The sequence below is a fragment of the Monodelphis domestica genome, chromosome 2 (assembly GCF_027887165.1).
Source record: "Monodelphis domestica isolate mMonDom1 chromosome 2, mMonDom1.pri, whole genome shotgun sequence".
In the NCBI taxonomy this organism is placed as follows: domain Eukaryota; kingdom Metazoa; phylum Chordata; class Mammalia; order Didelphimorphia; family Didelphidae; genus Monodelphis; species Monodelphis domestica.
This window is the reverse complement of record NC_077228.1, coordinates 33,742,529-33,854,958: the sequence shown is the minus strand read 5'-3', so window position 1 is coordinate 33,854,958 and position 112,430 is coordinate 33,742,529. Positions and strand designations below refer to the sequence as shown.

The window sequence follows — 112,430 nt, the reverse complement described above, 5'->3', positions numbered from 1 at the left end:
ACCCACTGTTTGACAAAAACTGCTGGGAAAACTGAAAAATAGTATGGGAGAGATTAAGTCCAGATCAACATCCCACACCCTATACTAAGATAAATTCTGAAAGGATAAATGACAAATATAAAGAAGAAAACTATAAGTAAATTAGGTAAACATAGAATGGTATATTGGTTATCTGTGGGAAAGAAAAGAATTTAAGACCAAGCTAGAAATAGAGAATATCACAAAATGGAAAGTGAATAATTTTGGTGACATTAAATTGTACAAACAAAACCAATGCATCTAAAATTAGAAGGGAAGCAACAAATTGGGGAGAAATCTTTATAACAAAAACCTCTGACATCTAATATCTAAAATATATAAGAACTAAGTTGTACAAAAAAATCAAGCCATTCCCTAATTGACAAATGGGCAAGGGATATGAATAGGCAGTTTTCAGATAAAATCAAAACTATCAATAAGCACATGAAAAGTGTTCTAAATCTCTAAAGAGAGATGCAAATCAGAACAAATAAGGTACCACCTCAAGTCTAGCAGACTGGCTACTATGACAGCAAAGGAAAGTAATAAATGTTGGAGAGGATGTGGCAAAATTGGGACATAATACATTGCTGATGGAGTTGTGAATTGATCCAACCATTCTGGAAGGCAATTTGGAACTATGCCCAAAGGGCGTTAAAAGACTACCTGCCCTTTGATCCAGCCATATGCTGAGTCTACTCCAAAGAGATCATAAGGAAAAATACTTGTATGAAATTATTTATAGCCGCACTCTGGTGGCAAAAAAAAAATGGAAAATGAGGGGATGCTCTTCAAATGGGGAATGGCTGAACAAATTGTGATTATATGTTGGTGATGGAATACTGTTGTGCCTAATGAAATGGAGGATTCCATGTGAACTGGAATGACCTCCAGGAATTGCTGCAGATCGAGAGGAGCAGAACCAGGAGAACATTATACAGAGACTGATACACTGTGGTACAATCGAACTTAATGGGCTTCTCTACTAGCAGCAATAACCAGGGACAATTCTGAGGGACTTATGAGAAAGAAGCTATCCACATCCAGAGGAAGAACTGTGGGGACAGAAACACAGAAGAAAAACATTTCCTTGATCACATGGTTCAATGGGGATGTGATTGGGGATCTAGACTGTAAATGATCACCTTAGTGCAAATATTAATAATATGGAAATTGATCTTGATCAATGATACATGTAAAACCCAGTGGAATTGCTTGTTGGTTATGGGAGGGGGGAGGGAGGAGGGGAAGGAAAGAATATGAATCATGGAACCATGGGAAAAAAATTCTAAATTAATTAAATACATTTAAATTAAAACAAAAACAAAAACAACCCTTACCTCCCATCTTAGAATCAATAACATGTATTGGCTCCAAGGCAGAAGAGTGGTAAGGGCTACCCAATGGGGGTCAAGTGACTTGCCCAGAGTCACATAGCTGGGAAGTATCTGAGGCCAGATTTGAGCCTAGGACCTCCCATCTCTAGGCCTGGCTCTCAATCCACTGAACTACCCAGTTGCCCCCGCCCCATTTAATTTTTTCTTTTTTTAAGTATGCTTAATTCTGCATTCAGTTTCCTTGTTCTTTCTCTGGAGGAGTTTCCAATGTGTTATAAATCTTGAATTCTTCCCTTCCCCCTCTATTGTTAAGCAATCCAATATAGATTTTACACATGCAATCATGTAAAATATTTTCCATATTAATCTTTTTGTGAAAGGAAACTAGAAAAAAATTATGAAAGTGAGAAAAGTTTGCACTGGTCTGGATTCAGACTCCTGGGGTCTTTCTCCGGAAGCAGCTGGCCTTTCTTATCCTGAGGCCTTGGGCATCCTTTCAGATCCTCCTAGAGCTGAGAAGCGCTTTCATTCACATCTGTTCACTGTAAAGATTTCCTGCCACTGGATCATGTTCTGGTTCTGCTTATTTCACTCGCCTTCGGTTCCTGTAAGTCTTTTTAGGTTTTTCTGAGCGCCTCCTGTTGCCATTTCTTCCAGCACAATAGTATTCCATTACAGTCATACTCCGTAATTTAGCCGGTCCTCAGTTTCCAATTCTTTGCCCCTACAATAAGCAGCTTTACGCGCAGGGGACAAAGGGCCGGTTCTTCCACTTCTCATCTTTGCTCCCCCTGCAGGGGATCTTGGGATAGGCAGGTCTCCTTGCACCTCAATAGCAGGCACGGAGCGGGTGCACTGAAGCCGCCCATTCCTTCCAGGGAACCGCTCTGTTGCAGTGGCAGATGCTCACAGAGACGAGATCGGCTTCAATGGAGTTGGGCGGAAGGAAGTTCCGGGTGAACGCTCGCGATATTTACAAAGAAAAGCAGCCGTGCAAAGCCCTGAGCCACATTCCCGGGTATAATACTGTACCTGTTCGACCGTATTCTTGGAAATGCTCATTTGCTGTGTTTGGTTCAGAACAAAAGAGAAAAAACGCTGTTGGCTGCGTTTGTAAATGCCATTGAGGCTGCTCCGTGCCTTAGCAGAGGAGTGGAAATGCCAGTGTTTGGGGAGGGGCTTAGCCCCCAGGGAAAGGAGTTAGCCTGGGCTGGCCTCTTTGCCCCCACACTACCCCTGGGCAGCCACGGCACCCTCCAGAGTGGCAGTCCGTCCGTGGTCCATTGCGGCTGGATGTGCTGCAGGCATCTCCCACACCTCCACCTGTCCCAAGCAAGTCATTCTCTCCCCATCCCCCAACTTCCCTGTTTCTGTCCAGTGTTCCCTCCTTCCAGTCTCAAAATGCCTGGATCATCCCCATCCCCCACTTCCCCTCTCCCCTCCTGGGTCCAAAGCCCCCTCATCCAAGATTCTTTCCTGTCACACAGCTGCCAGCCCCCACTTCTAACCCCTCACCTGGACCACAGCCTCACTGGGGACCCCAAAGCCAGTCCTTCCCCCTCTCCAGTTCTTCCTTCTGACTCAACTGCCTGAGTGATATTCCTAAAGTTGGGGTGGATAGTCTCACGGGTGCTCAGTAAACCTCAGTGGCTCCCTGGTGCTTGTCCTTTCTTGCTAAATATAGTCCTCAAGCACTTCAAGTCTGCCTCAGTCTCACTTGCAGTGTCTTTCCAGGCTCAACTCTGTGGCAAAAGTTCTACATCTCAGCCAACTGTCCCCCTTGCTATTCCCCAAATACAAGTTGCCATCTCCCTTGGCATGGACTGGCCCCTATGCCTGGGATGCCCTTCCTCCTCTCCTCTCACTTGGGGATAGTAGGCAGTTCTCTTTGTGTGTGCGTGTGTGTATACATAGATGCAAATCCTTCTCCCCAATTACATGTAAAAACAATTTTAATTCTTTTTTTAAATGTTAAACCCTTAGCTTCTTAGAATCAATACTAAGTACTGAATGGGATAGAAGTATAGGATCAATACTACATATCAGTTCCAAGGCAGAAGAGCGGTAAGAGCTGGGCCATTGTGGTTAATGGACTTGTCCAGGGTCACACGGCTAGGAATGTTCAGCTAGCTGCTCTCTAAAAATATTTATGAGCTCCAAATTCTTTCCCTCCATCCTCTACCCCCTCCCTGAGATGTAAGCATTCCGATATAGATTTTACATGTGCCGTCATGTAAAAGCACTTCTCCGTATTAGTCATTTTGTTGGAAAGAATTCAAACCAAAAAATGAAATCCAGCCCGTTTCGGTCTGCATTCAGACTCCATCAGATCTTCCTCTGGAGGCAGACGGCATTTGGGACTGTCTTGGATCACTGGACTCCTGAGAATAATTGAGTCTGGCACAAGATCACCCGACAAGACTGCTGTCACTGGCTCTGCTCACTTCCCTCTGCATCGGGGCACGCCGGGCTTTGCAGGTGTTTTGGTGCTATTCTTTCTGGCACGACTTGTTCCACCATTCCCCAAACGACGGGCTTCCCTTCGGTTTCCATTCCTTTGCTACACTATAGTGCTCTGGGTGGTAACAAGCTTTTCTCAAGAGCAGGCCTCAGTCCACAGGGCAAGCCCAACCCTTCTCCATATGTCTGACCTTCAAAAGCACCACGAAAGCGATTTTGTTCTAAGATTTGGCAGCCCAAACCATATTCGCTTTTATGGACACTTACCTTGTCCCATGGCTGATTCATTGATCTTGTGGTCCACTAAACCCCCCAGATCTTTTGTAGAACACCTTCAATCTGTCCATGCAGCTCCGATCTTAGATTTTGGGTCCCCAAGTGCAAGACTTGCCATTTGCCCTTCGTAGAATCAGCCTGTCACAATCCTTTTGGGGCCCAGATTACGGTCCAGTGTGAGCCCCATCTCTCCCAGCTTGGGGGTCACCTGCAAAGCTGATGACAGCATCTACCCTCTCTGCCTTTCTCTAAATCCCTAAGAACATCAGAGAGCCCAGAGCTCAGCGCAGATCTCTGAGGAATGTCCCCGGGACCTTCCAAGGGGGTGGTGACTTATTAACTATATATGGCAGCCCTTTTATCCAGGCCACCTCACTGGATTCTTGTCTGGGGACATCTTTTCCCAGAAGAACGGTGTGAGATGTGTTGTCTGCCATTGCACAAACCCAGGCAAGCCCCATGGGAGGCCCAAAGCCCAGAGGGATGGAGGGGCTGCCTAGAAAGCTGGGGGGGAGGGGGGGGGCTGGGCTCTTGTGCCCTGGAATGATGACTTCCACAGAGAAATGAGGAAGCTTCTTGTGGAGGGAAGGGACTGCTCTGGGAGGCCCTGCCCTGGAGGCTGGCTTCCTCTCCCACTAGCTGAGACTGGAGAAAGGGAAGTAGGGGCAACAGCATCAAGGTCACAGCTGGGGATATTCAGCCACTGGGGGTGGGGGCAAGAAGAAGGTCCGGCCAGATGGGGCTGGAAGGGCCAGAGACAGGAGAGCAGCTTGGGAAGAAGCTCTTCATACACTCCAGCCCCAGCCCTGGCCCTTTCATTCCAGCTGTATGGAGTGTGGGGGGAGAAGGGGGACCCCTGGCACTTGGGGGCTCTGCATTTCTGCCTCACTTAAACCCAGTTCTCAAACAAGACATCCCCAACACTGTGGTGTTCTTGGTTCCCTGAAAACAAAGGACAAAAGAGGTTCCTCGCAGGTGCTATTACTCCAAGGATGTCACATTATACTGTCTATACCTACACCGGCTCCCTCTCTCTCTCTCTCTCTCTCTCTCTCTCTCTCTCTCTCTCTCTCTCTCTCTCTCTCTCTCTCTCTCTCTCTCTCCCTCTCTCAATACAAGAAAAGCCTGTTTAGCATGATTTTAGGCTCACTGAGGGTTAACCCAGAAAATGGAGTTTCCCCTGGAGGAACTGGGTGGGAAGCTGAGCAGCAGAGGAAGGCTTCCTGCAGATGGAGTAACTTCCAGGCTTGTGGGCAAGCCTGTGGCTTTCTTTTGTTTACTGAACTCAGAGAAGCTCAGGCTGCTTCTTTGCTCCCTTTTCCAGAGGCTCACTAACCATCCCTTTCTTCATACAGCCCTGGGCTAGCTCTCCTCTAGGATATCTCGCTCTGACAGCTCAGCACTCCCACCAGCCAGTTTTCTGAGTCCTGCCAGACGTGCTCCATCTGGGTCTGATGGCCTGAACTCCTTTAAGGGCAGCTAAGTAGGTGATCTTTTTTGTTGTTTCTCTTTAAACCTGACATTCTAGCTGTGTGACCCTGGGCAAGTCACTTCATCCCAACTGCCTAGGCCTTGCCATTCCTCTGACTTAGAATTGAAACTAAGGTATGGGTTTCAAAGAAATAAAAAACAAAAACCCTAAATCCTTATCTTCTTAGTATCAATTCCAAGACAGAAGAGTGACAAGGGCTAGGCAATCAAGGTTAAGTGACTTGCCCAGGGTCACATAGCTGGAAAGTGTCCAAGGCCAAATTTGAACCCGGGTTCTCCCAACTCCAGGCCTAGCACTCTATTCACTGTGCTACCCATCTGCCCCTTAGCTAGTTATTCTTTCACAACCTCTCCACATATCTGGAATTGACTTCCATTTCTGTCCTGTCCTTTCTAGTCCAAGGGTCCTTCTTCATTCTTTTGGGCTAATAGGAGGGAAACCTACTTGGAGCAGCTCCATGGGCCACACACTCCTAAGAGACAGATTATACTCCTTCTTGGTCTGCTTTGCAGAACTATTATCCACATCATGCCCCCTGGCCATGGGTGTCCTCTAGAATTCTCTTACTTGGTAAGCCCCAGGGAGGTCAGAAAGCAGGCTCCATGGTAAGGGAGGTGGAAGCCCTGGGGAATGGCTATGCAGACCAGTTTGATGCCATCTATTGTGGTGCTGCTGAGCTTGAACTGGGAAAGGTCCAGGTCCTTAGCATTTTGCCCCATGATATCTGAGAGACACCTAAAAAGATGGCACTCTGGACCTCAAAGATCCAAGGGGCCCTAACCTTAGGACTTGGTGGTCAACGGGAGAGTCTTGGGGGGAGACCAAGTAGGGTCAATCACTCCACCTTAAAGCACAACAGAGTGGATCCTGGTCTTGTCACAAAGCTTACGATTAGGAAGTGAAGCTGAAGAGATAAGTAAATCAAAGAAAACACTGATTGATATAAAATAATTTATTGTGGATCCAGAGTTTACCCTCCTCTCCCCAAAAAAGGAGCAAGTAATCTTATAAGAACTGCAGGAAACTCAAAGGGAAAAAAAAAGTATTTCTCACAAGGATCACCTACATACATAAATAGAAGGAATGAAGGAAGCAACTTAAAAAGAGGTATTAATTACTTTGATTTATGCATAGATTACATTTTGAGTAATTATATTCTGACAAAGTAACACTAACAGAGAGAAATAATTTACTTTGATTAAGTTCCTATTGGTGTTTACTTTAAGTGAACCTCTCATTCCCTGAAGAATCTGTGTGATTAGAACAAAATTCCACCTACACAACAAAGTGCTCCTATTATACCAGGCAGTTTATCAGTGCCCATCCAGGGAAGCATTCCAAAGAAGTATTCTGCAGGGACAAGTGGAGCAAACACTTTTTCAAGAAGGAAAATGGAGAGAGAATAAATAGCTTAGACAAAAAGTAGCAAAGCTTCACTAAGGAACAGACTCTCTGAAATCTAGGAGAGACCAAATAGAAACCAGAAGACAGCAAGAAATATTAGAACAAAAGTAAGAGATTGAAAAATAGAAGAGAATGCAACTCCTACTATTCAAATATGAGAAGACACTGTGATCTGAACCCTACGATCATCAAGGGTCAGAGAAAGAGTCTTATTAGACCAAAGGCCTGGTTGTGGCTCTGCATTAATGACCTTAAAGAAAGGGAAGGGAGGAGAAGAGAAATAAAACACTTGGAGAAGAAAGGGAATGAAATGAGGGGAGGAACAAGGAATTCCAGTTAGGGAAAATTATGTCACATAATCATAGTGTGCCAGTAGAGGTCTGTAAGAACAAGAAGGAAAGGATAAACATACATACACTGGTACAGAAATACATTTCCCTCAACAGGCAACTGGGAAGGAAAGGAGAGAAGGGAACTAGAAGGAGGATAGATTCAAAGGGATTAGGCGGAAGAAACAAAAACCAATGAAAGATGGACAACAATCTACCTAGCTCTTGTTGAGGAGGGAAAGAACTGGAAATTGAGGGTATGCCCATTAATTGAGGAATGATTAAATAAGTTATAGTTTTAAATGTGATGTAATACTATTGTGCTATAAGACAGGATAAAAGGGATTTTTAAAAAAACTTACCTTCTGTCCTAGAGTCAATACTAGTATGAGTTCTAAGGCAGAAGAGTGGTAAGGGCAAGGCAGTGGGGGTTAAGTGACTTGCTCAGGGTCACACAGCTAGTTCTTCTCAACCTGGCCTTTCTTCCACTTGACCCTCCTCCATCCAGCTCCGATTTCCAGCCAGACTGGCTAACTTGCTGTTCCACACCCAAGATCCTCTGTTTCTCATTTTTGTACTTTAGCCCCAGGTATCCCCCTTGCCTGGTGTGCTCCCCCACCTCTCAGAACCCCTCTTCTCCTTCTTGATTCAGCTCAAGTATTCCCCTACTTCTTTGGCTTGAAATTTTTCTGGTCCCCCCATATCCTTAGAGTCCTCTTTCCCCCAAATATTTTGTATTCATTTGGTAGATATTCTATATGTCTTTGCAACTGAGGGCCAAATCCATAGGGAAGTATCAGAGACGAGATTTCCATCCTCTGCATTTAAAAAATATATTTTTAAACTCTTATCTTTTGTCTTAGAGTAAATACTGTGTATAGTCTCCAAGGCAGAAGAGCAGTTAAGGGCGAGGCAATGGGAGTTAAGTGACTTGTCCAGGGTCACCCAGCTAGTCACCAGTGTCTGAGGTAAAAATTTGAAAGCTGGATTTTCGTCTCCAGACCTAGCTCTCCATGAACTGAGTCACCTAGGTGCCCCCCCACCCTTCTGTCTGACCTACCCTTGTCCAGACAGGCCTCGAAGTGTTGCACTGTGGGGTGCGAAGGGTGGTGGCTCGGGTCTCGGTTTCCACCAGACATACCTCTTCTCGATCCCGGGCAGGTGGCAGCCGCTCTTCGGACTGCCTACAACTCCCAGAAGCCATCGCGGAACCGGACGCGCCACAGGTCAGGTGGACGCAGGGCGGAGCCTACGGTCACATGGCAGAGGCAGTGACGTCAGGTGACCGGGCGCAGGGACTGGCGGGCGGAGGCGGTAGAGCTCAGTGCGCTCTGTCCCGGCCGCCAACCGCGACCCCAGACCCCCGGCTGCGGCTCTTGCCTCGGACCCCGGCGCCGTCGCCGCCATGAAGGGACTCGCGTTGCTTTACTCCTGCCTGTTCTTGGCCTTCTGGAGTGTCATGGTCATTATAGGTGAGAGCAGGGCCTGGGCCATGGGCGGGGGGCGCCAGTCCCATGAGACCGCTCCCCGGACCGTGTCGTGAATCCTGCGCGTGACTACGGCTCCCGTGACCATTCCGTACGCATGTCCGTGCCCGCGACCCTCCCCTGAGCGTGTCCGTGCCTGCGGGACCCCTCCCGATTGAGATCGTGCCCGCAGGAGGCCCTTCCCCTTCGTGATCGTGTCTGTGCCCGCGACCCACCCCCTCCCCGCGTAGGTGCTCACGGCCCTCTCTGGATCGTGTCCGTGCCAGCTACCATATGCTCCTTGCCCCAGCGTGTCCACGCCGACTGGCCTCCTAACCGATTGAGATCAAGCCCCTGATAGACCCTTTCCCTGCGTGATCGTGTACGTGGCCTCGCCCCCCACCACACACACACACCCGCTTGTCAGCGCTCTGGGTCCCTCTCCAGATCATGTCTCTGCACCCTTGCAAGAAGTCATGACCTCGATCCCCTGCCTTTTCCCCCTCTCCCATCCACCTTTCTCCCATCCTCCGTGACCAGGCACCCACTCCCACCCTGCTTGTTTCTCAGGCGCTTCCTAGGCCTGCTCTGGGGTAGAAGGCAAAGGGCTGCTGGGCCTCCCCGAGGTCCCGGAAGCCCGACCCTCGACACTACTTCCCCTTTATTGTTCTAGTCCCCAGGCCTGGGCTGGTCAGATCTGCCCTGAGCCACCTAAGGGCTCATTCTGCCCTTCCATTGTGTTGGGTAAACAGAGACCTAGAGCAGGTCAGGCTAGAACTGCCAGGACCAGGACCAGCCCCAGCCACTCTTCTCACCTCTCCAAAGCCAGGTTGTGGTCCCTCCAAGGTCAACCCACACCAGCTGCCAGCTTTTATCTCACTCCTCTCCAATCTAAAGTCATAGGTGGTAAAGAGAGGAGTGAATGGAGGGGCATGTAGGTTCCAGGGGAGAGCTGCCTGCCCCCCAATGGCTTCAGAGCCGCCTCTGCAAGGGCCACTGACACTTCGAGCAGTAGAATCACCTGGGGAGGACAGCCCAAGTGGTCTAGAACTCTCTCTTTAAAAGAACCAGCAACTCCTAGCAATGTGACCCTGGGCCAGTCACTTAACCTGCCAAGCCCTTGCTCTTTTATATTAAAGTTGTTACTGGCACAGAAAGTAAGGATTTCAAAAAATGAATTTAAACATTAAAAAACCTACCTGTTTGTACCCCACCCCCATTGATTCCCAAGCAGGCCCAGCAGAGCCCCTGACATGGTGGTTCCATCTGCCATGGACCCAGGCTACCTCTGGGCAACCCGTGATCTCATCTTTATTGAGAGAGGATGAAGCCCTCCGTGGTGTGGGGCTCCCTGAGATCCTGGGATGTGGTTCCTGGGTATAAAGTGGAGAGAAGGCTTAGAAAAAGCCTTCGTGGAGACCTTGGGATATCTAGGAGGCTGTGGTCTGTCTCATTTCATTCTGCCAAATGCCTTCTCTTCCTTCCTTTCTTTCCCTTTGGACCCTGCTCCCCCCTCAGTGTGAGGGCCTGTGCCTAGACCCAGCAACTTTGAAGCTGGCAGATGTGGGCAGGGGTAGGGGCAACTCCCCGACCCTGCTCTCTTCCTTCTTCCTAGGAGTCTGCTATGTAATATTCGGCTTGGCCTTCCGCTTCGATGTGGGAAGGTGAGTCATGGCCCACCCTTCCCAGCACCCTCTTTCAAAGGCCCTACTCCCAACCCAAGGTCAGAGCTAGGGGGATGGCTGGGTGGCCAGGTGGTGAGAGGCTTTAGTTAGTGGGCCCGACCCAGAGCAGGAGCTGTTTTCTTGAGGCTTCCTTTCTCTCCCTTCCAGCTTCCTCACAGAGACATCACCCTATATGTGGTGCAACTTAGGGATAGGACTGTCCATCTCCCTCTCTGTGGTTGGAGCAGCCTGGTGAGTGAGCACATGTGTATGCTGGGGGAATGGGAGAAAGTTCACTTGAGGGACAGATACTGGGGGATGGGACTGGGGCTCACTCAGGCCCAACTAGGGGAAGGGAGGAGGATGGGGTAACTGGATGATGCTTGAACTCCATGGGGATGGGCCTTGGCTCACCCTTTCCCACACCTGTCCGCAGGGGCATCTTCATCACAGGCTCGTCCATCCTTGGTGGAGGGGTCAAGGCCCCCAGGATCAAGACCAAGAACTTGGTAAGGTGAGTTGGGGTGGCCTAGGAAAGCATTTGCATCATGGATTAGCTTCTGGCCAGGCTCCTGCTGCTTTGTGCCTGTTCCCTATGTCCTGGGAAGACTAGTTGGCAAGGAGGAGGGGATTGGGGGGGGGGCTGAGTGTGTCAGGTTCGACTTCCAGGAGGTGGTGGGCCTTTGAAAGGTGGACCAAACTCTGGGCTGTCTTGAGCCCCCATCCTGTGTTTCTGAATCCCACAGCATCATCTTCTGTGAGGCTGTGGCAATCTATGGCATCATCATGGCCATTGTCATCAGCAACATGGCGGAGGTAATGGGACTGATGTTCTGGAATGGAAGAGGGGTGTTGGGGCAGGGTGGAGCCCAGAGATGGGGGTGGGGGGAATTTGTATTGACTAGTACACCCGGTGTGTCTTCCAGCCCTTCTCTGGCATCACCCCCAAAACCATTGGAAGCCGTAACTACCATGCAGGTAGGCAGAACTCTGTTGCTCCAGGGTTGGAGGGGAGGTCAGGGTGGCCTGGATGAGGGCCCCTCCTTAGCACTTCCCTCCACCATTCATAGGCTATTCCATGTTTGGTGCTGGCCTCACGGTGGGCCTGTCCAATCTCTTCTGTGGTGTGTGTGTGGGCATTGTGGGGAGTGGAGCTGCCCTGGCTGATGCCCAGAATGCCAGCCTCTTCGTCAAGATCCTCATTGTGGAGATCTTTGGCAGTGCCATTGGCCTCTTTGGGGTCATCGTGGCCATCCTTCAGGTATGGACCCAGGGGCTGGGGGGGGGGGGGGGGCAAGGGGCCTGGTGCTTCCCTGCTCACTCCCATTTCTTTTCTTGTTTCCTTGTCTGTCCTGTGCCTCCTGTGTTTTTTGTTTTGTTTTTGTTTTTTTGCAGACTTCTAGGGTAAAAATGGGAGACTAGACCTGGAGCAGCGGGAGGGCCCTGTCCTGCTGTGCCCTACTCTTAATTTATTGGTTTTCCTGGGGGGCCTGGATGCCCCAGCCAGGGGAGCCGCCCCCCATGGTGTCTGTACTGTGTCCCTCTGGCCCTCACTGCAATCTGCCCCTTCTGGAGTCCCTCAGAGGGGGCAGGCCCGGCCTGTGGGCTGGGAAGGCATGTCTTCTCCCTACCTTCCCTGCCCTCTATGTACCCCCCCCCCCCTTACCTCACCAGTGTTTGAAATAAAGGTTTTTGTCCTGGGTCACCCCAGCCATGACTTCCCTGTTGATCTTTTCACATTGGGGAGAGGGCAGGCTCTATTGTGTTGCACCTCCAGAGGGGTTCACAAGCACCCCCAGAGAAGGGGCTGAGGCTCACAGTTCCTCTTTCTGGGATGGCATTGGGAGGGATCCTGGGTGCCCACACACCTGCATGTGACCAGACCAAACGCTGGCCACCCAGTATTGGTGGGAGGTGTTCTAACTGTCCCTGAGGCCTGGCATGCCTTCACCTCAAGCACCCTCTGGCAGTCTGCTGCCCTAGTTCTGTCTCTGCTCCCCCACCCCTCCCCTTAGACCTCCTGGGCATGCTTTTTGGGAACTCCCCTGCCCCCCCCCCCCCCCCCCCCCAGCCTGGAGATTTCACCTCTCCTTTTACTCCAACCCCTTCCGGCTCTTGCTCATGGTCAGCCTCTTTAGAGTCCAGCCACTTTCAGAGGCCCAAGCTATCCTGTCCAAGTCTAGGAGGCTCCGCCCCTTTAGTGGGGCCCCGCCTCTTCAGGCTGCTCCTGGTGGGGCTTTGCTCTCCCGAGGCCGCCTGCTGTGTATTTTATATGGGTCCGTCCCTTTCCCTGGGCCCCGCCCCCAGGGTTTACTGTGATGAATTTTAGGTGATGTGCCCGCCCCTCTTCCACGCCCCGCCCCCTCTAATTGCTTACTGGGGTTTTAATTGGTCAGGGACAGGGACCTGGGTTTCGTAAGCCCCTCCCCCGAGGTTGTGCTGGGGGTAATTTCAGTCTGAATCTCTTTTTTTGGCCTAGGCCCCGCCCTACCCACCTCCAGGTTCCTCCCTTCGCCGCTTCTGCGCCTGCGGCCTGGAGCTCCGGGGCGCGCGGACGGGCGGGGCGGGGCAGGGCGGAACGCGCGCGGGGGCGCGGACGCGGGGGCGCGCGACACCTCTCCCTGCTTCCCCTGCGAGGCTCGGTCTCGGCGGCTCCGGCTCCGGCGGCCCCGGGCGGGCCGCACCATGTCCCGCGGCGGAGGAGGCGGAGGAGGAGGAGGCGGGAGCGAGAGCAGACTCAGCATCGGGCCTCCGGGGAGGCGCTAAGCGGGCTCCGGGGCCATGGGGGACGGAGCGGCCGCGGCCCGGCCCGGCCCCGGCCCCGAGCCCGAGCCCAGCCCCGCGGGGCCCTGAGCGCCGAGCGCAGCCGGTGAGGATGCGGGGAGGGGCCCCATGCGCCGAGCCCATTTTCCTCTGATCCCTCCAAGCTCACCCCTTTTGTCCCCCACTTGTACAGCCCAGAGGGGCCTCTGAGCGCCGAGCCCACCCTCCCTCTGACCCAGCCCAGCGCGGGGCCCTGAGCGTCGAGCGCACCCACCTTGCTCTCCACCTGTCCAGCCCCAGAGGGTCCTGAGCGCCGAGCCCACACCTCTCCTCCCTGGCCTGAGCCCAAACCCCGTTAAGGTCTCTGAGACTCACCAGTGTAGCCCAACCAGATCCTGAAGGCTGAAGCCCACCCCCACCCCTCTGGTCCTTTCCTCCTGACCCATCCAGCCCACTTGTTAGGAACCCATAAAGGGGCAGGATTGGGGAAGCCTTCTCTCCCATCCTGCCCCACAGCTGGGGCCCCGCAGCCCCCCATCCCAGGCCCTCCCTCCTCTCCCAGCATCAGCTACCTGCTTTGGCTTTTTCTTTGTCCCTGATTTTCCCAGGTTCCCCTCAGGCCTTCGTTATCCTGTCATTTGGTCCCCTTCTTGTTCCTCTCCTTCCCTGCAGGCTTCCCTGTTCCCTTTCCTCCCTCCATCCCTCTTCCGCCTTCCTCCGTGGTCCAGAGCCTCTCCCACCCTGGTCCCTGCCGCTGACTCCTCTAGCTTGGCTCCAAATGTGTTCCCCAGCAGCCCTTGCTTTGAGCGTGTTGTGATCTGAACTCAGCTGCCATGTGCTTGAATTGGGGCCTTGTTTGGCTGAGAGCATGGAAGCGGTTGGGTTGGCTGGGCAGGAGAGGACCTGAGGCTCTGGCCCCGGAGATGGCTGGTGGTGTTGCTTCTGGGGGCCCCACCAAAGGTAACGGGCACCCTCATCTGCAGCTCTGCCCAGGCATAAGGGCTTCACTGCTTGCTGCTGGGCCACCTGTGACCCCCAAGGCCTCCTCTACTGAAAAAGGGCCCAGCTGCCACTGCTCCCTCCCCTCCTCCTCCTCCTCCTTTCCCGAAGCCCTGGGCGTGCCCACTGCCTGTAGTCCCCAAGGCCCTTCCTGGCATCTTGCTCAGAACCAGGGGTGCCTGGCAGCTTCTGTCTTTCTCAGCTTCCCAGGGTGGGGTCCCAGTGGGCCAAGAACTCCAGACAGGGCATGACGGAGAGGATGTGATCCCTCTCTGGGCTTGCTGTGCCCACTCTGGGTCTTCTCCTTTGGGCGTTTGGGAAGGGCTTCCTCTGGCCAAGCTCTAGGCCCATTCTGGGGGCTCGGGGTTGGGCACTGGGAGATGGTCTTCTGTGAGAGCTGGGAATCCTTTGCTCCTCCCTGCTCCCCCAGACCACCGGTAGTTGAGGGTCCCAGCTGGGGCCGGCTGCTGCCAGGGTGGAGCCAGCTGGCGGTTTGTTGGCAGGTCGACAGGACCAATGCCCAGGCCGAGCCGGGCAGCCAGAAGATGAGCAGGCTGCTGGGGGGGACCCTGGAGCGGATCTGCAAGGCTGTGCTGCTCCTCTGTCTGCTGCACTTCCTCATCGCCGTCATCCTCTACTTCGACGTCTACGCCCAGCACCTCGACTTCTTCAGTCGCTTCAGTGCCCACAGCCGCCGAACCGCCGCTCACTCGCCGCACTCTGCCACTGCCACCGGAATTGGCGCCAACTGCTCCCGGCCCAACAGCACGGCCCCCAGCTCGGAGGCGCCTAGCCCCCGGCCGGACAACAACCACTCCGTCACCACGATGCCCCTGCCCCCGTGCCCCGACATGCCGCCCGGGTTAGGTGAGGCCCCTTGTGGGGCGTGGGGGACCCGCTCTTGTGGGCAGGGGGAGGCCCTTGGGACCTGAGTCCCCTGGCGGCCCCCCTTACCAGAGCCCCCTCCCTCCCCCCAGTGGGCCGGCTGCTGATTGAGTTTAGCTCACCCATGCCAATGGAGCGGGTCCAGCGGGAGAACCCTGGCGTGCAAGGGGGGGGCCGCTATGCCCCTTCCGACTGCGCCCCGCAGCAAACTGTGGCCATCATCATTCCCTTCCGGCATCGGGAGCACCACCTGCGCTACTGGCTGCACTATCTGCATCCCATCCTGCGGCGGCAGCGGCTGCGGTACGGCATCTACGTCATCAGCCAGGTGTGCGCGGCCAGCTGGTGGCTGGGGGGTGCGGAATGTGGAGAGGGCGGAAGGGGGTTGGGGAGCAGCTCGGGTTTCCCCCTGGGGCCGGCCTGGGCTTCCTCAAGACCAGCAGGGCACCCCTGCCTGCACCCCAGGGCCTTACCCCTGCTGCTTGCTCCCCTGGACAGCCGGCCTCCCTTTCCTGCCTGTCTTTAAGCTTGGGGGCTGGTCAGGTATTGCCAGTTCTTCCTGGCAGCCTACAAAATGCCCCCGGTGGTCAGGGAGCTCTCTCCGATTTGTGGCCAATGAGCAGTGGGGTGTGACAGGACCGGCCCCTCACCCCAGCCCGATGCCCTCTTCTGCTCCTCCTGATCCCAGCACGCTGGGCTCGCTGGCAGTGGTGGCCTTCTGGGCTCCGCTCTGGGGCCTTCCCGATGTGGTGTGACCCCCATAGACAGCAAGCCTCCTGGGAGCAGGGACAGCCCCTGTCCCCCCGCCCCCAACCAGAGGAGGTGCTCAGGGAGTGCCCGCTGCCTCCACGAGGCTTTCTCTGCTTTCTCAGGGATGCAGAGGGCTGTCCAGGGCGGGGCTTGCTTTGGGCTGGGCACATGGGGGGGCACCCTGTGACCCCCTCTCCTGCCCCCCCCCCAGCACGGCGAGGACACGTTTAACCGGGCCAAGCTGCTCAACGTGGGCTTCTTGGAGGCGCTGAAGGAAGACCCTGCCTACGACTGCTTCATCTTCAGCGACGTGGACCTGGTGCCCATGGATGACCGCAACCTGTACCGCTGCGGGGAGCAGCCGCGCCACTTTGCCATCGCCATGGACAAGTTCGGCTTCCGGTGAGCAAGGCTCCTGCTCCCCCTGGGTGGGAGCTGGGAGGCAGACTCGGTCTTGGCCCACAGAGCCAGCAGGGGTGCGCGGTCCCCCCGGGAGGGACCCGGAGCCTCTGGACTGAGCCTGTTTGCTCTCGGCTCTCTGCAGACTGCCCTACGCCGGTTACTTTGGGGGCGTATCAGGTCTGAGCAAGGCCCAGTTCCTGAAGATCAATGGCTTCCCCAATGAGTACTGGGGCTGGGGGGGTGAGGATGACGACATCTTCAACCGGTGAGGCGGGGGGCTCGAGTTGTGCCCCAAGGGTGCAGGGGGGGAGGATGGGGGATGGGCGATGGGCGATGGGGGGTGAGAGGGCTGGAGGGGCGTAGGCAGGGGCAGGGGCAGGGGGCTGGGCAATGAAGGGCTCATCGCCCTGGCTCAGAGCTCTTTACTTACTTAGCCTAAGCCCACCCCTCCGTCTCCCCCAGGATTTCCCTCTCGGGGATGAAGGTCTCCCGCCCAGACATCCGCATCGGCCGATACCGAATGATCAAGCATGATCGGGACAAGCATAACGAGCCCAACCCCCAGAGGTGACCCCTGACTCCCCCCAGGTGGCCCCTGACCCTCACCCCCTCCTCACATGGCGCCTCCCTCCCCTTCATGCCTGCAGGCGGCCCGAGGCAGCATTAAGAATAAAGACCTCAGCAGTTCTCAAGAAAACCATTTTTAAGTTTATGTTTAGATTCGGTGTTTCTTGAACACCTGTGTTGTGCCCATCCCTCCCTGGGCACTGTGAGGAGTACAGGGACACCCCACCCCCGCCCAGGCACACCAGAAAAAGGTTGGCTTTCTGTCTCCATCTGCCTTTGAGATAAGACTTCTAGTCTAGTCACTCCTGGAGAGGAGGAGGTCCAGGACTTAAAATAGTCCGGGCAGGCTTCCTGGAGGAGGCGGAACCTTGCAGAAGGCTAGTCTTAAAACAGATTAGGGAGTGCTGTGAGGAGGCAAGGAGAGGGGTGAGGTGGAAGGGGAGGCTAGCAGGACAGGTTGGGAGTATAGCTCATCACACCTGGGCTCCAGGGCCACGGAAGCATGGACTGGGGCCAGTGGCTGGGTGTGAGGTCAGCTGATGGGTGGGAGGCTGAGGCAGTGAGTCACCTGAACTCTGGACTCCTGGAGGGGATCGCCTCAGTGAAAGCGCAGGGCACAAAACCATGGGAGCCTGACCCTGGGGTGGTCACCAGCCCCAGCTAGGCCGAGAGATGGGCCCTGAGAGCGAGGACAAGGTGGACTGTGAGCCGGGCTCGGAGCTTTAGAGCAGAGCAGCTGAAGTGGTGATGAGGGAGCTGGGGGCCAGGGCGGCTGGCGGGGATCTCACTCCCGGAGAGGACAGCTGAGGAAACTGAGGCCCAGGGAAGTGATTTGCCTGAAGGCCCTTCAGTAATCCACACGGGTGGCAGGTGAACGCGGGGCCTCGGACTTCACAGCCCGTACGTACTCTTTCCACTGGGCCTCACTGACGCTCCATCGCGGCCCGCTCTTCTGACTGGCGTCCCTAAGAGTCATCTCAGAATCTCAGTCTCGTGCCACATTCCTAGAGAAAGTTCCCTCTGCGCCTCCCCGACCTTCACTGAAGACCTTCTTCCAGGCCATTTGTAAGGAAGGCAGGACCGGGCAGGGTCCCTGGGGTGCTCCTGTGAATACTGACCTCGGCATTCCAGTTAGGGGAAACTTAGTAGCGCCTTCCTCTGAGTGGGCACTCCCACACCCGGCCAGTGGTCAGCCAGGCTCTGCTCAGACTCCAAGTGATGGGAGCTTGCTGTGCTCCACTTTGAGGGGGCTCAGATTGTTGGGAGCTCTTTCCTGATGCCACACCTCAATCTGCTTCTGCCTGATGATACTCCTCGTTGGGCCCTCTGGGATCCCGCGGGGCAAGGCCAGTCTCTTCTCTATGGAACTCTGACCCTCGGCCAGACTTGCCCTCCCCGATCTACATGCCCTTCAGTGTGGCAGGCTGCAGCCCACCTGGTGACTGCTGCCCGCATCTCCCTACCCCACCCATCCATTGGGGCTTCTTTGGCCTCTCGGTGCCAGGCTGGCATCCTGTCTCGTCTTGCAACTGGCCCGTGACTCAAAGGCCTCGCCTGGGACACTGGGGCTTTCATCCTTGCTTGGAGTGGTCCTTCACTCAGCTCTTGAGACTGCAGCATCTTGTGACTTTCTGCCTCATCCCACGGCCAGCCGAGGGTGGTTGCTGCAAAGATGGTCATTCAGAGACATCCATCTTCCTGGGGTAGCAGCACAGTCTGCCGGCCACTTCCTATCCCAGCTCTTTGGGCTGTCCATCCTGTGGCCCGTTAGCAGCTGGACCCGAGGCCTTCTTCCTCCACTCCCAACATCCTTAGTTTTCCCCCGACTTCCAAGCGATGGCGGCTGTCCATCTGGAGGGGCTGCAGTGTTCTGGGACTTGTCACCCACAAGCATCCCTCTTCCCTTTGGACCATTTTCCTCCTGGACCAGGCCCAGGCAAGCCTGTGTCGCCCTGTGTCATGTCCTGCTTGAGAGCCAGGTTTGGAGTTGAGGGACGAGTTCGCCATTACTGTGGGAGACTCCTGGTGGGAACAAGCTCCCCAAGGAGGAAGCACGATAGACCTTCAGGCAATTGGGTGACTGAGATGGGCTTAACTTGGGCGGGAGAACCTTCCCAATCCCTTCTCCTGCCTTCATTCCAGGCTGCCTCTAGAGATAGATGTGGGAACACCCATGCCCACCTCTACCTATCTTACGGCCTATTTCCCATACTGATAAGGCCCCAGTTTCCAGGGCACTGGCATCCTCTCCCCTTTCAGATACAGGGAAACCTGATTCCTCGAGGCCTTGATGATCTGGTGGCCCTTGGCCCAGGCTGCCTCTGAAACAGGCAGTCTCTTTCCTCCATGCCACTTCCCATTTACAGTTGCAGAATTTGAGAGCTAGATGGGACCTCGGTAGCCAAGTTTGTCTGATCTATAGCTGAAAAAATAATCTCTTCTAGGACATCTCTGACAGTCAGTCATTCAGCCTTCTTTGCATTCCTGTCAGGATGGGGAGCTCACCACCTCTCAGGGTAGCCTGTTCTACTTTGAAGGTAGAATTGATGAAAAGGAAGTTTTTCCCTATATCAGGCTTAAATTGGCATCTCTACAGCTTCCTTGTTGCTCCTGATTCTGCCCTCTTGAGGAAAAGCAGAACAAGTCCCAGAAGATGGGAATGAGAAGAATCTCTAGTTCCTTCGGCAGCTACTCCAGTCACCCCCTCCCATCCCAGCCCCCTCCTTTGAATGCTGTCCAGCTGCTCAGGGAGCAGAGCCCTTCTTCCCAGAAGCTCTGCTTTTCCATGCAGCCTTTGGGGCTTCCCTATCGCCCTTCTGAGTCATCGAACTTGCAGGCCACAGAAACCTTCAGGCCTTCATTGGACAAGATGCCTGCTAGCCCTCTTTTCCCCATGAGTACCTTTGATCTCCACGTCTCAAACCCCAACTTTGCATTTATCCCTTTTCAGTTTCATTTGGTTTGCTTCCACCCAGTGCTCTGGTCTACCCAGCTCCTTTTGGATCCTGGTTCTGTTCTACAGCATAGCCTGGTGCCAGCCACAAATTGGATAAGCGTGTCATCTGGGGCTTTGTCCCAGTCATCAATAAAAAGGCCCAAAGCATAGTCCCAACAGAGACCTCTGGGAGGGCTCCCCAAGAAACTTCCTGCCAAAGGGACCAGAAACCGGGGCTACTCCCCTTCCGGCCATTCCTCCAGCTGAGAATGCATCGAATTGCATTCCTGGGTAGCCCATTGGCTTTCCCACAAGATGAGCTTGAAATACTGCATCAGATGCTTGGCCTGGATCCAAGGACATCTCGCTCCATCGATCAACATCTATCAAGTGTTTACTATATGCCAGACATCGTGCTAAGCATTGGGGGGTACAAAAGAAGTCCCTGTCCTCAAGGCACTTACGGTTGGACAGGGCGTAGTATCAATAGTATAGAACAGGGATCACATTCTTCTTGGTTCCCAGCCAGTTAGCCCTGCTGGACGCGGGTATGAGGGGAGCCTGGCACAACGTGACTGTGAGTGCCACATGCACTCCTGGTCATTTCTGCTCCCCAACTATCTCTCTACTTAGAGACCCTAATGGGGCAGCTAGGTGGCTCAGTAGATAGAGTCAGGCCTGGAGACAGCAGGTGTCCTGGGTTCAAATCTAATCTTAGATACTTTCTACCTATGTGACCCTGGACAAGTCACTTGCCCTCCCCCCAGTTGCCTAACCTTCCCTGCCTTTTCTGCAAGACAGAAGGTAAGGGTAAAAAAAAAAGATAAAAGCATCTACCTTACAGGGTTGTGAGGATCCAACGAGATGGTGTGTATCAAGTGCTTTGTAAGCCTTCGCGTTCCTTTTCATACTGTTATTACTTGCTTGCACAGCATTTCTCTGAAGTTTCTGGTCCTTCCTCAGCTGACTTTCTCTGGGGGTAATTTCAGCCCCTGGAGCCCTGCCTATCCTTCTGAGTCCCTTGAAATCTGCTCTGCTAAATCTAGGCAGCCTGACGGGCTATATGTGTACTTGGCTTTTCTAGTCTTCTACAGATTTTCATGGGGCGGTTTTCCCCCCAAAGGACCTTGTTTCCTTCTGTTTCTGCCTCAATTGATCTTCCATCCCACACTTCCCTCTCTGGTCCTTGCCTTTTTCCACATGAGTACACCTTAATACACAGTGTGCTCCCTGCTGCCCATTTTTGCCAAACCTTTTCCTTTTGAAAAAGGAATCCTGACCCCAAACCAGCTAGGTGGATCTGTAGTTAGGAACACCTGAGTTTGCACCTTGTCTCAGCCACTACCTGTAGAATCCTGGGGAAGCTATTTAACTTCTCTCTGTCTTAGTTGCTTCATCTATAAAATGGGGATAATCAATGGCACCCTCCTCCCAAGGCTGTTGTGAGCATCACATGAGACAAATGTCAATTACTTAGAAAATGCTAAAGTGCTATTGAAATGGGGGTGTGATTATTCTGAGTTTCATCCCAGCAAATCTCATGATACCTATGAAGGCAAATGTACTCACCAGCCTTAGAGACTCGGGGTCTGTGATCTTGTTGTCTTCTGCCTGCTGTCATCTGTCTTCTCTCCCCTTTTATCCTTCAGTGCTCTTGGGATGTCTTTGACCAGTTGGGTCTCTTGCCAAACTAAGCATTTTTCTCTCCACTGCTTCTTGGTGTTTATTAGTTAAGCGCCTTTAGGAAATGGTTTTAATCTGTGTCAATATCCATTCCTCTTCTCATTTGTCAGCAGTTTATTTCTATCAGGTTGGAGTCGTTTTCATTGCTTATCTTTTTTTTTATTTCATTGCTTATCTCATTTTTATTCTTCATGTTTTGGATTAGCTTTGGTCTTTGCTCCAAGCTTTACTGTAGCTGACTCAGGAATGAACCCAATATTAGTAATGAGTTTGGTTTTTCCCCTATTAACGTAGAATCAAGTTCCTTTTTTTTTTTTAAACTCTTACCTTGGCTTAGAATCGATACAAATATCAGTTCCAAGGCAGAAGAGTGGTAAGGACAAGGCCATTGGGGTTAAGTGACTTGCTCAGGGTCACACCACTAGGACCCTTAAAAAATAACTTTATTTGATGTTCACCATGTTAATACCTCCCAGTTCTTGTAGAAAGAATTCCTACCCTATTAATAATGAGGCTGACTTGAAGAGAGCTCTCATGGCCACCCTAGCTATCTTTTTTTCCTAGCAAAGTGTGTGACTTTTGTGTTTATCCTGATGCTTTCTGGATATTTTCGGGTCCTGTTTCTGTCATCATGCCTATTCTTCTCAACTCTGAGAATCAGTTAATTATGCCATAGGTGCCTCAGTCATGCCATTGGTAAATAGACTGAACCAGCCCAGAGCCAAGGACAACGTTCTGGGACCTTCCACAAGGTATTCTCTTTCAGGGGGACGTTGACCCACGAGTCCGTTTTGGAATTGCCCCCCAGCTACGGCGCTTGTTCTGTCCACTTGAGATGCCTCGGTCTGAAGAGGTCAGAACAGGAAGCAGTTAGTGGGGGAAGGGTGAACTGTTCCAGGATGCCCTCCCCAGTGGCCGAGGCCGTCCGTCTGACTGCTTTGGGACAGCGCTGCTGGCTAGGGAGGCCATTCTGCTTTTCACAGCTTCTAGCCATGTGGGATCCTGGAGTCAGTGATGTCTTTTCCAAGGGTCCTTCCGCCCCGCTTACACGCTGGCCATCTGTATCGCCGACCCAGGAAGCATGGCCTGGTGGACAGCAGCGCTCCCTCCCTCTGGCTGCCGGGTGATCTCTCGCCCGTAGTTTGTCCCGTGGGCAGAACCAGGCTCTCTTGGAGAGGCTTTCGAGCCTGCTGAGGAGACCGTCCAGTATTCTCAAGCGTAGTGCTCCAGCACCCGTGGGGTAAGAGGCTGCCTCTTCTCTTGATGCTCCCGGTCAGTGTTGTCTTTGTTATCTTTCCAGGCCTCCTGCAGGATTTTTTAACCCTTACCTTCCTGTGTATCAGTTCTAAGGCAGAACTGTAAGGGCTAAGAAATGGGGTTTAAGTGACTTGTCCAGGGTCACACAGCTCAGGAAATGACTGAGGCCAAATTTGAATCTAGGACCTCCTTTCTCTAGGCCTGGCTCTATCCACTGAGCCACCTACTGCTCTCCATCCCATAGAATTTTGATGTATGAGGCATTCCTTGTTGGAAGATAGCTTTCTGAGCATTACTTTTAGGCCAAACCCACCTCTTTGAATAAGAGTTTTTTTCATAGTAGAGTCACAGAATCTATGCCTAATAATTGAACTCATTGAGGGTAGCAGGGGACTCCCTTGCCATCTCTTGCCCGAATTTTCCTTAGATTTCTTTTCTTCTTTCTGAATCATTTCTATCCTCTATCCTCTTCTCTCTCCTTTGATCTTCACCCCATTGCTGTCCCTCGGCTTTTCCCGCCTCCGTTCTTGAATTCCCTCCCATAAACATTTCTCTCTTTTTCCTGATATTTCTGGTTTCGCATCCCATTCCAGGAAGCGTCTTCCCTCCCGTAAAGAAGCCGGGTGGAGCCTCGCAAGGTCCCGTGGGGTCAGCGAGGGTCTCAGAGGCTTGTCGTTGACTGGGTGGGAAGAAATAACAAGGGCGTCTTTCCTCCTCTTCATGCTGTCCCTCCCGGGCTCCCTTCATTCCATAATTCCTTCCTTGGGCAGGCGTCTGGAGCCCCAGAGGGTTGAGTCTTGGGGAGCCTTCTGGCCCTGCCGTTGTTCGGGCCCCTGAACACCTACCAGACCTTATTTCCTGCCCTGGGTGTGTTTGTGGGCTGACATCTGAAGCCTGATGTTTTCATGTTGCCCCCTCTTGGGGCGGTCTCAGGTGATCGTGGGCCTCCCTCTCCACTGATGGCATTCTTCCTCACTTGGCGTCTCAAAGGATCCTAGGGTTCAGACTGCCCACATTACAGTTGAGGAATCTGGCACCCTCGGAGGGGAAGCACTTGGCCCAAGGTCACCCAGGCAGTGAGTAGCAGAGGTGGACTTCAGCCCCAGCTTCGGCCTCCAAGCCCAGCATTCCCTCCATTGGGTATTTAGGGGCTACAGCACCTGTGCACAGGGGTGATGTGCCAATGACCTCTGAGGTAGAGTGATGGGCATCTGCCCCTGCCCTTCCCTTTTGTCTTGCTTGGGGCTCTGAGCTCTGCCCTTCTCCATGCTTCTATGCCCCTGTGCCCCAAGCCCTTCTCCCTGCCCCTGTGCCCTGAGCCTTCTCCAGCCCTCCTCCTGCCCCTGTGCCCTGTCCTCCCTGCCCCTGTGCTCTCCTCAAGTCCTCCTCCCTGCCCCTGTGCCCTCTCCTCCCTGCCCCTGTGTCCTCCTCTCCTCCCTGCCCCTGTGCCCTCCTCAAGTCCTCCTCCCTGCCCCTGTGCCCTGAGCCTTCTCCAGCCCTCCTCCTGCCCCTGTGCCCTGTCCTCCCTGCCCCTGTGCCCTCCTCAAGTCCGCCTCCCTGCCCCTGTGCCCTGCCCTCCTCCCTGCCCCTGTGCCCTGTCCTCCCTGCCCCTGTGTCCTCCTCTCCTCCCTGCCCCTGTGCCCTGTCCTCCCTGCCCCTGTGCCCTCCTCAAGTCCTCCCTGCCCCTGTGCCCTGCCCTCCTCCCTGCCCCTGTGCCCTGTCCTCCCTGCCCCTGTGCCCTGTCCTCCTCCCTGCCCCTGTGCCCTGTCCTCCCTGCCCCTGTGCCCTGTCCTCCTCCCTGCCCCTGTGCCCTGCCCTCCTCCCTGCCCCTGTGCCCTGCCCTCCTCCCTACCCCTGTGCCCTGCCCTCCTCCTGCCCCTGTGCCCTGTCCTCCCTGCCCCTGTGCCCTGTCCTCCCTGCCCCTGTGCCCTGTCCTCCTCCCTGCCCCTGTGCCCTGTCCTCCTCCCTGCCCCTGTGCCCTCCTCAAGTCCTCCTCCCTGCCCCTGTGCCCTGTCCTCCCTGCCCCTGTGCCCTGTCCTCCTCCCTGCCCCTGTGCCCTGTCCTCCTCCCTGCCCCTGTGCCCTGTCCTCCTCCCTGCCCCTGTGCCCTGTCCTCCTCCCTGCCCCTGTGCCCTGCCCTCCTCCCTGCCCCTGTGCCCTGTCCTCCCTGCCCCTGTGCCCTGCCTTCCTCCCTACCCCTGTGCCCTGTCCTCCCTGCCCCTGTGCCCTGTCCTCCTCCCTGCCCCTGTGCCCTGCCTTCCTCCCTGCCCCTGTGCCCTGCCCTCCTCCCTGCCCCTGTGCCCTGCCCTCCTCCCTGCCCCTGTGCCCTGAGCCTTCCCCTGCCCTTGCCTGCTTAGACCCTGAGGCTGACCCTGAGCCCTCCTCCAGGTTCACCAAGATCCAGAACACGAAGCTGACCATGAAGCGGGACGGCATTGGCTCGGTGCATTACCGCGTGCTCGAGGTGTCCAGGCAGCCGCTCTTCACCAACATCACCGTGGACATTGGCCGGGCCCCGCCACGGCCTGCCCGAGGATGACTCGCACCCGGCCCCCAAGCGCTCAGGGTGTCCGTGGAGAGCCGGGGCAGAGGTCCCACTGGCCCGCGACTGACTGCCGAGAAGCTGCCCCACTCGCCGGCTGTGGGCATGAGGCTGCCCTTCCCGTGGGGGGCTGGGCCAGGCCGGGCTGGCAGGGTGCCCTCATGCCTCTCCTGGTGCAGGACTCGAGACTGCTCGCCTGGATGGCTCAGCATTCGTTGGTTGGTCTGTCTGTCCGTCTGTCTGAGTCAGAAGACTTCTTCCTGTTTTCTGATCTGCTGGCTCAGGGACCTATGGGGTCTGGCTGGTGCCCTGGGGAAGGAGGAGGGGCCAGGCTTCCTGCCCTCCCCCCAGCACTTCAGGTTCTGTCGAGGTGGGTTCTGGGGTGGAGGGGGTGTTTTCTAGGGATACCGAGTCCAGGGAAGGCAGAGGTGACACTCAGTACCACCTTGGGGGGTTTCTCATCTGCATTCTGCCCCCCCCAGTCTCGCTGCCCTCTGCCTCACTGTTGGGGGGCTCTTTGGGCCCCCCCAACCCCACCACTGCCTGGCTGGCCTTAGGCAAGTCCCTTAGCCTCATGGGCCTCAGTTTCCTCATCTGTAAAATGAGGGAGTTGGACTCGATGACGTTCGAGGTCCCTCCCGGCTCTGAGATCTTGTGTCCCTACTTCACCTCTCTGTGCCTCAGTTTCCCCATTTAAATCCCCAATTCCTTGAGAAGGGGAGGAGCCAGCGTCACTACCCCAGGCCCTCTTCAGATGGAGAGGGAGCAGAAGGAGGTGGAGCTAGCCAGGGATGAGCCCGGCTCTTGTGTCCATCGGAGGGGTAGACTTGCATGGGCCAGGGGCTGGAGAGGGCAGCTGGTGACAAGAGCGAGGCCCCTGATGGAGTGGGGCCCTCCCTCCCCTGCTTGGGGATCTTTGTATATCACATGGGAATTGGTTTGAGTGCTTTAGTAAAAAACCTGAAGAGAAGAGAGGCTGAGCCTCAGCTGCTTTCATGCCCCCAGAAAGGGGGCAGGAGAACGTGGGTGCGGGGGAGGGCCGGATAGGATGCCCCGCCCTGCAGGGAGAGGCCTCACGGGTGCCCCCCCCAAGCCGCTTCACCTGGGGTCAGGAGCCGCCCTGGGTGCCGCCATCCCAGAAGATGGGGAGGGAGCGCTCGAGGCTGTCGAGGGGACCCCTGCTCAGGAACACGCCAGGCTCGCGCTCTGCGAGCACGGGGGCTCGGCCAGGGGGACTTGGAGGAGAGCGCGGAACGGCTGAAGACCCATCCGGGAAACTGGCCCGTCAGGGTGGCCCCCGGGGGTGAGTCTTTGGCCATGGCACGGCCAGACCCGTGGGAGGGGCCAAGAGGAGAGCCGCCCCGCAGGGGCCTGGCCCGGGCCACAGAGCTCCGGGCCCAGAGGCCGGTCGACGGTCCTTTGGCAGAACTTCTCATCCTCTGGGGGCTCGCTGTAGAGTTTTGGGCCCTGGTGCCCGCCACGCGAGGGCCGGCTCTCCTCCCACTAAAAGGGGGCCACTGCTGCCGGGGAGGCCCGAAGTCTGGGTGGCTGAAGCGCCCGGCTGGCAGGCCCCTGGGCCGCGCTATCCTCTCGCTAAAAGTCCAGCGAGTGTCTTCATGACACCCCGTGTCAAGGCCGGGAGCCTCGTCTTGACTTGTAGTGACGCTTCGCCCCCCCTCGGACGCCCCCAGACAAACGCCCTTCTCCGGAGCTCATGCCCAAGACCTTCCCCAGAGGAGCCAACGGCTTCCATTCGGCGTTCGGGGTCACAAGAGGTACTTCAAGTACGGGAGATTCCCGATGCTTGTGAGGCCTCCACCACCTACTACCCGCTCCCGAGAGGTCGAGACAACTTCACGGGACTTCCGGACAGACGGTTTCCTTCCCCTCCGTCTGTACTGACCGAACAACTCGTGGTGTCCAGATGCCAGCCACGTGTCGCTTTTTAGCCTTTTTTGGTTCAGGATAAGCCACGGCCAGCTTCAGTGTAGCGGGGGCAGCTGGGTGGCTCGGTGGGTAGAGCGCCACGTCTGGAGATGGGAGGTCCTGGGTTCAAATGGTGCCTCGGACATTTCCTACCTGTGTGACTCTGGGCAAGTCACTTCACCCCCACTGCCTAGCCCTTATTACTCTTCTGACTTAGAATCGAGACAAGGTAAGTTTAAGGGGGGAAACCAAAGTCGCTGCAACTTGGGGACGCCGAGACTTAAGGCAGCTGGAAATCCTTCTCAGGATTATGGTGTTCGTCTGGGCTCAGAGATACAGGCAGGAGGCGGCCGCCAGGATCCAGCAAATCTGGCCGGGTGTGGCGTGGCGGGGCCTTTTATGAGGAGAAGCAGACCCGGCTGCCCCCACCTCTAATGCAATCCCAGATCACCAGAACTAGCCAGGAGCCCCACACAGCTGAGGAGCAGAGCCACGGGGCTCCCTGCCGGCTGCCCTTCGCTTTTCTATCCACATCTGTGGCCGGGGGTTTGTTGCCGGGTCCTAGGACTGTCTGGGCATCGACGGCTATTTTCACTCTTGATCAGGAAGGCCAGGTATGAATCCCACCCAACCCCGCCTGCCCGGGCCACCCTAGGCGGCTTCAAGCGATTGGATGTGACATTTGTAGCTTCTCCCTCACCACCGGGGAGGGAGGTGGAAGATGAGGCGACACCTCTAACGCTAAAGCAAGCAGCCAGCCTTGGATCTGACGTTTATGTTGGATCGTTGACTAGGTTTTTGGGGGTTTTTTTGCCGTTGTTCAGTTGTTTCAGTCACATCTGACTTCATGACTCCATTTGGAGTTTTCTTGGCAAAGATATTGCAGCGGTTTGCCAGTTTCTTCTCCTGCTCATTTTACAGATGAGGAAACTGAGGCAAACAGGATCAAGCGACTTGCCCAGGGTCACACAGCTAGTGTTTTGAGGTCAGATTTGAACTCAAAAAGACGACTCACCCTGACTTTGACCTGGTGTGCTCTTTGCCGCATCCCCAACTTCCCCAGTTCTGGTTTTGGTCTCATTGTTGAGGAAAACAAGTGTGGTATTGTCTCCTTCCTCATTCTTTCACATGTAAAGCTGTTCTGAGTAGACTGCCAGGCTGCCAACGGATGACTTTTTTAGGAGCTCTCTCTGGGGGCTCTCCATCCTGGCTCTGGGTTTCTGGACCTGCCCTCGGAACCATCTTGACAGTTGTTCGCCACCTCAGGGTTCCTTTTGGCTCTACAGAATACAGTGATCAGCAATGATGCAAGCCCTCCCTCTGCCATCTTGGGTTTCTTGTTCAATTCTTGGTTGGCTTTAATAACATTTTCTCCTTGTTTGGGCAGTGCCATCACTAGGAGGTATTTGTCCTCGGTTCTGACGGGCTCGGGCAGGATACATGTTCCTGGCAGACAACAGAACTCCATTCCTAGCAAGTCAGTAAATCTCTGCTTTGTTCCCCTGGTCTTTTCCTGATGATGCTTATGGTTCCACCTCCTGGTTCCTGGGAGGACTGGAAGCCCCTAAGGCCATGCATCTTTTATAACATTAAGCCCAGGAGACACCTAATAGTCCATTGGAGCTGGATCACAGAGGAGAATGATGAGCAATTGCCCTGGGAATGCTGGTGGAAGTCCGAATGAAGCAGGTGCTTTCTGCTCACTGCCACGCTCTCTGGGGAAATGACTCATTTGTGCTACTGTCACACTCCCCTCTTCTGGCTCCTAGATCTTCACTGACATCCCGTAGGTGTTGTCTGGGCCCCCCTCTTCCTATATCCTATTGATTTAGTGATCTCTAGCAACTCTAGAAGTCTTCAGTTCAAATCTGGCTTTAGACATTTACTAGATGTGGATCTCTAGGCAAGTCATGTCCATCTCCCTGTTTCTTCAATTGTAAAACTGGGATAGTAATAGCACCTACCTCACCCTGCCTGGAACAGTAGGGGTCAAGAATCCTTCCTTTCAGCTGGGTGGCTCAGTGGATTGAGAGCCAGGCCTAGAGACAGGAGGGTCCTGGGTTCAAAACTGGCCTCAGATACTTCCTAGCGGTGTGACCCTGGACAAGTCACTTGACCCCATTGCCTAGCCCTTACCACCCTTCTGCCTTGGAACCAATACATAGTATTGATTCAAAGGTTGAAGGTAAGGGTTTAAAAAAGAAAAGAATCCTTCCCTCCTTCCTTCCTTTCCTTCCTTCCCTCCCTCCTTCCTTCCTTCCCTCCCTCCCTCCTGCCTCCCTTCTCTCCCTCCTTCCTTCCTTCCTTCCTTCTCTCCCTCAGAGAGAGGGAGATTCCCTCCCTCCCTCCTCCCCTCCTTCCTTCCTTCTTTCCTTCCTTCCTTCCTTCCTTCCTTCCTTCCTTCCTTCTCCTTCCTTCCTTCCTTCCTTCCTTCCTTCCTTCCTTCCTTCCTTCCTCCCTCCCTCCCTCCCTCCCTCCCTCCCTTCCTTCCTTCCTTCCTTCCTTCCTTCCTTCCTTCCTTCCTTCCTTCCTTCCTTCCTTCCCTCCCTTCCTCCTTCTGTCCTTCCTTCTCTTCCTCCTTCCCTCCTTCCTCTCCCTCTCTCCTTCCCTCCCTCCCTCCCTCCTTCCTTCCCTCCCTCCCTTCCCTCCTTCCTTCTCTCCCTCCCTCCCTCCCTCCCTCTCTCCCTCCCTCCCTCCCTTCCTTCCTTCCTTCCTTCCTTCCTTCCTTCCTTCCTTCCTTCCTTCCTTCCTTCCTTCCTTCCTTCCTTCCTTCCTCCCTTCCTCCCTCCCTCCCTCCCTCCCTCCCTCCCTCCCTCCCTTCCTTCCTTCCTTCCTTCCTTCCTTCCTTCCTTCCTTCCTTCCTTCCTTCCTTCCTTCCTTCCTTCCTTCCTTCCTTCCTTCCTTCCTTCCTTCCTTCCTTCCTTCCTTCCTTCCTTCCTTCCTTCCTTCCTTCCTTCCTTCCTCTCTCCCTTTCTCTCCCCTCCAAGCTTAGTCATTTGACTCGAGGGTACTCTCACCCTCACCTCACCTATCAATTCAGCTGCCAACTCTTGCCTTTCCCCCTCCCTCCCATCCTCTCTCTCAGTCCATCGCATCACCCTCTTCTGCTCTGACTGCCCCCTTCCCCTCTTTCAGGTTCTGATCACTTCATCCATGGCCCGTAGCAACAAGCTTCCTAATTATGTCCCTCTTTCAAGTCCTTCCCTGCTCCAAGTCGTTCTCTATTTCGCTGCCAAGTGCTCCTCGTACAGTACGTTTAGTATGCCCCTGGCGCCCCCTACTCAGTGCACTCCAGTCACTTCCAGGAGCAGTTATCCTTTGGTTTTCATAACCTGATTCCCTTTTTAACTCCCTTCCTGCACTCTGCACTCCAGTGATTGGCCTTCATGTTGCCTCTCATCCATCTCCCACCTCGGTGCTTTTGCCCTGGCTGGAAGGGGGTGCCCGTCCTCATCACAGACTCTAGGTTTTGCCTGTCTTCCTTCGAGGGGACTCTTCATCGTGATGGGGCAACTCCAACAACACTGCCTTGTTTGGGATTTTCTTCCCCCTTCAGTCTATTATCTGCTTCTGTGGGGATGGGCGATCTCCCTCGTGGTGGCCTTCTAGAGGGCTGAGCAGGCAGCAGCATGGAGGGGCTGACAGCTGAACCCCCAGCCCTCGTGCTTCTTTCTAGATAGTGGTGTCGCCCCTTTAAGAAGACGGGACCGCCCTCCTTTGGAGGCGCGCGGTCCATGTGCGCGAGGCCGTCGTGGCCATGGTTACAGCGTGCCTGGGACGCAGGGGGCGGGCTCATATCTGCATGCGGCGCCCGCTCCCCTGACGCCCGGCCCCTGTCCGGTGAGTCAGACTTGGGACCCACGACACGATAGCTACGAGGGGAAAGCTGTGGGGGTCGAGGAGCGTGAGGGAGTCTCCACAAGGGGGACTCAGTCGGCCCTGCCCCAGGACTTGTGACGCGCCAGGAGGGGCGGGGCCTCGAGATGGGGGCAGGACTTAGCAAGCAGACGGGGGCTGATTGGGCACAGGGTTGGGCGCCTCCAAGGGCGGGCCAGAGTGGGGGCGGGGCCTCTGGCCAGCGGGTGAATCACACCCCCTTCTCTTAGGTCCGCAGTGAATGTTGGGGGTGGGGCCTCATGCGGGGGCGGGGCCCTGGACTGGCAAGGTGAGGTCGCCCCTCCCCCTCACGGGAGCCCCCCGCCCGGCAGGGCGGGGCAGGGGGCGGGGCCCCACCATGAGCCAGGTCCCTCAGTCCCTGTGGGGGCTGGTGGAGGAGCACGTTCAACCCCCTGAGCGGGCCGAGGTGAAGAGGATCCTGGGCGAGGATGCGGTAGACCTGAGCCTGGAGCTGCGGGCGGAGGTGAGGGGGGCGGGGTCGCAGCAAGGGGTGGGGTCACCTGAAATCCCAGCCTCGCCCCACCCCCAGCACCTCCCCTCCCCTCCCCTCCCTTCCGCACCTGTCAGGTGGAGATCCTGGAAGCCCTTCTGGAGGAGGAGCGCAAGGCCGGCTGCTGCCCTAGCTCCACCTCCAGTCCCGCCCCTTGTCCGCTGCTGGCCCCGCCCCCGCCCATGCGGGACCTGGTGAGAGGGGAGCTGCGACTGCTGCTGCTCGGTATTCGCCACAAGGCGGAGCTGGAGGGCAGGTAGGAGGCCCCTTCTGCCGGCCCTGGGAGTCCCCCTGCTAGGCGCTCCACTGCTAGGTGCCCCACTGCTGCCCTGCTCAGGCCCCGTAAGGGAACCTCAGAGACCCCAGGAGTCAGCCCCAGCACACATCCAGAGGGTTGCCCCAGAGACACCCACCCAGCACCCTCTGGGCCCCAGAGACAGCCGGAGCCCCTCCGTCTGGGCTGAGACCCCCAGCCACGCGGATGCCCCCTTCCAGAGATTCGGCCAAGGCATGGGCCTGCTACAGCCCTAGAGTGCTGCACTTTGCCCTTGGAGACCCTAGGGACAGTGTCGGGGGCGAGCTGGAGGCCCAGCTCCCAGGATCCCCGGGCGGTAGGTAAGGCCGGCTCTGATTCCTTGGGACGGACTGGGCGTGTTGTCTGGGATGAAGGGGAGAAAGAACGGAGAGGTGGATGGACCCATAGAAGAATGGGCTGATGGATGGATGGACCAATGGTTGGGTGGATGGATGGGTGGGTGGATGGCTGGATGGACTGATGGCTGAATGGACTGAGGGACTAATGGTTGGATGGGTGGACAGATGGATGGCTGGATAGACCAATAGATGAATAGGTTGATGGATGGCTGGACCAATGGTTGGGTGGATGGATGGATGGATGGACCAATGGTTGGGTGGATGGATGGATGGACAGCGACAGACAGCGGGCCTCCCTGAGTCCAGGAGTCTCTCTCGACTGAGGAATGGCAGTCCAGACTTCAGTGCAATCAAGGATTGCCTCAACGTGGCCAACATTGACCAGGTCATCCATCATCTCCGGTGAGGGCATAAGAGCCCAGCAGGGGAGGCCCTGGGGGGAGGATATCTATCCCAGGGAAGACCGAGAAAGGGTAAGCTCAGGCAGCTTAGGCTAGAGCAGCCCAAGTGAAGGCTCTGGATTTCTAGGGAGACGGTAGGGGCGAAACTTGGGGACTAGATGGGCATCTGAGAGAGGGGCAGGACCAGAGGAAACCCTGAGCCAGGCCTGGGGAAGGCTTTGAATGCCAGGCTAAGGAAGTTCTCTTTGACCCTGGAAAGCACGTCCCTCTTAGTGTGCACGGGATCGAGGGGGTCAGATTGGATTTTGGCAGCTGGGCAGGGCATTTTTGGAGATCAGTAAGGAAGTTGCTACAGTAGTTCAAGGGGGAGGCAGGCGGTGAGGACCTGAAGTGGGTGAAGGGAAGGGATGGGCACGGAGGCAGGAAGGACGAGAATGAGGGGAGACCCAGGCCCAGATAGGAGGAGCAGGCAGCAGGGGTCGAGGAGAAGAAAGTGAGCTTCACAGTGGTTGGGCATCGATTGGCAAGCCCAGCGGAGAGAGGCCCTGGCAGCGGCTGAAGCTGGGGCTCTGGGATGCTGGCTGGAGAGCAGGGCTTGGGGGCAGATGAAAGGAGGAGGAGGGAGGGCTGACAGAGGCTTGGGGCAGGGGGACGGTCCTTTGGTCAGAGTCCTGCTGTGGCCTGTGACCCCCTGACCCCTCTGGCCCCCAGGACCCTCCTGAAGGAGGAGTGCCATGCTCTGGAGAGAGAAATCAAAGCTCTGCAGGTAAGCGTAGGGGCTCTGTCCCTGCCCCAGGATTCAGCTGCAGAGGGCATCACCACCTGCGCCCCTTGTACTTGGCATGCTCTGCCCCTCTTCCCCAGGGAGCTGGGAGCTTTCCCATGGAGTCGCCCATTCATAAGCTGGATGGGATGGCCTGGCCTGGTCACCCCAAAGGCTAGGGTGGGCACCCCAGGGAGGGCCCTACCTTTGTGGCTTCTATGGGAGGTTTTGGCTGGACTCCCCTGCCCAGGACCCTCACTGGCCCTGGGGTTACCACCTCCCCCACCTCCCAAAGATGCCTCTTGGCCAGCTCCCCCTGAATTCTGGGGCCCTTCTCCGATGGGCTAAGGTGGGCCAGCAGTGGGGAGGTGGTCCAGGCCCAGACCCCTCCAAGCCTCTGAGCTCTGCCTTTGGGGGCCACTGTAGCACCGTCTGGAGGATGCACACAGCTCGGCAGCAGAACCCCCTCCGATGATGCTGGAGCCCACCCTGGCAGGTGGGGATCTGGGGGCCCCCTTGCCCTTCTGTGGTCTCTGTGAGCCCAGACCAAGGCTGCCATGCCACCCCAGAGCCAGCCGAGGTGTCATCTTCTCCCCAGAACTGAAAGAGCAGAAGAGAGCCATGAAACAGGAGCTGCTGGAGCCCCTGATCCCCCAATGCCCTCATCAGAGTTCATGGCGGGACAAGCCCTGTGCTGCTAGCTGGCAAGGGCTGGGCAGGTATGGGCCTGGGCTGGACTTCTGGGGAGGGCCACTGGGCACGGCTGGGGGCATGGCTGACCTCTCGTCTCGCAGGGAGAGAATGTACTCCAGCAAGGGCCAGGAGCTGCTCTTCGGACAACAGCCCCAGGAGCCCAGGAACTGCAGCCTGCTGCCCCCCCTCACCCCTTCCCACACCCCGATACCCCCTCAGCCCCGGGCCTCAGGCACCTCCTACCACCAGAACCGCTGGGGCCGCCGCCTCCAGCATCATCCCTGTGAAGGGCCTCACACCGGGACCGCCTCTTGACGGCTTAGGCTGGGAATAAAGGTCCCCCGACTCGAGCCAGAGCTGTGTGTGTGTGTGGACGCGTCTCCGCTGGCCTGGCCCGCCTGCCCCCCTCAGATCCGCGAGGCAGGAAGAACCACAGCAGCCCACAGTCAGGAATAAAAATTTCATTAAACCCTAGCAGTGCACCGGCCGGCTGGGCCAGGGGCTGAGCCCCCCCCCCCCCTTATGGCCATAGGGGATTAGGAGACACACACGGCAAGGGACCGAGGACGGGGCCATTGTGCAGGCCAAGGAAGACGGGGGCTGGGCAGGGCCGTGGGGTGTGCCCGCCGGCCCCACACATGCCCGTTTGGCACCATCACTTGACACTTTCCTGGGTGTCCCCGGGCCGAGCCTTCCGCAGCTCACCCCAGGGGGCTCTGGACGGGGTGAGGAGGGGGCAGGGACGGAACGTTCCCCAGAGAGGCCCAAGGGAGGGGGGACGAGCCTGGAAGACACCCTAGGCCTGGCCTGAGGGGGGGGGAGCAACCACAAGGACACACGGTTGGACACAAAGAGGATCCTACGGGGTGCCCCCTGCGTGCCACACGAGAGCGCTCATGCTAAAGGGGCAGCGGCTGGGTGCACGAGGAGCGCCGCCGGGCTCCCACTGCCTGGAGCCGGGCCGGGAGGCGGCGTCCCCCCGCCTCCTCCCTTCCCTCAATTCACCTTCGGGGGTTTGGCATCCTTGGGAAGGGCACGTGCCAGGCGAGGAGACCCGGGGGGGCAGCCAGCTGCATGCCCCCTCCTGGCCCGCAGAGCCCAGGCTGGGCACCTCCCCTTCCTAGCGGGGGTCCAGAAGGTGGCACGAAGGGGCTGCTCCCATGAGGCCAGACAGGCCCCTGGTTTGGGCTTTTGCCTTGTTCTGGCCTCCGGGCGACACTCGGCAGCCTCCGAGGCCAAGAGCCTGCCCACATCCCAGCCTCCTGGGGAGCACCCGCGTGCCTTAGCGGGAGGCCAGACGGAGGGGGGAGGGAGAGCCGCCCCGGCCTCTGCCCCCTTCGGTCCAGGCACATATGGGGGGCTCGCACGTAAACACGGGGGACGGGAGGAGACACACAGGGGTTAGCGGTGTGGCGGCAGCGGGCTCCTTGCCTCCGGCCCGGGCGGTCTCTGGAGGGTGGGGAGGGGAGGGTCTGGATGGGCTCCGTCCCTGCCACGGGGCTTATATCCGGGAGTCCTGGGGGTGGGCAGAGCCATTGCTGCCCCGGAGCAGGTTGTGGGCCTTGTCTGGGTGCAGGGGCTGAACTTCCAGCCCGTCCTCCGGGGAGACGCCTGCGGCAGGGGCATAGCGGCCCGTCCGGTGCTCGGGGAGGGCTGGACCCCAGTCCCTGCTCGGCGTGGTGGCATTTTTCAAACGCTGGATGAGAGAGGAGGGCATCAGGAGGGCGCCAGGAGGGTGCCCGCCCCCCCCGCCCCCCCCACCCATGGGCCCCTCCGTCCCGGGCTCACCTGCAGAAAAGTGTCCCCGTCCACCCGGCAGAGCTGGAACAGGGCATAGAGGGGAATGCAGATGACCGAGGAGAGGGCCATGAGGAAGCCGATGGCCACCGCCCAGCCCGGGTACTGGTACTGGTTGTAGGTAATGGGCCGGTACTGGATCACCGTGAAGATGAGGATGAACTGTGGAAGGGGCAAGGAGGAAGAATGAGAATCCAGAGGGCTCCCAGCCTTCGCCCATCCTAGGCCCGCGGCGCAGAGACGGCCTGCCGCTAGCCCAGATCCCGTCTGAAGCCGGACGGCCCCCCTGCCCGACCCAGCCTGGGCTGCAGACCTCCGGGAGGGGCAGCTCCCTCCTCCTCCGCGGGGCAGTTTTCTCCCTCCAAAGTAACCCAAATCTGCCCTCAGGTGGGGAGGAGAGGGAGAAGCAGCAGTGCGGAGAGGCCAAGGCTGGGGGGCCAAGGAGAGGCGGGCAGAGCGGGGAGCAGCGGGCTGGAGAGGGGCCTTCCAGAGGCAGGTCTGGGCTCACGCCGAGGTGCCGGAACGGCTGGACTCGCCTGGCGGGGGCTCAGGAAGGTCCCCGCCGCGCTGGGCTCCTGTTTGCCCTTTGGTGGGAGATGGAGGTACGCCCAGCCCAGGCACAGCCGACGCGGGCTGAGTTGGGTTCTGAGAGGATGGGGCCTAATGGTGAAGTCTAACGCCTCCCGGAGGCAAATGCGCCAGCACCAAACCAGGGAGCTGTGGCTAGACAATGGCTTGTCTGAGAACGCTCTGGAGGTTCTGGAGGACCACAAGCTCCGTCTGGATCAGCATCCCAGAAAGGAAGGCAAACTTAGGGCAATGATCACAGTTAATATGGAAAAAAAATCAAAGCCAGCCCTGGAGATCCAAGCTGGAGAGGGCCGAATCCCCCGGGGGCGCCTCCTGGGTGACATCTGTGACTCCCCTAAGAGGAGCCCTAACGCTTGGCAAGCAGAAGCAGGCCGCGGCCTGCAGCACGGCACGGTGCCCGGCGCGCACCACTCACTTCCACTCGTCACCTCGACTCGTCCAGAATGGACCCCGTTGTGGTCTGGGCGGCCCATCCGCACCCAGACCAGGCCCAGCCTCGAACGGGAGACAGAGAAGGGGCTGGGCTGTATCTGGGCCGGGGGACGGGGAGACGCAGCCTGACCCAAAGCATCCTTATTTTCACAGCAACGCTCCCCTGGGGGTAGCCCGTGGCTGGGGATCCCCGAGACCTCTCAAGAGCCAAAGTGGGGGTGCCTTGGAGGGAAATCTCCAGGCACAACCCGCCCACAAGGGGTGTCCGTGATGTCACCCAGAAAATGCACAAATTGGCCTCAAACTGCATTCTTTTCGGGGACGCAGGGGGGAAATGCGGATTCCTACTGGTCGAGTTTGCGGGCCACCCGAACCCCAGAATGTTTCCAGGCAAGCCACTTAGTTACAGCCCCTTCCAGTGGTCCTGGGATATTCGCATCTGGGCATGGGCTGGGCAGGACGTGGTGGGGAGGAGATGAGCGCCGAGGCTGGCCGGCGCTGGAACTGAGGGGCTGGGGGGGGGCGAGGAGAGCTCCTGGGCCCGGGCTGACCCGCTCCAGAAGTCACACACAGGCACAGGCAAGAAGCGGCGTGAGGAGCGCATGGCCTAGGACAGACATCACCCAGCAAGGGCGGTCGCTGAGGAAGTTCCGCAGACCTGCGTCCCCACTCTGCCACTGTCTACAGGGCATCATAAAATGCCTTTTCTGGTTCCACTTTCAGAAGAGAGGAGGCATTCTCAAGAGGATGCGGAAGGTTGGGGAAGGTGGCTCAGCGGATGGAGAACTTAGCCTAGAAATGGAGGAGGTCCTGGGTTCAAATCTGGTCTCAGACACTTTCCAGCTGTGTGACCCTGGGCAAGTCACTTAACCCCCATTGCCTAGCCCTGACCACTCTTCTGCCTTGGAACCAAAACAATATTGACTCCAAGATGGAAGGTAAGGGGTTAAAAAAGATTGGGCTTGTTCAGCCAGGACACTCCTGAAGGACTTGAGGGAAAGAACTGTGGGAGCAGAAATGCAAAAGAAAACCGTATGACAACACTTATCACATGTCTGCATGGGTATGTGATTTGGGGTTTAGGCTTTAAAAGATCACTCTATAGCCAAAATGAATAATATGGAAATGGGCATCAAGGGATAACATTTGTACAACCCAGTGGAATTGCTTGTTGGCTCTGGGAGGGGGGAGGGAAGAGGGGAGGGGAAAAAATGAATCATGGACACATGGAAAACTATTTAAAAATAAAAGAATCGAACTTGTTCCCAGAAGAGGAGAAGGAACTCCTCTTCATCCTCCAGGTCATTAGGGGAGGAGACAACTCCCAGCTCTCGTTTTGTTGGCAGGAAAGAGGAGAGAACAATGAAATATTCATAAAGAAGATACTCATGTGAAAAATCCAGGACCCAGAAGAGGAGGATGGGAACATGATGAGAATGTAGGTAAGGGTCTATCACAGCTGAAGTAGAAGCAATGTTGACGCTTAACTCCTACAGACCACCTGGGCAGAAAGAGGATGTGGATGAAAAGTTCAGGAAACAGATCTCAAGCCTGGCACCAACGCCTCGGCAGAACATAGTAGGGATGGGGGACCTCGGTCACCTAGATATCTGCTGGAGCTCTTGGGCTCTGGCTCTTCTCTCTCTCTCTCTCTCTCTCTCTCTCTCCCCCTCTCTCCCTGTCTGTCTCTCTCTCTCCCCCTCTCTCCCTCTCTCTCCCTCTCTGTCTCTCTGTCTCTGTCTCTCTCTGTCTCTATCTCCCTCTCTCCCTCCCTCTCTCTGTCTCTCTCTGTCTCTCTCTCTGTCTCTGTCTCTCTCTCTCTGTCTCTCTCTCTCTGTCTCTCTCTCCATCTCTCTCTCTCTCTCCCCCTCTCTCCCTCTCTCTCTCTCTCTCTCCCCCTCTCTCCCTGTCTCTCTGTCTGTCTCTCTCTCTCCCCCTCTCTGTCTCTGTCTCTCTCTGTCTCTATCTCCCTCTCTCTCTCCCTCTCTCCCTCCCTCTCTCTCTCTGTCTCTCTCTCTGTCTCTGTCTCTCTCTGTCTCTGTCTCTCTCTGTCTCTCTCTCCATCTCTCTGTCTCTCTCCCCCTCTCTCCCTCTCTCTCTGTCTCTCTCTCCCTCTCTGTCTCTGTCTCTCTCTCTCTCCTCTCTCTCCCTCTCTCTCTCTCTCTGTCTCTCTCTCCCTCTCTGTCTCTGTCTCTGTCTCTCTCTCTCCTCTCTCTCCCTCTCTCTCTCTCTGTCTCTCTGTCTCTCTCTCTCTCTCCCTCTCTCTCTGTCTCTCCCTCTCTCTCTCTCCCTCTCTCTCCCCCTCTCTCTCTTTTTCTCTACCTCCCCCTTTCTTCCCCCCCTCTTTTTCTCTCTAAAGAAGAACAATTCCCTTGAGGAGGTAAATGAGGGCTCTCCGAAGAGACCAATGAGGATCCCAATCAATTGGGATTGAAAATAGAAATATACAGAAAACAAAAACAAAGACAGGTCATTGAGGAAGCCACAAGAGGCTGGCAAAATCCCAGAAGACTAATGTCAGAAGGATTCAAGCTCAAAATAAGGGGAAGCTTAAGGACAGCCAAGAAAGCTTGTCAGGGTAGGAAGGGGATCCCCAGAGAGTGAGGATCCCAGCTGATGTTGGATGGGATGAGAGCTGATGTCAGCAGAGGAAAAGGAAGCACTTGAACGAGCACTGTAAGTTTTGGAGAAACATTTCCACCAACAAAACAAGAGCTGAGGGTTGTCAATAGGAGATCTACAGGATGGACTTTATTCTCCTTCTCATTGAGAAGAATCAGCCTGACTGATTCTATCTTGAAGGAGGGCCCTGCTGGCTTGAAGATGATTAGCCTCAGAGAAGTTTATTTCCCTACAGGAAGACCCCCACTGATCTCAATCAGCTCCCGCGATTCCAGTTCCCGGCTCCCACCCTCTTTCTGCTGAGGGCCGCCCTCATCGGCTCTGTAGTCTAACCAAGCCTAGAAATCTATGATAGCCCAGCTGGTACCCTAAGAAGCTGAAGCTGCTCCCAGCCCCAGCAATCGACTGTAGCGGGCTAATAAAGCATCTTTTTAGGTTGGTGACTTCACAGTGTCTGAGAGTCTTCTTGGGCTCTCGTGGAACCCAAGCTGGCAGGGAGGGGGCCAGGCCTGGACCTTCAGTGCTGACCCTCCTTCTGTCTCTTGGCCGAAAGTGATGATCATCGGACCAGAAAGGAGGGAACAAAAATGGCTGACGTGTTGTGGATGCTCAAGGAACAGTAGGAGATTCCCAGGCTGAATTCAAGTTCCCCAGCCCAGGTGAGTGACCTCCTTCCTCCAGGCCTGAAAGGCCGGGCGGGCAGAGGGGACGGCTGGGGCATGGTCAGTGGGGTTCCGAAAAGCTTTAAAAGCAAGAGGGGTGCCACAAGCCTGGAGGACGACTAACGTGGTCCCAATTTTCAAAGAAGGGAAGAAGACCAAGTCTGCCAACCGGAAGTCAGGAAGTGTGACTTGGATTCTTGGGAAACCTCAATAATGTATTTTGTAGAAGACCATCCTGGAAAGCCTTAGCTTTCGGTTCATAAACCTGCTTCTGGAGGACACGATGTGGGGAGGGTCAGGGCTATGACTGTCCGAAAAAGATCGGGACGTTTGGGAGGCAACAGTGTGAGGCAGCAGCCAAGAAAGCGACAGAGGAGGGTCTGGGTTCCGATTTGTCCTCAGACGCTTCCTAGCGGGATCACTTAAGGCCCATGGCCAAGCCCTTATTACTTTTATGCCTTGGAACCAATGCTTAGCACTGATCCTAAAACAGAAGGCTGGTGTTTAAACAACAACAACAAAAGGAAGCAGAGGGGCCACACGGGAGGGGGAGTCGTTAAATTGGTAAATCAGAGGGTGACCCGCTGTAGGTTACCCAATAGAGCACTCAAAAAAAAATCTACATCCTGGGAAACTCATCATGGCGCGGCCTCTGGTAGCCACACCTTCCCCTGCTTAGTGGCTGGCTGCTGGGCCCTCCAGGGGCTCGTTTCTGGATGATTAAACCCCAAATTGAGGGACGGATCCCTTGGGTGGACAAGAGTCAGGGCAGGGATGGGGGACCGGGGTGGGGGAGAAGGGGAGGACCACAAGGGCACTTACGAAGATGATGGCCGGGGAGACAAAACGCCAGCACATCTGGAAGAAGAAAGGGGGTGGGAAGCCCAGCATCATCTGGATGTCCTGGAAGTAGTTCCGGTGTCCTGGGGAGAGAAGTGGTCAGAGGCCAGGCCCACCCTGGACCGTCTCTGGCAGGGTTCCAGGTGGGGGGTGGCCTCAGGGCACACGGGGCACCTACCATAGATGTACATGATGGTCACACACATGATGCAGGAAATGACGACCAAGGAGAAGCTGGCAGCATAGTTGTCCATCAGCAGGAGCCAGTAGATGCCCGCCTGCCAAGCAGAAGTCATGGGAGCCACTGGAGGATGCCACCTACCTGCCCATTCCCCTCTCCTCCTCTTGCCCCCTGCCCATCAGGGAACCAAGAGCCTATGGAGGTCTGCACCTCCTGTCCCCAATGCCCAAGTGCTGCCACCAGGGCAAGAGTCCTATGGACCACCAGAGGGTATTGCCCACTGGGGCTGCCCCTGATGCCCAAGTCCTGCCTGCCGGGGGGGGGGAGCCCTACGGACCACCAGAGGGCACTGCCACAGGGTCTGCCCCCATGCCCAAGTCCTGCCTGCAGGGGGGAGCCCTACGGACCACCAGAGGGCACTGCCACCAAGTCTGCCCCCGATGCCCAAGTCCTGCCTGCAGGGGGGAGCCCTACGGACCACCAGAGGGCACTGCCACAGGGTCTGCCCCCATGCCCAAGTCCTGCCTGCAGGGGGGAGCCCTACGGACCACCAGAGGGCACTGCCACCGGGTCTGCTCCCATGCCCAAGCCCTGCCTGCCGGGGGGGAGCCCTACGGACCACCAGAGGGCACTACCACAGGGTCTGCCTCACCTGCACCCAATGCCCGAGTCCTGCCTGCAGGGGGGAGCCCTACGGACCACCAGAGGGCACTGCCACAGGGTCTGCCCCCATGCCCAAGTCCTGCCTGCAGGGGGGAGCCCTACGGACCACCAGAGGGCACTGCCACCAGGTCTGCCCCTGATGCCCAAGTCCTGCCTGCAGGGGGGAGCCCTACGGACCACCAGAGGGCACTGCCACAGGGTCTGCCCCCATGCCCAAGTCCTGCCTGCAGGGGGGAGCCCTACGGACCACCAGAGGGCACTGCCACCAGGTCTGCCCCTGATGCCCAAGTCCTGCCTGCAGGGGGGAGCCCTACGGACCACCAGAGGGCACTGCCACAGGGTCTGCCCCCATGCCCAAGTCCTGCCTGCAGGGGGGAGCCCTACGGACCACCAGAGGGCACTGCCACCAGGTCTGCCCCCATGCCCAAGTCCTGCCTGCAGGGGGGAGCCCTACGGACCACCAGAGGGCACTGCTCCCGTCCCCAGCCGCCTGTATGCCTACCTGGCTGGTCAGGGGGACCCCGAGCAGGAACCCAGCGATGGCCACAGCCAAAGTGACGTAGGTTTTCTTCTTCAGGATCCATTCGTTCCCCACTTCATCCACAACGGCAGTCACCAGAGTCTCCAGAAGGCAGAACTGAAGGGACAGAACACGGCCAGTCAGTCACCAGCAAGCGGTGCGTGCCGGGCACTCTGCGGGCAGTTTTCTAAAGCGTAACAGGACAATGTGGCGGCGAGCGCTCGGGGTCACGAGCTCGGGCCGGGGCCCGAGTTCAGAAGTCTGCGGGCAGCCGGGGGCTGCCCGGTGCTCCGGCTCTCCTACCTGAGTGCCCAGGCCCAGCAGGATAAGCATGAAGAAGAAGAGCAGAGACCAGAGCGGGGAGATGGGCAGCAGGGTGAGAGCTTCCGGGTACGCCACAAAGGCCAGGCCCGGGCCGTGGTCAGCCACTCGGGACACGTCCACCCCCAAGTGGTTTGCCATGAAGCCGAGGATGGAGAAGATGACGAAGCCCGCGTAGACGCTGGTGGCGCAGTTCGTGATGCTGATGATGATGCTGTCCCTAGGAGGGCCAAGGAAAGCCAGGGTCCGCCTTGGAGGCTGAGGGCCCAGAAGCCATCCCACAGGGGGCTTCACCCCCAGGGCTACCCTGAACCCTGAGAAAAGGAGCCTTGAAAAGGCTCCCACCGTCCTCCCTCTCTACACCCCACCTCAGCTTTCCCAGGCTGCCCCTTGTCCCCCTCTCCTTTGTGGGTTCCGCCTCTGGTCTCCTGGGATCTGGGGGGGCTCTGGCTGCTCTTGGTGGGCAGCGAGACGAAGGGGCAGAGAGGGGGCTGGGAGAGGCCAAGGCTCGCCACCCAGGGGCCTCGAGGGCTGAACGTTGAGGTGGAGGGACAATCGCGGGGCAATAGAACAAGGTCTGGGTTTTACCTGTAGCAGTTGTTGTGGAACTTGTTGTAGGAAGCCATGGTAATGAGCCCCCCCCAAGCACAGCCCAGGGAGTAGAAGATCTGGGAGGCAGCATCTCCCCATACCTGTGAGGGTGGGGGAGGGGGGTCAGTGGTCAGCACGGGCTGGGCCAGCCCCTCCCTGACCCCCAAGCAGGCACCCACCTTGGCCTCGAGGATCTTGTCCCACTGCGGCGTCAAGTAGTACATAATACCTGTGAAGGCGCCTTCCAAGGTGACCCCCCGGACAAACAGGATGGTCAGCACCACATAGGGGAATGTGGCTGTGAAGTACACCACCTGGAGGGGAGCAGCCGGGGAGGCTTGGCTCAGACCCCATCTCCGACCAGAGAGGGAACTTCTCAAATGTCCCTCGCTTCCCCCAGCCCCATTCCATCACCCCCACCTTTCTGACTCCTCCTCCCCCGGCCCCCCCAACCTTGGCCTTCCCTGGTTAGGGGAGACCCCTAAACCCCAAGGGCAGAGGGGAAGGGGCGAGTGTACTTGCTTTCCCTGAGGACTTGACACCTCGGATGAGGCAGAGGAAGACAACCACCCAGGAGACTCCAAGGCACCCAAGCAAGGGGAGCCGAACCTCTCCAAAGTTGCCGATGTCATCAGACAGCTTCAGCACGTAGCGCCTAGGATGAGGAAGAAAAGGGGTTCCGGAGGGTGTCCCCCAAGCCTTTCCTGCTCAGGAAGGAGTCCCCAGGGTGCTCCTCAGGTTTCAGCATGCTCTGGGAGCAGAGGGCGAGCCTGCCAGGAACCTGGTCCCCCACCTCCGGGGAGGGGGGATACAATGACAAGGGGGAGCTCATCCCCTCCCCAGAAAAGTCAGTGCAATGAGCATTCAACAGGAACTCTTGTTCAGCCTGTCACTGCTCAGGGTGGACAGATTGAAAATATTCTCTGAATAGATGAGAGAAGGCAGAACTACTCAATTCTTCTTGCTTCTCTTTTCCTAACCAGGGAGAATGATCCTTGGATTGGGAAAGACAGGATAAAGAGTCAACAATGTATTGAGAACATAGAGATTGCCTTAATGGCTTTAGTTCACCAGATCCAGACAGATGACATTCCAAAGTACTAAAAGAACTATAAAGGTGATTGCTGGGGACAGCTAGGGGGCTCATTAGATTGAGAGCCAGGGCTGGAGTCGGGAGGTCCAGGGTTCAAATGTGGCTTCCAACTCTTCCTAGCTGTATGACTCTGGGCATGTCACTTACTCCCTTTGCCTAGCCTTTCCCACCCTTCTGATTTGGAACCAATACAAAGCATTGATTCTAAGATGGAAGGTAAAGATTTAAAAAGAAAAAGTGATTGCTGAGTCTTAGGATCTTTGAGAATGAGTAAAGGACTGATGGAAATGTTCTTTTTTCCCCTTTTAACCCTTGCCTTTTGTCTTAGAATTAATACCAAGTCTCAGTTCTAATATAGCTCAATGACTTGACTTCCAATTCCTACCCAAATCCTAGAATTCATTATTAAAGGGATGATATTAAGATAAAAGGGGGCATTGATGACCAAAAGCTAAGATCTGCTCATTAAGAATAAGCTCTTCCAGACTGTGCTTGGATGAGGATGGCAGCCACCAAGGGATGAGTTGTTGACTTTATTCTCATATGATTGGGGTCTTGCTTCCTTTCTTCCTTTGCCCCTGTGATCTGGGCTTCTGGGAGACAGACCATAACAAGGTGTGGATGGTATCAGAACCAGCAGCACTATCTTATAGTTTTGCTGCCACACAGCACCTCTGGGAGAATTTTAGACCCTGACACAGAGGTAGAGGCCGGGACCCAGGAGGAGAAAAACTCCAGAGATCCCCAGGCTGCCAGCTACCATGCCAGCCATTGCTGGTAACCTGGAAAGTTTCTCTCAGCCAGAGGGAGGCCAGCCTTGAGTGTGAGGGGGGCAGAAGGAAATCCCTGGCCACATTCCCTGCTCTCTCTTGTCCAAGCTCATGATAGCAAGACAGGGAACCCACACCTCTCCACAAATCCTTTGCCACCAGCCTCGGGACGTGTGGATCAGGATTCCTCCTCCTCACCAGCCACTCCAAAGATCTGGCAGGGAAACCGAGGGGTGGCTAGCAGAAGGCTGGCATCTTCCTAGAGAAGTGTTCCATCTAGTGATCTTTTTTACTTCATTCTATGCCCGTGGAGGAGGGGGGCAAGGCTCAGACTAATCATGGAAAGTAACAGCCAGATGCTGAGATGTTTAACTAACTGTGAAGCGGTGTCTGTGCCCAGCTTCCTTACTAAGTGCTAGGGGAAACGTTCTCTGATTGAACTGGAAGGGGGAATTGCCATTGGCTGATTGAAGACTGGTCATGCCCCTGGTCACCTTTCAAAAGTTAAGCCAGGGGGGCAGCTGGGTGGCTCAGTGGATTGAGAGTCAGGCCTACAGATGGGAGGTCCTAGGTTCAAATCTGGCCTCAGACACTTCCCAGCTGTGTGACCCTGGGCAAGTCACTTGACCCCCATGGCCTAGCCCTTACCACTCTTCTGCCTTGGAGCCAATACTGTGTATTGGCTCCAAGATGGAAGGTAAGGGTTTAAAAAAAAAAAAAGTTAAGCCGGCCAAGCCCTGGACACAGATGGTTTGGGGGTTCAAGGCAGTTTGAGGTAGGGGATGGCTTTTAGAGGGTAACTTTAAACAGAAAGCAGTAGAAGGAGAGGAGAGACTTTTTATCTTTTCATCAGCCAGCCTGAAAAAGCCCTATTAGAGCCCATCAAAGTGCTTAGAGAATCATCCCGTTTGCGTCGGGGAGCAGAGACAGACAGAGACTCTTCAGCCATAACAACACACAAAGGAAGCAATCCAGGCAGGAAGTAGCATCAAGAAGCAAGAATTTTGGCAGCAGAGAAGAGAGCCAGCTGTGGATCCAAGCGAGAATTAGCCCTGACAACAGAAAGTCGAGTTGCAGAGAGTCCTGCCAGGAGGAAGGCTCCCCAGGAAGGGATAGAACAGCATCAGAAGTGGCCATTCCCTACTTGTGGGTCTCACTAGCATCGTATCTAAGTTTGTGGCCCCTCTTCTTCCTGATCCTGTATTTGGGAGACTCTGTGCCCCTAGATTTGTGGAGACAATGTGCTGCCACTGGGATATCTTAGAGAAATGCTTTTGCTTTCACTCAATTGTGTCTGCTGGGTACTATAAAGGATAAACTCACTGATGAGGGCTCATGAATTGTAAGTTTTAGGAGTGGATAATAATAATAGTAACAACAACAACAGCCAGGACTTCTATAGTGCTTTAAAGTTTGCAGAGCACTTTCCAAATATTATCTCATTTGATCCTTGCAACAATCCACAGAAGTAGGTGTTAGAGGTAGGTTAGTAGCCCAGAGAGGTTGCACATAGAATAAACTATGTGTTCATAGCATGATAAGTTTTTTAAAGGGTCGGGGGGGGGATATTTGTAAGGATCAATATAACCAAATCAGCTTGAGAAAAAATAGTCTCTCGGCTCACATGTTGAGACTGGAGGGAAAGCCACCCCTCCCCAGATAAATCTGTGAAGATGGTCAGTATAAAGGCAGAGCGTTCCACGAATTGTCCCCTGGCTTATCTGCATCCACTGTTTTCAAAGATTTGAAAGTTATAAATGAGAAATCAGAAATTAACTGTTTAGGGACCAGGGGAAGATCATATCAGCATGGCTGGAGTCTTGGCTAACAGAATGGTGGATGTTTTGAGTTTCTCGTCATACGTTAAAAACTTCCAAGGAAAGGAAGAAATGTCCACTTCCAAGGAAGCCTTGTTGAGGCATCTGAATCCAAAAGAGCTAGGAGGGATGGGAGATCAACGCTCAGATGGCCAGAGAGTGAGCTGAGCACAGAGGAGTTGGCGCCTGAAGACACAGGAGCAGAATTGCTTCCAGGAGACAGAATTTTAGAAAACAGACAGAAGATGATCAAAAGGGGATATTCACAGTGCGCGATAGTTTTGCTGGGAGCCATGCTGTTTGGAAGAAAGGCATCTCTTTGCTGAGAGCTGATGGGCTGGAGCCATGCAGGATTGCGCTCTAGCGCCATCTATTGCCCGACCGAGGAAACTTCTCAAGGATTTACCTATGTTGCCCTTTATTGCCCCCTTGTGGTCTGAGAGAGAAGAAAGACGAGCTTTGCTGTGACAATGTCATCTTTGCTGAGGACTGATTGGGTACCTAAGAAGTTTTGTCGCTCTCCAGCCTTAAGGCTTATCGCTGAAAAAGCATAACTCACCCCGGCACCTAGACAAGAGTGGCTCTTGCATAAAAGGGTTTGTTATTGCTTCGGGGTCTGAGAGGAGCTGAGAGCAGGGGGCAGAGAGGTGGTTTTTGCTCATTTAATGGACTGGGAGAGACTCCTCCCTGAAAACATCAAGGCTTTCTGCTAGATTTCTGCAAGCATGTGCTCACTCTCCCCAGTGAACAGACAAGATGATATCACTGGTAACTCTACTAATGCCAGATGAGTGCCAAAGGGCCCACAGACAGGACATGAACAGCCTGGGAGACTTTGTGTGTGAGGCAGCAAGAACAGAGGGCTCCCATGAGAAAGCCCTAGGGGGAGAGGATCAGTGTCACAGCAGGTCACCAGCACAGTGTAGACAGTGTGGTGCCACCCAGCCAAGTGCTGTAGAGCTCATACTGGGATAGCCCAGTCCTGCAGGTTCTGGGATCCCCAACACTTTTTCTATGTGAACTTCAAATACCCAGAGATGCTGAACCCCAGGAGGTGGAGGAAGGCAGGGTACTCAGGGCAAGAAGAAACAAAGCACCCCCTTCTCAAAGCATAGCAGGGGGCAAAGAATGGCCACTGAAAAAAGTCTCAATTCAAAAACTAATGCTGGAGAGATAAGTAAATAAAAGAAAACACCAACTAGTGATAGAAATTGCAAATCTAATTAATTAACTGTAAGCAGAGACTTAAAGGGGGAGAAATTAATTTTCTCTAAGAACTACATGAATGCCTAGAATAAATGAAGCAAAAGATAAAAGCTCTGGAAGAATTGGAAGGTGAACAAATGGTTAAAAGAGAAAGTGGTAAGCCTGATCCAGTATCATATTGCTTCCTTTCTCAAAGGGTAGAAGAGGGGAAAGAGGGAGGTAGATAACTTGGAACTTTAAGATTAGAAAAAAGTTTTTTAAAGGTAAAAATAGAATACCTACAAAAAGGAAAAAATCTGACCCAAGGAATAGACTCTCTGTAAAGTAGAATAGGTCAATTAGAGATCTTTGGCTTTATGGGACAGCAAATCATATTAGAACAAAATCAGAAGATATCTGCTATCAAAACTAGCTATCCTGAAAACCAGATCAAGGAGTGATAATTTATGAATCAGTAGAATCAGGACTGCTAGGTAGCAGAGTAGATAGAGAGTTAAGCCTGGAGTCAGGAGGACCTGGGTTTAAATCGGGCCTCAGATACTTCCTAGCTATGGGACCCTAGGCATTTGCCTAGCCCTTCCCACTCTTCTGTTTTAGAATTGATACTAAGACAGATGGTAAGGTTTTTTTTTTAAAAGAATCATTAGAATCCCCCCAAAATCATGATTTTTTTAAAAAAAGCTTGAACTCTTATTATATTTCAAAAGCTCACTAATGAAAAGACTCCTTAGACCTATTAGAGAACAAAGATAGAAAGAATCCACTGATACCTACTGAAAGGAACCCCAAAAGAAAAAGTGCCAAGAATGTCACAGCCCAGATCTGGAAGCCCCACATCAAAGAAAAAAAAAACTACAAGAATCTGGAAAAAAGCAGTTCAAGTTCTAAGGAACAACTATCAGGATTACACAGGACCTGGAAACTTCTACCAAAAAGGAGAGGAGTTCTTGGAAAAATATTCTAAAAGTCAAAAGATAAAGGCTCACAATCAAGAATAATTTGCCCTGCTCATTTGAGTATTCTCCTACAGAGAAAAATGCATCTTAAATGGAATAAAGGATTTCCAAGTATTTCTGATGAAAATGCCAAAAACGAAGTAGGATGATTAATATGTGAACCCAGGAGTCCAGAGAAAACGAGAAAGGTGAATTTATCTGAAGAGGTGTAGGATAATGCGGGGCTGACATCAAGTTCCTTTCAAAACCTAGTGCCTTTGAAAGGCATTGGGGTGGTTAGATAAGGGACTGCTTCAAAGGAGTGTCCAAACAGAGAGGAAGAGGGAAGGGAGGGAGCATCAGAGGAACCTCACTCTTATCAGAAGCAGACAAAGAAGGTTGAACACATGCACACATACATACACACACACATAATCAAACTCAACAGGGAAATGACCAGGGATAGGGAGGAGCAGTTTAAAAGGAAGGGAAATACAGAGACTCCAAGTCCCACTTTGTACCTTTGCAGTGACTTTCCCTGACTCTTCAACCTCAACTCTTAGAATCCCTCATTTCCTTAAAAGTTTGAGTCCTAGACCACCCCTTCCAAAAAATCTTGTCTGATTTCCCTGGTTGCAGATCTTTAATAATAACTAGCATCTATAAAGTGCTTTAACGTTCACAAGGTACCTTATAAATATCTCATTTGGTCCTCACAATAACCCTGGGAAGCAAACTGCTAATATGATCTCCATTTTACAAATAAGGAAACTGAGGCAGGCAGAAGTTAAGCGACTTGTCCAGGGTCACATATATAAATGTCTGAATCAGAATTCAAACTCAGGTCTCTTGACTCTAAATCCAGTCCTCTATCCACTGTGCCACAGAGTGATGATCTATGTCTATGTACTTTCCTCCCAGTTCGCCTGGTTTCCTTGTGGATGGGGATTTTGTTGTATCCCTACATTGCTTTTGTATGCTTAGTCCTTGGCACAATTTCTTGGGTGAAAAATATATTCGAAGAGTGTGCAGCCAGGTGTGGCTTGTGCTGTTTCTCAAGCTCAAAAAGATGAGTTAATTCTTGAAGGAAATGATATTGAATTTGTCTCAAACTTAGCTGCTCTCATTCAACAGGTTACCACAGTCAAAGACAAGGATATCAGAAAATTTTTGGATGGCATCTGTGTTTCTGAGAAAGGCACAGTGCAACAAGCTGATGAATAAGTTGGAAAAGATACCAAAGGCAGTGTCTCAAGGAGTCCACACTGCACAACATGTAGACAATCTTTCTAAACATGTCTCACTTGCTCTTTTAACCCAAGAACACATAGATAAAGAATTAGAAGCTCGTCTAAATGTCCTAGAAGAGACCATTCTTTATATTGGAAATCAATTACAAAATATAAAAGTGAGATTTAAATCAAAGTGCCATGCTGAATATAAACGGATTTGTGTCTCTCCCCTCCCTTATAATCAATCGGTTGTTCCTTGGGAGACCATACAACAACACATTTTTGGAGTTTGGAACCACTCAGAATTTTCTGTTGACTTAAAAATACTGCATAAACAAATGATAGATATTAGCCATTCCAGTTCTTCCCTCTATTCAGCCTCATCCATTGCCAGTTCCTTTTATGACAGTGTTTCTTCCTTTGTGTCCCACAGCAATATTATTCATACCCTTATTGCCTGTGGATTTACTCTTGCTTTATTTTTTCTCATTCTTGTTTGCTTTCCAGTCATCATCCAATGCCAAGGGTCCATTACACATCAAGTTCAAATTAAGATGAAGTTGTTCAATTTAAAAAACAAAAAGGGAGGAAATGCGGGGAGCCAACAGATCCCTCACTGGCTGACAAGGTCACAGTTTGGGAGATGGGAACTGCAAAGCAGCCCCCCCCCAAGAACAAAGCCCCCACTGACCCCCCTTCTGTGACTTCTTTCTCTCCAACTTTCCTTACTAATGGACTTGTCATGATTATTATTCTCTTCCCAATACAGGAGAAATAATATGAGAGCAAATACTTATAGGATCAATACATATATATCCCACTTTAATCCCCTAGGTTATTACCCCAAAAGATTACATTTACAGAATTAAAGCCCAAAGATTACTGTCCATTACCCCTCCTTTCTCTCACTCAAGCACAGATACGCTTCAAGGCCCCACAATAAACACTGGCCAAATGCTTGAGCACTATAATAAATCTTTCCTTACAGTTATCACATTCCAATGAGTTTGTTGATGAACGGAAACCAGGCAACATTGCTAGGTGCTTTAAAGTAACACAAGAAAAATAGAACTTGTAAACTGAGGAAAACCCCAAATCTGGTCTGTCATTAAATTGCCCTCTAACCTTGTACCTAGCTACAAAATGTTTTGTTACCCATCTCCTAAGTAATTGTGATTGATTGTGAAAGCTGACCAAAAGTAACAAGGATTCTCCTAGGTCAGGGAGAACTAACCTCTAGATCACCCTGTTTATGCCATTCATCTATAGCAACAATGTTTTGGTGACTATCTCCTTAGGCTATGTGTCTGTTGTTAAGTTCTGTGGAAACATATATGTAGAAAATTGATTGTGTGCCAAAGAAGTGTGTACTTTAAACCTTATATAATAAATGAACCTCCATGCTATGGCAGAACGCTATGTGACACCTATGCATGTGGGTATGAACACATAGTGCTTTTTTGACCAGATCATCACATCTAGATGGAGTGTGCCCTCACCCTCAGAGAGACCGCTGGATGGTTCCCAAAGGTTGCCAGGCACAGAATGGGCGCTTGTTAAATGTTGATTAATGGACTGAACCTTGGAAATGGATGAGATGGCCAAGGGAGAGATTATAGAGGGGATCAAGGCCAGGATCTCATGGAGTACCCCAATGGGAAGGAGGAAGGAGGGAAGGTAGAGAAGCCACTGAAGAAGGAGGAACCATTCCATTCAAAAGTGGGGAGGGCCTTCAGAGGCCAGCCAGTCCAAATGAGGCATGACCATGAAGGCTCTCCACCATCTTTCAGCCTCCACCTGAAGCCCTCCCAGGGAAAGGGAGGGGGAAACAGACCACAGTGGGGTCCAAGTGGAGCAAGGAGACCGATGAAATGAGGGGAAAAGACTGGAGGCACACCATAGAGGGAGTGTAACAATGAGACAAGGCTGGGTATTTCAGAATTCAGGATATCAAATCATGGAACCAAAGATTTCTATTTGTTTGAGACTTTGGAAATCATCTATCGCAGTCTCCTTATTTTATTGTTCTGGAGTCTTTTCCATTAGGTCTGACTATTCATGACCCCTTTAGGGCTTCATTGGCAATGTTCTTGCCATTTCCTTCTCCAAGAAGAAACTGAGGCAAGCAGGGTTAATCAACTTGCCCGGGGTCACCCAGCTAGTAAGTATCTGAGGCCAGACAAGATTTCAGGTCTTCCTGCCTCTCTGCTGTGTGGATATAATTGGACAGAGGAGGAAACTTGGGCCCAGAGAATAGTGGGACCATCACCTCCCTTGATCTGGCTCTCTCCATGAAGCCCACCATCAATCATTTCCTTTGTTTGCTGTTGACTTACACTGAGCATGCCATCTACTGCAAACCCCAGAGCTTTGCTACTCATGCCACAACTCTCTAGTTGGTATTTGTGTGGTTCCTTTTTTGAATCAAAGGCTAGAACTCTGTTCGATTGAATTTTAACAAATTTAATCGATTCTTCTAGCCTATTGGGATGCTTTTGAATTTTGACTTAATCATCTATTGTGTTAATTATCCCTCCTGGGTTTACATTAGTTCCTAATTTGGTGGGTATAGATAGCATTTAAGTCTACTTTCGGGAGGGGGGGGAAGGAGGGGGCGAAGGACTATGGATGTTTATATATCTGGAAGGCTATCATGGGTAGGATGGACTAGGCTTGTTCTGCTGGGTCTTAGAGGGCAGGAAAGGGGGAGGAGAGAAGAGTGTGGCCCCCCAAAAGGCCAAATCCTGCCATTTTCTATCACCATCCTGAGTTATTCAGAGAGGGCATATCTGCCAGGAAGAGGGTCTCCTTGACCAACAGTCCCAATGTATGTTTGCCCAGCAGGGAGAGTCCAAATCACATGACACACCATGGATCTGTGGAGGACCTTGTTTGAAAAAGAAGCATTTTACAGGAACGTCCAGTTTCTTTAGAATGTTAGCTCCTTCAAAGGGCTAATTACTAAAATATATAAGGAGCTAAATCAATTGTACAAAAAATCAAGCCATTCTCCAATTGATAAATGGGCAAGGGACATGAACAGGCAGTTTTCAGTTAAGAAATCAAAACTATTAATAAGCACATGAAAAAGTGTTCTAAATCTCTTATAACCAGAGAGATGCAAAGCAAAACAACTCTGAGGTATCACCTCACACCTAGCAGATTGGCTAACATGACAGCAAAGGAAAGTAATGAATGCTGGAGGGGATGCGGCAAAGTAGGGACACTAATCCACTGCTGGTGGGGTTGTGAACTGATCCAGCCATTCTGGAGGGCAATTTGGAACTATGCCCAAAGGGTGCTAAAAGACTGTCTGCCCTTTGATCCAGCCATAGCACTGCTGGGTTTGTACCCCAGAGAGATAATAAGGAAAAAGATTTGTACAAGAATATTCATAGCCACACGTTTTGTGGTGGCCAAAAATTGGAGAATGAAGGGATGCCCTTCAATTGGGGAATGGCTGAACACATTGTGGTATCTGTTGGTCATGGAATACTATTGTGCTAAAAGGAATGATGAAACTGGAGGGATTCCATGTGAAGTGGAACAACCTCCAGGAACTGATGCAGAGTGAAAGGAGAACCAGGAGAACCTTGTACACAGAGATGGATACACTGTGGTACAATCGAACAGACTTCTCTACTAGCAGCAATGCAATGACCCAGGACAATTCTGAGGACTTATGAGAAAGATGCTCTCCACATCCAGAGGAAGAACTGTGGGAGCAGAAACACAGAAGAAAAACAGCTGCTTGATCACAGGGTTTAATGGGGATATGAATGGGGATGTAGACTCTAAACGATCAGCTTAGTGCAAATATCAATAATATGGAAATAGGCCTTGATCAATGACACATGTAAAACCCAGTGGAAATGCATGTCAGCTATGGAGGGGGAGGGAAAGAACATGAATCATGTAATCATGGGAAAATATCCTAAATTAATAAAAAAAAAAGAATGTAAGCTCCTTGAGAATATGGATTCTTTTACTCTGTATTTTTGTCTACACCCTCAGCACAGAAGATGCCTGATAAATCATTTATTGGGTGGTTAAATGTCAAATGGTTGTCCCAGTGGCATTTTGATGTTCATTTCCTTTTGAGGGGAGCTTCCATGCATGTGTTGCGTGTTTCTGAATCCATTCTGGGCTCCTTTTTTATTTTTGAGTCTATATTTTTTTGGAGGGTGGAATAAAGGCTGTCCTCTACTCCTATGCTTTGATTAACATGAGTAATTGTTAGGGAAACGAGGCCCCCTTTTCCCCACAAATGTGAAAACCTAGAAATGAGTATATTTGGAGATTTACTAGAATAAACTCCAGGGGGAACATTCAGGGATCTGGTGATTAAATACCACTCTTCACATGATACATGAATCCTGTCCACAACAAATGAGCAGACAATCTCTTGTTTCAACACTTCCAAGGATGAGAAACTCACTACTTCACAAAGCAACCTATGGCCTTCTGGAATCACTATCATTGCTAGTAGTTCCTTTTTCATATGGATCCTGGCCCCAGAAATGATCTAAGAGGAGCAAACCTCTCTCTTCCTACAGGCAGGACACATAACTTGGCACTGGGGCTACAGAGAACCCTCCCCTGAAGGGGCTTAGAATCGAGGCTAAGGGGAGGCAAGATCAACATCCCAAAGCCCCAGAACAAGACCCACAGAAGGAGAGAGGCTCACCAGAAAGGAGAATGGGAGAAGTGCCGGGGCTACTAGAGATCTGAGTAAGGAGACACTGTGGGGTCTTCATGGAGGAGGAGCCCTGGAGGTACGGGGCTTGGAGGCATCATTAGATTTTGGAACATGTAACCAAAGAAAGTTCCTCACCCAGCTCTCCCTCCAGGTCTCATCCCAGGAGCTGAGAGCAAGGGCCCCAGCCTGTACAACCAAAGGTTCAAAACCTTAGGTTCAAAACTTGAGATGTGCAAAGCCCTTAACAAAAATTATCTCAGTGCATCCTCATGACAATTGTGGGAGCAAAAGGCTCTGAGTATCATCACTATTTATAGATGAGCAAACTGAGGCCCAGGGTCCAGAGGGGTTGAAACCAGGATTTGAACTCAGGTCTTCCATGTGCCACCTGCCACCTCCTTGGAAAAGGCTCGGAGCCATTGGGATGGTCAGCTGTGTTCAGAGCTGTTAAGTAGAGCTCTGGCACAAAGAATCTGGATTTTCTCTCTCTTCCCTGGGCCCAAACTGATGGCAGCACTCATCCTCCCTGACCGATTCTCTCAAGGATGTCGTTTGGCTCTGTGGGCAGCTGGGCAGAGGATGGAAGCAGAGAGTACACCGAAGAGGAGGCTGGTGCGGGAGTTATCGGGCCTCTTTGGTGTTGGGCCGTCTCTGTAACCTAAGGTCCCCCCAACTTCCAATCTGTGGTCCCTGGATCCACCCGAGACAAGTAAGTACCAAAGTGCCTGCCAGGGCCCGGAGCCTCACTTGCTGGCCACTGCACCCCCTTGGGTGGGGGGCTTGTGATGGGGTGAAAGGATTGTCCTGTACCCTGAAACTTGGCTATCAGAGACTCTGACAGCACTTCTCCACACAGGGAATCTCTGGGGTGTTGGTGCCTCTCTCTGTAGTGATGAGGGATGGACAGTCCGGCTTTGTCAGGGCAAGGGAACCCCACCTTATCTTTGGGCTTCACCTCTGCTTTCAATGGAGAAAATATAATTTAGTCCAAATGCCAAGGGAGGAAGTCCTTCAGGCCCTCAAAGAGGAAGGCATCTAAGAGCCTGGCATCCACTGGGTGGGAGCAGCAGGTCCCAAGACTTGTGGACTGTTCTTGGCATAGCTGGGCCCCGGAGAGAAAGCCTGGGATGGATTGCCTAACAGGGTGGCTGTGGGTGTGCTCGAGCATTCCCTCACCCCACACCCATACCAGACCCAGAGCAGCTGCTCTGGCCACACACCCTGGGGCTGGACAGCAGAACCGGTTCTGGGTCTGGGTAGGGGAGAGGGACAGAGCGTTTCTGACAAAGAACTAAAGAACCCTTTACCCCAAGTGCGGGACCGACCTATTCAAACCCGTCTCACGAGACTCAGTCCATCAGGCAGTCCAGCCAGGCACCACTGTTTGGAGAATGGAGCTCTTCCCATTTCCCCTTAGACCTGCTCACCCCTCCCGACTTCCCCCGGTCTCTGCCATGCCCGAGGAGGCTCTGGGGGTCCCTGACTACCTCATCCTAGTGGTCTGATTCTTATTGACCCTACCTCCCGAACAGCTCTCTACCTGGTCCCTCCCCACCACCTCTGCTACCCTATTAAGTGGAAGACTCACTTGGGGGCTTTTAGCTGGTCCACTTCAGGAATATTCTCACTCAAGGTTCTTGCTGCTTCTGACTTCTCTTCCATCCCTAAGCCAACCTCCCTCTCTTCTTCCCTCCTTTCATTATTTCCCTTTTCTTCCTTCCTCTCTCCTTCCTTTCTTCTTTCCTTCCTCTTTCTTTCTCCCTCTCTTCTTCCTGCCTTCCTTACCTTCCTACCACTCTCCTTCCCTCCTTTCATCCCCTTCCTTTTCTTCCTTCTTCTCTTCCTTCCTCCCTTCTTTTCCCTTTCTTTCTCCTTCCCTTCTTTCCTACCTCTCTCCCCTCCTTTCATTCCCTTACTTTTCTTCCTCCCTCCTTTCCTCCCTCCCTCCCTCCCTCCCTCCCTCCCTCCCTTCCTTCCTTCCTTCCTTCCTTCCTTCCTTCCTTCCTTCCTTCCTTCCTTCCTTCCTTCCTTCCTTCCTTCCTTCCTTCCTTCCTTCCTTCCTTCCTTCCTTCCTTCTTTCCTTTCCTTTCCCTTCTCTCCTTCCTGCCATTTGCTTTCCTTGCCCAGCAGAGGGCATCAGGAGGCCACTGTCAAGGGCAGCTGGACCTGCCCAGACTGGACCCTAGGCCCTGGTCAGTAGCCCAAGGAGTCATGTGCCCCAAAGGTTCAGCTGGCTGGATTTTTCTCCAGGTCATCCTTTCCTTTCCACGTCCCACCCTACAAGTTAAAATGTTAAAAATGCTTTAGGCCGGTCCCCATCGGTCCGGTTTGGCCTCAGTCTCTCTGGAGCCTTGAGGGGGAGGGCAGTAGAGCCAAGCTCAGCGCCCAGCTCGCCCCTATTAGAGTGCGCCCTTGGGTCGGGGCTCCCTTCTTTAAAGCCAGACTTCCCAGGGTCCTTCAGGCACTACAGCGTGAATTCCTGATAGTCTCCTTTCCCCCAATAAAGCTGAATGGGCGTGTTCTGAGTCACATAGTAACTGTCTCCAACCCCTTCGAGGGTGGAATTTCTGCCCTGGACACAGGAACCCAGCCTGGGCTCCTGGCCGCTCCCACTCTGAAAGCCAGGCCTGGGGAATTCTGCTTGGGCCTGCCTTCCTCTCCTCCTGTCCCTCCTCATCACTGAGGCACCAAAGGGCCTGGAGACAGCAAAAGGGGGCTCTGGGACCCCCTCTACCAAAGCAACCCTCAAGGCCTTGGGCAAAGCCTGCTCCATCCCTGGTGACCTCGTCTTGGAAATGGGAGTGTGGACTCCATGAATGAAGGGTCTGCTCCAGCCCTGAGATCCTGACTGTTCCCATAAGCCTGTGGGTCTGGGCACAGAATCCTTCCCTGGACTGTCGCTAGTGGCACGACCCTGGCCAAGTCATTTTTCTTCGTAACTGAGAAAAAGGCAAGATAATGTGCTTGTCGAGCCCTTCGCAAACGGACCGCTCTCGGGATGCCAGTCCTGTGACCCTCCTTCCCCGGTACAGGCTGCCCATCCGTCTGTGACGCCCTGAGCCTTTCTCTGTGCATTCAAGATTTCACCGGCCTGATAATGAATGAGGGGGGCGGCGAGGAGAGAGGGGAGCGAGGACACTCTGTGACTTACTCCTGCCCCACTCCCACCCAGGAAAGCTCTGCCCACTCCATCCTGCTGCATGGGCTGGGCAACCTACCGGAAAGAACTGGCCGGCAGCCATTGCTGGGGAGTAAGAGGGAGCCTCAGTTGGGCTACTCCTCAGAGGAAGCCGACAAAGGTCTTTCTGCTTAGCCCACGAGCCACCCTGGCTGGGCCAGATCTGATGGGGAAAGCTTGGCCTCTGCTCAATTCCCAGATTAGAGAACAAGGCACCAACTCTTGGAAGGTAGCTGGGCTCAAGGAGGCCTCTGCCATCCCCTGGCTTCAATTCTGGCCTCAGCACGGATGCCTCCCAACCAGCCTTCTCTCTAGGCCTGGGCCACCCAAAGCCTGCTCGGCACCTCCCAAGGGGTCTCCTGCTGGAACCCCAAAGTTAGCCGGTTCCCCACTGCTCTCCTGGTGACGCCTCGGGGCACCCACTGTGTGCGTGTGAGTGATCACCCAGGGGAGGCGAGGCGTGCAAACTGTTCCGCTCTGCTCAACTCCATTCTCTCCTGCCTCTCTCCGGCTGTCCTGGCGCTCCAATTTGATCCATCCCTGTCCTTCGACCCTGCAGTCCCAAGTCCATCAATTCTTCCCTGGAAATGTCTTTCCCCGTCCCTTGTCTCACGCCTGCACCACGGAGCCAGTCGGGGCCCTCGGGTCTCTTTTCTGGGCCTTGCAGCTTCTGGGACGAACTGCCTCCTGCCCAGCTACCTCCCACAGTGTCTCCTAACGCTGAATCTCCCTGCTTGCCCCTGGGCATCTCAGTCTCTTTTTCCCAGCTCATCCCACCTCCTCCTGGAGGGTAAGATCTGAGGCTTATTCTGTGACCTTTTCCCCCAGTTCAGACACAGGAGCCTGGGCGAGAACAAGTGGTGGAAAGCCTCTGTGTAGCCTAGGATCAGCTAAATGGCCTGCAGTCAGGAAGACCTGAGTTCAAATCTGGCCTTGGATACTCACTAGTGTGACCCTAGGCAAGACACTGAACCTCTTTATACCTCTGTTTCCTCAACTGTAAAATAAGAATAATAATAGCATGTTTGATTAAACGAGATAATTATATAAAGCACTTAGCAGAGTGCTGGTACATCGTAAGAGCTGTATGGATGTTAGTTATTATTATTATGCAGAGAAGCTAAAAGGCCCTCTTTAAGATCTGAAAATCCAGCTGTCTGTCTGTCCATTTTTCCATCCTTCCATCCATCCATCCATCCATCCATCCATCCATCCATCCATCCATCCATCCACCCATCTATCTGTTCACCTATCTATATATTCATCTATTTGTTTGTTCATCCATTTATCCATCTAGCTACCTTTTCATCCATCTGCCCAACCATCCATCCATCCATCCATCCATTTGTCCATCCATCATCTGCCAATCTCTGTCTGTCTCTGACTCTCTCTCTGTGTCTCTCTCCTTCTCTGTCTCTCTCTCTGTCTCTGTCTCTCTCTGTCTGTCTCTGTCTGTCTGTCTCTGTCTGTCTGTCTGTCTCTCTCTCTCTCTCTCTCTCTCTCCCTCTCTGTCTGTCTCTCTCTCTGTTTCTGTCTCTCTGTGTCTCTCTCACTCTCTGTCTGTCTGTCTGTCTCCCTCTCTGTGTGTCTCTCTGTCTGTCTCTCTCCCTCTTTGTCTGTCTCTGTCTCTCTGGGTCTCTGTCTGTCTGTCTATCTCTTTCTCTCTGTCTCTCCTCTCTCTGTCTCTCTCTCCCTCTCTTTCTCTGTCTCTCTCCCTCTTTGTCTCTCTGGCTCACTCTCTCTGTCTGTCTCTCCTCTCTCTGTCTGTCTCTCCTCTGTCTGTCTCTCTGTCTGTCTCTCTCTGTCTCTCTCTCTCTCCCCCTCTCTGTCTGTCTCTCTCTGTCTCTCCTCTCTCTGTCTCTCTCCCTCTCTGTCTGTCTGTCTCTCTCCCTCTCTTTCTCTGTCTCTCTCCCTCTTTGTCTCTCTGGCTCACTCTCTCTGTCTGTTTCTCCTCTCTCTGTCTCTCTGTCTGTCTCTGTCTGTCTCTGTCTCTCTGTCTCTGTCTCTCTCTCCCCCTCTCTGTCTGTCTGTCTCTCTCTCTGTCTGTCTGTCTCTCTCTCTCTGTCTCTGTCTGTCTGTCTGTCTGTCTCTCTGTCTGTCTGTCTCTCTCTCTCTGTCTCTGTCTGTCTGTCTGTCTGTCTGTCTCTCTCCCTCTCTCTGTCTCTCTCTGTCTCTCCTCTCTCTGTCTCTCCCTCTCTCTGTCTCTGTCTCTCTCCTCTCTCTGTCTCTCTCTGTCTCTCCCCCCCCCCAACATTTCACTGGGCACCTTTGTGCTGAGCCCTATGCTAGGTATTGAGGGAAACGGGGCATCAAAGAAAGCTGAATCCCTGCCCACCTGGAGCTTAGAAGAGGGGATAAGGGATGAGTCACAAACACAAGGAATCATAACACCGGATTCATTCATGAGAAGAGGATCCGGTCAATGGCGCCCTCCATGGGATGGGAGAGTGTCGGGGAAGCAAAGCAGTCTGAGCTCACCCTCGCAGATTTTTCAGCAGAGGAGTAACAGGGGCAGGTTTGTGAGCAAAATTCACGAACCTGTTAGGGGATGTGGGAGGGCCTGGAGCAAGGCCAGCACCAGCTGACCACCCCCAGCCTCCCTTTTAACCATCTCCCACCCATGGGGAGAGTGTGAAAGGGGCGACTTTGAGACGATCCCCCACCGCGCCACCCCGCCTCGCTGGGGCTGGCCCCTTCCACGCCAGCCCGCCTGGTCTTCCTCCTGCAGTCAGGCCTCTCCTCCTACCTGCCCCCCGTCCTGCCGGCAATCAAAGCTGCTGCCCTTCATCGCCACGGGGACCCCGAGCTCTACGAGCTGGGTGGGCTCCGCCGGGAGAGGAGCATCACCCCCATGTTGAGGGGGAGGAGGCCCAGGCTCGGGGCTCCCAGCCAACCTCTCCGGCTCCTCCCCCCAAAGGCTCGCTGGGCCCCCGCGCTCCTCCGGCGGCTCGGGCACACTCACCGCCAGTACTCCTCACTGGGGCTGGTCCTCTTGAGCGTGTAGTTGAGCAGCCGGGAGAGGTTGAGGGGCCCGGGCGCCGCGCCCGAGCTGTTGGTGAGGTTGGCGGCGTCGAGGACGCCGGCGCAGTCGGGCGTGTTCCAGGGGTTGGTGCAGAAGGCCCAGGGGAGCACGGGCGTCATGGAGGAGAAGAAGTAGTAGAAGGCGATGCAGATGACCACGTTGTAGTAGATGCCGATGTAGGTGGACACCACCATCATGCCGTAGCCCACACCTGCAGGGCAGGCCAGCACAGGGTTTAGGGCCGCTGGGGCTGCTCCCCAGAGCCTGGCCCAGGGGCTGCGGGGGTCCCTGGGGCGGGAGCCTCGGGGCACGGACGATGCTCACCTTTGAACATGGGGCTTATCCTCCAGACCCCCAGGCAGCCCTGGCTGGCGAACTGGCCGAAGGAGAGCTCCATGAAGAAGAGCGGGATGCCGCAAAACACCAGCATGATGAAGTAGGGGAACATGAAAGCACCTAGGCGGGGCGAGGGGAGAGGCCGGACTCAGCGAGCGAGCGAGGCCCCTGCCCCTCGCTGCCCTCAGCCCGGAGTCCCAAGAAGAGGGAGCGCTGTGGGGCCAAAGCCCGTCACCTCCCTACTTCCGCCCAGGCTTCAGGAGCAGGCCGCAGAGCCCTCCTTCCAGGCCGGGGTGCATGGGGGGCTGGAGCAACCCCGAGAGCCTGCCCGGTCTGTGCCCAGGAGACGGATGCTCTCCTCTCCGTTTCCCTCCCCCCAGAGTGTCTGTGCCAGGAGCTGGGGGGAGAGCCTGCACTCCGAGTGGGTGGTCTCTGCCCCAGGGAGGAGAGGCCCAGGGCCCAGGGAGGCAGTGCCCGCTGGGTACCTCCCCCGTTGCGGTAGCACAGATAAGGGAATCTCCAGACGTTGCCCAACCCCACAGCATAGCCCACACTGGTCAGCACAAACTCAATCTGGTTGCCCCAGTTGCCCCGTTTGAGGTTCTTGTCTCGTTTGGCCACCTCACTGGGGACGGCACCATTCTGTGGAAAGAGGAGAGGAGGGGCAGTCAGTGTGAAGCCAGCATCAACCCTCTGTGCCAGGGCCTATCCTGGTCCCCGTGCCTGCCTGCCTGCCAGCTCCCAGGAGGAGAGAGAGGAAACCAGAGACGGAGGAGGCGATGCCATTCGGAGACGGGGGCAGTCTCTCACCCTAGCGTGCCTTGTCCCTCTCCGGCCGGGCCCCCTCGATCCATCCATCCTCCCCGGCTCTCAGGGCACGCAGGAACGAGCCGCTCAGGGTTATAGCGAGCGGCCCGTCGGGACTGGCAACAAAGGGTCCTGTGTCCGGCCCCCACCCCCGGGCTATCGGCCCGCCTGCAGGCCTGTCTGCCCAGCACATCGCCAGGCTGAGCACGTGGGCCAGCTGGGCATGCAAGAGAAGAAGGGGAACGGGCCCCTTCCTCTGGCTTTGGGCTTCAGAGGCAGGACAAATTGGTCAAAGGCAAGACAGGCTGGCTGGCACAGCTGGGCATAAGGGAAGGGCCCTGAGCTGACAGGGAAGCTCAGTGGCTATGGCTGAAAGCAGGCGAGCCAGCTGGCACCGTGGAGCCTGGCCCATAGGCTGAGGACGGGCCCGGGTCCCTGAGGACCAGGTTCCAGCCCAGGGCCAGCCCCAGCCTGGCAGGGATGGCAGGGTGGCGCAGACGGGGATGAGGAAGGGGCTCCGGGGCTGGGGCTCCTTAGGGCAGATGCTGAGGAGGTCAGGGGGAGGTCAGCGCTGAGGAGGGCCGTGGGACAAGAGACAAAAACAAACAGGCGACGTGGGCCGTTGTTCTGGGACGAGACTGTGGGGGAGTGATTACAGGCTCTGAGTGGTGGGGCGCCCTTCTTCGGGGGGGCCCCCATCCTCCATGGGGAGGTTTCTGAGGGGGAAGAGGATGTTTGACGGGAGAGACAATCTCAAGAGGGGAAAAGGACTCCCGAAGGCTGGAGACAACGCTGGGGAGGGGGACCATTTCTCATGCGGAGTCAGGCTGGTCCTGTGCTCCTCTGGAAGGGAGAAGGGATGGGGAATGGCCCAGCGGCTTCCCCATCTAATCAAAGTGCGGGGGCGGGGGGGACCCGAGAAGAGGGAGGAAGGATGGAGAGGGAGCAGACCCAGAGCCTCGCCCAGCAACATTTCTCTGGGACTCATCTCAGGTTCTCCTCAAGCTCACCCCCAATCTTTCTTCTCTCCCCTCAAGAAGACCCCCTGGGGCAGCTAGGTGGTGGCAAAGGGGACAGAGCGCCAGCCCTAGAGTTGAGCAGACCTGGGTTCAAATACTTCCTAGCTGTGTGACCCTGGGCAAGTCACTGAATTTCAACTGCCCTGACTCTTCTGCCTCGGAATAGACACTTGTATTGAGTCTAAGACAGAAAGTCGGTTTAAAAAAAAGAACAATCCTTGTCTTCCCTCTATTCTCTCTTCAATTCCAACTGGGGAGAATTGATCCATTTCCTGGCTTGGGTCAAACTCCCATGGGTGATTGCCCCCAACCCCCACCCCATTTTCCAGCCTTCATCCCCCCACCCCATTTACAGATACTTCTCCCACAAAGAATCCCTTGTCTTCTCATTTTATAAAAATAAAATCACTTAGATCAGATTATTCCCACAAGGCTGTCTCTGGAGTCAAAAGTTCTAGGTTCAAATTCCGCCTCAGATTCTTATTTCCTGGGTGGCATTGGGCTGGTCCTTTACCCCCCCCCCCCAGCCTCAGTTTCTTTATCTGGATAATGAGGAGGGGAGGGGAACTAGATGGCCTTGGAGGTGCTTCTGGCTCCAGAGCTAGGATCCTATGAACCCAGCACTTGGCAGAGTGCCTGGCACTTCGTAAGCATCTAATAAATGCATGATCGAGGAATCTTTCTCTTCCTTTTCTCATCCAAATTCCTAGGGGGGGGGGATCTGTTCTGTGTCCCTCATCTCCATTTCCTTGGCAACCCTCCGAAGTCTGGCTTCTGACCCCATCAATCAGCTGAATTTGCTCTCTCCAAAGCTACTATCAATCGCCAAATGTAATGACTTTTCCAGTTTCTCAAGGGAAAAATCCAAGCTTATCAATAGACATAAAAAAATCACTACTAAACGGGACATTCAAATGTCTTTTAAGCCCTTCCCTTCCATCTTAGAATCAATACTGTGTATTGGTTCCAAGGCAGAAGAGTGGTCAGGGCTAAGCAATGAGGGTTAAGTGACTTGTCCAGGGTCACACAGCTAGGAAGAATATGAGACTGCACTTGAACCCAGGACTTCCTGTCTCTAAAACTGGCTCTCTTACCCAATGAGCCACCCAGCTTGCCCCCATAGCGATACACTATTGATGAAGCTCTGAATTGGTCCAGCAATTCTGGAGAGCAACTTGGAACTGTGTGCAAGTTATGACCAAGTTGTTCACATTTCCTAACCCAGAGGGATGCCACTCCCAGGTCTACACCCCAAAGACATTTTTTTAATTTAAAGTTTTATTTAGAGCAGTTCTTTTTGTGGTGGCAAAGAATTGGACATTGAGAGGATATCTATTAGTTGGAAGATGGCTGAGCAAAGTATGGTCTCTAAATGTGATGGAATGCAATTGTGCATGGTTTCAGAGAAATCAGGGAAGAACTGCAGGAACGGATGCAGGGTAGACAGAACCAGGGGAACAATCTGTAGAAGACACGGTAAAAAGGAAAACGTCAGACTTAAGCACTTTGGTCACTGTCGTGATTGGCCACAATTTCACAAGCCTGGCGATAGAGCAGGCCTCCCACTTTTTGACAGGGAGATGATGGGCTAATATGCAGAATGAAACTCACAGGTTTGGACACGGCCGGCATGGGAAAGTATTTTGTTTAATTGGGTTTATTTGCTATAAAGGGTTTCCCCCCTTTCTTCCAGTGATGGAGAGGAGAGGATAAAGAGAAAATAAATGCCTGTTAAATGAAAAGGAAAAAACCCCATTGAACTTAACAGTCCTATCTCAGTTCTCATCCTTTTGGGGCTCTCAATGATTTTTTTAAACCTAATGATTTTGTAAAATCCTTACCTTCTGTCAATACTGTTTGTTGATTCCAAGGCAGACAAGCAGTAAGGATTGGGCAGTTGGGGTACAGTAACTTGCCCAGGAGGTGATTGAGGCCAGATTCGAACTCAGGATCTCTCATCTCTAGGTCTAGCTCTCAATCCATTGAACCACCTGGCTGCCCCCTCCTCCTGGACACTTACCTATTTTGTAATTCTGCTCTCTCTTAACACCCCCTCATGTGACCACAAACCGTGCTCTTCGGTGCCACCATTGCCTCCTGTGTGAACGCTATCCCAAGAACCCTGGGACCTCTTTTTACTAACTCTCTCATTTGGTGATCTCATCAGTCAGTCACTAAGCATATATCAAGCACCTCCTGTGGGTCAGGCACTGTGCTAAGAGTCAAGGATACAGAGAAAGTCAAAAGACAGTCCCTGCTCCCAAGGAGCTCCCAGGCTCATGGGAGAGACAGCTTGCCAATGACTACATCCAACCAGGATCTCTACAGGGCAAACCGGAGATCATCGATACAAGGAAGGAGGCCTGGGAAAGGCTTCTTGGAGAAGGTGCCCTTTTAGCTGGGTCTTGAAGAAAGTGAGGAGGCAGAGATGAGGGGGAAGAGTCTTCCAGGCATGAGAGACAGCCAGTAAAAATGCCTGCAGTCAGGAGATGGAGGGTGTCATTTGAGGAAGAGCAAACATTGTTGGATCACAGAGTAATGGGCTGGGGAGAGCATAAGAAGATTGGAAAGGCAGAAAAGTTCCAGTTTAGGGAGAGCTTTAAAACCCAAACAGATTCATGGGAATTGATGAGGTCACCGAGTGAAATAGTATAGGAGAAGAAAAAAGGGCTTGGGACTGAACCTTGTACACTCATGCTTTGTGGGAGTGATTTGGATGAAGTGGCTCTTCTCACCCCTGAGGAATAATCATCCAGGGGTGGGGAGAGAACTTGAAGGGAGAAGCATCACAAAAACGTAGAGAGAAGAGAAGAGCCAGAAGAAGGTGATCAATAGTGTCAAAGGCTTCAGAGAAGTCAAGGGGGAAGAATGAGAAGAAGCCATTAGATTTGATGATTAAAAGATCATCAATATCTTTGGAGAGAGCAGTTTCAATTGAAGTACATTGTAAAAAACTAGACTGTAGAGTTAAGAAGAGAGGGAAACAAAAGGAAACAGAGGCCTCTATTGTAGGAAAAGTACCATCTCTTCCTGGGAGATGGAGCTGAAGGAGGAAATAGTGGAGGAGACCATCTGAGTAGTATGAAATGAAAATAGAAGAGGCATTTTTACCAATGGCCCCAGTTCATTCTTTCTCCTTTCTTTCTTCTCTTCCCTTCCTTTCCCTTTTTTCATTTCTTTTTTCCTTCCTTCCTTTCTTTTTTCCTTCCTTCCTTTCTTTTTTCCTTCCTTCCTTTCTTTTTCCTTCCTTCCTTTCTTTTTTCCTTCCTTCCTTTCTTTTTCCTTCCTTCCTTCCTTCCTTCCTTCCTTCCTTCCTTCCTTCCTTCCTTCCTTCCTTCCTTCCTTCCTTCCTTCCTTCCTCCTTCCCCACTCCCTCTCTCTTTCTTTCCTTCCTCCCTCCCTCCCACCCTCTCTTTTTCTCTCTCCCTCCCTCTTCTTTCCTCTTACCTTCTGTCTTAGAATCAATATTATATGTGGGGTCCAAGACAGAACAGCGATAAGGGCTAGGCAACTGGAATTCAATGACTTACCAGAGTTACACAACCAGGAAGTGTTTAAGGTCACTTTTGAACCCAGGACCTCCTATCTCTGGCTTGGTTCTCAATCCACTGAGCCACCAAAACTGTCCCAGCCTGTTTTTTCAGTGAAATATGAAGCAAGGTTCTCAACTGAGAGAGGGGGGACAGGTGAAACCAAGAGAATTTTGAGACGTGGCTGCTACCATCCCTTGGGTGGGCCCTTATTGCTCTATGGCTGATACTAATAATAATTTGGCAATAACCTGCTGGTTGGGCTGCCTGCCTAAAATCTCTCCCCACTCCAATCAGCTGCAGAAATGATTTTGCTAAGGTGCAAGTCTTATCACTTTCCTATTCCATAAAACTCCAGTGGTTCCGTATTACCTTTGAGATAAAGACAGACTTCTAAGTTTGGTTTTTAACTCCTTCCTAACCTACCTCTCTCGTCTCTCATGTGATTACTATGTGATTACTCTCCTTCCTTCATACAAACTGACCTCCCTCCCAAGCACCATTTCCTGTCCCGCAAGCCTCGAATGCTCTTCCCATTCCTTTGGCTTTCACCTTTTAGAATTCCTCATTCAGGGGGCAGCTGGGTGGCTCAGTGAATTGAGAGCCAGGCCTAGAGATGGGAGGTCCTAGGTTCAAATCTGGCCTCAGACACTTCCCAGCTGTGTGACCCTGGGCAAGTCACTTGAGCCCCATTGCCTAGCCCTTACCACTCTTCTGCCTTGGAGCCAATACACAGTATTGACTCCCAGACGGAAGGTAAGGGTTAAAAAAAAAAAGAATTCCTCATTCATTTCCTTCAAGGCTCAGCTCAAGCCCCCCTCCCCCCTGCTCCCAGAAGTCTTTCTTGCCCCTTTCTAGTACTTCTCCCCACTGGGATCTACAGACCGAAGAGAAGTTCCTTGAGGGCAGGGGCTCTTTCTTAATCAATGCCTGTCAATGGGTTGCTTTCTGCTCCCCTATGCTGAGAGGAGCCACAAGGTGCCTTCCCCACTGCACCCACGAAGAACGGACGGGCTCCTTAGCTATAGGGTCCTCCTAGGAGCCTGGCCTGCAGAGAGGGCAGTGAAGGGGGGCGGCACTGGACCACGGGTCGTGTGCCAGCAATGGGTAATCACATCAGAGCTGCCTGACTGGGCACCGATGAGCCCGCTGCTCCGTTTAACAAGAAGCATACACACCGCCGAGCCGTGTGCTAACTTGCCCAGTCATGTGGACAAGGACACGAGGAGGGTCTTGGCATTTGGGGGTGCAGGCTTCTGGCAGGAGATGGCCTGCTATGTGGGGGGGCTACTGAAGCACCTCAAACATGAGAGGATCCTGGAATCCCAGAGTGGGGTCGGAGGCAGGGTGATCCAGCCACCCCTTCCCAGGGCCTGCGCTCTTCCTGCCTCCGACATCTCTGGCGAGTGGCCGGCCATCCGGCTTCTGCTCCACCACTTCAAGCTGTGGGCAACTCATGATCCCCAAGGGAGCCCGTCTGGACAGCTCTCATCGCTAGGAAGCTTCAGAGCCTGGAAAACCTTCCAGCGTCCCACAGAACTAGCAACGTGCCAACGTCAGTGTTCCCAAACCATGGGGCATCGCTACAGTTTCCATGCCCACCTCTCTGTGGGCATGTCCTGGCCAGAGCACTGGGCGACTCCACAGGAATCGGGATGCCCATCGAGGGATGCTCAGTGAAGTTCAGCAGCCTCACCGGCCAGTTGGGAGAGAACGCTCATCCCCCGAGTTCTCCCTCGGTCAGCGCTTTCTGGATATTTATCCTTCCTTTCCCTCACAAGTGAGGCCCCGCACAAGCTCCCCTGGGGCATCCAGAAGAGCCTCCAAACCTTTTCCCCAGACCACACGCATTTCTTTCTGAACCTTTCCCTGCAGCCCCACTTTGTCCCCTGCCATATGGTTGGGGGGAAGGATTGGAGGGGCCCCGGGGAGGGCCGGATTCAAGGCCAAAGCCACGACGGAGGTCTGACCTCAGATCTGGTCAGGGGAGAGCCCCTGCTTGGCCGTGGGCATGCTGCCCCAAACCACAAAGACTGACCACCACACACTGCCCCCTTGGGGTACACCTCTTCCCTGTGGGGCCCCATTCAAGGGTTTTCTCATCCCTCTCCCCTCTTTTCTCTTCAGGTCATCCCTTCATTTTAACAGCTGTCTCTCAGTTTGCTGCCTGACTCTGGAATGCCTTTGGTTCAGTCCTCTCTCCCCAGGCTAGGAAAATAGGGCGGCCCCTTTCTTCCCCAATATTTCCTCCACCACCGCCCCCCACAGCCAGCCCCAACCCAACACCACCAGGAAAAATGCTGATCTAGGAGTCCAAGGGAGCCCTCTTTGGCCTACTCCTCCCCAAGGAATCTAACCCATCGGTCTGTTGGTCAATCACTTGTCAACCTTGGCCCGGTGCTCCACCGTAGAGATGGAGAGAGAAAAACAAGTCTTGGCCTTGGGGGGGGGAAGGTTTAGAGGCACCCAAGGCCACAAGGGCTGCCTTGGGGTTCCTAGCTGGGACAGGCCCTGGTCCTGGAGAGGACTGGAAGGCTGCTGGGCCTCTGATGCCCAAGAAGCCGGGTCCCCTCCAGCTTGAGATGGCAGTGAGAAAGGCAGGGTGCACAGACAAGAAACCCTGTCCACTCGCTATGTTGGCACAACTACCCAGGATTCCCCTGGGCTCGAGATAATAATAATCAGCATCAGCGTTTTATAGAGAGCTTTAAGGTGTGCAGAATCTCATTTGATCCTTACAACAAGCAGGAAGGTAGGTGCAATGATGATCCCCATTTGAGGGACCTGCCTGAGGTCACAGGGTTAGCGCCAGAGGCAAAATCTGAATCCAGGTCTATCCATACACTCTGCCACTTAGCGGAGACTCCCCTTCCCCTGAGCTCTAGGGAGGCTCAGGCTGGCACCATGGTCTGACCACTGGGACTCAGGACGGTATTAGGCGTGGAATGGACGGGGCACTCCAAGTTACAGAGGGGGAAACTGAGGCCAAGAATATTTCCTGGTCCTCTTTGTTGCTCTCGTGTCTTTCCTTAAGGACAAGGTTGTCCAGTTTTGAGGGCAGAATCATGAAATTGTCCTCCTGTCCCAGCCAAAGGATTAGAATATTCCACTGTCTATGTAGTCATTCCATCCAGTAGAATGGGGAGGGGGCACGGAGAGGGGAAGCCCCTTACGGGCAGGGACTGTGGCACCGAAGTGCTTTTCACGCACATAGTAGGACTTCTACAAGTCTTTGAAATTAATTGAATTTTCCCCAAACTGTGCTGCTTCCACCGCTGCCATCCTCCCAAATGGTCCTTGACCAGCAGCCCCCCCAGCCCATGGGAGAGGGTCCAGCATCCTCCTGGGTTGGAGCTTTGGGAGGGGAGGGTCTGACTGGAATCTGAGTTTTCTGGCCGGGGGGCGGGGGGGCTTCTCTCTTCACCGGAGAGCCCTTGTCTAATCGCCAGTCCCAGAACTAGCTTTGTGACCAGGTAGCTGGGAGAACTGGGAGAGCTTCCACTCCCTTCTCTCGTTTAAGCCTCAGTTTCCACGTCTACAAGGGAGACTCACTTGCCTGCTCTGGTTCGGGGCTGCACAGAGGCAAGCACCGGGCAAGTTGTCAGAGCCCGTGCATGCGCCCTCTGGCTGGGGGGTGGCTCCCTCCGCTCTCTCTTGAATGGAAAGGAAGGGCCCCTGGAGCTCCGTGCCGGGGCTGGACGTGCCCCTGCGGACGGCTCTCCAGCCTGGTTTCGCTTATGGCGTGGAGTCATATCCAAGACAAACTTCCCAGAAGAAAAAGGGCAAGACCCCACGCCACCTCCTTCCCTGGGGCGCGCCCCAGCCAGGGTGCCGGCCATGCTCCCCCCCCATCTCTAGTGCCCGGGTCCTGCCTCTCGTCCATTGCGTTTCTGGTCGCCTGCTTCCTGCTTTCAGAGAAACTGAGTCAGGCCACGTGCCCTGTGCCCCATCCACACACCGGGCCATGGTGGGGAGGGGAGGGGAAGAGCAGATCCTTCTCCCTCAGGTCCTGCCTTGTTTGTGGGGACAGGGGCCGAGGAGAGCCGCTGGCCACAGCGGGTCCTCTGACCCCCGGGTACCCAGGGGCACGTCTCGGACCCCGTGCCCATGCCACGCGGGCGGCGTAGGTCCCTAAAACTGTTCCTTTTCCATTTCCTCTTAGAGCTCCGCTGACAGGGACAGAGGCACCAAAGACCCAACAGAGCAAACAAAAGGCTGCCCTCCCTTCCCCCTCCAGGAGTGCCAGCCAGTGCCATGACAGGCCAGGCCCTGGACACTGTGGGAACCCAGCCGGAGAAGCCTGAGAAGGTACCATCATCCCTTCTTTCGTTAAGCCCTGGGTGGGGAAGGCGCCAGGAGAGGGACCAATGGATCCTACGACTGACACCTTTCTCCTCAGGGAAGCCCGGCGGTGCCAACTCAGGGCGACCTGGAGCCATCCTTCCAGCCCAAGGGCATCTGCTCCAGCAGGGACGTCCCGGGACCCCTCGGGGACTGCCCTAATTCTTGGCCCCGTCAGCCCCAACCTCCTCACTCCATTCTCCTTCGCTATTCCCTGAGAGCGACGCCAGGCTCCCCGGTTCCTGCCCCCTCCCACACACTCGCTGAGGAGAGGGGAGAACTGGCGGAACACCCCCACTGCCGCCTGGCACCCCAGCCCCTGCCCAGACCCCGAAACAAGCCCCAACGGGCTCCTCCTAGGGGGACTGTGTTAGTGGGAGGTCACCTCCTATCTCCCCAAATCTCCCTCTGGGCTTCCTGCCACCCATCCCCCCCGCCGCCACTGAATTTGTGGGCACCACATTTGTGCCCTCACCCCCTCCCCATAGGAGTAACTGCCGTGGCCCAGACAATGAGGCTGTATTGATTAGTCCAATTCCTGGGCACCTCCGGCCCGTCTCCCCGGGAGCCAGGACAATGCCCCTTTGATACACAGAGCAGATTCTCAGCAGGTCCCTGGGCAGGGGGAGCCTTCGCAGCCCCCACTCTCCTCCCCTATTCACCCCCCCAACACACACACACACACACTCGCGCACACACACTCGCACACTCGCACACACACCACTCTTTGCCGAGTTGCGACTTTCTGGGTCAGTTTTGTCACGGCCGCTCTCCCTGTGCCTGCCCCCTCCCAGGAGACGAGCCGTTGGGCCCCTCGCCCTCCCTGCCCCCCAAGCCCATAGGATGCCCAGGCCCGCCGGGCCGGGAAGGGGGAGGGTGGCTGACCTGTTCTGGGGAGAAGGGAGCCCCCTGACCAACACGGGCCTCCTCCGCCATCCTGGGACGAGCAGTGGGGAGCTCGGGCGGCTCAGTCCGAGACTCATTCACACCTCTGCCAGCTCAGCCCTCCCGCCTCCCTGGTACTCCCTCTGCCGCGCTTGGCCAACGTCAGAATTACTTTCACCTCATCTCCTCCCGAGCTCTGCCTTCTCCAGCGCCCCCCCCACCCTTCCCCCTCCCTCCAGTCCCCATGCAGCCGGACGCTCCAGAGCTGCCTCCGATGTTCTTTCCCTTGTTTCCCAGCAAGTTCTTGGAACAAAAAACACACAAACACTCACACCCGCAGAGGCTCCGCTCCCCTCCCAAGACCCCAGCCCAACGGGGGGCAGTGAGGCCCGGGGAGGGAGTGGGGCCGGAGAGAGGCCCACACAGAGCCGGGACCAAGGGGCTGGTGCCCGCGAACCCGCCACGACCACCAGGGTCCTGGGTTTAGCGCCTATTTTACAGCCCGGGACACTGAGGCCCTGGGCCGCCATCTACACAGCTCTGAAGGGAAGGACCAGGAGTTGAGGGGGCTGGGCTTCCTGATGCCAGGCTGGCCTATACCTTCGCTCCCTGCTCAGGGCTGAGACAGCCACCTTTCGATCCCGGACAGACATAAGGTCAGCCAGAAACACAAATGCCGGCTCCCCTCTGGTCCTGAGGCACCACCTCGGGACGCGCCAGCTCCCAGGCCCGGAGGTGTGGGGGCGCAAAGGCTGGCACCCGGGATTGAGGTGGGAGAGGAGAGACCCACCCTTCCAAGGTTCTGCCTGGAAAGAGGGGCCCCCCATATCAGGGGCTCTGAACCCTGGCCTGGCCTCCAGGTGCCTCCCCTCCGGACAGGGAGCCCCGCCAGCGAGGTGGGGCCAGGAGGGGGGGCCTCATTGACTCCCCGGCCCAGTCTCGGGATGGACTTGTTCCTGCTTCCGGCCCCTGGCTTGGGTACTGACTCCAGGAAGGGCCAGTCACCCATGAGGTCCAGGGTAGGCTCTGGGCTCTGGTTGCCCTGGCCTGGGCAAGGTGCCCAGGACACACAGCCCTGCCTGGCCGGATGGCTTTCCCCAGCCCTAGCCACGGGGACAGGAGGAGGCAGCAGCCCAGCTGGGCACTGGCCTTAATGAGGCCTCATTAGTGGAATCCAGCTGCTCCCAGGCCCACTTTCTGAAGCCCAGTCTCCTCGGTGCCCTTCCTGTGCCACGCAGACCACTCTGGCTGCCCCAGTGCCAGTGGGGCACGGAGACTAGAGGCCCGAGGGGGTCAGGGCTGACTCCTCCCAGGAGGGAAGTCACTGAACCGAGGTGCAAATGGAGGTGCCAACGGGCATCGGAGGGCGGCCTGGGGTGGCGTGTGCTCTCAGAAAGGCTGGGCTGCCAAGGAGGCCCAGGGAGGACCTGGCAGAGATGGGAAAGGTCTGGCCGGCTCATGGAACTCCCTCTGGGGATCGGGGGCCACAAAGCCCCCGGCCGGGCCGGGCCCTTCCCTTCTGGGCCTGCCTCCCCCGGGCCGCTGGACTGCTTCGTTTCTGTGCTTCATTCACGGAGGCTCTAGCCCCACTCTCACTCAGGCTCACTGCCTGCTGGGCCGGCTCCAGCTGGAACCGCCTGTGGCCACATTTCTGGGGCTATTTAAGTCCCTCTGCCTGGCCCACCTGCCCCTCCCCACGGGCCCTGGGCTCTGTCACACCTCCCTGGGTCCCTAGAGAGGGAGGCCAGAGCCAGTGGGTCACCAGGGCCCGGGAGGACCTCCTTTGCCACAGAAGGAGAAAACCAACAAATAGAGGCCCAGGCCGGGGCTGGAAGGAGTTCTGGCTGTACAGCCTTTCTGGGCTCAGGCTGGGGCAGTGCTGGGACACTCCCCCCCTCCCCCCACTGGCCTAGCCTCGGAGGGGAGAGAGAAATCCAGCAACTCTGCTCACCCTGCCCGGTCTGCTCGGCCCCATCATCTCTGCCCTGACCCCAAGAGTTTCCTGGTTTCAGTGGCGATTTGTGGGAGCCAGGAGAACATCTGAGACGGTGGTGACGGGGTCTCGAGGGGCTGGGGCAAAGGAGGAGGTGCTTTGGGGTCCAGAACAGCAGTCCCAAGGAACCCTGCGCCCTTGCTTCCCAGAAGCCACTGCAGAGGGATGGTCAGTGAATCATAGCACTAGGCTTGTTCTCTCAAAGCTCGCCTTGCCTTTCCCAGCTGTGGAATGGACACAGGAACGACAGCCCTCAGTTAGCAGCCCAGCCCTCTCTGTCCAGAGGATCTAGTCCATCCTCCCCCCTCTCCCTGCAGCCCCAGACCCCCACCCCGAGGGCTCCCCGAGCAGGGACTCACTGTGTTCTCACCAGGCCCCCCTCCATTCTGATCTACTTCCACCCTTTGCATCTGCCCCCAAGTTGTCCAGCTGCTCCCCCTGCCTAGAGGCTCTGTGGCCAGCTGGCCTCTCGGGAGCCCATGTCCTGGGAGCCACTGAGGCGTGAGTGAGGCAGCCGAGCCAGCCTGGCAGAGCCCATCTGGGCTGGGAGGTATGGGGGGTGGCACGTGGGATCCAGGCACAGACACATGCTTGAGAGCTGCCCATGCTCGCCGTCCCCCTGCCTCCCCGGCAGAGGCCCCAAGACATGCTGGACCTACGGTGACCTCAAGGCCATCAGGGCTCGGGCGGCCAGGAGCCACCTTAAATCCTGTCCCTCAGCAGCTCTGCGAGCCCCTTTGTGCCTATCGCGACGGAGGACAGCCTTCCCAGGGCACAGGCGGGGAAACCAAGGCGCAGGGTGCCGGGTCTGAGGTAGGTCATGGCGGGTCCAGGGCTCTTCTTCCGAAGAATATGCTGGAAGGCGCAGATGTGGCCGCCCCTGGCCGTGGCGAAAGGGAGAGCCCTGGGGCCTGTCTTCCCGCTCCCTGCGAGGAGCTGCTGTTGATGACTGATGACAAGACAGCCCACAAGGGAGCCCCCCACCCCCGGGGTTTGCCTTGGCTCCAGCGGCTGAGGGGAGACGGAAACCCCACACAGGGATGGCCACGAGGCCCTCTGACACCTCCCCCTCCAGGACCCTGATTCCGAGGAGCCCCAGAACCCCGGGGAAAAGCCGGGAGATGGCAGGGGACGAGCTTCCCTGGGCAGAGCAGGCCGGAGACCTGGGGCCCGAGGGGCCCGTCGGCCTGGGCTCCAAGGCTGGCTGCCAAGTTCTGCGCTGAGAGGAAGGACAGCTCCTCAGGTCCAAAACGGGAAGCCTGAGAACAGAGGTTTGCCCAGGATCCTCAGAGGGACAGAGGCCAAGACAGGATTAGAATCTGAGAGGCACCCAGCGGGACCTCCCGGCCCTGGGATACAGAGCGCAAGCAGCGAGCCCAGCTGCGGGGAGGGCAGAGGGCAGGCCCCACGCTGCTAACTTGGGCAGAGCGGGGAGCTCTGGGAACGGGGCTCTGAGCAGTCGCAGACCGGAGAGCTTCCTGGCAGGAGCAGGATAGAGGCTGGGCACGGTGCTTCGAGCGTGACGCTTTCCCACTTCTAACCTGAGGGTGCCCCCCTGGGGTTCCACCGCCGAGGCCTTCCTGGGTCTCCCCCCTCGATGCAGGTCAGCTCCCGAGCCGGAGCCTCTGTGAGCCTTCAGCCCCAGCCCCCTGGGGCCCCCTGGTGCCCCCAGACCTCACACCCACTCCAGAATAACCCCACCAGTGAAGTCGGGAGTCCCAGGGCAGGCCACCCGTGCCAAGCGGCCCCTCTTGGTTTTGGGATGAGACTCGGGTCTGACCCGAGTGAAGCTGTACCCCCCCCCCCCCACGGTGGGAAAGCAACAGAAGAAACAAATACCAGAGGAGGCGAATGGGCGGGAGAGTGTTTGCAGAAACCTCAACCCCCTACCAGTCGGAAGCCCAGCGTGGTCCGGAGAGAAACAGCCCCACAGCCCTAGAGGCCCTCCCTGGGGGCCGTCCCTTAAACCTGGCCCCCAGAACGCTGCTCCGGCCGTGACCCACCTTCTTCCTGTCCCAAATCCAGGCCCTGACAGCCCAGGCCCATGCCAGGTAGTGAGCGCTCAGGCAATTTGCCCATGACGGGCCCAAAGGAGGGACGGAGGAGATGGAGAGGGAGAAAAGGAGTGACGCCCAAAGCAATGCCCCCAGGTGCTGCTTCTGCCCCTGGCCACCTGCCCTGGCCTTGAACGGCGCACCTGCGGACATGCTCAGGAAGGGCTTGACTCGCCTACTAGGCTTTGCTGCCTGCCGTGCCCAAGAATGGGAGGGAGGGCCCAGGAGCGCGCGCGGCTCTGCCAACTTGTTCCCTGACCTGGATCCGAGGGTACTCACTCACCTGCATCCCTTTGACATTCTTGAGCGCCATGGCGGCCCCAGGGAGTCAGGCTGCCGTGGGTGTGGGGCTCTGGGGTCCCGGGCAGCAGTCTTGCTCTTGGATTCCAGCTCTGGTCAGTCTTGGACTCCAGCTCTGTTCAGGCCACCGGCATTAAGAGCTGCAGGCAAACCAGAGAGCGGAGGTCAGCGAGTGTTTGGGTTGCATGGAGGGAGGAGCATGATGGGCTTGGGCTGTAGGGCTTGGAGAACTGCTCTTGGATTGGGCTTATCAGGGGAACTGGACGGTCCTGGAAGCCCGACACGTTACAGCCTCTTGGGCTGGCAGGTTCCATCTTCTCCAGCTTGGAAGCACAGCTTGCTCTCTCGTGGGTCCCCACCCCCCAATCCATCACCACCGCAGGGCGTCTCTTTCCTGGTTCTCTTCAGACCCTGGGCCTGATCTGACCCCAGTACCACAGACCCTAAGAGGCCACGATCCGACCACCTCCCAATGGAAAAGGCGCATTTTCAACTCTCCAGATGCCCAATTCTGTGAAAGATTTTTTAAACACACGCACATACCCATAACCCACAAAAACCAGACCTGGGCTGACGGCCAAATCCTTTATTAGCAGCCTGGATCACTGTCATTCCTCCCTCAGAGGGGATGTGGCTCAGACCAGCAGCCCCTTCCCACCCTCGGCTCCTCCGAGGAGCACTCTGCCCAGGGGTGCCATGGCCAGGCCTCAGGATCTGGGCCTTCCCTGGCACCTGGCAAAAGGGCTGGGGATCAGAGGGCGAAGGGGTGATTCCGACACTGATCTCTCCCTTCAGGGTTTCCCAATACTCAGGAATGTTCTGCCCTGTGTTGGGTTACCTTCAAGACAGGAGAGGCGAAGCTGAAAAATGATGGGCAGGGGACCCAGGCAGAGCTGGGGGCACCAGAGAGGGAGGGCCCCGGGGCCCAGGCTTGGAGCGCGTGAGATCTGAGCGGAGTCCTTGCTCCTCATTTTTTTTTAAAGGAAATAGGCCTAGGGAGGCCATTTGACTTGCTTGGGATCACACAGTTGTCAGTCTGTCTGTGCAGGCCTTCCTATCTAGTGGCCAAAGCTAAGCACAGGGTGTGATCCAGCAACATGGGGCTATAAGGAACTAGCTTCAGGCAGGTGGCTCCGTTGGGCCTGGCCCAGATTCTAAGAGGCCCAAATATTTAGGGGAAGAAAATATTCCAGTTTCCTTGAGCTAGCTGGGCTTACTTCTGGCCAGCCGAAGTCCCTCCTGGATCCCCAGGAGAAGCAGGCCTTCTCAGGGCTCCAGGCCCCTGCCCTGGGCCACGAGCAGCTTCCTTTCTCACCTCCTGGGCTCCCAGGGAAGGGGGAAAGCTGATTTTCCTATGCAAATGCCTCTCATGCTCCTTCCTCTGGCGGTTGGTCCAGTCCTGCCACTGACACTTCAACCCCAGGCATTTGGCAAGGGAGAGGAAGAGGCCCTTGCCCAGGCGCCCTCCTCCCTGGGGTCCTCTAAGGCTAAGCCTCCCCAACTTCTTCCATTGCTCCTGAGCCTGCTCAGGACTGGCATAGGAGGCCAGGGTCTGGCCCAGCCCGACTCCCAAACACACCCCGCTTCCTCAAGGCTTAAGTTGCTGCAGGCTCGGGGTCCCGGGCCTCCCTCAGTTTCCCTACCTGGAGGTCGGCTGGGCAGCTGCTCTCGGGGGTGGGGAGAAGGCCGCCAGAGTGGGCGTGCCGGCGCCCCTGGCCTGCTCACCATCGCCTCCCCAGCCTGACTGCCTCCGAAGCCGCGGCCGCTGCAGCAGCCGTGCAGCCCCCGCAGGCCCCCTTTGTCTGTCCTCTCTGGTCCCGCGCCTTCGCTTCCCACCCCCCGCCCCCCTCTCATCCCCCAGCTTCTTCTCTTCTCGGCTTTGGGCCTTCTTCGGGGGGCCAGCCTGGGCTGGGCTCTGGGAGCAGGGGAAGGGCGGGGGTGCGGGGGGGGGAAGGGTGGAGACGGGCGAGCTCTCCGGCCCAGGAGGTCAGGGAAGGGGGATGCGGCCCCTTTAAGGGTTGTCAAGCGGAGGGGCGCGGCCTTTTCGGGCTGCGCAAGCTGGCGGGGGGGGGGGGAGGGGGCGGCTCCTTGGGGGGGCAGGGGCTGCGGGGTGGGGGACCGCGAGACGCCCCGGGAGGGGGCTCCCCGCACCTTGGCCTCTAAAGGGCGGGGCGATGCCCCTTTAAACGCAGCGCGGGGGAGCCGGGGTTACATCAGCCGCCACGTGTGGGCCTCCTCAGCTGGAGTGGGAGCGGCGGCCGGCCCCGCCTCCGGCACATGCCGTGGAAAAGTACCGGGCCCCCGCGAGCTCCGCCCGCCCCGGTCCGCCCCGCCCCGCCCCAGCCAGAGGGGGACCGAGAGGCGGGGCTCCAGAGCCTCTCCGCCCTCACCTGTGGCCGGTCCGGGAGGCACGGGCCTGGCCCTGACTCTGACCCTAACGCTGGCCCTGACCCTGACCTGGCCCTGACCAGGCCCGCCTTCCAGTGCCCCTCCGCTTCGGTCTCCGGGAGCGCATCGAACTAGCGGCTGGGGCTGGGGCTGAGGGAGTGCCCGGCAGCCCCCAGGCTGTAGTAGTTTGCTGGTGAGGTCCGGGTGGCTGGGACCCAAGAGAGGGAAGCCGGGCCGAAGCAGGCTAGACTGTGCTGTGCTGCCAGAGGGCGATGCTGGGCGCCCGACCTGTGGTCCGGCGGAGGAAGCCCGACAGAGCGTGCCCATACACATACACACACACGCATTCTCCGAGGGGGCGGGCACCAGGCTCCCTCCCTCCCCTTGGCGCAGCCAGCAGCCCGCCTGCCTCTTCCGACTCCAGGGATGCCCGGGTAGTCAGCGGTAGCCAGCGCCGGCGCGGAGAGCGGCGAGAACAGGCAGCTCCCTCCCCCGGCTACCTTAGTGACGGGCACTGCGTGGGGCCACACACGCGCACACACAAACACACACGCACACGCGCGCGCGCACACACACTCGCGTACATTCGCATTCACTCGCACACAGAGCCCCACCAGGCTCTGAGGGGCACAGGTACCCACAAAGAACCACATCCCGGGCATCCAACATCCCAACGGGCACGTTGATTCACAAGCGGGCACGCACACACACGCATCCTGGGTGGGGGTGGGGGAGAGCTAGAGAGTACGGATGCCCTCACTCACAACACGGAGAGAGCCCGGTACACCCAGATCCAACAGACACTCGAGACGGAGAGGCAAGCAAGAGCAGTACATCCAGCCGATGCAGGCGCGCGCACACACACCACGGAGGGAGACAACCCAGAGAGACAGGCACAGATGCCAGCCCAGGACACAGAGCCCCTGATGCCGGGACACACTGCACACACGCGCGCGCGCGCGCACAACCGCTTCCCCGGCTCCCTTCGCCTCCCTTTACCCTGGTCCTTGGTCCCTGTCCTCCTTCGCTCGAGCCCGGAGACCGGCGGGCCCGCGGGCTGTCCAGGTGGATTTCTTAAAGGGAAAGTTGCATCAGCCTGGCCCAGGCGGAGGCTGCTGTGGTGTCCGTCTCCCCGACTGCTCTGCTCCGAGGATTCTCCAGAGCTTGTTGTGTAGTGTGTGTTGGGGGTGGGGGAGGGAGGCGGGGGCCCGGAGTTTGGTGCAAGTTTGGAGAACCAAGACGGCTTAGGGGCCCCAGCCAAGCCCCTCCCCCTCGCGGCTCCCGGCCCGCCCCCTAACCCGTCCCCCTTCTCACCCCCCCCGCCCCCGCCGCCTGTCCGTCTGTCTCCCCCAGGCTCCTCCTCCCAAGGAATAAGGTTACCAGGCTCCGCCGCCGCCTCCGGGGTTTGGGCGTCCGGACGATTGATCCTTCCCCAAGTGCCTCTGGGAGCTGGCCCCGGAGCCTCGGGCTTACCCCACTCCAACCTCGCGGTCAGGGCTGGGGCGCTGCCTACCGCCCCCTCCTGAGAGGCCCGGGACCGAGAGAGCACGGAGGAGCTGGCAGCTGACTCCTTTTGGGCCTGGCGGGCGTGAAGGGGGACAGCCCGGCTGAGCCCCTCCGCTCTCTCCCTCCCCTCCTCCGCAAAGCATCTGGCACGCGTCGGGGCCCGGGGAGCCCCTTCTGCCACACTTGCCCGGGCTGTCGTGTGCCCGGGAGCCGCACGGAAGGGGGCTGCTGGCTGTGAGGAGGGGCCCTCGTTCGAGTAGGGGAGGCCAAAGGGGGCTTTTCTCCTCCCCCTCCCCTGGCAGCTTCACCCCACTTGACCTGGAGCGGAGGGTGGACGGTGTGAAACTCAGTCCGCCCTCCGGGGCTCCCTCATCCTGCCTCGGGGCCCCGCTGAGGGCGGGATCCTGGCCTTTCCCTCGACGGGTTCAAATCCTGCCCCCACCCTCCTCGGTGTGGGACCCTGGGCCAGGCCTGGATTCTCTCCGAGCATCGACGGCGAGGAGCTGCTTCCTCCACCTTTAGGCTTCGGAAACATGAATTACGGAGTGTTTGCTGAACTGACCCGGGCTGGGCTGGGGGAGGCCAGAGCCCGCACTGGCACCCCAACTTAGGCACCAGCCTGCGGGCCAGCTTCGGAGAGGACCCTTGCCCTGTGGGGGAGGGAGCCAAGGGCCGGGCCACAAGTTAAGCTGAGGGGTGTGTGTAGGTTGGGGCTTGGCTTTGGAAGGCGCACCCGCCCGGGTGTGTGCCAGGGCCCAGCTCGGGGCCTGGGCCATGCCCCTCCTCTCTCCCTCCTGCTCAGACACAGCTCCTTCTCTTCTCCTCCCCACATTCGGGCTGGGCAGTTCCTCCCTTCCTGGAGCTCCCCTTGGGCTGCTGTGAAGTAGGAGCCACACCTTCCTGGAAGGGCCCGGGCCACTGCCGCCCAGCGGTGGGGAGCCCTGGCTAGGTGGGGGACCCCACACTCATTTTCCTTCCTGTCCCCCTCAAGTTTCTCTCAAGAAACCAGGGGTAGAAGAGCCCCTTCCCCTTTTCTGCCCAGGTATTAGCAGAGCATGGAGTGGAATCCCACCTCCGCGCCTCTCCATTTTCAGAGAGGAAACTGAGGCACAGGACAAACCAGAGATATGTCCCTGGTCTTTTGCCCGGTCTAGCTTCTTTCCCAGGGAAACATCCCAAGGAAACAGCCTTCACAGGACTCAGAAACCTGCCATCGGCCTGGGGTCGGGGGTAAAGGCAGGGTGTCAGGAGCCCCAAGGAATAGCAGCCAGGGAGCAAGGGTGGGAGTTTGCCCCTGGTGAGGGGAAGCTTCTGGGGTCTCCTGAGTCTGGAAGTGGATGGAGGGGAATTGGCTCCAAGGGAGGGCAGAGTCAGCACAGGCCAGGGCAGAGCAGTGTTGGGGGAAAGGGCCATGCTAGCCTGAAAGAGGAAGGTGTTAAGGAGAGCATGCTAATGTTGGGGTGCGGTGTTAGGTGTAGAGCAGCAAAGTGGAGGGCTGGGGGGAGGGAGGAGAGCACTAGCCTGGAGGGAGGGCCAGAGTTATCAGTACAGGGTGCGGAGTGCAGAGTGAGGCTGACATTCAGTGCCTCTTCTCTTCCTGGGCCCTGGGGGGGGCTGTCCCTGGGGGGTCACAGGCTGGTCCACATCCTCATTGAAGGGGGATGGGCCCTGGGCTGTGTGACCAGGGCACTAGAGGTCCATCTTCCCCTGCCTTGGCCAGTCTGGCTCCAGGGCTGACCTACCTGTTCACACAAATCCTTAATCATGTCTTAAAACACACTCAGAGTACATCCGCATCGGTCAGGTGGAATTGGCTCCACTCCCTCTCTGGACAGCAACAAGCACCTCTCCAGGGCCAGGCTTGAGACCGCTGAGAAGAAACAGTGCCTGCCTCCAGGCAGCTTCTGTTTGAATGGGAGAGGCAACCCTACACCTGTCACAGACAATAAATACCCCTCCCCACTGGCAGCTGGGGCTCACAGTGAGTCCAGGAGGGACCCTTTGGGCAGGGGGGGGGACACCTTCCAAGATGGACTGTGCTGGCTAAAACCAAGGGCACACACACACCCATATAGATATGTTTATGTGTGTATATACATATATCCACACAGATATACCAATCTCTCTCTCTCCCTCTCTCTTTTTCCCTCTTTCTCTCCCTCTCTCCCCCTCTCTCTCTTCCTCTCTTTCTCTCTCTCTTCCTCTCTCTTCCTCTCCCCCTCTCTCTCCCTCTCTTCCTCTTTCTCTCCCTCTCTCTTTCTCTCTTGCTCTCCCTCTCTTCCCCCCTCTCTCCTCTTTCTCTTTCCTTCTCTCTCTTTCTCTCCCTCTCTCTCCCTTTCTCTCTTTCTCTCTCTCCCTCTCTCTCTTTCTCTCCCTCTCTTCCTCTTTCTCTCTCTCTCCCTCTCTCCCTCTCAGTCTCTCTCCTTCCCTCCCTGCCTCCCCCTTCTCTATATACACACAGACACCACCACCCCTGCTCCTGCCCCACTTCCTTAGGTTTAGCAGCCTTCTTACTGCCCACCAAAAAACAAACAAACTGAAAAACACTCTTAAAGGTGAAAGTGAAAAAAAATAACAGTGAAAGCAGAAGAGGAGGGATGCTGAGGCCAGGCCACCTCTGAGTGGTCTTCCAGCTCTGTGGTAGACCTTCAGTACTTTGTAGTTGACCAACTGAAATCTGGGCTAAGAGGCTGAGTTGAGCCTTAGGGGAAACTAAGGCTTCTGAGAGGCTCAAGGGAGGAGGAAGCTAATTCCAGGCTTGAAAGACTGTCAGGATCAAAGCTCAGAAAGCATTGTGGGTGAGAAATGGCAAGAAGAGCTGGCTGAGAGGGAGGGGTAGTTGGTAGGGGCCATCCTGTGCAGGAAGGAAGATTGTGTGTAAGAAGACTGGAAATTTGGGAAGTGCTAGGTCGGCCCCTCAGACAATAAACACTAAGTACTTACTATGTGCCAGACATTGTACTAAGTACTGGGGAGGCAGAGGAAGGCAGCAGACAATCCCTGCTCTCAGGGAGCTCAGGGTCTAAGAGGGACACAACTAGGACTTCTAGATGATGATGTACACAAAAGCTATAAAAAGGATACATTGGAGATGTGGTTGTTTGTCCTTCGAAGAAGATGGATGACATCACCAACAGGCTTGAGACCTATCGTCTACCTTCCACCAGGTGAATTATATTCCTGGGGTGAGACTGTTGTGCAGACGACAGCTTCTTAGAGCCACAGGTGAGATTCAGGTGACAGGTGGACACCAAAGGTGGGTGAGCAGCCCTTAAAGGGCTCCACAAGCCGTCTCACCAAAGACACTGGTCCTCCCAGAACACCCCATATACCCCAACAGAGAGAAGGCACTAGACTTACGGAGGATCAGGAAAGGCTTCTCTAAAGGGTGGGGATTTAGCTAGGAATTGAAGGAAGCCAGGAAGTGGAGACAAAGAGGGAGAACATTCTAGGCAGGAAGGGCAGCCCCTGAAAATGCCTGGAGTTTGGTAGGTAGAGTGTCTAGTGCTAGGAACAATAAGGAGGCCAAGGAAGCCAGTGTCACCGGATTATAGAGAATGTGGTAGTGGTTTTACGGGGAATAAGTGGTTAGAAGACTGGAAAATGGGAAGAGAGGGCTTTAAAAGCCAAACACAAGACGTTAGAGCTGACCCTGGAGGTAATAGGGAGCCATTGGAGTTGATGAATGGTCAGATGTGTGCTTATGTAACATCACATTGAGAAACTGAGTGGAGAATAGACTGGAACAGGGAGAGATTTGAGGCAGGAAGACCCACAGCAGGCTATTGCAATAATCCAGGCATGAGGTGATGAGGGCCTGGTGCAAGGGGGTGGCAGATGAGAGGTTACAAAAGTCAAGTTGACAAGCCATGGCAACAGCTTGGATATGGGGAAGGTGAGAGAGGATGTGGAGCTGAGGATGACACCTACAAGGATGACACCCAGGTTGTGAACCTCAGTGACTGAGAGGATGGTGACATCCTCAACAATAAGAGGGACATTTGGAAGAGGGAAGAGTTTGAGGGACTGATGGGTTCGGTTTTGGACATGTAGCATTTCAAGTGTCTATAGAGTATCTAGTTTGGGATATTTAATAAACAATTGGAGACTTAACACCAAGAGTTAGGAGGGAAGTTAGTAAGTAGGAAGTAGATTTGAGAATTATTTGCATAAAGATGATAATTAAGTTTATGGGAATTGATGAGGTCACCAAATAAAATATCATAGAAGGAGAAGAGAAGAGAGCTCAGGACAGCTCTGTGGGACACCTCCAGTTATCAGGCATGATCTGGATGAAGGAAGGTCCAGCAGAAGAGACTGAGGAACAGTCAGATGTGTAAAAAGGAGAAGCAGGACAGAGCAATGTCACACAAATTTAGAGAGAAGAGAATATGAAGGAGAAGAGAGTGATTGGGGGCAGCTGGGTGACTCAGTGGATGGAGAGCCAGGCCTAGAGATGGGAGGTCCTCAGTTCAAAAAGTGACCTCAGATACTTTCCCTAGCTGTGTGACCTTGGGCAAGTCACTTAACCACCATTGCCTGGCCTTTACCACTCAGAAGGCAGTATTGATTCTAAAATGGAAGGTGAGGGTTAAAAAAAAGGGAGAGGGTGATGGACAGCATCAAAGATTGCAGAGAGGTCAAGAAGGATAAGGATCAGTGAGTAAAGACCATTGGATGGGAGGATGAAGAGATCAGTGGAGAGAAAGCCATCCTTAGTAACTTCGGAGAGAGCAGTTTCCGTTGAATGATGCCGTAGGAGGCTAGACCATAGAGGGTGAGGAAGAAAGGGGTGGGGGGGAGTGGAGTCTTCTCAAGGAGTTTGGTCACAACAATCAGGAGAGACATGGGATGGATGAGAATAGGGACTGACGGACAAAGTGAGGATGGGAGTGACATGGGCACAGTTATAGCCAGTAGGGAAGCAGTCAATAGACTAGTCAAGTTCAACAAGTAAGAGTGGAGATGACAGGAGGCAATCCGTGGGAAGAGATGGGATGGAAGAGGGTTTGCCTTAGTGAGGAGAAGGACCACGTCTTCATCTGAGATGATGAGGAAAGAGATAATGGCATGTGAGTGACGTGACCCAAGAAACAAGGGAATCTGGGGGAAGGGTTCCTTTTTTCAGTAAAACATGAGGCAAAGTTCTTGTTGTCGGAGGTCAGAGGAAAAGGGAGTCAGGGGAAGTTTGAGGAAGGAGGAGAAGCTTTGGAAGAGCTGCTGGAGTGAGTGGGATAGCGAGTCAATTGGGGAGATACAAAAGGACTGATTGCCTTGCAGTGAGGAGGGCCCCACTGAGTTGTGTAACATCCCTTTGTAAGGAACCCAGTCAGCACTGTTCTGTGATTTTATCTAGCTTCTTTTGGCGGTACATGAGTAGGTCTGAAGGCAATGGATGGTGGACGTGATTGGCAGGACGAGATCAGCAAGAAGATATGGGACAAGGGACTCCAGAGAAGAAGAGAGTGGACAGTTGAAGTGGTTTGCCAAAGGATCGGGGTGGGGAAGGGAGGACAGTGTAGCCAGTGCAGGGGAGATAACCTGGGAAAGAATGCAGGGGTGGAAGGGTTGGAGGTCATGGTGTAGACAAGATCTGAGCTTGGGGTTTGCAAGGCAGACAGAAATATAAGATGATAACAGATTGCAACCAGAGAAGGGAATGTCAGCATTCATGCACATGGGAGGGCTTTCAAAGCCCAACAGAGGAATCTTGTTTTAAATTTCAGAACCAGAGGCTGGACAGTGCTGGCCTCAGAACTCCAGCATCCAAGTGGTGGAAGGGTGCTCACTAGTATCTCATTACTCTCAGACTTAAACAAGACTCTCCTCTTTAATAACTCACTTCTGCTTGAAGGAGCTCATTACCTCCTCTTGAGGCATCCCCATCCACTAGTCTTTGGGACTTTTGCAGGTTGCTGTTTTTATAAAACTCTTCCATCTTAGAACCAATACTATGTATTGGTTCCAAGGCAGAAGAGTGATAAGGGTTGGGCAAACAGGGTTAGTGACTTGTTCAGGGTCACACAGCTGGGAAATGTCTGAGGCCAGATTTGAACCCAGGTCCCCCCAACTCCAAGCCTGGCTCTCTATCCATTGTCCTACCTAGCTGCCCCACCTATTTGAAGCCTTTTCCACAGGAATGTGATCCCTGCAAAAAAGGATGGTGATCAGCATAAAGGATGGATTAGATTAGACTGAGATGAGTGGAGGCATGGAAGCCGTTGCAATGGGTCAAGGGTGAGGGTAGGGAGACAGGACAGAAGTTGAAGCAGCAAGACTTGATAATGGATTGGTTATGAGAGCAGAGGCAAAGAAAGGAACTCCAGAAGAGTGATAAGGGCTGGGCAAGCAGGGTAGAATTTGCGTAGAATCTGTCCAATGCACAGATTTAGGTGCCATAGTTTAAGAATGGAGACCGTTTGGAGGAGGTCCTCAGCCTGGAGAATGAGTTTTGGATGGATGTCATGGGGATTCCTTGAAGGAACTGGAGATGATTACCCTGGAGAAGAGAAGATTCAGGGAGAACACGAGAACTGCCTTTGAGTATGGGAAGGACTGTCCTGTAGAGGGGAGACCGTCTTTGTCTGCTTGGCCAAAGAGGGCAAGCCCAGGAGGGATGGGGGGACGTAGCAAAGAAGCCGATTCTGCCTGGGTGGCAGCACACCATCTAGGAAGATAGTGAGCTCACCGTCCTTGGATGGAGGACTTCAAGCAGAGGCTGGCTGATCTTTTGTCAGGAATATTATAGTGGGGATTCCTTGGTTCATGGGTCTGGCAGAGGCTAATGAGCTCCCCTCCAGCTGGGCTGCCTCAGAAGAGTCACAGCTGTAGTCCTCAGCTCCCATGGCCACTTAGAAGGAATGTTATGCTGTTCTGGGATACCTTGTGAAACGTGTGTGTGTGTGTGTGTGTGTGTGTGTGTGTGTGTGTGTGTGTGTGTGTGCACGCGCGCGCGCTACCTTGGAGATCCCCTCCCAGGTCCTCCTCTCCAGAGGTCCCCAACCCCTAGCCTGGTCCCCTGGCTGGTCCTTTCAAGTCCCTTCACCTACAGCCTCAGCTTCAGGAAGGCCCTCCAGATGGGAGAGGGGAGGATGGAGATGGGCCAAAAGTTGGGAAACTCCTCAGGACCCAGTGAATCGCTAGGCTGGGGTTCCAGAGCTGTAGATGTCGGCCCCCAAACCAGCCTTTTCTGTGGCATTGAGAGTGGGTGTGTTTGTGTGGGGGTAGCTGGGATCCTGAAGGGGTGGAAGGTGGGGGCAGGGGAAGCGGTGACTTGGGGGCTCTCCTCTTCTTCCCTTCAGGCCCAGATCTTAGGGGAAGGAAGCTGAGGCGAGGGCAGGGTCCTAGACGGCCAAAAGCTGTGCTGGAAGAAGAGTGGGTTCCTCCATACCTCTCGGACTTCTTCACCCATCCCCCAGGATTAATTTTTGGATACTTGTGCACAGGGAGGAGGAGCTGACAGGACCCGGGAGTCACAGGCTTCCAGCCCTTCAGGCTGGGGACCTCCCAGTGAGGAGGAAATCCGGTTCCCACTTTCCTGGGTGTTCTGAGCTCCCTAAGCAGAATCGCCAGGGGCTAGAGGACCGCCCTTGGTCTCCCACATTTTTATAGTATGAGGAGTCACCTTTGGGGGTGCCCAGTTGGGGGGAGAAAGAGACAGAGAGAATCAGAGAGGGAGAGAGACCTGCACAGAGAGATACACACAGAGAGCGAGCCTGTGTAACTAACTATGGGGACTCGTGATATAACTGTGAACCATGGGGGAGCCCATGGAAGGGGATCTCGTACATCCTGGGCTCCTGTTGTCGTGTCTGAGCCCATACAAATCCCCGTCCCCAACTGGACACGCCTCTGCTGGTCTCCAGGCTGGGCAGGCGGTTGGGCTTCCTGGGTCTCCCAGCCCTGTCTCCCAGTCCCAGCAGCCCCACGACCCTGGTAGAGCCAGTTCCAGGGCCCCAGTCCCTCCAGACCGCCACCTGCTCCTTTCCCTCTGCAGCCAGGGGTTGGCCAGTCCATACTGGGCTGGGCCGGCTCTCCTCAGGGCTCTCTGCTCCATTTGTGGGGCTGGGGAGGCTGAAGGGCTGGAAGGAAGAGGCTGTCCCTACCGCAGGGGTCCTTTGCCTGCCAAGTCCCTTGAAGGCCCTCACAGCTGAGCAAAGCAATAAAAAGAGGCCAGCAGGAGCCCCACGCCCCGGGCCCAGACAGAACCCCAGAGGGGGCTGCTCAGGAACCGGGACCCCCGAATTGTCTGCTACGTCTTCTAAAACTTCCTTGACCTCTGACACTGCTCCTAAACCCTCAGCCCCTGAGCGGCTCCAACTCCAATCCCACCTACCCTTCCTTATCCGGACCCTCCCCCAGCCCCAAAGTCCAGCCAGGCTCTCCCTTGGGATCTCTCCATCCCTTCAGACTCTGAACGAGCCCAACAGGGGTGCCGCCCCATGCCCGGCCCTGCTCAGACCCTCCCTCCATGGAACCCGTGCCACCCAAGACCTTCAATCCTTGGCCAAGGACCCATGATCAAGGCACCCTCAGGGCAGGCCAGGAGAGGGGAGGGGCGGGAGGGTGGGGCCTTCCTGGCTGGCCTGGGCTGGATAAGCCCCTCCACTTTACTGCTAGTGACTTATCTGCCCCTCACAGGCGTCCCCTTCCCTTCCAAGAAGGCCTCCTGGGGCCAAGGTGGGGCCCGGGATAAAGGACCCAGGTGTCCTGGTGGGGGGAGCCAGGTGGGGGCAGAGGGGCTGCTGTACAATCCCGAAGTCAATGGCCCACCCTCATTGCACCCCTCTTTTTGGCATGCTCAGGCCCATTAGGGAAACGAGGAGACCACCGGGGTTCCAGCAGTTACTGGCCTGGAGAGGAGAGCAAGGAAGCCTGGGAAGAAAGGAAGGGTCACATTTAAAAGGTTTGCTATCTGAGCCCAGAGAGGAAACTGCAGGTGTTTTGTTAGGAGAACTCTGGCCAGTCCTGGGCTCTAAAAGAGCCGTCTGACAGCGGAATGGAGGGGGGACCAGAGTAGACAAAGGGAGGCCATTCCACCCTTGGGCAGCCCAGCCCAGCCCCCAGACTAGGCTCCCACAGACAGACAGCTTCTCATGAATGGAGATTAGGGAGACTTCCTTTGATCAGAAAGCTCTCATCTATGCCCCCACCTCATCTCCCCAAGATAGGGCAATCAATGGCTCCTATCCTTGGCTGAGGGAGTTTGAGGCAGGCCCCCCGGGGTCCCCAGTGACAGTTAGAAATTCTGAGAGACTGGCTTCCAGATTTAAAAAATCAGCTTATTGATCAGGCTAGCAATAACCAATAAGTGAAGTGGCCAGTGATCTCTCTGGGTGATCAAAGACAAACATTCAGCATCGAGTCTTTAAATACCGCTTGGGAAGCTCATGTATTCAGCCCTCTCCCTCCACATCCCTAATCAGTGAATATTTAAGGAGGAGGAACAATACTTTTTTATAATTCCTCCCTAGTCCTTCTTGGTGGTGGGGAGAGTCATGCCGGCTCATAAGATTCCAAAAGCCCTCGGTGATGCACATGGGGAGACCGAGTGGAGTCTGGTTAAGTTTGGACCTCCATAGCTCATTTAAAGGGGGAACCCCAGGACACTGTCCTGTTGACTGCAGATATACTTAGCTTCTGCCTGTTTTTATTTACTAGGCAGGCTGGAGCTCATAATTTCAATTTCAATCACCCCAATTAATTCCAAGATATTTTATTTTCCCAATGACATGTAATGGCAATTTTTCAACATGCATTTTCCAAAATTATAAGATCCACATTGTCCCCCTCCCTCCTTTCCCTCCTGCATCTTGGAGATGGCAAGCAATTTGATCCAGATTATTACGTGTATTATCATGCAAAACATACTTCTACACGTACTCATATAAAACCAAAACCCCCAAATCAAACTGTAAATGAACTAATGTGGAAGATAGTCTGCTCTGCTCTGCATCTGACTCCAGTGGCTCTTTCCCTGGAGGTGGAGAGCATTCTTTGTCCCAAGTCCCTCAGAATCGTCCTGGATCATTCATTGTTTTGCTGAGAGTAGCTAAACCTATCAGAGCTGATCATTCCACAGTAGTGCTGTTACTGTGTCCAGTGCTCCCCTGGTTCTGCTTATTTCCCTCTGCATCAGTTCATGGAGGTCTTTCTGGCTTTTTCTAAATCATCCTGCTTATCATTCCTTACAGCACAATAGCATTCCATCACCAACATGTACCACGGTTTGTTCAACCATTCCTCAATCGATGGACATCCCTTCCATTTCCAATTCTCTGCCACCACAAAAAGGGAAGCTTTCAAGGTTTTTGTTCAAGTAGGTCCTTCCCCCTGTTTATCGCCTCTTTGGGAAACAGACCCCCTAGTGGTATGACAGGATCTAAGCACAGTTTTATAACCCTTCGGGCAGTTTCAAATTGCCCTCCAGAATAGTTGGAGCAGTTCACAGCTCCACCAGCAATGCATGACAGACCCAATTTTGCCTCATTCCCTCCAATATTTATCACTCTCCTTTACTGTCATATGGGCCAAGCTGATAAGTGTGAGGTGGTACCTCAGAGTCGTTTTAATTGGCATTTCTCTAATCAAGAGGGACAGAACATTTTTTCAATCACCCCAATTTAGAAGACGCTCTGGAGTAGGCAATGAGAAAAGCATTCCTTGGATTTGTTAGGAACGAAGGAATGATGAAAGATGTTTAAAAGACAGAAGCAAGCCTCAGTTTAAAACTTAGAAATGAAAAATGATACAATATTAGAAATAAACCTTCCCCCAGACTTCTAAACTGTCATGTCCCACCCCATCACGGGGCTTCCAAACCTTAAGAGGAAAAGAAAGGAGGGACCAAAGCCAGCGGTGATTCAGTCCTTTTCCCAGAGGATGAAGTTGAGGTTCAGAATGGGAAAAAGGTTGCCTGTAGCCTCTGCTGTCCAGAATAGGCAGCTACTACTATGGCTCAGGATGGAAGGGACCCCCAGAGGCTTCTGACTAACCAAAGCTGAAGACAGTTCTGAAGGCCAAGCTCAGCCGGGGAAGCACAATCTCAGGCCTCCATGCTTCAGGGGTCACCAAAGGCTACGAGTCACCTGAGTCTCCTCCCAGGGTCTAATTCCTTCATCCATCAAAATCCTTTAAGTCCAATGGGAGGAGGAGGGTGAGGAGGTCTCTGTGAACAGAGAAGGGAAAAAAGTCCACCTAACCGGACCTGGGACAGGGATGGGGAGCTGACCCACATCAGGGCAGGGGCTTCATGGCTGGAAGACCCCATCAGGTCTAATAGCAAAGGGCTGTCTGCCCCCACAGCTGGGAGAGAAAGGACAAAAAGGCTCTGTAGTCACATGCTCCCACAATGCCCAAGTCTTAACTGTTCATTAAGGCTCCTTGGGCCAGGGGACCAGCTCTAGGATCACCCATCCCTCCTCCATCCCCAGTTCAGAAAAAGAGCACCATACTGGCCCAAATCCCAGAGATGTCAAGTACTCTCTGGGTGACTTTGTGTAAGCAACTTCCTTTCTCTAGAATAAATATACAGTCTTATGATCCAGCCTGGAAGGGCTCAGGGACGAAGATCTGGATTCTTTGGGAGAGTCTGGGAGGGGACTAGTAATGGCCCCGAGTCTGTGACCACTGTCATCTGCCACCAGGGATTAGCTGTGTCACCCGGTCTAAGCTCATTACTCTTGGCCACTGCTGCCCTTCCCCTCTAGGTCCTGTGGCTGCTCTAATTCCCAGTGGGGCCAGGAGGGAGGGGCAGACCTTGGAGGACACGGGCAGGGGGCACAGAGCTCCTCACCCTCTGTGCCTCCATCTCAGTTTCTCATTCTATGCCTTTTGTACCTTTCCTGGACTAGACTGACAATTTTTGTCTCAGATTCTCTTGATCTCCCTTTCTTGGAGTCTCTGTTTCTACCTTCTGGTGACTGCCTTCTTTTTATGCATAGAGCTGCTAAGATCCTGAGGTTTCTCTCCCAATGACTGAAAGAAAGCAGTCAAGGGACAGCTAGGTGCCTCAGTCTAGAGAGAGAGATGGGCTTGGAGATGGAAGGTCCTGGGTTCAAATGTGACCTCAGGTACTTCCTAGCTGTGTGACCCTGGGTAAGTTATTTAACCCCAATTGCCTAGCCTTTAATGCTTGTTTGCCTTGGAACCTCTAAGTCATGATTCTAAGATGGAAGATAAATGTTTTAGAGAAGGAAGGAAGAAAGGAAGGAAGGGAGAGAGGGAGGGAGGAAGGAAGGAAGGAAGGAAGGAAGGGAGAGAGGGAGGGAGGGAGGAAGGAAGGAAGGAAGGAAGGAAGGAAGGAAGGAATGAAGGAAGGAAGGAAGGAAGGAAGGAAAGAAGGAAGGAAGGAAGGAAGGAAGGAAGGAAGGAAGGAAGGAAGGGAGAGAGGGAGGGAGAAAGGAAGGAAGGAAGAAAGGAAGGAAGGAAGGAAAAAAGGAAGGAAGGGAGAGAGGGAGGGAGAAAGGAAGGAAGGAAGAAAGGAAGGAAGAAAGGAAGGAAGGAAGGAAGGAAAGGAGGGAGGGAGAGAGGAAGGAAGAACTAAGTAGGGAGTGGGAGAGAATTGACTCCCAAGCCAATTAGCCCTTGTCATTCTTGACCCATTCCCATTGCAGGTCCAAATTCAAACTGTTAACTAATTCAAACTATAATAATTGGTCTATGATCTCACCAAAGTTCCTTTGACTTGGGCACAGATGTTTTTCTTTGTGTTTATACAAAAAGCCCAGCCCCACTAACCTGCTCAACTGGGTTCTGAATGAATCTAGAGTAAATGATTGCCCAGGATTGTTTAAAAAAAAAAAGCTAGAAAATTAATAACTATAGAGCCCCTATCTCTGTTCTGAAAATGTTCTAGGGTCCTTCTTGACTCTACTAAACATGGGGAATTTGCAGAAATGTTGCCCAGTCCTGGGGCCTACTTCTTGCATCCACAGATTTTGGAAAGAGAATAAAATGGGAGGGGAGAGGGCTATCCTGCTGTAGGGTATGGGATGAACAAAAACCTGCAATGTCATGGTGGTATCCTGGTAGTTAGGAAAGTCCCCAGGCCTTATCACCTAGGTCTACTAGGATCTTCCTCCCAGGCCACCCTCCACTCTTGGGATGCCAGTCCCTAATTGAAGGTTCTGGCTCTCAGTCCAACTGAAGCGTCCCTTTTCCATTCCCAATGTGATCTCAGCTTCCCCAGCTCTGTTCTAGGGACAGATGAAAGATAGGAATTGAGCTCCTGGTGGCCGATTGGCATTCATGACTGCAGCTTTCCCTGACCTGGTCCAAACAGGTTATTAAGAAGTCTCCCCTGAGATGTCCATGTATGTGATAGCGATGGAATACTATTGTGCTATAAGGAATAATGAACCGGATGATTTCTTTAAGAACTGGAAAGACCTCCATGAACTGACGTGGAGTGAAATAAGCAGAACCAGGAGAACATTATCCACAGTAACTGAAACATTGTGGGATGATCAATTGTCATCGACTTTGCTACTTAAAGCGATGTAATGTTCCAGGACAACCCTGAGGGACTTGGGAGAAAGAAGGCTCTCCACAGCAAGAGAAAGAACTGTGGGAGCAGAAATCCAGGAGAAAACATGATTTAATATTTGCATATATGGATATATGATTTGGGGTTTAGGTTTTAAAAGCTTATTGCAAAAATGAGTGATATGGAAATAGGTTGTGCGTGATAATCCATGTTAACCCAGTAGAATTGCTTTTCAACTCTGGGAGGGGGGAGAGGAGAGGAGAGAGACAACATGAATCGTATAACCATGGGGGGTGGGGTTAAACATTTTTAAAGAGTCTCCCTTGAGTGGCAATCATACTGATCGTCATGATTCCCAGAGTTCATTGCTTTTTACCTGCCTGGTGATTGGCTGCTGTCGCTTGCCCTGGCAACAGCAAAGCGTGGTCGTTCCTCCAAATAAGAAAAGGCCAATTCTCAATGGCCTGGGAGAGAAAGACTTTGAGAGGAAATTCTTCAGGGAAATCTTAGCTTTGAAAGAAACAAAGAAGCCTAGAACCCCTCTTTACCATCCCTGAGGAGACCCGTAACCGGAACATTTTAACTGCCCAATGATGAGCAAGTTATCCAACCATCGATGAGCAAGCTGACTAAGGATGATGCTGCGATGGGTCCTGGGAATATAAAGACAAAAAGAAACAGTTCTTGCTCTCAAGGAGTTTCTGTTCTAACCAAGGAGACCATATGCACACACACACTCACACACACCACTGAGGTATCTGCAGATCTTCAACACGGACAGGCATAAGTCAGCCTACATGGAAGCCTGAGCAGAGACCTTCGTCGAGTCGCTATGTATCTTTTTTTAAACCCATATCTTCTCTCTTAGAATTCATATTGGTTCCAAGGCAGGGGAGCAGTAAGGGCCAGGCAACAGAGGTTAAGGGACACAGCTGGGAAGTATCCAAGGCCATTTTTGGACCCAGGACCTCCTGGCTCTCCATCCACTGAGCCACCTGGCTGTCTCACCATTCACAATACACATTTCTAACGCTACCAGGAATGGAGTCACAGGCTGGTGTTTGGGTGAAAATTACGCCTCCCTCTTGAATTGTGTTTTGGAGTATCGGAAGCATTCAGTCTCAGAGGAGAGAGGTGGGAAGAAGGAAACCAACCACATTGCCATGCCATCGACACTGGTGGAAACAGACCATGGTAGGAGGATCAGGCTTGCCAGCAAGGACTTTGGCATGGTGACAATCTGGACCAGAATCCTTGGTGCGGAGGGAACATTTGGCAGAAAGCTGCTCGATACCTCACCCTTGAGAAACCAGGCGACTGCCTCGCTTCTGGAGGAGCGTGGCTTCTAGGGTAGCTGCTGAGGCTGGAGGCTCTCCTGAAACAATGCAGCACAACCACACGTTAGCCCAACTGGAGTTAGTGGCACTCTGGGGAGAGCAGGACAAAAGTGATGGCATTTGGGTGGAGGGACTTTGAGAAGGAGCCGCCTGCCTGCTGGGGAGACTTTCTTTGGGAAAAGTCCGTTATTCACCTCAACCTTCGACCCTGCTTCAGCTGAGGGCTGGGGCTGGGGAGAGATGATGCAGGGGGTCAGGGAATTCCAGCAGCCAGTCAGGGCTATTCAGCAGCTCTGGTCTGAAGGGGCCCAGGACCAGCAGGTATTGTCTTCTAGCCTGGCTCATTCATAATCCTCATCTCATCCCAGCAAAAACGTGTCCCACGCTCTCAGACTAGCTGAGAAGCAGGTACTGAGCGGCGCCCCAATGGCATGGGAGAGAGGAGCAGGAGGCACGATTCTACACAATAGCAGATGATAACTGTCAGACCTGGCTGACACGAGAGCCAATCGAGGCTCACGAGCCAGGGAGGTTGAGTCCTTTATTGGGGGAGAAGAGAACAAGGGAGGAGCCCCCCACCCGTAGACGGCTGGGGGTCTCCTCCTGGGGGAGAAAGGGGGCCACCTTTTATAGGTTGGTAGTCTGGGATGAGGTCACTTGGGTTATCTCTATTGGGCAAAGTTGGGCTGTTTGTGTCCAGCTGATTGGATAGCTCTAAGAGGGTTGGCTTTGGGGTGGGGGCTTTTGGTCCCCAGGCTTGTATAGTTCTTAGTAGTCCAGAACATCAATCCACTGAGGACTTGTCAGGTCACAGGATGGGAAGTAAGAGGGCCGTATGAAGTGGAACCACTTGCTTTGTTGTGGCGTTCCAGCAGGTGCCGGGGAAGGGGAGCCATTGGTCTCGGTAGGGATTGGGGAAGGGGAAAAGGGGTTTGGGTCCCAAGATCTCTCAATAACATGACTCCTTTGCATATAATGTATGCTCTGCATATAACTGCATACTTATTTGTTGATATGTATCCATTATTATCACATATCTTATGTTTTGCATGACTTCACATGAATAATTCATATCACATTTTTTTTGCCTTCACAATGGATGGAAGAGGGTTGGGAGGAAGGGAGAGAATTCAGAACTCAAAATAAAAAATGATGAATGTTAATGATTAATCAATTTTAAAAATTAAAGTTCTTGTCTTTATCTTTTTTACCTTGTTATTGATGCTTGTTTATGGGTTAATGTTATGAATGTATTGTTACTAATCAGATCTATGGGGCAGTTGGGTGGCTTAGTGTATAGAGTGCCAGGTTCATCTTCCTGAGCTCAAATATGGCTTGGGAACCATGCAAGTCACTTACCTCAGTTGGTCTCAGTTTCATCATCTGTAATATGAATCAGAGAAGGTAATAGCAAACCTCTTCAGTATCTTTGCCAAGAAAACCCCCCAAATAGGGTCATGAAGAGCTAGAGACACAACCAAAATGGCTGAACAATAATAATTAGGCCTATTAGTATGTTTTCCCTCCCATTAGCTATACGGTTTGTATGGGATTTCTTGCTCTTGTACGTTCATTTCTTGATGTTTTTAGCGTATGCATGTTTCTATGCCCTGTTTACAATACAGACATTGGCAATGAGGCATCCTGTCAAATGGTTCTGTTCACTGAGCTAGATCTGCTATGTGTAATGATAATGTGGATGTGATATTAATGATACTGTGGGATGAATCCCCATGAAGTTGGGATAACCATCCTAGGCAGATTAGGGATTGATGCGTAGTATATTTGCAGATGTTCAAATTAACCTTGAATAATTTTGCAGGGACTGAAAAATCTTTAGCTGAATGGAAAATCACTTGCTTGTAAGCCAATGTGCTCCTTACAAAGTCTGTTATCTTCCCTTCGATCATCATCCATCCTGGTATCCAATGATGATAGGTGGCTAATAGCAGCAGAAGGGTGTAACAGATTGCTACTGAAGATTCTCCTCATCCCCTTTCACCAGGAATCAGGTCTCTGACTGTTATCTCTCCACCTCTTGGGGGATTCCAGGGGAGTCTCTGCTTCTTCTGGGATGGGAGGCTATTCAACAGAGCAATAGCAACATCAAACTAGATGCTGTCCTCCTCTCTTCAATTTGCCCTTCATATTTGTACAGGATTTCCTTGTTCACAGGATGACTGTATGATCATGCCTGGTTGATGACAGTTAATTGACTTCCATGCAGGCTAGTGGCAAGTGATTTGGAGAATGAGGATTGTAGGATGTACGCACTACAGAGAAAACCAAGAAAGACTTCTTAGCTTCCATTCCAGCATAGGTTTATGGAAAGCCATTGCAGTCATGCCAGAAGCTTCTAGCCTCAGCGTAGTTACTGAGATCCCAGATTCTATAGGCAGAGAACAGGAAGGGAGCAAGAATGACCAGCAGGTAAAGACCTGATCTGGTAAAGAGCCAGAGTACTTCCCAAATGGTTCAGTGGCTGACAAGAAGGTTGTTAGACGTTCCCAACCCCTGATTCTCAAAGCTTATAGTCCCAGACCTGGAATCCCTTCCATAATTTCTTGCATAACCCATTGGAGGAGGTGGTGCAGGCCTGTCCTTCAAGAAGCCCAAAGAAGTGACAGACTGAATGGGAAGAGATTTGGAGATGCATGACATGTTCCCCAATGATGGAATGCTTGACAGGTCTTTTAAAAGTGGTCACATACATAGCAGGATACAACAAAAGCATTTTAGATCAAGGAAAATGATTAACAGAATAGTAAGCACTCAAAACAGCGTGCTTTCCACTGGAAATGTGCTAGGCTTGGTTTTCAACTCACTGTAATTTTCTTATGTATTCCTTACTAACTAACAGACTTATTTTCTGTAATTGTGCAGATGTGAACAGCACTTTGAGTAATTAAATAAATGAAAAGTCCATTTACTGCAGAGTCTCATTTCACAAGGTGGCTAGATTGGCTTGGAGAACTAAACTATTTTATGAAAAGAAAAACTCATTTATGCTCATTTTAGAAACCATAAACCATCAGCTGCTCTGCCTTGACAATGTCAGCCTATAGGAGGAACTGGCCAGTGGTCTTTCCCTGGCTCCATTTTCAGGATGATCCCTCAGTTCCATTACAAATACAGTACAGGGAAATGGGTTCGAGTCAAGAACACATGTGATAACCAGTGGAATTGTGCGTTGGCTATGGGAGAGGGAAAGGTGGTGGGAGGGGGGAGGGGAGGAAAAGAAAATGATCTTTGTTTCCCGTGAATAATGTTTGGAAATGACCAAATAAAATAATGTTTAAAATTAAAAAAAAAAGAGGGGGTAGCTGAGTAGCTCAGTGGATTGAGAGCCAGGCCTAGAGATGGGAGGTCCTAGGTTCAAATCTGACCTCAGACACTTCCCAGCTGTGTGACCCTGGGCAAGTCACTTGACCCCCATTGCCCAACCCTTACCACTCTTCTGCCTTGGAGCCAATACACAGTATTGACTCCAAGACGGAAGGTAAGGGTTTTAAAAAAAAGAACACAAAACTAAAAGAAACATTAACTAAAAAAAAAAATACAGTAGATTTCTTCTTGAAAGTCTCGCCAGGATCAGGGTAGGGGAACTAGGTGGCACAATGGACAGAGCACCAGGCTTGGAGTCCAGAGGTCCTGAGTTCACGCCTGACCTCAGACCCTTCCTAGCTGTGTGAACCTGGGCAAGTCACTTAACCTCAATGGCCCAGCCCTAACTCTTCTTTCTTAGAGTTATTATTAGGACAGAAATTAAGGGTTACAAAAAAAAAGTTTAGACAGGGTCTGGGACATGCACAGAGAGAGAAGGAGAAGGAGAAAGAGAGAGAGAAAAAGACAGAGACAGAGAGACAAAGACAGAGACAGACAGACAGACAGACAGAGACAGAGAGAGTGACAGAGACAGAGAGAGGAGCAGAGGGAGAGACGGAGAAAGAGACAAAGTCTTTACAAGTCCGGCATGTTTCACAAAGAAACCGTGTAAGCACAGAACAGTGTGCTGTCTGGGAAGGCTCACTATAGAGGATCCACACAGAGTAGGAGCATTTCTGAGAGTGAGCTGGGAGCTGCAGCCATAGAGATTTACTTGGAATTTTCCAACAGTTTTGAGGAAAATTCCCCTTTCAGACTTCCTAGATCAGCAGAGAAAGCAGGCAAGCTTGTGCTTGCTTGAGGGCCGTGTTGGGTGTGTGCTGAGCCTCTCCAAAGGCCCATCTGATGGCTGATAGCTAGGATCAATGATTCCAGTCCAGTGAGGAGAGCTCCCACACCCGCATCCCCAACCCCTGGCGGTGGAGGGTGTCTAACTCCAATGGACTAACTGGAGTTTTCTCATCTCTGTCTATTGGCAGGCTAGTCAGGGGGCTCAAAGAGAATTCATGCAAGCTTCCACCACTTTCTGCCTTGCCCCTTCCCTATTTATTTCTCCCTCTCTTTTTTAATCGTTACCTTCCATCTTGGTAACTACTCTAAGAAAGAAGGGAAAAGGCAGGTCGATGGGGTTAGATGACTTGCCCAGAGACACACAGCTAGGGAGTGCCTGAGGTGAGATTCGAACCCAGGTCCTCCTGACTCCAGGCCTGGTGCTCTAACCATTAAGCCCCCTAGCTGTCTCTCCATTTCACTCTCACGTATTATTTCTCCCATTATAATCGGATCTCCTTGAAGGTAGGGTCTCTCTTTATAATAATTGATATTCCCAAACCTTAGCTCTGTAATACTCCATCTCTTTGTCTCTCTCTACCGTATTGCAATCTTGCAGTGAAAATCCATCTATCCTTCTATAGAGTGTCTCCCCCAGCTAAAACTTCCATTCTTCAGACATGAAGTTGTTCCTTAAGGGAAAGGATATTTAGAAACAGCTCTTCCAGCCAGGACTTTAGAGTCCTGTTGCTGAGATTTAAAACAGCTGTTTTCTATCTAACTATCAGAGTCACACAGCTGGGAAGTATCCAAGGTCCGATTTGAACCCAGGACCTTCTGTCTCTAGGCCTGGCTCTTTATCCACTATGCTACTTGGCTGGCCCTTAAGATTAAAGGGAAGAAAAAGAAAAACTGCTGATTCCAATTTAACTTAAGGAGAAAAGAGAAGAGAGAAAAAGTTTTTTATACTCACGTGTTCTAGCAGCTGTGTCTTTAAGCCAAGTTTGTTATTAAAAGGGACTAAGTGGTGAGACGGTAGAGTAAAAAGGCAAGGAATTTCAGAAGTTTATTGAGAGAATTCTTTAGACTCCCGGGTGGTCAGCCACCATGTGACAAGGAAATCACTTTAAAAGACTGATATATATTAATTTAAGGTCGCCAAGGAATTCAGCTATGTAATTCCTAAATGAAAACTCAAGTCAGCCGTCAGCCTTTTATAGAGTTTAATTACAAACAGGAGGAAGAAAGGTATTAGAGATAGAGAGAGAGAGGGAGAGAGAAAGGGGAGAGAAGGGAATAGGGCTTAAATACCCCCTCTGTTTAGGCTGGGCCAAAAGGCCCAAGCCCTTAGATAGCTGGGGCAAAGAAAAGAGATCAGTCCCTATTACTCACGTGACCAAAATGGAGAAACAGTCTCAGGGGCCTCCACCTCCAGCTTCCTTCAGAGCAAGCTTCTCAGAGCACCTCTCCAACCAACCACCTCTAGTCCTCAGACCCCGCTATCTTTAAGGAAACCATCCAAGTTCCCTCCCCTCAGTTCTCACATCTACCAATCACTGTACATGTCTTCCCTGTGCCAATGGTGGCTCTAGCTTAACCCAGGACCGCCCAGAGGTCTGTGGCTTTGCACATGTCTGTTGAAGGTCATATTCTCAAATAATTAAATCTTGATCCTTTGCTACATCCCTTCCTAAATCCTGTTACCCTGAGTAGGGTGGAGATTGGAATAATTAAATTTTGATCTATGCTGCAGCCCTTTCCATTGTTCAGCAAAAGGTTTCTGTCCTAAAGTAATCTTAAGAAGGGAGGAGGAGGAACCTCCCTTGCCAATGGGGTTCACATTCCAATAGAGTTCCCACTATCAGTATGAAATTCCCTACAAGCACGAAACCTTCCAATGGTGAAATTTCCAACATTTATAAGTCTAAGAAATTTTAAGGTTTACAGACAATAATGAATATCAGTCAGATCAGTCAATACATATTTTTAAGTGCCTGGCATTGGGCTAAGTGTTGGGGTTACCAAAAAAAGGGAGGCAGCTGGGTGGCTCAGTGGCTTGAGAGCCAAGCCCAGAGAGGGAAGATCCTAGCTTCAAATATGGCCTCAGACACATCCTGACTGTGTGACCCTGGGCAAGTCACTTACCCCGGATTGCCTAGCCCTTACCACTCTTCTGCCTTGGAATGGATACTCAGTACTGATTCTAAGATAGAAGGGAAGGGTTATTTTAAAAACAAAACAAATAAACAAAAAGAGGCAAAAGTCAATCCCTGCCCTCAAGGAGCTCACAGTCTAATAGGGAAGAAAACAAGCAGAAAGAAGGATAAATAAGAAACGATTAGAAGAAAATCAATTCATTCAAATTTCTCAGAGTCCACTTCTGCATTAAGTGAGTGAATGCTTTTGTGTTGTTCCTTGCCATCACATATGTCTAGCTTTCTGTAAGCTCCCATTCAGGTTTCATGGATGGCCAGGCTACTGAGGTCGAGTTTGTTACTAGAAGGACGGCCGCAGAGTGGTCATCTGACATCCATTGTCCAGCACAGCAGGGCACTCACAGTTTTAGTCTTCACTGTCACCTCTGCATAGGACCAGTCCTATCAACCTCATGTATGGTGGACCTAAAACCTGTTGATGATTGGGACCTACTTTGATCATTATCATTTCTATTTTTTAAAACCTTTATCTTCCATCTCAGAATCAATATTGAGTATTGGTTCCAAGACAGAAGAGCAATAAGGGCCAGGCAATGGGGGTGAAGTGACTTGCCCAGGGCCACACAGCTAGGAAGTGTCTGAGGCCACATTTGAACCCAGGACTTCCCGTCTCTAGGCATGACTCTTTATCCACTGAGCTACCCAGCTGCCCTGATCATTACAGTTTCCCAGCATTCAATTTCAATTGCTTCATTGTTGCTGTTTCTAAGCACCATATTTGTTATTTTACTAGTTCTGCTTCATATCACTCCATACAAGTCTTTTCATATTTCTCTGTATTTATCTTACCATGAATCATACATTGCATTTGCATACTTGTTTAGCTCTTCTCAATAGAGGGCTATCTATTTTATTTCCAGTTCTTTGCTACCACTGAAAAATGCAACTAGAAGTATTTTTGCATATATTTTGGTTCTTGCTTTTCATCATTGAGTTTCTTGTGGGCACATACCTATCAGTGGGATCTTTGAGTCAAAGAACACAAACATTTTATTCACTTGTGTTGAAAATTCCAAATGACTTTCTAGAATGGTTATGCCATTTCTGAGCTCCACTAGCAATACATGAGCATAGAATCAGAATATTTGAACGTATTCAAGGGCATCATCACTGTGGTCTACTGCTATAAGGACATAGTTGAATTGTGGCATTGATCTGTTTGCAATCGAATGTGAAGTGTTTCAACTCAGTTAGATAATATTTTTGTGGAAGTTAAAAAACATCATAATATGTACTAGATTTGTATGAATCCAGTTTTTGGATGGAGAAGTCAAAAGTGTATATAGTCATATAAAAATGCTCCAATCATTACTAATTATAGAATTACAAATAAAAACAACTCTAATATATCATCTTATATCTTTAGCTAAAATGATAAAAGAGCAAAATAATAATGGGTGTGATATGGAAATCACTTTAAAAGACTGATATATATTAATTTAAGGTTGCCGAGGAATTCAGCTATGTAATTCCTAAATGAAAACTCAAGTCAGCAGTCAACCTTTTATGGAGTTTTTAATTACTAACAGGAGGAAGAAAGGTATTAAAGAGAGAGAGAGAGAGAGAGAGAGAGAGAGAGAGAGAGAGAGAGAGAGAGAGAGAGAGAGAGAGAGAGAGAGAGAAGGGAATAGGGCTTAAATACCCACTCTGCTTAGGCTGGGCCAAAGGCCCAAGGCCTTGGATAGCTGAGGCAAAGAAAAGAGATCAGTCCCTATCACTCACGTGACCAAAATGGAGAAACAGTCTGAGGGCCTCCACCCCAAGCACCAGGCAGCAACCACCACACTCTCCCTCCACACAGCCCCTCCCAGCCTCCTCAGCTCTCCTCTACCTCACTTCCTGTGTCTCACCTGTGCCAATGGTGGCTCTCGCTTCACCCAGGACCGCCCAGAGGTCTGTCCCCTTTGCACATGTCTGTTGAAGGTCATATTCTCAAATAATTTAATCTTGAGCTTTGCTGCAGCCCTTCCTAAATCCTGTTACCCTGAGTAGGGTGGAGATTGTAGTTTCCAAGACCTGATTCTGTCATTCCAAGTATCTCTATTGTTATTGATCAGGAAATAGCCAAATCCCATCCTTTAAAGAATGGTTTGAACAGGGTTGAGTAGTTTTGAAATTCACAATCCCCCCTGAGGCCCAAGGAAGGCTAACCTCTCCACTGGGTCTTGTAAACATACTAGCTATGAAATTACAATAATTAGAGATAAGGGAAAAATAGGAGAGATAGAGAGAGACAGCAAAACCAATGTTTTGCTGGGCACATTGACAAAAGCCAATTAGGGGGAAGTCTCCTTTGGCAGAAGAGTGTACATTCAAAATAAATTCAATCTACCTTCAGTTCAAGCAACCACACCCCAAGGTTCATTCTTGATCCGGATGTAATGCAGGTTTTCTGGCATCTTTCTGCAACAGTTCATTCTCTGGATTTAGGAGTTACCAAGCTTCTTCCTTGAAGATGTTTCTCAAACAAAAAAAACTTTTCAAAATCTTGGAGTTTTATTAAAATACAATCCCCCCTGAAGTGGGTGTTAAAAAAATCCAGTTCAGCTCAGGATGCATTGTTGAGTTATGGGGGTATATGAGTCAGTTATTAAAAGAATTCAAAAACAATAAAAACAAAACAAAACAAACAAAATATATAAAGGGAAAAATATGGAAGAAAGTTAAACTTTTGGGAGAAAGGGAAGAAAAAAATTCAAAATCAGAATCAAAATACCAAAATCTATGTATAAAATATTGAGTAAACAAGAATAACTTCATAATGGACCCTTGTAAAGGTCCAATTTACAGTAATTTCTATCCCACAAGTCTGTAGGACAGAATGCAGTAATATTTCACTTACCCACTTGCAGTCAAGACTACAGGAAGTTGTCATATTATAAGAAGGAAAGGAACTAGAATTTTATTTTGATAGGGAAGAGTCGTCCCCTGGTCTGACTTTTTTCATTCTCAAGGATATAGGGAGCCAGCATGATAGTCAAATTTTTGTACTTGTATGAGTACTTCATAAAGAGTGTAGATACAAGGAAGTCCTACGACTTAACGTATGTCAAGTGTCGCAACCTTGAGTCCACATTAGTATTTCCTGTGTGCTCTTTTGGCACTATTCAGGTAAAGTCTGTGCTCCTAGTTTTATCCCATTTCCTGGAATCAGACACAAACATTAATCATAGTCTCATAACATTTTATCAATAAATGGCAGGTTCCCATAGTCTAAAGCTGTTTGGGTATGTATATTTAAACTTATATCACTGCAGAGAGAGAGGGAAAAATTTAATTGTATGTACCTTTTGTACAAGAAATGAGGAAAGGGGAAAAAAATTCAAATATTCAAAAGAAAATCAATAATAAAAAAATAAGGGAAAGAGAAGAAAAAATCAGGAATTCAATGTGTTTTTGAAAAAAACAGCATCTAGTTGTCAATGGATTATTATCTTCAATGCATGTGATAGGATACAGTTAATCAGTCTCAGCAGAAAATGCTCTCTTTACATGTGAGCAATGAATCCAAGAGTCCTTTTCTCCAACCTTTATAGATGTTGGAGTAGTTAACAATATTTGGAATGGTCCTTCCCACGAAGGCTGAGTTGCTCCACTATGCTGGAAATTTTTAATATACACCTTGTCTCTTGGGTTCAGGTCGTGAAGTGAAAAGTCTAGTGGTCTGGCTTGTACTGCAGCTCCAGATTCATGAAGTTCACACAGTTTATGCTGTAATTCCTGTATATAGGAAGCAATAGTAGTATCTCCCCCTAATAGTGATGTATATGCCAGGGAGAAAGGCTTAGCCTGTATAGGCGGATATCCAAAAAGCATCTCAAATGGTGAAATATGTAAGTCTCCTCTAGGCCTGCTTCTAAGATAAAATAGGGCCAGAGGGAGAATTTCAGGCCATTTTAAATGGGTCTCAGTGCATAATTTTCCAATCATAGTCTTTAAGTTCTTTATTCATCCTTTCAACTTGGCCTGCGCTCTGGGGATGATATGGAACATGGAATTTGGGAGTTATCCCCAAGCAAGAATATAGTTGGTTTAAGACAGAATCAGTAAAATGACTTCCTCTATCAGAATCAATACATGCTGGCAGGCCAAAATGAGGAATAATTTCTTTTAAAAGCACCTTAGCAACAAAAACCATCGTGGCTCGGGTCACAGGAAATGCTTCCAGCCATCTGGTCAGTTGATCTACTATGACTAGACAAAATTTATAATGTCCGGCCTTTGGCATTGTTATGAAATCTATCTGTAGGTGCTCAAAAGGTGTGTAAGCCAGAGGATGCCCACCAAAAGCTTTTCTACGAAAGGCGTGTTGGTTATATGCTTGGCAGGTAGAGCAGGCTGAACACACTTTAGAGGCTATGGTAGTTATACCGGGGGCTATCCATACTCTCTTAACAGAGTCCACGATGCCCTGGGTACCAAAGTGACCATTTTTATGCACAGATTGGCAAATTTGGTGATAGAAACTTCTAGGGAGCAGGGGTTTCCCTTCAGACAATACCCACACTCCATTAATCTGTTTTGCTTTAAATTTTTGTTTCCATTTTTCCACTTCCTTTTCATTATAGGAAAGTGATAAATTTAAATCATCAGTGGTTGTTAATGTTAAAATTAATCCAGGTCCTTCTATGGTTGCTAGCTTTGCAGTGGCATCTGCTCGGTCATTTCCTCTAGAGACAGGGTCAGAGCCACCTGTATGGGCAGAGCAATGAACTACAGCTAGGGCTTCAGGCAGTTTGAGAGCAGAAAGAACTTCATTAATAATTTCTGCATTAGCTATGGATTTTCCAGCTGAGGTTAAAAATCCTCTCTGGAGCCATAGCATCCCGACTGAGTGACAAATGTCAAAAGCATATCTAGAATCCGTATAAATTGTTGCCTTTTTTCCCTTGGCAATTATACAGGCATGTTTCAGAGCTTTGAGTTCTGCCCCTTGAGTGCTAATATTAGAGGGCAGCGAAGCTGATCACTCAGTGGCAAATTCTGTGACTACAGCAGCTCCAGTGTAGCATATGCCATCTCTCATAAAAGAAGAACCATCAGTAAATAAGACCAGATCTGAGTTGTTTAAGGGAGTGTCCAAGAGATCATCTCGAGGCTTTTCTGCCATGGACACTAGTGTTTCACAACTATGTAATGGTTCTCCTGAAGTTGGTAAATCTGGAAGCAAGGTGGCAGGGTTAAGAGTTGAACAGCACTTCAAGGTAATGTTTTCATTGTTTAACAAGGTTATTTCATACCTTGTAATTTGCTGATCAGAAAATGCCTGTGTTCTGTGTCTTAGCAACAATGCTTCTACCTCATGTGGGCACATAATTGTCAATGGGCATCCCAATACTAGATCAACAGTTTTTGTCACTAGTAAGGCTGTAGCAGCTACTCCTCTAAGACATGGTGGTGCTCCTGATGCTACTGGGTCCAGTTGGGCAGAATAATAGGCAATTGGGTGCTGAGAAGGTCCCAAAGTCTGAGTTAAAACACCTGAAGCTACCCCTCTTTGCTCATGCACATACAAAGTAAATGGCTTGTTGTAATCTGGGATGCCTAGAGCAGGGGCAGACAGGATAGCCTTTTTTAGATCTGATAGAGCTGACAGGTGTTCTGGTTCTAATTTGAGAGGTTCAGGGACCGAATCCCTTGTTAGTGCTATAAGGGGTTTAGTAACTTCTCCATAGCAAGGAATCCATTGTCTACAAAACCCTGTTGCTCCCCAAATTGCTCTCAACTGTTTCTTAGTGGTAGGAGCACTTAAATTTTGAATATTCTCAATTCGTCTGGGAGAAATCAAGTGGGCACCTGTAGACAAGATGAACCCCAAATATTCTACTTTAGGGAGGCACCACTGAACCTTATCCTTCGAGATCTTATGACCTCTTTTGTGCAATTCCAAAAGAAGGTGCTTGCTATCTTCCTGACATGTTTCTGCATCTGTTTAGGCCAAGAGTAGGTCATCTATGTACTTGATTAATTTGCTGTTTTTAAATTTTATATTATCTGTATCTTGGCTCAAAATTTGCTCAAATAAGCTCGGGCTGTTTACGAAACCTTGTGGCAGACAACTCCAGCAGTATTGACGGCCCTGACAGGTGAAAGCAAAGATATGCCTCGAGTTCTCAAGTATGGGTATAGAAAAGAAGGCTGAGCACAAGTTTACTACTGTAAAGTATGTAGCTGTGCTAGGAATAGAAGAAATAATAGTATTGATATTGGAAATTACGGGGTGTCTTTTTATAACATGATTGTTCACAGCCCTCAAATCCTGCATGAATCTGTAGAGGTGTTTGCCATCAGGCCCTCTTTTTGGTTTTTTAAACGGCAGGATGGGCATGTTGTATTCAGATTTACAAGGGATTATTATTCCCTGTGCAATTAATGAGTTAATTACTGGGGTAATTCCCTCAATTGCCTCTTTTGAGAGGGGATACTGAGGAATGGAAGGAGGTGGGCTAGATTTAGTTTTTATCTGCACAGGAACAGCCGACTTAAGTAAGCTTACATCAGAAGAAGATGTGGCCCAAAGAGACTCCGGTATATCTTCAGGTATTGCAAAGGTGGGATGCTCTTTTTTCTCCTGGCTCTCTGAGAGAATTACAGGGAGTAAATTTAAAGATTCCTCTGGTACTTCCAATGATAAAGAACCATCTGGGGAGCAGGTTATTGTGGCTTTGAGTTTGCATAGAAGGCCCCTCCCCAGCAAATTTAAAGGGGAGTCAGGCATCAAAAGGAAGGAATGTTGTACCTCTAGGGGTCCTACAGACACCATTCTAGGAGGAAGTCTTTTAACTCTTTGTGTTATTCCTGATACTCCTATTACATTCTCTGAGCCAACAGAATAACATTGTAAATCAGGTGTTCTCTTTAATACAGACCAGGAAGCTCCAGTGTCTAATAGACAATCATAATAGGTGTTACCCATCTTTAAAGTAACATGGGGTTCATTAGTATGGGGGGGTAGTGGATAGGGACAATGGGTAGTAGGACATCAGGGTCCAGAAAATCAAAGGTTGTATCCTCTGATTCCTGTGCCCCAGCCCCCCCGGACACCTTCATTGTGTTTGGGAAGTTCCTTGGGCACCCCCCTGAAAAGTGCCCCGCTGAAGGGCATCCCCCTGAGGAGCATTTGTGCCTCGAGTATTTTTTGGACGAGCACCATTTTTTATATTTTGTTGTGGAGTTATTTCATTTGAGTTATCATTTTCCCAATATCCATTCCTATAGTCATCATTCCTAAAGTTGTGGTTTTCATTGTCATAATTATATTTATTTCCATAATTATCACTTCTGTAGTTGTTATTAAACTGAGTATTCCTTCCTATAATCTTGAGAAAAGCTCTACACTGTACCATATTGTGGCCCTTCTTCCCACAGAAGTGGTAGGTAATGGATTGATAATTAGATTTCTGGAGAGGGGCAATTGTCGTTGGTTCATTATCATGCTCACTTTCTAATTTAGTTATCCTATCTATTAAACATCTCATTTTTTTCTTCATTTCCTCCATGTCATCATTATTTTCTTCTTCCTTTTCTTTGTTTCCCTTTAAAACATATATAGCTATTTTTTGCAATTCTTCAAAGTCCATCTCTGACCATCTTGGACATTGTGTTCTAAAATAATTCTTAATTGCTTTGCAAGAGTTATTGACAAAGATCCTTCTAACTTCTCTTATGCTAGTTTCTTTAGTTAGGTCCCAATCCAGGTATCTGTCACCAAACTCGATTATTCTATCCATGAATCTGGAGGGTGTTTCTTCCTCCTTTTGCTTAATTTTTTCAAGCTCCATCCACTTATCTGTATTGTCTGCACATTCCTTCATTGCCGTAAGGATGGCCTCTCTACAACGGTATAGTTGTAGATAATCCTCAGGATTGTTATAGTCCCATTCAGGATCCTGAGATGGCCAATATGCTGCATTACGCCCCCGGGTTTTGTTGGCATAAGCAATTATTTTATTTTTTTCACGTTCAGTTAAAAAAGCCTATAGCAAGTTCTCAACGTCCTTGTAAGATGGATTATACTGAAAAAATATGTCTCCCATCTTTTTTGTTACTAGAAAGGGATCTTGTTCATATGTGGGGATATTTCGTGTAAATTCATTTATTTCTTGGGGAGTAAATGGTATCCTGTGTCTTAAAGTCACCACATCCCCATTCCGTCCTATTTCAGGTACTTCTCTTAGAGGAAACAGGCCTCTAGTTGAATTTTGTACCTGTGGGTCAGTTTGACAAGGACAGGTTTCTCTAGGAGGACGAGATCACTTTTGTGTTGGAATTTGGTTTTCTGTAGGAGAGGGAACATGAGAAACTGGGATTGCAGGGGAAGGGTTTTGGGGATTAAATTCAGTCAACCTTTTATGGAGGTTTTAATTACTAACAGGAGGAAGAAAGGTATTAGAGAGCGAGAGAGAGAGACTGAGAGAGACAGAGAGAGAGAGAGACAGAGAGACAGACAGAGAGAGAGAGAGAGAGAGAGAGAGAGAGAGAGAGAGAGAGAGAGAGAGAGAGAGAGAAGGGAATAGGGCTTAAATACCCACTCTGCTTAGGCTGGGCCAAAGGCCCAAGGCCTTGGATAGCTGAGGCAAAGAAAAGAGATCAGTCCCTATCACTCACGTGACCAAAATGGAGAAACAGTCTGAGGGCCTCCACCCCAAGCACCAGGCAGCAACCACCACACTCTCCCTCCACACAGCCCCTCCCAGCCTCCTCAGCTCTCCTCTACCTCACTTCCTGTGTCTCACCTGTGCCAATGGTGGCTCTCGCTTCACCCAGGACCGCCCAGAGGTCTGTCCCCTTTGCACATGTCTGTTGAAGGTCATATTCTCAAATAATTTAATCTTGAGCTTTGCTGCAGCCCTTCCTAAATCCTGTTACCCTGAGTAGGGTGGAGATTGTAGTTTCCAAGACCTGATTCTGTCATTCCAAGTATCTCTATTGTTATTGATCAGGAAATAGCCAAATCCCATCCTTTAAAGAATGGTTTGAACAGGGTTGAGTAGTTTTGAAATTCACATGGGGGGATGTGAAAAATGGGGACATGAATATACACTCAATGGAACTGTGAATTGATTTTGGAAAGTCATCTGGAATTATGCCCCCAAAGTTATAAAACTGTGCATATACCCTTTGATCCAGCAATAAACTATGAGGTGGGGGGGGGCAGTTGGGTGGCTCAGTAGATAGAGAGCCAGGCCTAGAGACAGGAGGTCCTAGGATCAAATCTGGCCTCAGAGACTTCCCAGCTGTGTGACTCTGGGCAAGTCACTTAACCCCCATTGCCTAGCCCTTACTTACACAGTATTGATTCCAAGATAGAAGGTAAGGGGTTAAAAAATTAATACTACTAGGGCTGTTTCCTAAGACGATCAAGAGAAAAAGGAAAAGAACCTGTATATTCTAAAATATTTATAGCAGGTCTCTTTGTGGTGGCAAAGAATTGGAAATTCAAGGGATGCCCATCAATTGTGGAATGGCTGAACAAGTCATGACATATGATTGTGATCAAATTCTGTGGTGCCATAAGAAATGACAAGCAGGTTAATTTTTAAAAAATGAAAAGACCTACATGAAAGTATGAAGAGTGGCATGAGCAGAACCAAGAGAACATTATGTACAGGGATAGAAATATTGTTTAAAGAATAACTTGTGAATGTCCACCTCCAGAAAAAAAAAGAACTGATAAACAGAAACCAGCAAGATATAATTTTATATATACATACTTTTTTGGGTCAAATGACGCATTTGTGGGGAGGGAAGGGGAGGGAGGGAGATATCTGGGAGCTTTAATGTAACAAGGAAATAAATAAAAAGGAAAAAATATTTGTATTAACGGAGTCAAAACTGTCTCATACTAGTTGAAAACACATCTCAATCAGTCAATCAGTCATAGACTTTAGACCATGTATTGGAAAATCCTTCAGTAGAAGTGATTAAACAAAAATGTGTTAAGATAGGCTAAGGAAAATTGAACTTCCCCAGAGATAATGTGTAAATCATCAAGGTAGTTAGAAACTAGACTCATTCAAAGGACTGGAGCAAACATGGTACTCAGCTAACCTTCCTGAGATAGCCTACTTGAGAGAAGAAGGAGAAACATCAGCTTAGGTTTCAGTATTGGTCTCTTCTCCCATTTCCACCCCCCTGTCTGGACACCCCCCATGCAGAGAAGGACAAGGACTTTGTAAGTTTCCTGAAGTTTTAAATGTTCTAGCTACCCATCTGTGATAGCCACATCCCTGGATCAGTTGGTGGCAGTATCCATTTGGAGAGCCAAGGACAGAATGAGCATAGATTCATGGTTCCACAATGGAACCAATAAAAACAAAACTATATCATGCCCAATGGGAGCCTCTTCCAGACACCAAGAGCTGTGTGTTACTCCTTTGATGCATGCGCTCTCTTGACTTGACACCACTTTCTCTTGGATTCTGTATGTTCTTGTGGGAGAATGTGTCACAGATTTTTTGTTGGAATATTTTGTACTCACTGTTATTGCTATTCCACTTTAGTAAATGCACTCTAGGGGGATGTCTACCTCAAGTATGTGAAGAATTCTCCTGGCAGAATGGGTGGATGAGCTCAATTTATTCCAATAGTCATGAAGTTGGCTAAAGCAGGTGCTGTAGAGCACTTAGAGCTTGGTCAGACATTGAAGATATTAATGGTATACACAGCACCCCTGGCCATCTCTAGGCGACTTTTGTCTTGCCACTAGGTTTCTCAGACTGGGTCGTCTTAGCTGTGTGGTCCTGGGAAAGTCACTTAACCCAGGAGGCCAGATTTGAACCTAGGACCTCCTATCTCTAGGCCTGGCACTCAATTCACTGAGCCACCCAGCTACCCCCCCCCCTTAGTATTGA

The 112,430-nt window shown here is 52.7% G+C and overlaps 4 protein-coding genes and 1 long non-coding RNA gene across 12 annotated transcripts; 3 read left to right on the top strand and 2 right to left on the bottom strand.

Moving 5' to 3' along the window:
• Positions 1 to 6,520: 6,520 nt before the first annotated feature.
• Positions 6,521 to 11,521, bottom strand: LOC130457062 (uncharacterized). Its single transcript, XR_008916056.1, has 2 exons — positions 10,861 to 11,521; positions 6,521 to 10,155 (listed from the first exon to the last, which is right to left on the bottom strand). It is a non-coding gene; the product is annotated as an uncharacterized LOC130457062 (long non-coding RNA).
• Positions 8,587 to 12,163, top strand: ATP6V0B (ATPase H+ transporting V0 subunit b). Its single transcript, XM_056815264.1, has 8 exons — positions 8,587 to 8,788; positions 10,398 to 10,446; positions 10,615 to 10,698; positions 10,883 to 10,960; positions 11,193 to 11,262; positions 11,373 to 11,424; positions 11,517 to 11,707; positions 11,842 to 12,163. Exons 1-8 carry the CDS (start codon positions 8,722 to 8,724, stop codon positions 11,866 to 11,868), a joined length of 618 nt encoding a protein of 205 aa, XP_056671242.1. The 5' UTR covers positions 8,587 to 8,721; the 3' UTR covers positions 11,869 to 12,163.
• Positions 12,164 to 13,031: 868 nt separating this feature from the next.
• On the top strand, positions 13,032 to 26,198 carry B4GALT2 (beta-1,4-galactosyltransferase 2). Of its 3 annotated transcripts, XR_008916055.1 has the most exons (8): positions 13,037 to 13,315; positions 14,712 to 15,075; positions 15,186 to 15,421; positions 16,055 to 16,245; positions 16,388 to 16,510; positions 16,708 to 16,812; positions 23,621 to 23,882; positions 25,075 to 25,176. XR_008916055.1 is itself a non-coding variant. In XM_056815262.1 (7 exons), the coding sequence occupies exons 2-7, from the start codon at positions 14,754 to 14,756 to the stop codon at positions 25,223 to 25,225; spliced, it is 1,128 nt and encodes a 375-aa protein (XP_056671240.1). In that variant the 5' UTR covers positions 13,035 to 13,315; positions 14,712 to 14,753; the 3' UTR covers positions 25,226 to 26,198. The 3 variants fall into 3 exon arrangements, 2 of the variants coding, with proteins under 2 accessions (XP_056671241.1, XP_056671240.1); XM_056815262.1 differs by lacking the exon at positions 23,621 to 23,882 and having other exon boundaries at positions 13,035 to 13,315; positions 25,075 to 26,198; XM_056815263.1 differs by lacking the exons at positions 16,388 to 16,510; positions 23,621 to 23,882 and having other exon boundaries at positions 13,032 to 13,315; positions 25,075 to 26,198.
• A 4,675-nt stretch (positions 26,199 to 30,873) lies between these two features.
• Positions 30,874 to 34,402, top strand: CCDC24 (coiled-coil domain containing 24). Its single transcript, XM_056815261.1, has 9 exons — positions 30,874 to 30,994; positions 31,363 to 31,514; positions 31,619 to 31,797; positions 32,037 to 32,156; positions 32,502 to 32,597; positions 33,308 to 33,362; positions 33,786 to 33,855; positions 33,958 to 34,078; positions 34,154 to 34,402. The coding sequence occupies exons 1-9, from the start codon at positions 30,889 to 30,891 to the stop codon at positions 34,365 to 34,367; spliced, it is 1,113 nt and encodes a 370-aa protein (XP_056671239.1). The 5' UTR covers positions 30,874 to 30,888; the 3' UTR covers positions 34,368 to 34,402.
• A 96-nt stretch (positions 34,403 to 34,498) lies between these two features.
• Positions 34,499 to 80,177, bottom strand: SLC6A9 (solute carrier family 6 member 9). Of its 6 annotated transcripts, none has more exons than XM_056815258.1 (14): positions 79,877 to 80,177; positions 76,473 to 76,629; positions 62,046 to 62,202; positions 61,549 to 61,680; positions 61,165 to 61,435; positions 43,795 to 43,927; positions 43,452 to 43,586; positions 43,270 to 43,373; positions 42,664 to 42,901; positions 42,343 to 42,477; positions 41,175 to 41,274; positions 40,979 to 41,079; positions 35,841 to 36,011; positions 34,499 to 35,748 (listed from the first exon to the last, which is right to left on the bottom strand). In XM_056815258.1, exons 2-14 carry the CDS (start codon positions 76,500 to 76,502, stop codon positions 35,554 to 35,556), a joined length of 1,902 nt encoding a protein of 633 aa, XP_056671236.1. In that variant the 5' UTR covers positions 76,503 to 76,629; positions 79,877 to 80,177; the 3' UTR covers positions 34,499 to 35,553. The 6 variants fall into 6 exon arrangements, with proteins under 6 accessions (XP_056671236.1, XP_056671237.1, XP_056671235.1 ...); XM_056815259.1 differs by having other exon boundaries at positions 78,880 to 79,878; XM_056815257.1 differs by lacking the exon at positions 79,877 to 80,177 and adding an exon at positions 78,641 to 78,764.
• Between the last annotated feature and the right edge of the window lie 32,253 nt (positions 80,178 to 112,430).

Coding starts and splice junctions, on each gene's coding strand:
- ATP6V0B (XM_056815264.1), top strand. CDS start 8,722: ATGAAGGGACTCGCGTTGCTTTACTCCTGCCTGTTCTTGGCCTTCTGG. Junction 8,789..10,397: donor GAGTGTCATGGTCATTATAG/GTGAGAGCAGGG, acceptor CCTTCTTCCTAG/GAGTCTGCTATGTAATATTC. Junction 10,447..10,614: donor TTCCGCTTCGATGTGGGAAG/GTGAGTCATGGC, acceptor TCTCCCTTCCAG/CTTCCTCACAGAGACATCAC.
- B4GALT2 (XM_056815262.1), top strand. CDS start 14,754: ATGAGCAGGCTGCTGGGGGGGACCCTGGAGCGGATCTGCAAGGCTGTG. Junction 15,422..16,054: donor GCATCTACGTCATCAGCCAG/GTGTGCGCGGCC, acceptor CCCCCCCCCCAG/CACGGCGAGGACACGTTTAA. Junction 16,246..16,387: donor ATGGACAAGTTCGGCTTCCG/GTGAGCAAGGCT, acceptor GGCTCTCTGCAG/ACTGCCCTACGCCGGTTACT.
- CCDC24 (XM_056815261.1), top strand. CDS start 30,889: ATGTGCGCGAGGCCGTCGTGGCCATGGTTACAGCGTGCCTGGGACGCA. Junction 31,515..31,618: donor GCCTGGAGCTGCGGGCGGAG/GTGAGGGGGGCG, acceptor CGCACCTGTCAG/GTGGAGATCCTGGAAGCCCT. Junction 31,798..32,036: donor AAGGCGGAGCTGGAGGGCAG/GTAGGAGGCCCC, acceptor GCCCCCTTCCAG/AGATTCGGCCAAGGCATGGG.
- SLC6A9 (XM_007480267.3), bottom strand. CDS start 72,193: ATGGCGGAGGAGGCCCGTGTTGGTCAGGGGGCTCCCTTCTCCCCAGAA. Junction 43,374..43,451: donor ACAAGATCCTCGAGGCCAAG/GTGGGTGCCTGC, acceptor CCACCCTCACAG/GTATGGGGAGATGCTGCCTC. Junction 36,012..40,978: donor TCTCCCCGGCCATCATCTTC/GTAAGTGCCCTT, acceptor CCCCTTCCACAG/TTCATCCTCATCTTCACGGT.